This window comes from Schistocerca nitens, chromosome 4 (genome assembly GCF_023898315.1).
Source record: "Schistocerca nitens isolate TAMUIC-IGC-003100 chromosome 4, iqSchNite1.1, whole genome shotgun sequence".
Taxonomy (NCBI): domain Eukaryota; kingdom Metazoa; phylum Arthropoda; class Insecta; order Orthoptera; family Acrididae; genus Schistocerca; species Schistocerca nitens.
In genome coordinates, this window is record NC_064617.1 from 873,304,981 (window position 1) to 873,449,159 (window position 144,179).

At 43.3% G+C, this 144,179-nt stretch overlaps 1 protein-coding gene across 1 annotated transcript; it reads left to right on the forward strand.

Annotated features, from left to right (window-relative positions):
- Window positions 1-20,654: 20,654 nt before the first annotated feature.
- On the forward strand, window positions 20,655-101,435 carry LOC126252384 (mucin-2-like). The gene is made up of 3 exons (XM_049953275.1): window positions 20,655-20,683; window positions 76,426-76,595; window positions 99,364-101,435. The coding sequence occupies exons 2-3, from the start codon at window positions 76,434-76,436 to the stop codon at window positions 100,351-100,353; spliced, it is 1,152 nt and encodes a 383-aa protein (XP_049809232.1). The 5' UTR covers window positions 20,655-20,683; window positions 76,426-76,433; the 3' UTR covers window positions 100,354-101,435.
- Window positions 101,436-144,179: the final 42,744 nt, after the last annotated feature.

The following is a 144,179-nucleotide window of genomic DNA, read 5'->3' on the forward strand; positions in this document are numbered from 1 at the left end:
CTGGTCCGTCATTGCCCATGAATCACAGCTCCATTCAGCGAGGCAGGAAATACACAGGTGAGAAAGTTCTGATAAATAATTGAGGCAGACTGGCCAACATCTGCCGGCTTTGTTCGTCGGCCAAGCCTGATCGTCGCTGCCTATAGATAACTTTTGTGAAGCTATCTTTCTACACTCTACTAGAGCTTCACAGTTTATCTGACTGGCTAGATAGTTGACTGAAACCCTTCTCATCAACTGGTATAGGCTGCCAGTCTTGCTTGCGAGATGAAAACAAAGCTCAACATTTGTTGCCTAGTCGACAGGACCGATTGCGGACCTCTGGTACAGAGCTGAGTGGAAGGTCTGAATCAGAGGCTCAGGCGGTTCTGCGACCGTGTAGACTGCAGATTCCTCGACTTGCTCCATACGGTGATTGGGTTTCGGGTTCCGCTGAATAGATGAGGAGTCCACTACAGGCAGGAGGCGGCTACGCGGGTAGTAGGGGCTGTGTGGCGTGGACTGGGCGGTTTTTTTTTAGGTTAGAGGGTCTCGGAAAACATAAAAAGGGCTTCAGTCACAAAGAGTGCAGGCCGAATACAGGAAGAACGTAAATACAGGAACCATCGGTATAACAGTTGTAAACTGTCGTAGCTGTGGTGGGAAATGGCTCTGAGCACTATGGGACCTAACATCTGAGGTCAACAGTCCCCTAGAACGTAGAACTACTTAAACCTAACTAACCTAAGGACATCACACACATCCATGCCCGAGGCAGGATTCGAACCTGCGACCGCAGCAGTCGCACGGTTACGGACCGGCCACCGCGGCCGGCGTGGTGGGAAAGTACCAGCGCTAATAGAAAGCACTGATGCTCAAATCGTTATAGGCACTGAAAGCTGACTAAAGCCGGAGACGAGTTCAGCCGAAATTTTTGGGAAGAACCTAACGGTGTTACGAAAGGATAGGCTAAACACAGTTGGTGGTGGCGTGTTTGTTGCTGTTGGAAGCAGTTTATCTTTTCGCGAAGCTGAAGTAATAGTTCCTGTAAGTTAGTAGGGGCAGAGGTCATTCTTGGCAACCGGAATAAAATAATAATTAGGTCCTTTTACCGAACTCCCAACTTAGATAATACAATTGCTGAAAGCTTCAAAGAAAACTTGAGTTTGATTTCAAACACGTACCCAAGTCATACGATTATAGTTGGTGGTGACCTTAATTTATCCTCGATATGTTGGTGAAAATACATGTTTAATTCCGGAGGTAAGCACAAAACATCATCCGTAATTGTCCTAAACGCATTCTCTGAAAATTATTTCGAGCGTATAGTTCATGAGCCCACGCGAAGAGTAAACAATTGTGAAAACATACTTGACGTCTTAGCAACAAATAATCCTGAATTAATAACGAGCATCGAAACGGATACAGGGATAAGTGAACACATGGTTGTCGTAGCAAGACTCAGTACCCTAACTCCCAAATCCACCAAAGATAAACGAAAAAAGAAGATAAAAATTCACTTGACGTCTTCCTGAGAGACAATCTCCATGCCTTCCACATTAACAATGTGAGTGTAGACTAGATGTGGCTTGAATTCAAAGAAACAGTATCGGCAGCAGTTGAGAGATTTATACCAAATAAATTAAAAAACGACGGAGATCCTCCTTGATACACAAAACGTGTCAGAACACTGCTGCAGAAACAACGAAAAAAACATACCAAATTTAAACAGACGCAAAATCTCCAAGATCGGCGATCTTTTACAGAAGCTCAAAATTTAGCGCTGACTTCAATGCGAGATGCTTATAATAGTTTCCACAACTAAACTTTGTCTCGAAACCTGGCAGAAAATCCAAAGAGATTCTGGTCTTATATGAAGTACGCTAGCGGCAAGACACAGTCAATGTCTTCTCTGCGCAATAGCAGTGGAGATACTATCGACGACAGTGCTGCTAAAGCAGAGTTACTAAGCACAGTCTTCCGAAATGTCTTCACTAAAGAAGACGAAGTAAATATACCAGAATTCGAATCGAGAACAGCTGCCAACGTGAGTAACATAGAAGTAGATATCTTCGGAATAATGAAGCAACTTAAATTACTTACAAAAAGCAAGGCTTCAGGTATAGATTGTATACCAGTTAGGTTACTTTCAGAGTTTGCTGATACAATAGCTGCATACTTAACAAAACATCCGTACCCAAAGACTGGGAAGTTGCACAGGTCATACCAATATTCAAGAAAGGTAGTAGGAGTAATCCTCTAAATTACAGGCCCATATGATTAACGTCGATAGGCAGCAGGATCTTGGAACACATATTGTGTTCGAACATTATGAATTACCTCGAAGAAAGTGGTCTATTGACACACAGTCAATACGGCCTTAGAAAAATCGTTCTTGTGAAACCCTCGCACGAAGTGTTGAGTGCTGTCGATAAGTGATTTCAAATTTATTTCGTATTTCTAGATTTCCAGAAGGCTTTTGACACCGTACCTCACATGCGGCTTGTAATCAAATTGCATGCATATGGAATATTGTTTCAGTTATGCGACTGGATCGTGATTTGCTTTCAGAGAGGTCACAGTTCATAATAATTAACGGAAAGTCATTGAGTGAAATAGAAGTGAGTTTGAGAGAGGACAAGTTACTCTCTCACCTGTTTTTCGCATACGGAAAATTGTATGCAGAGCCACGCGTAATAAAAATTCACAAGTTTTCGTGTTTGCTGATAGTGCAAATAGGCCTGTGAACCACATCCCCCAGCCGCCTCAGTTGTATAAGAAAAATCTGGCGTCTGAGAAACGTTTGGAACTAGAATCTTTATTACTCCTCATAACTAGGACTAACAAGCTCCAAGGCACAGACGATTTAGATAAATATCTTTGAGATTGTATCTGTTCTCTTGTTGCCGTGGGAAGAGACACGACTTCGGAAAAAAATCATCCCTTCTCCCTTGGCAAAAACTTAAAACAGGCAGTAACTGGCGATTTTTTTTTTCAGCGACGCAGGTTTCTTAACTCTTGCCCTGGTTCAACATGAGTTTGTGCTGTTGTGTGGGAGGGGAGATTTAGCACCTCTAGAGCTCTGCGATTGGCTCAAGATGGTGTGAAGGTGGTGTCGTTCGTGCACCTTCCTTGCGGGAAAACGATTTTTTTTTTTTTATCTGACATGTGCGAAGCAACGGGTGCGGGACTTTGGTCTGGTAAGCACTTCTGGTCGATGCTCTGGCATGTGTGGTTGGTACTTGGGGCCTGTCCTGAGACTGACTTCCCTTGCGAGTTGTTTGGACTGGGGAACGTGTGGTGAAGTTCTTACTGTACCGACAGTGTTACTTCAAACATCTCGGACTACTCGTTTGCTGAGGACGGACTTATTCGCTTTTGGTTTACCAGTCTTGACGTTTGGTATCCTTGTGTGCTCTGTCGTATAAGTGAGTCAAATTGGTCCTTGGTACGACCAGCGAAGGGGTGTGCTACACACTGAAATCTACCGTGATTTCAGGGCTCCGATAGAATGTAAGCCCTCCGAAATTGGTATTTGTATTGTACCCATAAAAAGCAATTAATTTATGTAATGGAATTTGCAGTTGTCTTAAAGTGTCTACACAATTGTCTCCGATGATTCGTTGTTGTTCAGCGAATCAGACTTCAACAGCTTCTGATGGATTCCGTCAGTTTCAGTAAAGTATTGAACAACTAAAGGAAGCATCTTTTCAGCCTTGTGGTTCTACGAGTCGGTGTCTGTGCCGTAAAATGAAACTTCTTACAACTGACAATTGTTTTATGCATTCTTACATGGAGTGTGGTGCGAGAATATTTTTAATAAACACTGTAGCTTTGGTCCTGGCTGTAGACTGCTTTGCGGCGTCTTTGGAGTCAGAATATATTGCGGCATTCGGTTCTACGGCACAGTCAAGAGAACTAAAGGATTTATGACGTTCGACAACTTTATAAGCTGTTGTTAGTTCTGTGGCATCAACGAGAAATTCTTCCTGGATATCTTTGTTAACCATGAATGTAGAAACAGGCTTTGATGTCAATGCCACCACGAATATGTTTCTATGATTCTTCGTTGAAACATGATGCCTCACATCGGCCTTACCTCCGTGAGTTACTGAGATGAAACAGCTACACACCTCACACAATGCTTCCTGGTCCTTTCTTGACAAAAGATCACTCTTCTGTCTAATCATCCGAAAAGTGACACTTTTTTCTCTTTCCATCCTTAGGCATTTTCGTCAGCTGTGATAAATTTATTAGACGGTAAACAGTCGACAATAACACTTTAGTCATCGAAGTACACGTCGCTATACGCTTTATGCCCTATATACCCGCAGTAAACACTTCAAACATTACTAACTTACATTCGTTGTTCGTATTACGTTTAGAAAGAATCGTTTTATCAGACTGTTATTCAAATGAAAGAATTGTCTTATCAGATTGTTATTCAAATGGAAACATCCCGTTTCTTCCGCGGAGCGCTGCTTAAACAGTTCCAGTCTCGTACTACCGGAGAAGTCTGGTATTTTCTCGAATGATGGCGCTAGATCTAGAAGGTTCTTGTATCATCGACACAGGATACGCAACGTGCAATGCCATCTGTGAGACGACCTTCTCAACGTAAACTTGTTGATACAAGTAAAACTAACTGAGGCTGCATTTTCATATTGCGCTAACAGATGGCGTTACTTCAGCACTTGAGCCAAGCAATAGGTGTAGTGATTGTCAGCAAAAGAACACCCGGAAGCCAATTACCTAGAATCTAACATACTCTTCTTTTGATGTCTGTCTCTGCAAAAGAAATGGAAAAATCTGACAGACAGTTTTGTTAAGGAATATTGGAAAGTCACCAATTTGAAAAGTGTCTGGTGCTACACGGGAATCCACGTACGTCTACTTCTACCAGTTTATGTTTTTTGTAGACGTTGCAAGAAACAGTACTGATGACAGTTTGAATTCAACTGAACTTGGACATCAGGGCATAGAAGTTGACACCAGTGAAGAACACAGAAGTATAGCTTGATGGGGTATTGAAATAAAATCTGGTAATAAATGACGATGACCCCAATCCTCACTTTGTGTTGTCATTTCTGAACGATTTTAGACGAAGGCCTGAGGTACTAATGGCAGTAACTAAAATTAATATTATAAAAGTGATCATGAATGGTTCTTGTCAACTGAACCCGCCATCGGAGACCAATCCACGGAACACCGAATTGATTAGTACCGTCCAACCGTCAACTGGCCACACAAATGTGTATGAAAATGTAGAAAACGTGACGTCTCCAGAAACTCAACCTCAGATATCAGATCATTTGTAGGTAATTACAACGCAAAAGTAACTGTAACTGTCACTGTACCTGATGATGACAGCATTCCGCTGAAAAGCGTCGTGCTAATGAAATATTAGTAATAAGGCACTGTTGCAGTAGATATTGTTTCATAAAAATTACGAATTATTTAACATGTGTAATAATAGAAACAATTAATATTAAGATACAAATGAATTACAGACATGGACTATGAGTGAACATTGATGTAAATTAATGGCAAAAGATGAAAATTTGTGCCGAGCAGGGATTCGATCCCGGGTCTTCTGCTTGCTAGGCCGTTGCTCTGACCACTTTCTCGTAGGAAACTTCCCGGCGCCCAAAGGGAAGTGTGGGGGCCAAAGCGGGCAGGTATCGCATCCCGAGGCATGGACACCACGTCCCGTTCCACCCTCCAGGGGCCAAGAAAAGCGTAGGGAACGTGGAGCAGAGGTACAATGAATATCGATTGATTATTTATTTATTTTCATTTTTCTTATTTAACATTAATACTACTGAGTACAGCAGGAAACCGGCGTCGCGAGGTGGAGGGCTCAGCAAGACGTCAGGCTCACTGAGACTATCGACGTATAGTTTTTCCGAGAAGAACATTCCGATGACCAGAGAATACATCGGTTGTAAGTGTGGAAGAGGCGGGGATTAACTTCTCATGACAACAACACCTCAGCTCTGGGGTGGGTTAAGGAAGACACTGCAAAGGAAACTGGAGGAAAATTGTCCGTATTTTGGATTGCGGACAACTGCACAATGGCGTCCATTAAGGAACTACCAAAAATGAAGGATGCTTTTCTCTCTATCAACGAACAAGGAATGGGCTCCGTGTCGACAAATACACTTCAAGGAGGTCGTTTCCGTTGGAAGGAAGTATCCCCCATACGGGAAGAGGAGCAGTTGAGTAGGTCGTACGGGTAAATAGGGACTACATCTGTCGCACCAAGAACCAGACATCTCTTGTCGATCTGCACACCAGGCGATGCTCGTCTGAGTGTGCAAAACATCACAGGCGACACACAACGGCGTGTCTACGCGGAGAGCCCCGTGAAGATGTGACCGGCATACTTGATTCCCATTGACCATAAGGTACCATGCAGACTGGACGTCAGAGTCAAGATAAGAAGTGCACACCGATCGCCAAACGGCAGCCGGTCGACGTAGGGAAGCTTCCCCTCAACCAAATTCGGTGACCTGTGCTGCTGAGGAAAGCCATAGATTGCCTTTGTGGATGTCAAGTTGTTGTTGTTGTTGTGGTCTTCAGTCCTGAGACTGGTTTGATGCAGCTCTCCGCGCTACTCTATCCTGTGCAAGCTGCTTCATCTCCCAGTACTTACTGCAACCTACATTCTTCTGAATCTGCTTATCTTGAACAGCTAGCAGTAGCAAACAAACGAACCCATTGCCGCTAGCATAGGCGGGCCGTGGATGGCGGAATAGGAATGTCAAGTACGCTGGCATTATCGCAGTACGGACACAGCTCAGGTGGAGGAAAAAGTGGCGGAAGTAAAAGAATGCTGACAGGACGTCCTAAAGCGGGATAAGTGCTGAGAGAGAGTGTGGTGCAAGGGCCTCCAGCAATAAGCTGGTAGGACACAACGTCTTGTGGAGCCAATGAAAAGAGCTACCGCTGTGTCAGGCACATTATAAATTTATACGTTGTCATGTTGGAAGTCAGATCTGGAAGCTGGAGAGATCTGTAGAGATTGAATACGAGTCCCTAACCGTTCTTTCCACCAACCTGTCGTCTTCTAAAGTTGTGTCCCCAGTACAGAAGACAGCTCGTCGGTCGTGAGATCCTCTTCGGCAGAGGCTGCTATGCTGTCATCTCGAATTTGAACCTGTGTTTGTCCTTTTTTTTGTGGGATGCCACTTGCCCAGGTTACACTCTGTATCTACAGAGGGAAATATCTGTAATACTGACAATGATGGTATGCGACCCCTCTCATTAATATATCCTGTTCGTTTATATTTGATAATACCACTTTTTCCACTGTATTCTACAACACTCGACATAGCATTCTTAATAGTACTGTAACTTTTATGACAACTTCCGATACAGATTACGACATGTCAGTCCGAAACAGAGATACACGTCCGGCTCTGAAGAACACCCGAAACAGAGTGACTAGCGCAGCCAAAGCGTCTCCCAGGCGCAGCAAAGCGAAGCACTTCGGTTTTAATAACATTATTCTTATGTTTCTCACAACTAGTGAAATTTAATAAACAAAACCGGTAGACTCGTAGGGTAACCATGAAAGATTGCCATACTCAAAACTGGGTTAAATACAATGAAAAGTATAAAAATAATTAATAAGAGAAGTTAGGCGTTTTGGCGCCCAACACCCGAATGTGCCGACCAAGCAGAAGCAAGTTCAGTACAGTTGGTAGACTCTGCCACGGGAATGGTACATACTGTACCATCTGCTTCTTGTACCTTACTCCACTTTTGTACCATATGCTACTTCACGTGTATCAAGCTGCATCAGGGCGAGCTTATAGCAAGATGAAATACTGGGTCCACAGCCAGAAATGATACAGGCCTAAACCACCCCTACACCGCGGGAGGCTGAGCGTCTCGTACCTTACCTTGAACAGCTAGCAGTAGCAAACAAACGAACCCATTGCCGCTAGCATAGGCGGGCCGTGGATGGCGGAATAGGAAGTGTCCGTGCCACGTGGGGGATACATGACGCCATATTTACCTACTGTATCCGTTGCAGAAGATCGAGTGCTTCTAAACTGCGATCTAAAAGCCCAGCTCGTAGTTGGGAAAGTTGGCGCCGGCTGTTTAGGGCAATCGTACGCTGCAGATCACTTGCTAAATCGAGTCCTGAGCAAAGGAGCAGCGCTGTCTGCGGGAAGCCCCGCACTTATAGCCATGGCGCACGATTTGCAGACGTTACGACAGCTACCAGAAGCTTCCTATAGGTGGTAACCCGTGCCAATAACTCCCTGACCTCAGTATCGCTACGAAGAAAAATGACGAGATCGTCTGCATAAGCAGTGCGGCTGAAGACCACCGAGAGATATCCAGGAGAGGCGTTGACGGAGGCTCCAGAGCAACGGTTCCATGGCGAAAGCAAACAACAGGGCAGAGAGTGGGTAGCCTTGACCCACTGATCGACGGATCGAGATGGAAGGAGCAAGTCGGCCACTGTAGAGTACACGAGACGTAGTCCACGAAGGAGACGCATTACGACGTGGAGGGTGGTATCAGTGTAGCCCATATTGCGAAGCACCTCTTCCAGGCAGTCGTGTTCGATCTGATCAAACGACTGGCTCATGTCAAGAACTGCCAAAAGTCCAGTGATACGTTGAGTATGAGAAAGAGCGATTATATCCCGATATCGACAGAGTGCAGTGGGGATTTTAGTGGCACCTTCCAAAGAAGTGTGATCGGGGGAAACCATGTACCGTGCCGTCCGTTTCAGCTGCGCAGCCAACAGCTGGTTAAAGATCTCTGTGTCACTGTTGAGTCAGCTCAAGGGGCGGTAATCGCATGTCCGTGAGGTACCCCGAGGCTGGTAGATGTGAATGAGGAAACATTCCTGGGAACGGTCTCGAATGGGCACGAAAGGTGATAAGGTCCTGACAAATTTCGGTCCACACTGTCGCCAGAAGAGGACGAAATGCCCTATAGAACTCCAGTGGGAGGCCGTCAGGTTCAAATGGTTCAAATGGCTCTGAGCACTATGGGACTTAACATCTGAGGTCATCAGTCCCCTAGAACTTAGAACTACTTAAACCTAACTAACCTAAGGACATCACACACATCCATGCCCGAGGCAGGATTCGAACCTGCGACCGTAGCAGTCTCACGGTTCCGGACTGAAGCGCCTAGAACCGCATGGCCAGAGGGAGTCAGGGCCAGGCGACCTGTTCAAATGGCTCTGAGCACTATGGGACTTAACATCTGTGGTCATCAGTCCCCTAGAACTTAGAACTACTTAAACCTAACTAACCTAAGGACATCACACACATCCATGCGCGAGGCAGGATTCGAACCTGCGACCATAGCGGTCGCGCGGGTCCAGATTGTAGCGCCTAGAACCGCTTGGCCACTCCGACCGGCGGATGGGCCAGACTTCAGCTGCCTGAACTCCACTGACAATATCGCGGGAGATGTAAACATGATTGAGGCGACTGAAGAATGGCTAGTGAAATGTGTAAACCACAGACGATCGCCATGAACATGCTCTCAAGACTACACTAGGCTGAGGTGCTGGAGAATTGTCGATAGCGCCGTGCATGGAGAGTGGCGTAGTAGTTGATGTTTGGGTGCCTGGGTCCAGTTGAAATCACCTCCCATGACCAGTGAATCCTGCCAACACAGGAAAAGCGGCGCGACTGTCTCTGAGGAGAAAGTGGATCGATCATAGCGGCGACACAAACCAGATGGCGGAGAGGCATTGATGATTCTGACGCCACTAAACGTGAGAGGCATACCTCTGGCATCAGGGAGACAGGCAACTGCATCAGTGAGAATTCTGTCACGTAAGAGGAGAGATCATCGTAAATTCTACAAGTATGTGAAAACACTTTCTTGTACTGGACAGTCTAAATTGAATTTTCAGCCTAAACTTCTATCAGTCACAACACTCAGAGCTGAGACAAGAATGACTTTTTTTGAGAGTATGCATTGTGCTCAATCACTACCAGTACGGGAATCATGAGAAACATGCGCTGTAAAACCATGGGAAGCACAGAAAGTTGCAATGTGCAACTCCTGAAGGAGAGCAATGTCAAGATCAACAGCATACAGCAGACTAAAGCGTGTTTTTGCTGTACGCCAACAGTATTCATACTGACCGTGGCTATGGAATAAGGCCGGGAAGCTAGCATCGCCAGAAGGACAAGCGATTCATACACGGAGGAAGCACAGGGAACTCCGTGTTAGGCCTCTGTGAAAGGACACATCACTGTGATGGGGAGGAAGCAAACCCCATCAAGGGGGGTCCATCGCTCTGTACACCTCCAGAATGCCATCCACAGCATCGACGTCGTCCGCCCAGGGCGCACAAGGCCGGTTCAGTGGAAAGCTATCTGAGGAAGCGTCAGACACAGGAAGGGAGGCAACTGCATCAGACGCATGTGGGGGAAGTTCGGTGTCTGGAGGTGGACACTGACTGGAGATGGAGGCGGTGAAGGACGTCGCGTCGTCAGGTGTCAGGGCATCAAAGAACAGCGCACCATCAGCAGCAGGGTCGTCATTTTATGCACACATCCGATTGAGGCAGTCATCAGAAGGGGTACGCTGTTGTCTCTTCCATTTCCTGAGCGACCTTTGCTTCCTAGCCGGCCGCGGTGGCCATGCGATTCTAGGCGCTCAGTCCGGAACCGCGCGACTGCTACGGTCGCAGGTTCGAATCCTGCCTCGGGCATGGATGTGTGTGATGTCCTTAGGTTAGATAGGTTTAAGTAGTTCGAAGTTCTAGGCGACTGATGACCACAGATGTTAAGTCCGATAGTTCTCACAGCCATTTGAACTTTGCTTCCTAAATGCTGTTCCGTGTCGGATGGCGTGCACCTATCTTCCGACTTGTGGCCAGATGACAGAAAAGCCGAGGTCGGTACAGCTACGTGATCAACAACCATAGGGTCAGGACACACAGCTTGTGTCTGTTGAAGGTCATCATTTATTTGTATTGCCTCCAGCAGCAGGAGTATAGGAGAGACAGGCGAAATGTCCACCGTGTCGCTGAGAGGAGTCGTCTACGGTGCTGACTGATTCAGAGGAGGCACAGCAGGCAGCACCACCACATACGTTTAAGATGGAGGTAACACGGTGGGTGCTGCAGGAAGAGCGACGTCTCCGATCGGCGTCTGAACCAGTCTACCTCGGAAACATTCAGAATGGACGTAGCCTTCCTGGCCACAATCTGAACAGGATCATGGCTGGCCATCATGCATAATGACAGACTTGCAGCCGGCAATAACCAAGCAGGAAGGCACGTGTTTCCGTAGTTCAGTTTTTATCAGGCTGACACCACTGAATATAGGGTACGCCTCGAACGTCTTCCACGTTTCAGCAATGTGACTGACGACGTTGCCGTAAGGTTTAAAGGCGGCCACCACAACGTCCGACGGTACCTCAAAAGGAAGTTCGAAAACGCGCGACGTTAGGAGGCCAAAACCAGCGTGATCAACCACGACAGTCCCTACATGTCCGTCAGAGTATCGGAACTCGAGACCGTTAGCATGGCGCAGCACAACGTCGGCGCACAACTCGTCAGTCGCGAGCTTTATGTACACAGTAGTACTAAGCACTGAAAAATGTATTCCGAGAACATCTCGTAGTGGGAGACGCATTTCATCCCGTATAAAACGTTTTGCTTCATACGCCTTCGGTCGTTCGCGATCCAAAAGAAAAGTTAATTTGATTGTGGCTTGGCGGTAAGACGGTTGATGAAGTCGGACTCTGAGACAAGCTGCTACGCGGAAGTAAACAAACGCTCGCTCGCTGGCAAGCAGTACAACAGGAGAGATGCAAACAAAGCGTGCCCGCCTCATCACAGCCGAACGCCGACTTCCGCCACTAAGCCATTCGCACACAGTGGTGATCACAACTGCATGGACTATCGTAGCACGTCTCCCGCCAAACCCAAATACCCAACTTAGCCGAGCACTTCTAATGTTGTGCCCCTTGCCCGTTATCCTCGTTACTCGCGGTATTTCACCCATTCTCCTAACAGTTTGAGCCTCGTGTGCATCCGTACTAACACCCCCGAAAGAACAGACACCACATACAGGGTGTTTCAAAAATGACCGGTATATTTGAAACGGCAATAAAAACTAAACGAGCAGCGATAGAAATACACCGTTTGTTGCAATATGCTTGGGACAACAGTACATTTTCAGGCGGACAAACTTTCGAAATTACAGTAGTTACAATTTTCAACAACAGATGGCGCTGCAAGTGATGTGAAAGATATAGAAGACAACGCAGTCTGTGGGTGCGCCATTCTGTACGTCGTCTTTCTGCTGTAAGCGTGTGCTGTTCACAACGTGCAAGTGTGCTGTAGGCAACATGGTTTATTCCTTAGAACAGAGGATTTTTCTGGTGTTGGAATTCCACCGCCTAGAACACAGTGTTGTTGCAACAAGACGAAGTTTTCAACGGAGGTTTAATGTAACCAAAGGACCGAAAAGCGATACAATAAAGGATCTGTTTGAAAAATTTCAACGGACTGGGAACGTGACGGATGAACGTGCTGGAAAGGTAGGGCGACCGCGTACGGCAACCACAGAGGACAACGCGCAGCTAGTGCAGCAGGTGATCCAACAGCGGCCTCGGGTTTCCGTTCGCCGTGTTGCAGCTGCGGTCCAAATGACGCCAACGTCCACGTATCGTCTCATGCGCCAGAGTTTACACCTCTATCCATACAAAATTCAAACGCGGCAACCCCTCAGCGCCGCTACCATTGCTGCACGAGAGACATTCGCTAAAGATATAGTGCACAGGATTGATGACGGCGATATGCATGTGGGCAGCATTTGGTTTACTGACGAAGCTTATTTTTACCTGGACGGCTTCGTCAATAAACAGAACTGGCGCATATGGGGAACCGAAAAGCCCCATGTTGCAGTCCCATCGTCCCTGCATCCTCAAAAAGTACTGGTCTGGGCCGCCATTTCTTCCAAAGGAATCATTGGCCCATTTTTCAGATCCGAAACGATTACTGCATCACGCTATCTGGACATTCTTCGTGAATTTGTGGCGGTACAAACTGCCTTAGACGACACTGCGAACACCTCGTGGTTTATGCAAGATGGTGCCCGGCCACATCGCACGGCCGACGTCTTTAATTTCCTGAATGAATATTTCGATGATCGTGTGATTGCTTTGGGCTATCCGAAACATACAGGAGGCGGCGTGGATTGGCCTCCCTATTCGCCAGACATGAACCCCTGTGACTTCTTTCTGTGTGGACACTTGAATGACCAGGTGTACCGCCAGAATCCAGAAACAATTGAACAGCTGAAGCAGTACATCTCATCTGCATGTGAAGCCATTCCGCCAGACACGTTGTCAAAGGTTTCGGGTAATTTCATTCAGAGACTACGCCATATTATTGGTACGCATGGTGGATATGTGGAAAATATCGTACTATAGAGTTTCCCAGACCGCAGCGCCATCTGTTGTTGAAAATTGTAACTACTGTAATTTCGAAAGTTTGACTGCCAGAAAATGTACTGTTGTGCCAAGCATATTGCAACAAACGGTGTATTTCTATCGCTGCTCGTTTAGTTTTTATTGCCGTTTCAAATATACCGGTCATTTTTGAAACACCCTGTACATACAGTTAAGGGGAAGACGGCCAATAATCTCTTCAGTGCGTATCACACCAGGCTCGAACTCTTTCTACGAGTAATGAAGGTAACTGGCAAGGGGCACTACATTAGTCGTGTGTGGATAAGTTGAGAACTTGGGTGTCCGTGCTATTGCGATGACCACTGCAACCGGATAGCTCTTAGTCGTCAGAGCAATGGCCTACTAAGCAGGAGACCTCAGTTCGAATCCTGATCTGGAGCAAATTTTCAACCTTCCCCATTGGTTAACGATCAATACCCACATGCAGTGAATGTCTGCATTTCATTTGTTTCTTAATTCATAGTAGCTGCTGAATGAAAACTGGTGTTTCTTCTTTCGGACACAACTGAAAGAACACACACACACACACACACACACACACACACATATATATATATATATATATATATATATATATATATATATATATATATATATGTGGTGTCACCGCTAGACACCACACTTGCTAGGTGGTAACTTAAATCGGCCGCGGTCCTGTAGTACATGTCGGACCCGCGTGTCGCCACTGTGGGATCGCAAACCTAGCGCCACCACAAGGCAGGTCTCGAGAGACTGAGGAGACCTCGTCCCCAGTTGTACGGACAACATAGCTAGCGATTGGACGTGCTAAGCCTTGCTCTCATTTGCCGAGAGATAGACAGTAGAATAGCCCTCTGCTAAGTTAAATGGCGACCACCTAGCAAGGCGCCATTTGTATCAGTGCCTATAGCTTACTAATATTCAAGAGAGATGTATTCCAAGGACTAATTAAAAGTTAAGTAACAAGCATCTACGTACTTTTCTTCTTATTCATTTATAAGTTCTCATGTTCCAGACTTCACGCCCGTCTGCGTTAGCCTTGCGTGCCCTATCGGCTACAGCATTGTGTCTAGGCTGTATGGTCTAGACACAACAATATATATATATATATATATATATAGTCCGTGGAAAAAAGGATGAGGGTCCACTTTTTATGAAACATGAGATTGCAGTGAATTTGTATAGTTTAACTCCAACAGAATAAGTTGAACTACTCCCAGAAGGGTAAAAAGATGAATGTCTGTAGACACACAGCCATCAAAAATATGTGGTTTAGGCAAGAAAGATGAAGGTGCCATTGTATGTGAGCTACAAGGATGAGGGTCCACTTAGTTGGCTGTGCAGACTGCAGAGTGCTCTGCTTTCATTTCGCCCAGCTATTCGTGGTTTAATGTTGTGTTAACCGTTGAGGGGTGTTACCCCAGTGTTGGTTTCTTTGGTTGTTGTGCCTTGTTCGGTCTATAACATATTAATGAAAATGTATGAAAATGAAGGATACAACCTTTGAAAATAGTTCAAGGAAAAGAAAATCCTTTGGCCGCATACACATGCAAGATGTAATGAAAAAGTTGAGGTTAAGTAGCCATGAAACAGGACCAGACTGTCAGTGCTTAAAACCAGAGTGTTTTAAATACATGAGTGCAAGTGATAGAAGTGATGTTATATTAAAGTTTGATCAGACTGAATCACATGAAAAACAGTCGATGCTTCTTTGTGGATTAATACAGTGTTCTGACACTCGTCATCGGCCTAGGAAACCAGAATATGAGGCTGACTTTCACACATATTCATATTCTTATAAGGTGAGAGTAATAAGTAATGAACAGGTTTGTGAAATCCCTGTATATTACAAATCATTTTTATCACTTCATGGCATTGCAGTTAAAAGGCAGCAAAATCTACAACAGAGTCTTAAAACAACAGGTTTACCACCATTGGTTATGCGAGGAAAACACAGCTTCCTGATGATGTTACAAATTCTGTAATTGAACACAGGTAGTCCTTTAAAAGCAGAAAGTCTCACTATGGCTTAGCTAAACCACAAAAACGCTACCTACCAGAGGAACTTATCGTGAGTAAAATGTTTTGTCTCTACAAAAAAGTCTTTCCCAGACAATAAACTATCACTGGAAAAGTAGAGAGAAATATTTAACACCAAATTTAATTTGACTTTTGGCTATCCAAGGTGTGACACCTGTAGCACCTGTGACGAATTTACTGTGAAAATAGAATCTGTTCATTCGAAACTAAGCCTGCTACCACTACTCAGAATGAAGCTTTAAAACTATGAACTAAATAACCAACTACAAAAAAAAAATTACACTTAAAGTGAGCTGATTCTTTTTACAGACTAAAGAAAAATGCAAGGCTTGCAGCACAAAAAGAAGATACCAAAGAAGCAATCAACATGTTTATTCAGAAAAACTTGCCTCTTGCACAAACGATGTTTACATCGATGGCAACTATCAGTCTACATGTTTAACAAACACCAATTATCAGATTCTGAAGCTATTTTCTACACGTATCCTCAAACCTCCTGCACAAAAGGAGGAGATGAGATTTGTTCCATGCTGTGGGATTTCATTTTTCATCATCTTGACTCTGAAGTAAAGAAACTTTCAATTTTTTGTGACTCGTTTAGTGGTCAAAACAAGAACTACTCTGTGTTTAGACTGTTACACTACATTGTACATAGCACCAAACGACTAGATACAATACAAATGGTTTTACCAAGAAGGGGACATTCGTATTTAGAATGCGGTAAAAACATGGGTTTAGTTAACCAGACGTCTGTGGTTGAAGTTCCGTCTGAGTGGGACGAAGTTCTCCGAAACTCGAGAAACAAACCAAGATCATTTAAAGTCATTTCTTGTGACAATCAAGAAATATACATATCGTGGACCATCTTTCTTTCCCCACTATATATAAAAACAATGTACGTTTAAAACACGTCCAGCGAGGAAACTGAAGATAGTCTGTCATCATCCTAGAATGATGTTCAAATATATGTGAAATCTTATGGGACTTAACTGCTAAGGTCATCAGTCCCTAAGCTTACACACTACTTAACCTAAATTATTCTAAGGATAAACACACACACCGATGCTCGAGGGAGGACTCGAACCTCCGCCGGGAGCAGCCTCACAGTCCATGACTGGAGCGACTCAGGCCGCTCGGCTAATCAGGCGCGGCCCTAGAATGATCTTACACTGGCAAACCTACAATGGAATGGGTGATGAAACTGTTGTCACCAAACCGAAGAGGAAAATCTTATCTCTACCTGACGCTTGCTTTCACCTTCCTCAACTATTATGTGATGGACCTATACCTACTCCAAAAGCAAAGTTTGATGACCTTCAGCACCTGAAAAAATTTTGTTCTGTCAAAGCCCAAACATTTTATGCACTACTCCCTCATTTGTGAAGTATAGTGTATTTAAGAAGCCTAATATTAGTTTCAGGTAACGATGTAGGCCAATTTATATCAAGTGACATTTTAAGTGTTTCATAAATTACCACACAAACAATATATTCATAGATTTGACTAAAATGAATGGACAGTCATCCTTTTTGCCTAAATTTTTGTGACATGAATCAATTATAATGTCATTTTTATATACTACATTAACGCAGAAAGTCTATCTACACAATAAAAATGTGCCATATATGTTATTTATCAGTGTAACATCACAACAATTATTGTTTTTTGTTTAGGATTTAGTTATTTCCCTTTTAAATAAAACCGCTGTTTTCTCAAAATTTTGCTTACTGGACCCTCATCCTTTTTTTCCCTGGACTCTTCATATATATATATATATAAAGTTTCAATGAAAATGAGTGTATTACTAGATGTGTATTCAGTTATAACAAACCTGATTATATTAACATATTTAAATAGTATACTAGTATGCTTACCTGATTGTTACTAGCAGCTTTTCTTCAGGATCTACACGTGAGCGCAAGTTTGTTGTCATTCCAGTGGAAAGCAGATGTTGACGTTCTGGGATAGTTAAAAAATTTATCTTTATATTTTCTTAACTCCTTGAACAATGTGACGAAAGCTCAACTGGTATTTCTTTTCCGCACCAAGGGTGCATCCACTATATGTGTTTTCTGCTTCTGCAGTGTGTTTCCTTCTTCAAACGGCATACGATGATCCAAATGGCCGTAGCACCTTTCAGAGGCACTTCCACTTTGGTCTATTGTTTCCTTCAGTCCGAATAAACGAACACTGTCCGTCCGCCATATTCTGATCGGAACAACTAGCAGAGCAAGTGAACTGAACAAACGGTGTTTCCAGATAAGTGACCTAAAAGACATCGCACAAAATGTAGTTAAGGAATGTAATACATGCACAGTTTAAAGTTTTGTTGAAAAATGTTGGTGACAGTTTGTATAGCATTCTTGGGGACTAGAGCAGAAACAATACTATTGTGAAACAACTAGGTGTTTTTATTTTGTATTTCTCTGGAAACAAAGGATGTGTAGTTTCTACATTTCTAAGACTATTAGAGTCTGATTCAGGTGATGCAAAAACAATTGTTGAAGCTGTGAAAGCTGTATTAACGTACTCTGAACTGAATTTGTAGAAAATGCGTGTATAGCGACATCTAACACATCTGTCGGCAAAGATAATGGCATTTATGCTCTACTTAAGCGAGAAATTCCACATCTAATCCTCCTGACACGTCCTTGTCACTCCATTCAGTTGGCCCGTTTGGTTTCACTCCTCCTCGAGAACGCAGGACGCCTATAATGATCTGCGTAATACACTCTTTGATGAGGATCCTTTGAAGATACTACAAAGCAATGGAACATGATAACTCACAATTGAGCCCGTCTGTGAACGCTTACTTGACCAGTGGGAAGCAATAACAGAGAACTTCAGGGAAGTTCCAATGAGTGAAAAGTGCTATACCGTTCAGACACTATACAAAATGTATAAAGACAATAACAATAATTTTTTTCGTATTTCTACGACCAGTTGCGCGAGAGTGCAATAACGTGCTCCAGTCTAGATCTGCTGACCTTTCCAAGCTGCGGCAAGATCTCACTATTTTAATCAAAACACTTGTCCAAATAGTAATCTTAAAAGTTTGCCAAGAGGATCTGGTTTTTGTAAATGCTAAGAATTTTCTTCATCCCAAGCCACATTTGGTTTCATCGTTTGAAAAGCAAGTAGTAACTTTGTGCACCAGCGGCAGGATGATTGTGGATGCTGAAATAGGAAATAACAAAATTTGCATTAACTTTATTCTTCGCCCTGTAAGTGAGACCCGGTCCCGTCTTCCGAGGAATGTTTCAGTTCTCTGCAGTGTATCACTTATAGCAGCAGAAAAATATTTACGAAGAGTAAAGGACAATATTACATCATTAGCTTTGGAGATACGTATCAAACCGGCCATACTGTATGTCGTGGAACCCCAGTTGTAGGAAATCAAGTTTGTGGAGTGGGAGAATGTGACAGTCACGGCTGGATTTTGGTCTGAAGTATCAAAATATGAGGATGCAAGTAGACAGAAGCCCTTTAGTGAATTCTCCAAATTCGCTAAGATACTTCTAATGCTGCCTTGATCAAATGCAGATGTAGAGACGTGCTTCAGTGAAATAAATATTGCCAAACGTTCGTGTAGGAGCAGAATGGGTAAGGCCATGCTCAATACTACTCTGATGATTCATGCTTGACTTCGGCGCCTCGGAATGTGCTGTCACGAATTTCAACTTGCAGATGCAGCTCTGAAGAAAATAGGTAAGACTCAAAATAATTGAATAACCATATAAATGTATAAATGGTTCGAGTTTTCTACATTATCATGCTAAAACTAAAACCAAAGTCCGCCTGAACTGACCATGAAGGCCCAACGGTACCGACCGGCCGCCGTGTCATCCTCAGCCCACAGGCGTCACTGGATGCGGATATCGAGAGGTCAGCACCCACTCTCCTGGCTGTATGTCGGTTTACGCGACCGGAGCAGGTACTTCTTAATGAAGTAGCTCCTCAGCTTGCCTCATAAGGGCTGAATGCACCCCACTTGTCAACAGCGGTCGGCAGTTTGGATGGTCACTCACCCAAGTGCTAGCCCAGCCCGACAGCGCTTAAATTCGGTGATCTGACGGGAACCAGTGTTACCACTGCGGCAAGGTCATTAAAAAATAAATATTGATTGTTTCATAGGCACCATCCAAGCCTACGGCAAGATTAGTGGTGTTAGTAGTGATAACATAAGACACTCAACATTGACGCAATTCGTGGAAGAAGTGGATGACCCTGCAGTACCTGTTCTACATATAAGTGAATTTAATATTTTTTCCTGGCTGATTTCTAGGAGATTTTTACAGTTGGTTATCCGAAATACGTGTCACTAAGTTGACAACACTGGTTGAAACACCGGATTCACCACTATCATACGGGCTAGCACCAGACGCGAAGGCACGAGGACCTCGCTCCAGATCACGATTATGTCAGATTCGCATAGCCGGTAATTTGGACAGTAGCCGTCACATTTTGGACGGGTAGTTAAGACTGTGCCCACCTCTGAGGTCCCTGTGATGTCCTTCTTCAGCAAGAAGCTGAGCTATCTCATTACAGATAGTGTTCGATTCTTGCCCAGGCCAGCAAGTTCTCCTGATTTCTCACCCACTGAAAAGTCTAGTTCCTGAGGGATTCGCACGCCGCCACTCACCAGCCGACTCTAGCGTAGAATTGTAGCACCGTGGAATCACATACCCCCCACCTGTCATACAAGCTTTATGTCCAAACATGTTAAAGATGTCGTTACCGCCAGACTTTCCAGCTCTGTGTACAAAAGTTGGCACGCTGTACACCACGAAAGCTTCCAACTACGATCCATAAGCGCGTGAACCAATGTTATTTCCTATCCTCCCTGTCTTGGCACTTTTGATGGCAAGCAGTATATTGTTTGGGCAATAGCTACCAGCAATTCCTCTCGCAAATGCCGGCTAGAAGTGTTTTCGCGTGAACGACGGCCGACGCCAGATAAAAAAGTAATCCTCTTATGTTTACAACTTGTCTACAGGAGGGCGAGAAGATCACACAATTGACGGATCGGTTTAGATTGTGACAGCTCGATACGGAACTACACGTACGTCAGCCGACGCATGAGACTGCACAAACTGTGCGCAGATCTCCGTGTACTGATAAGATAGACCGGTCAATCAGTGCGTAACAGGACGGACAGATTGAGTGGCCAGTATTGCCTTCCGCCCTGGACCGTGCTGAGCTGTGACCAAAGGTAGGTATCAGGGGTGGTTCGCCTCCATGTCGTCAAAGTTTCTGGATAACAACTCTGTCTCGCGAGTTTGGACCACCAGGTATGCCGTGGAGAGACATGATCGATCCTCTTTTTCAAGCGAATTCTATGTCCAGTGCCCAAAGACAGAAATGGATCTTCTTATGTGTGGCCATAAACATTTACTCAGTCTGTACCGTTTGCCATTGTCTGGCATAGCAGGTTGGATAACATGTTCTCCACGAAAGGGAAATATCATTTGGTGCCCCCACCCCTCAGACATTACGACATTAAAATGTCAAATCGAAACACCTTCAGCTAAATTTCCATTTTTTATTTTATTTGAGCAACCAGTTTCAGCGCTACATTACCTGACCGACTTGTAGGAAGAATCCCACCTCTGGTCCAGTCAGAATAGGGGCCAGCATTCAGTGACTGATATCCGTAGATTCCTTCTTAACACAGCGATCCCTGAAGATGGAAATTTAGGCGGTTGAAGGTGTTTCAGTTTGACATTTTGTACTGAACACTCAACGTCCCGCAACCATCTGTATAGAAGTGGACTTAGAGGTTAGGGCATTAGTTCCTTTTTACGTATATACCTGCACACGTACTCCGTAAGCCACAGTATGGTGCGTGGCGGTGGGTACCCCGTACCCGCCACTAGACATTTCCTTTGCTGTTCCATTCGCAAATAGAGCGGGGAGAAACGACTGTCTTATGCCCTAATTTCTCTACCTTATCTCCGTGGTTCTTACCCGTAATGTATACTGGTAGCAGTAGAACCGTTCTACAGTCAGCTTCAAATGCCGGTTGTCTAAATTTTCTCAACGCTGCTCCACCAAAAGAATGTCGTCTTCCCTTCGGGGATTCCCAGCTGAGTTCATGAACTATCTCCGCAACACTCGTTTGTTGATCGAACCTACCGGTAACGAATCTAGCAGCCCGCTTCTGAACTGCTGCTTCCTTTAACACGATCTGGTGGGGATCCCAAACACTCGAGCAGTACTGAAGAATAGGCCGCACTAGTGTTTCATACACGGCCTTCTTTACAGGTGAACAACACTTTCCTAAAATTCCCCAACAAAACAAAGTCGACCATTCAACTTCCCTACCATGGACCTGAGTTTTTGCACCTGACAGTTAACATTATACTTTGCTTACTCAAAATCTTGCATCAATTAATTGCTTCCTCCCCCCAAAAAATGAAATGATCGTGTGACATTGTTGGCCGGGAGGCCACGTCCAAGGAAGTTCGGCCACCGGGTGCTGTACGTCTTATTGCAGGTGACGCCACACTGGGCGATTTGTGCTCCGGTGACGACGATAGGATGATGAGGACAACACGACACACAGTCCATGGATGGAGAAAATCTCCAACTCGACCAGTATACGAACCCGGGCCCGCTTATGGTAGACAAGCACATTACCACTCAGCTAAGTAGGCAGTCTCTTCCCCCCCAAAAAATTGTGGTTCTGCGGCGTTGGTGTGTGTGTGTGTGTGTGTGTGTGTGTGTGTGTGTGTGTGTGGTGCGGGAAGCTAGGCATCAAGAGTCCGCACCGAGTGTCGAACTACTCATCTACACCTCTAACTGATGGGACATTCTCCTTCTCGGACGTGTTAATGGAGTGACCTCGTGAGCAGCAAAATGATTTCCAAACGGTTTCAGCGTTGTTGCACAATAATGCATCGAGATATTGTAGACATCACCTCCATCTGGAATAAGTCCAAAATGGTTCAAATGCCTCTGAGAACTATGGGACTTAACTTCTGAGGTCATCAGTCCCCTAGAACTTAGAGAACTTAAAACTATTTAAACCTAACTAAGGAAATCACACACATCCATGCCCGAGGCAGGATTCGAACCTGCGACCGTAGTGGTCTCGCGGTTCCAGACTGTAGCGCCTAGAACCGCTCGGCCACCCGGGCCGGCTGGAATAAGTGGGAGGGTTGTTATATAAATAGGAATTTCAATGACTTCCGAGTACGATTGTCGTGTCGCGGAATTTTCCGGGAGACGTGAGCACGTGCAGACTGCATGCTTTCGTGTGACATATCATTGCAAGAGGATGTGTACGCAAAGCATAACTTTTCACGATTTGTTGAACGTACACTACTGGGCATTAAAATTGGTACACCAAGAAGAAATGCAGATGATAAACGGGTATTCATTGGAAGAATATATTAACTAGAACTAACATGTGATTATATTTTCACGAAATTTGGGTGCATAGATCCTGAGATATCAGTACCCAGAACAACCACCTCTGGCCGTAATAACGGCCTTGATACGCCTGGGCATTGAGTCAAACAGTGCTTGGATGGCGTGGACAGGTACAGCTGTTCATGCAGCTTCAACACGATACCACAATTCATCAAGAGTAGTGACTGGCGTATTGTGACGAGCCAGTTGATCGGCCACCATTGACCAGACGTTTTCAGTTGGTGAGAGATCTGGAGAATGTGCTGGCCAGGGCAGCAGTCGAACATTTTCTGTATCCAGAAAGGCCTGTACAGGACCTGCAACATGCGGTCGTGGATTATCCTGCTGAAATGTAGGGTTTCGCAGCGACTGAATGAAGGGTAGAGCCACGGGTCGTAACACATCTGAAATGTGACGTCCACTGTTCAAAGTGCCGTCAATGCAAACAAGAGGTGACCCAGACGTGTAACCAATGGCACCCCATACCATCGCGCCGCGTGATACGCCAGTATGGCGGTGACGAATACACGCTTCCCATGTGCGTTCACCGCGATGTCGCCAAACACGGATGCGACCATCATGATGCTGTAAACAGAACCTGGATTCATCCGAAAAAATGACGTTTTGTCATTCGTGTACCCAGGTTCGTCGTTGAGTACACCATCGCAGGCGCTCCTGTCTGTGATGCAGGGTCAAGGGTAACCGCAGTCATGGTCTCCGGCCGGTCGGGGTGGCCGAGCGGTTCTAGGCGCTACAGTCTGGAACCGCGCGACCGCTACGGTCGCAGGTTCGAATCCTGCCTCGGGCATGGATGTGTGTGATGTCCTTATGTTAGTTAGGTTTAAGTAGCTCTAAGTTCTAGGGGACTGATGACCTCAGAAGTTAAGTCCCATAGTGCTCAAAGCCATTTGGACCATTTTTTTGTCTCCGAGCTGATAGTCCATGCTGCTGCAAACGTCGTCGAACTGTCCGTGCAAACGTCCCCATCTGTTGACTCAGGGATCGAGACGTGGCTGCACGATCCGTTACATCCATGCGGATAAGATACCTGTCATCTCGACTGCTACTGATACGAGGCCGTTGGGATCCAGCACGGCGTTCCGTATTACCCTCCTGAACCCACCGATTCCCTATTCTGCTAACAGTCATTGGATCTCGACCAACGCGAGCAGCAATGTCGCGATACGATAAATCGCAATCGCGATAGGCTGCAATCCGACCTTTATCAAAGTCGGAAACGTGATGGTATGCATTTCTCCTCCTTACACGAGGCATCACAACAACGTTTCACCGGGCAACGCTGGTCAACTGCTGTTTGTGTATGAGAAACCGGTTGGAAACTTTCGTCATGTGAGCACGTTGTTGGTGTCGCCACCGGCGCCAACCTTCTGTGAATGCTCTGAAAAGCTAATCATTTGCATATCACAGCATCTTCTTCCTGTCGGTTAAACTTCGCGTCTGTAGCACGTCATCTTCGTGGTGTAGCAGTTTTAATGGCCAGTAGTGTAGCTTCATTATCGTCTCCTGGAGACTACTCTCGTCCGTGTCGCGACGGTTGGTCGCGTCCTGGTGAACAGAAACTCTGTCCTGCAGTTCATCTACAGGGATTAGACGGAAATATGGTAACCTCAAAAACACCGCACGTTACCATGTGCAATACGGTACAGAGAATCCACTGACATTCAAACCAGCTTCCACTCGTCTTGGAATGTCCCTCGTAGTTTTCAAGGGAATATTGCACTATTCTTCCTTAAAAATAGTGGCAAGTTCAGGAAACGATGATAAAGGTGAATAACGAGTAGCACCCTTCTCTCCAAAGCACACCAATAATATTGACTCAATAATACTGAGGTCTAGCGACTGGTGGCCAGGGGAGAAGTAGATATCCTCGGAGTAATAAGGCAACTTAAATCACTTAACAGAAACAAGTCTCCCGGCCCACACTGTAAAGCAATTTGGTTCCTTTCAGAGTATGCTGATGTAATAGCTGCATACTTAACAATGATGTAAACTGCTCGCTCAACGAAAGATCCGCACCCAAAGACTGGAAAGTTGCGCAGGTCACACTAATATTCAAGAATGGTAGTAGGCGTGATCCACTAAATTACACGACTATATCATTAACGTTGATATGCAGCAGGATTTTGGAACATATATTGTGTTCGAACATTATGAATTACCTCGAAGACACACATTCAACACGGGTTCAGAAAACATTCTTCTTGTAAAACACAACTAGCTCCTTAATCACACGAACTGTTGAGTGCTGTTGAAAAGGGTTTCAAACTGATTCCGTATTTCTAGATTCTCAGAAGGTTTTTCACACTGTACCATACAAGCGGCTTGTAGTGAAATTGCGTGCTTACTGAATATCGTCTCAGTTATGTGACTGTATTGGTGATTTCCTGTCAGAGAGATCACAGTTCGTAGTAACTGACGGAAAGTCATCGAGTAAAACAGAAGTGATTTCTGGCGTTCCCCAAGGTAGTGTTACAGGCCCTTTCCTGTTCCTTGTCTACATAAACGACAATCTGAGCAGCCGTCTTAAGTTGTTTGCAGATGCCGCTGTCGTTTATCGACTAGTAAAGTTATCAGAGGATCAAACCAAAATGCAAAACGATTTATAAAAGATATCGGTATGGTGCGAAAATTGGCAGTTGACCCTAAATAACGAAAAGTGCGAGGTCATGCACATGAGTGCTAAAAAGAATCTGTTAAACTTCGGTTACAAGATAAATCAGCCAAATTTAAAGGCCGTAAATTCAAGTCAATACCTATGAATTATAGTTACGAACAACTTAAATTGCAAGGAACGCACAGAAATTGTTGTGGGGAAGGCTAACCAAAGACTGCGTTTTATTGGGGGGACACAAAATGCAACAGATCTACTAAAGAGACTGCCTACACTACGCTTGTCGGTCCTCTTCTAGAATACTTCTGCGCCGTGTAGGATCTTTACCAGGTAGGATTGACGGAGTGCATCGACAAAGTTCGAAGAGGGACAGCACGTTTCATATTACCGCGAAATATGGGAGAGAGATTAACTGAAATGATATAGGGTTTGCGGTGGACTTCATTAAAACGAGGCGTTTTTCGTTTCGACAGAATCTTCCTAAGAAATTTCAATCGCCAACTTTCTCCTCTGAATGGGAAAATATTTTGTTGAAGCTGACCTACACATCGAAATACAACCGTCATAATAAAATAAGGGAAATCAGAGCTCGCACGGAAAGATATAGATGTTCGTTTTTTCCGCTCGCCGTACGAGAGTGGAATAATAGAGAATTATTGTGAAGGTGGTTCGATAAACCTCTGCCAGCACTTAAATGTGATTTGCAGAGTATCGATGAAGATGCAGACAATTCATCCCCGTGCTCACAAAACTAGTCCTGGAGCATACAAGCTGTGTGAAGATGGGTCTTGACGTCTTGGAATAAAGCGTCACCCACTGGGGAACAATCATTGTACCATGGGACAGACATGACGGGCCAAATGGCTCAAATGGTTCAAATGGCTCTGAGCACAACGGGACTTAATATCTGAGGTCATCAGTCCCCTAGAACTTAGAACTACTTAAACCTAACTAACCTAAGGACATCACACACATCCATGCCCGAGGCAGGATTCGAACCTGCGACCGTAGCGGTCGCGTGGTTCCAGACTGAAGCGCCTAGAATCGCTCGGCCACTCCGGCCGGCGGACCAAATGATCACATGATTCTTGGCAGTAGTGCTAACTTGCACTATAATAATGTGGCGCATGGAATACCAGGGTGTGTATGCCAAAATCTTCATCGAGTCTCGCCATGTTTCACTCTTGGGACGTAAACTTTGCCAGAAGTGGGAAACAGTGTCAAACAACACTCTCCCGGCCAAATTACTTTCTTCCATTGCTGCATAGTCCAGGTTTTATTGGCTTCGGCAGCACATTTTCCTGTTACAGGCATTTGCATCACTATGAGTGGTTTTACCATAATTCCAACTCGCCCTGTAATTCCCTCTTATTGGAGCCCCCTCCGTGTTGTTTTGACGCTGACAGGGTTCGTGTCAGTGACCGTCCGCCCAATCACTCAATACACACTTTCGTCCGCGCTGTGACTTATCGGATGATGTTTTTCCGCCTTCGGTGTATGCCGTGCAAATCTTCAATACGGTGCTTCTTCAGATACCTCGGCTCCCTTGCTTACGGAAGGACCCACCATAAGCGCACCAACAATCTGCCCACCTTCGAATTTACGTAGCTGCGACATAATGCACTCACAAGAACACAGAATGCTGTTCTGATCACAACTGTCACTTTCAACGTGCAGATGGCATTGCACAGGTGTTCGTGGTCAAATGCGACAGCGCAACCAGTAGGCTTGGGTAGCATATGCATTTATATTCATATATATTAATTATCGCTGTGTTTTCCTATTTCTGTCCCATTCCCGTACATCTCTTACTCCGCAAGTTAACTTACGCCGTGTCGCGGGGAGTTCTTTGTGTACAATTGTAAGCTTCCCCTGAGCTTGTTTCAGTCGCGAGTGCTTCGCGGGAAGAGCGATATCTCTTAAGTTCACGTTCACGGAGTTTTCCCGAGGTGTACGGAGGAGAAAGTGATATATTGGTTGCTTCTTCTAGGAACATACGCTCTCGACACTTTTAACACTAAACCAACTCGCGATGCAGAACGCCTCTCTTGCAGCTTATGCCACTAGAATTGGCTGAACATCTGATTACGTTTTCGCACTTACTAAGTGAACCTGTAACGAAACGCGATACTCTTCTTCGAATCTTTCCTATTTTCTCTATCAATCCTATCTCGTACGGATCCCAGACTGATGAGCAATATTCAGGTATTGGTCGAACGAGTGTTTTGTAAATTATCTCCTTTGTTGATGGAGGATTCTTCCAATGAAACTCAGTCTGTCATCTGCCTTACTCGCGGTTAATTTTGCGTGGTCGTTCCGCTTCAAATCATGCAGTGCACATGCCCCAAGATATTCTATGAAAGTAACTGTTTCCAGTGGCTGATGTGAAATTTTGTAATCATACGATAAATGGTTTCTCTGTCTGCGTATTCGCAATGCGTTTTATTTGTTTATATGGAGGGTCAACTGCCGCTTCCTGCACCTTCCTCTGAAGATCTCTCTGCATTTCGCTACAATTATCTAGTGGCACCATTTCTCTGTATACAGCAGTATCATCTGTGAAAAGCCTCGCGGAACTTCTGATGTTTTCTACTAGGTCACTTACAGATATTGCGAAAAATAATGATCCTCTCCCCTGGGACATGCCTGAAGTTACTTTTACGTCTAAATACTTCTCTCCGATCAAAATGACATGCTGTGTCCAGTTTGCTAGAAACTCGTAAGCCATTGCAACTGGTCTGATATTCCCTACGCACTTATTTTCGTATCATTAGGCGACAGAGCGGAACTCTTTCGATCGCCTTTGGAAAGGCAAGGCGCATGGTGTGTACCTGGACACTGGTATCTGCTGATTTTTGGATTTCTTGGACGAACAGAGCGAGTTGGGTTATTGTGAAATGTACGTCTCAGGACAAAATATATATACCAAAACTATATCTCTCAAGCAACATGATTAGTGAATACCAGTTGTCCTTAGAACACGACAGCTATTGCACTTATTTCAAACACGCAGGAAGTCAGCAATCACTCGCGATTTTGAATCATTTTCAACTGCTTTCAAGGCAAATGTGCTAAAATTTAAGTAGTTACTGTTAAGTAACTGTAACAGTTATGCAGTCAAACGGTGTCTTATGTTTACCATGTCTATATAAAATTATATGATTTTTTTCTGTTTTTGTTGCACTTCTTCCGATGGAAAGTGAAATACGAGGGTTGGAACTTAAATAGTGGCAACTATTTATTCACAACCGATACAAAAGAGTTACATGTTTATACCTGTTACTGTCCTTCAAAGTAGTCACCAGCGTTGTGTAGAACCCGTTGCCAACAATGTAGAAGGCGTAGTATACCGTTAGCAGAGCCTGCTCTGTTGATGGTGCGAATGGAGCGTTCTAAAGTTATGGTGATTCTCGTGTACGACTGTGATGGTGTTAACCCAACGCATTACGTTCCTCCACGGCAGACCGTCAATGCACAGTATTACTGCTCGTTTTTGGAGCATCACCTGCGACTAGGTTTGCGAAAGAAGCGGCGACACTTTCTGCGCAACCCACTCATCATTTTGCACGACAATGCTCGGGCGCATACAGCGCAAGCTGTTTCTGCTCTGTTCGGTCGATGGGACTGGGCAGTATTGTACCATCCATCATACTCCCCGGACTTAAGTCCTTGTGACTTTGATTTGATTCCGAAGATGAAGGAACCACTTCGTGGCATTCGCTTGGTATACTACGCCTTCCACATCGCTGGCAACGGGTTCTACACAACGCTGGTGACTACTCTGAAGGACAGTAACAGGTGCAAACATGTAATTCTTTTGTATCGGTTGTGAATAAATAGTAGCCACTATATAAGTTCCAACCCTCGTAATTTTTAAATTATATAATTAATAAAATCCGTTATTAAACAAGAAAAATCACAGAAATTTTATATTTCCATTCAGTTCAATAGACAGTATGTTCTTACTGAACCTAGAACAGTACAATAAGTCTAGTTCTTTCTGTTTTCAGTGAAAGTTTTCAAAGTTCTGAGGAATTAGCTAACATGAAAATTGATTCCACTAACTGATCTCCCCTTCCCTATTCTACTCGCAACGGGAGAAGGGGAAAATGACTGCCGGTAGCCTCTGTACTAGTTATAATTTCTCGAATTTTCCCGTAGAGGTCGCTTCGTGAGACGTATGTGAGAGGTAAATTTGTAAAAATGGCGGTGTTATGGGACCAAATTGCTTAGATCATCGGCCCCTAAGCTTGCACACTACATAGTCTAACTCAAACTAACTTACGCTATGGACAACACATACACGCATGCCCGAGGGAGGACTCGATCCTCCGACGAGGGGGGGGGGGGGGGGGGGGGGGGCGCTATGTGGGAGGAAGTGCTCTCTCGAAATTTCATTGGTAAACCACTCCGTAATGCACAGCGTCTCTCTTGTATGGTCTGCCACAGGAGTTTGAGCATTTCTGTAACTCTCTCGCACCGACTAAACGATCCCGTGACGTAACGCGCCAATCTTCGTTGGATATTCTCTACGTCTTCTATCAGTGCTACCTGCTAAGGTACCAGACTGACGAACAATGCTCAAGAATCGGTCGAACAAGCGCATCGTAATCTACTTCATCCATTGACGAGTCACATTTCCTTAGGTTCTTCCTATGACTCTCAGATTGGCATCTGCTTTTCCTACTACTTATTTTATGTGGTCATACCACTTAAGGACGCTCTTACAGTAGTTACTGTCTCCAGTAGTTTGTCATCAATCGTTTCTTTTCCTATATACGTATGTGACACTTCCGTACGTTGAGCGTCAACTGACAGAGACTGTACCATTCGTCATTCTTCGGTAGGTCATTTTGCAAATCGATACTGTCTTCTGGCGTCGGTACTTTCTTTTAGATAACCGCATCATCTGTGAGCAGTCTTAAAGAGTTTCCGACACTTTCTACTAGATTACTTATACACACTGAAAACAGTAACGGTCCTAACATACTTCCTTATGGTACTCCCGAAATTACCTTTGCATCTGTCCATTTTGTCCCGTTAGGAGCGGCGTGTTGAGCTCTGTCTGCAAGGAACTGTTGAATCCAGTCGCGAATCTGCTCCGATAGTCAGCAAGCTCGTATTTTTCTTCACTGAGTGCCACTGTGGGAAAGTGTCAAATGCCTTCCTTTGGTGAACGAACACGGCGTCAACCTAAGCGCCGTTGTCTACGGCGCTATGAATCTCATGGAGGAACGGAGATAAGGGTGTTGTCAAAAGTGCTTCAGGGTGGTGTGACAGGACCGCTCTTATTCCGTATATACTATGACCTGACGGTCAGGGTGGGCACCAATATGCGGCTGTTTGCCGATGAAGCTTTGGTGTAAGGGAAGGTCTTGCTGTTGAGTGACTGTAGGAGGATATAAGATGACGTAGACAAGTTTCTAGTTGGTATGGTTAATGACAGCTAGCTCTAAATGTGGAAAAGTGTGTGTTGATGCAGACAAGCAGAAAACAAATCCCGTAAAGTTCGAGTATAGCGCTAGTAATGTTCGGCTTTACGTAGTCACGTCGATTAAATATCTACGCGTAGAAGAAAATGAAAAATAGTACACCGAGACGAAAATAAATGGCACCCCAGACCATCACTCCTCGTTGTAGGGATGTATGGCGGGCGACAGTCTGGTTGGTCTCCCACCGCTGTCTGGGGCATCTCCAGGCACGTCTTTGCTGGTCATGGGAGCTCAATTCGAAGCGGAACTCATCACTGTAGACAAGTGTTACGGCGGATGGCCACTTGTTATGGCTTCTGCACCACTTGTTACGTATCTTGCGTTACTTGTTAGTAGCAGACACAGTGGCTGCGCCAAAGACTGAGACGGCGTGGAGTTTTACAATTATTTATTGAACTTTCTCTACAGTTTCTCCCTCCGCCTGGCTGCTGCTGTGTAGATTCTCCGACAATGCGCGCAACGCGCGCCGCTGATCGCACTTGGCAGCCTCAGGCCACCAGTGCTCCGCTGAAGCCAGGATGCCCTGTGGTTGAGATGAACTCGTCGCTGTGAGGTCAGCTGCCGACGCCTGCTGCACCGGCGGCTGTGAAGCTGTCAGTCGCGATGTCCGCGAGGTTCCATCATGGACGGACCACGCGCCATGGGGCCAGATTGCCGTGAGGTCTGGGCGTCAGTCCCCGGCGGCGCCTGTGACCAAGACCGCGCTGCGGCCGGTCCTGCTGGAAGTTCTCGCTGTACTTAGTCATCCATGGTGCCGACCGAACCTGGGCCGACCTCCAGAGCTGAAGTTGACATCTGGTGGCAAACGGATGACTTCTCCGAGCTGTAATCGTCACCTACGAAGATTGAACATTCGGACATGGACCACGTCCGTCCTCAGATCCGAACTGCTTCCTAATGGCTTCTGTCTGTTGCTGCTTGCGCTCCACTATTTATATCCGGCAGGAGGACGTTTTTTACCCTCGATGGTTGCTTTTTGTTATTGCAGCGTAACTTAGCGTGCTGGCCTCACTTCTTCTTACTCAGCACTCTCCAGGCTTCACTCGGCGCTCGGTCTGTGTGTGTTCTTGCGTCAGCTTGTTGGTAGACTGCAGTTGTCAGCAAGGCTATCTGTGCCGCGCCTACTTCGCAATGCCACGATCGCCGGCTGTCTCTGTTTTGCCATTCTCCACTGCGTAAATCTACGCTTGCTACATGTGGCCGCAACACAAGTCTACTCAAGGCAATGCATTCCATGGTGAAGGAGTGATTGGAGAAGCTCCGGACCGTAGTCAAGTAACAACCTGGTTGTCGCCCGCCATACGGCCCCACAACCAAGGTTTATGGTCTGGGGTGCCATTTCATTTCAAAGCAGGAACCCTTTGGTTGTCATCCGTGATACCTTTATAGCACACCAGGATGTCCACGATTTTCTACGCGCCATTTTGATGCCTTTCATGGGAGGCCATCGCAGGCTTACGTTTCAGCAAGATAGTGCCCGCCCCCACACAGCTAGTATTTCTACTGCTTGTCTTCGTGCTTGCCAAAGCCTAGCTTGGCCAGCAATGTCATTGGTTCACTCTACAAGTGAGAATGTCTGGAGCATTATAGGCAGGGCCCTCCAATCAGGTTGGGATTTTGACAATCTAACGTGGAAATTTCAAAGCATTTGTGCACGATATCTCTCTGGAGGACGTCCACACCTTTATCAATCGATGCCAAGCCGAATAACTGTTTGCAAAAGGGCCAGAGGTGGACTAAGGCGTTATTGACTTGCTCAATCTCTGGAGCTTTTTCTCAGACAATTCTTCTGAAATTGTTATCATTTGTTTGTCTGTACATGTACATCACATCCACCGGTTTGCATCAAGTTCGGATAGTTCCTTTTGGGGAATATAGAATAAGCTCCTTACCAGTTTTTTTTTGTCTTAGGTTGTATGTACACCAAATCTGTCTGGTCAGCCGGTAGTGGTGATCTAAATGCCGTGTTATTCTGGTACTTTTCTGTTCTGTGGGAAGGATAGAAATACTAGCTGGATCAAAATTGAGTTCACGCATTTGAGAAACTTGGTGTAGTCGATAACCGAGCACAGACTTTCTGTTAACCATCTCCAACCATTTTGAGCTCTAGCCGCTTTTAAGGAATACACACTGAAGCGCCAGAGAAACTGGTACAGGCATGCGTATTCAAACCCAGAGATATGTAAACAGGCAGAATACGGCGCAGCGGTCGCCAACGCCTATAAAAGACAAGTATCTGGCGCAGTTCTTAGATCGGTTACTGGCGCTACAATGGCAGGTTATCCAGATTTAAGTGAGTTTGAACGTGGTGTTATAATCGGCGTACAAGCGATGGGACACAGCATCTACGAGGTAGCGATGAAGCGGTGATTTTCCCATGCGACTATTTCACGAGTGTCCCGTGATTATCAGGAATCTGGTAAAACATCAAATCTCCGACATCGCTGCACCCGGAAAAAGAGCCTGCAAGAACGGGGCCAACGACAACTGAAGAGAATCGTTCACCGTGGCTGTAGTGTAACCCTTCCGTAAATTGCTGCAGCTTTCGATGCTGGACCGTCAACAAGTCTCAGCGAGCGAATCATTCGACGAAATATCATCGATATGAGCTTTCGGAGCAGAAGACGCACTCGTGTACCCTCGATGACTAAACGACACAAAGCTCTATGATTCGCCTGTGGCCGTCGATACCGACATTCGACTGTTGATGACTCGAAAGATGTTGCCTGTTCGGACGAATGTCGTTTCAAATTGTATCGAGTGGATGGACATGTATGGGTATGCAGTAGGTACTGGGAGATGAAGAAGCTTGCACAGGATAGAGTAGCATGGAGAGCTGCATCAAACCAGTCTCAGGACTGAAGACCACAACAACAACAACAGTTCTTTAATGATCTGGCGGCCTTTTTTTTTGTCCAGGGTATCATAAACGTGTTACATTTTTGGATAAATTCTTTCAACATCGATTTCCAAATCTCTGCCCAACGAGATGGAATTACTTATCAACATTAATGAACACTGCGTTCAAGAACATAATTAATCTTTGTGATGTGTTTAGCGCCGTGCTAAAAGATCCCCAAGAAACTAATTCAAATATTTTAGCACCAATTATTGGATTTTTGGCACTTTTACAAGATTTCAATTTGTTTTCCTTTCTTGAACGATTTCCACAAAATACACTGATAGAAAAAAATCTCAACACCAAGAAGAAGTTGTTCGACATAAACGAAAGTTGGTAGGCATGTTTCTACACCTGATGTCTATTCAGATTTCAAGCCAGTCGCGTGAGAGAAAAGTTAGTAGCGCCACTATCATGATGCAAATCAGGTTTGCTTTAAGTACACGCCGAAACGGTCGAGAGCTTTGAGATTGGAGGTGGTGAGTTGATGTTAGTCAAGAATGCCTTTAACGTGACAAAGACGCCATTATCAACACCTCACTGAGTTTGAACGAGGTCGTTTAATATGGCTGCGAGAAGCTCGACGTTCCTTCTGCGATACTGCAGAAAGACTGGTGGGCAGGAATGTAGCCACCGTATACAGGGTGAAAAGTATTTAAACCGACAAATTCTGGGAGGTTGTAGGGGACATCAAAACAAATATTTTTCCCTAATGCCATTTTTTTCCTATGAGGAGTATTTAAACCGGTAGAGAAAGATTTATCTGGCGGCAAATTCATTAAACCAACAAACACTTTTCCATTTTTATGACCAAGGATCGAGTAGGCCATGGTACAGGACCACCTCTACCAATCCACGTTTCTGTGAACCGTCGGTCCAGGAGTCGACGCACACGAAGACTGAAATGTGCCAACGCCCCGTCATGTTGGAAGCACATGCGTTGTCTTGTAGGGAGCGGGACGTCTTCCAGCAATTCTGGCAATGCTCTGGCGACAAAATTGTAATAGTGCCTGCCATTTAATGGCATAGGTAGCAGACGTGTCCCCAACAACACTGATCCACACAATAACGAAGAACCGCGCTTGATGAGCGCTAGTAACTGTGGCATGTGGGTTATCCTCACTCCAAACTTGCGAACTGTGCATGTTGAAGACTCCATCACGCCCGAACGTTGCTTCATCGGTAAACAACACAGAAGATATAAATGTAGGATGCATTTCACACCGTTCCAGGTACCACTGCGAAAACTGTGCTCTGGGTGGATAATCAACTGGTTCTAGGTTGTGGACACGCTGTATGTGAAATGGACGTAACAATTGCTTTAGAAGGACTTTTCTTACATTCGTCTGATTCGTCCCCATGTTACGTGCAGTTGCACGAGTGCTGATTGAAGGATCCCGCTCCACATGCTGCAAGACAGCTTCTTCAAATTGCAGTGTTCTTACCGTGCGACAGCCTTCCTGTCTAGGTAATCTGCTAAATGACCCGGTCTCACGCAGACGTTGGTACACAGCAGCAAAATGGTTCAAATGGCTCTGAGCACTATGGGACTAAACTTCTGAGGTCATTAGTCCCCTAGAACTTAGAACTACTTAAACCTAACTAACCTAAGGACATCACGCACATCCATGCCCGAGGCAGGATTCGAACCTGCGACCGTAGCGGTCTCGCAGTTCCAGACTGCAGCGCCTAGAACCGCACGGCCGCTTCGGCCGGCACACAGCAGCAAAGGTCGTATGAAGCGGGATACGGAGATTAGGATATTGTTGTTGATAAACCCGCTGTGCACCTCGTCCGTTGTGGTGCGCTACGTAGTACGCACCAACCATATCAGTGTACTCACTCCAGGTGTATCGCTCCATTAGTAAACAGAGACAATGTACTACTACACTGATGGACAGCAGTTGCCTGCAACTGAAGAGCGTAATACGCCCTCGAACAACTGAAGAGCGTAATATAGCCTCTAACGGTTTAAATAATCCTCATAGGGAAAAATGACATTAGGGAAAAATATTTGTTTTGATGTCCCCTACAACTTCCCAGAGTTTGTCGGTTTAAATACTTTTCAACCTGTATGATTGCTTCCCCCATGAACCATGGACCTTGCCGTTGGTGGGGAGGCTTGCGTGCCTCAGCGATACAGATGGCCGTACCGTAGGTGCAACCAAAACGGAGGGGTATCTGTTGAGAGGCCAGACAAACATGTGGTTCCTGAAGAGGGGCAGCAGCCTTTTCAGTAGTTGCAGGGGCAACAGTCTGGATGATTGACTGATCTGGCCTTGTAACATTAACCAAAACGGCCTTGCTGTGCTGGTACTGCGAACGGCTGAAAGCAAGGGGAAACTACAGCCGTAATTTTTCCCGAGGACATGCAGCTTTACTGTATGATTAAATGATGATGGCGTCCTCTTGGGTAAAATATTCCGGAGGTAAAATAGTCCCCCATTCGGATCTCCGGGCGGGGACTACTCAAGAGGACGTCGTTATCAGGAGAAAGAAAACTGGCATTTACGGATCGGAGCGTGGAATGTCAGATCCCTTAATCGGGCAGGTAGGTTAGAAAATTTAAAAAGGGAAATGGATAGGTTAAAGTTAGATATTGTGGGAATTAGTGAAGTTCGGTGGCAGGAGGAACAAGACTTTTGGTCAGGTGATTACAGGGTTATAAATACAAAATCAAATAGGGGTAATGCAGGAGTAGGTTTAATAATGAATAAAAAAATAGGAGTGCGGGTTAGCTACTACAAACAGCATAGTGAACGCATTATTGTGGCCAAGATAGACACAAAGCCCATGCCTACTACAGTAGTACAAGTTTATATGCCAACTAGCTCTGCAGATGATGAAGAAATTGATGAAATGTATGACGAGATAAAAGAAATTATTCAGGTAGTGAAGGGAGACGAAAATTTAATAGTCATGGGTGACTGGAATTCGTCAGTAGGAAAAGGGAGAGAAGGAAACATAGTAGGTGAATATGGATTGGGGGGAAGAAATGAAAGAGGAAGCCGCCTTGTAGAATTTTGCACAGAGTATAACTTAATCATAGCTAACACTTGGTTCAAGAATCATAAAAGAAGGTTGTATACCTGGAAGAATCCTGGAGATACTAATAGGTATCAGATAGATTATATAATGGTAAGACAGAGATTTAGGAACCAGGTTTTAAATTGAAAGACATTTCCAGGGGCAAATGTGGATTCTGACCACAATCTATTGGTTATGAACTGCAGATTGAAACTGAAGAAACTGCAAAAAGGTGGGAATTTAAGGAGATGGGACCTGGATAAACTGAAAGACCAGAGGTTGTACGGAGTTTCAGGGAGAGCATAAGGAAACAATTGACAGGAATGGGGGAAAGAAATACAGTAGAAGAAGAATGGGTAGCTCTGAGGGATGAAGTACTGAAGGCAGCAGAGGATCAAGTAGGTAAAAAGACGAGGGCTAATAGAAATCCTTGGGTAACAGAAGAAACATTGAATTTAATTGATGAAAGGAGAAAATATAAAAATGCAGTAAATGAAGCAATCAAAAGGGAAGACAAACGTCTCAAAAATGAGATCGACAGAAAGTGCAAAATGGCTAAGCAGGGATGGCTAGAGGACAAATGTAAGGATATAGAGGCTTGTCTCACTAGGGGTAAGATAGATATTGCCTACAGGAAAATTAAAGCGACCTTTGGAGAGAAGAGAACCACTTGTATGAATATCAAGAGCTCAGATGGCAACCCAGTTCTAAGCAAAGAAGGGAAGGCAGAAAGGTGGAAGGAGTATATAGAGGGTTTATACAAGGGCGATGTACTTGAGGACAATATTATGGAAATGGAAGAGGATGTAGATGAATATGAAATGGGAGATAAGATACTGCGTGAAGAGTTTGACAGAGCACTGAAAGACCTGAGTCGAAACAAGGCCCCGGGAGTAGACAACATTCCATTAGAACTACTGATGGCCTTGGGAGAGCCAGTCATGACAAAACTCTACCATCTGGTGAGCAAGATGTATGAGACAGGCGAAATACCCACAGACTTCAAGAAGAATATAATAATTCCAATACCAAAGAAAGCAGGTGTTGACAGATGTGAAAATTACCGAACTATCAGTTTAATAAGTCACAGCTGCAAAATACTAACGCGAATTCTTTACAGACGAATGGAAAAACTGGTAGAAGCGGACCTCGGGGAAGATCAGTTTGGATTCCGTAGAAATGTTGAAACACGTGAGGCAATACTAACCTTACGACTTATCTTAGAAGAAAGATTAAGAAAAGGCAAACCTACGTTTCTAGCATTTGTAGACTTAGAGAAAGCTTTTGACAACGTTAACTGGAATACTCTCTTTCAAATTCTGAAGGTGGCAGGGGTAAAATACAGGGAGCGAAAGGCTATTTACAATTTGTACAGAAACCAGATGGCAGTTATAAGAGTCGAGGGACATGAAAGGGAAGCAGTGGTTGGGAAAGGAGTGAGACAGGGTTGTAGCCTCTCCCCGATGTTATTCAATCTGTATATTGAGCAAGCAGTAAAGGAAACAAAAGAAAAATTCGGAGTAGGTATTAAAATTCATGGAGAAGAAGTAAAAACTTTGAGGTTCGCCGATGACATTGTAATTCTGTCAGAGACAGCAAAGTACTCGGAAGAGCAGTTGAACGGAATGGACAGTGTCTTGAAAGGAGGATATAAGATGAACATCAACAAAAGCAAAACGAGGATAATGGAATGTAGTCAAATTAAATCGGGTGATGCTGAGGTGATTAGATTAGGAAATGAGACACTTAAAGTAGTAAAGGAGTTTTGCTATTTAGGGAGTAAAATAACTGATGATGGTCGAAGTAGAGAGGATATAAAATGTAGACTGGCAATGGCAAGGAAATCGTTTCTGAAGAAGAGAAATTTGTTAACATCGAGTATAGATTTAAGTGTCAGGAAGTCGTTTCTGAAAGTATTTGTATGGAGTGTAGCCATGTATGGAAGTGAAACATGGACGATAACCAGTTTGGACAAGAAGAGAATAGAAGCTTTCGAAATGTGGTGCTACAGAAGAATGCTGAAGATAACGTGGGTAGATCACGTAACTAATGAGGAGGTATTGAATAGGATTGGGGAGAAGAGAAGTTTGTGGCACAACTTGACTAGAAGGATCGGTTGGTAGGACATGTTTTGAGGCATCAAGGGATCACAAATTTAGCATTGGAGGGCAGCGTGGAGGGTAAAAATCGTAGAGGGAGACCAAGAGATGAATACACTAAGCAGATTCAGAAGGATGTAGGTTGCAGTAGGTACTGGGAGATGAAGAAGCTTGCACAGGATAGAGTAGCATGGAGAGCTGTATCAAACCAGTCTCAGGACTGAAGACCACAACAACAACATGATTGCTGGCACCATCGTCTTCCGCGTATAGCTCTGGCACATCGTACAACAACTGCAGCAGCAATTTAAGCAGCTCATCGAACTGTCACAAATCGGTTGTTTCAAGGACAACTTCGAGCCAGATGCCTTGTAGCGTGCATTCCATTGACCCCACACCACCGCCATTTGCGACTTTAGTCGTGTTAAGCGAATCTCATTGGAGGACAGGGTGGAGCTCTGTCGTATTTCCTGAAGAAAGTTGATTATCTCTCGGTGCCAATGATGACCGTGTCTTGGTGAGAAGGAGGTCATTTGAGAGCCTGCAACCAACCTGTCTGCCTGCTACACACACTGGACCTACACCTGGAGTTATGGTCTGAGGTGCGATTTCGTGTGACAGCAGGAGCATTCTCGTGGTTATCCCATGACCCCTGACTGCCAATCTGTACCTCAGTCTGGTGACTGAACCTGTTGTGCTGCCATTCATGAACAGCATTCCAGTTGGTGTTTTGCAACAGGATAACGCTCGCCCACATACGGCTGTTGTGACCCAACATGCTCTAGAGTGTCGACATGTTGCATTAGGCTACTCGATCACCAGATCTGTCTCCAATCGAGCACGTACGAGACATCATCCGACTATAACTCCAGAGTTATCCACAAACAGCGTTAATTGTCCATGTCTAGAAGACCAAGTGCCACAGCCATGAAACTCCATCCCACAAACTGACATCCGGTACCGGTACAACACAATGTATGTCCACTTGCATGCTTGCATTCAACATGCCGGCGTTTACACCGATTATTAACGTACCAGCATTTCATGTTTTCAATGGCTTATCTTGCGCTTGCATTGACCTGTGATCTTGCAATCTTAATCACTTAAATATGTTACCGAGACAACTGCGTTCGCGAAATTTCGTTACCCTACATTAATTAGTTTTTGGCGTTGCGATTTTTTTCGTAAGTGTTTTTATCTTCACCGATGTCTACAGCATTCTACACAAGCAAGGAAGTGCTATTTCATACTGTGAACAGATGATTCAGGAAACTTGCAGCTCCATAGCCGCGCCACTTGACAGCTGTGAACAGGTTTTCCAGGAAGCCGTGTCCAAAGTACGAGGAGGAAAAATATCAACTATAAACGTATCTGCTGCGAAGTGTCTGATAACATTGATAGCCACTTGGTTTTAAGATTTCAAGATTATTCTAAACCGAGGTTTTTAAATTTATTGTGACGACTGCGGAGAGTATGCTAACCATTTTCCCGATAGCAACTCGCAAAGTCTTTCAAATACGTATAGGGAGTTCTTCGAAGCTTTTCGATTGCAAAATGAGCTGACTGTAGAGTACAGTACTGAACAGCTTAGAGATAAAACCATGAGTGAATTTGCAACATTACTAACTCAAAATTAAAAGTCTATAGCAGTTTAATATGTTAGTGTCATTACTGTATGCAATTCCTGTGAGTATGCAGTAGAAAAAGTCGTTGTCAGCGTGGAAGAGAAACAAAAGCTACTCTCGAAATTCTACCGGAGAATAGAGACTGTCGCAGCTTGGAATTAGTTCAGTTGAAGCGTGCCTACTAGGAGAACGCAGAAAGAAGGTACATTTCTTTAAGGAGGTGGTCACCAAAAAAGCCAAAAAATACACTGAGGACGTGAACAAACTGGAACACCTGCCTAATATCGTGTAGGGCCCTCGCGAGCACGCACAAGTATAGCAACAGAACTTGTCATGAACTCGACTAATGTCTGATGTAGTGCTGGAGGGAACTGACACCACATATCCTGCAGGGTTCTCCATAAATTCGTAAGAGTACGACGTGGTGGAGAGCTATTCTGAACAGCACGTTCTAAGGCATCCTAGATATGCTTAATAATGTTCATATCTGGGGAGTCTGGTGGCCTGCGGAAGTGTTTAAACTCAGAAGAGTGTTCCTGGAGCCACTCTGTTAGCAATTCTGGACGTGTGCGGCGTCGCATTGTCCTGCTGTAATTGCCCATGTCCGTCGGAATGCACAATGATCACGAATGGATGCAGGTGAACAGACAGGATGATTACGTATATGCCACCTGTCACATTCGTATCTAGTCGTGTCAGGGGTTCCATATCACTCCAACTACACACGCCGCACACCATTACAAAGCCTCCACCAGCTTGAACAGTTACCTGCTGGCATGCAGGTTTCGGTGAATTCATGAGATTGTCTCCACAACCGTACGCGTCCATCAACTCGGTACAATTTGGAACGAGACTCGTCCGACCACGCAACATGTTTCCAGTTATCAACAGTCTAACGTCAGTGTTGACGGGCCCAGGCGAGGCGTAAAGCTTTGTGCCGTGCAGTGATCAAGGGTACACGAGTTGGCCTTCGGCTCCGAAAGCCCATATCGATGATGTTTCGTCGAATGGTTCGCACGCTGATTCTTGTTAATGGCCCAGCACTGAAATCTATAGCAATTTGTGGAAGGGTTGCACTTCTGTCACGTTGAACGATTCTCTTCAGTCGTCGTTGGTCCCGTTCTTGCAGGATCTTTTTCCGGGCGCAGCGATGTCGGAGATTTGATGTTTTACCGGATTCCTGACGTTCAATGCTGTGTACCATCGCTCGTGAGCCTACTATAACACCACGTTCAAACTCACTTAAATCTTGACAACCTGCCATTGTAGCAGCAGTAACGGATCTAACAACTGCGCCAGACACTTGTCATAGGCGTTGCCGACCGCAGTTCCATATTCTGCCTGTTTACATATCTCTGTATTGGAATACGCAAGCCTATACCAGTTTGTTGACCGATTCACTGTAGTTATATTTCGTAGAAGTTTGCTTGTACAGTAGTAGAAATCAGTACATAGGCATGGATATCTGAGGGAAAATTAACGTTGTCGGCTAGAATAGTTGTGCACAGTGTGTATGCTATGGTGTGACATCCAGTATACTGAGAAATGCAGTCAAATGGTATCGCATTTTATGTCAGTAGTACTGTGCATAACAAGACATCTATGATTCAGGTAGTAGAGGGTCGAACTCAGTGTAAGGGCAGTCGGCACTGCGTTATGTTAATGTGTGCGTATGTGCCCTTGGAGCAGATAGGAAGCAGGTATCATTAGTGAGAGTGCGTGTTGTGTACATAAACCACGACTAAGACAGTGCTATGCGGAAAACATTCATCATGAAATGAAAAAGCAAAAATTAATGCGTACAAGGAAATGGAATTCTGTAATCGTCAAATCGCCAAGAACTTGGACAGTTCAAATACAGTGGTCGATAATTTCGATAGATTGCGCGCATGATATGGACAGAAGGGAAAATATGGGCTGAATAGAAAGTTATCTGATGCATCGAAACGGTTCATTCTGCACAAAGAGAGGGCCACAAACCGTTATTCTACTCAACTTGTTTGAGATTTACAGTTGTCAGCAAGTGCTATAATTCAACGACAAATTTTGGCCAGTGAAAAACTTCTTGCATTCAAGAAACGAACTGCAGAAACTTACTCTAACACCCAAACATAAACTGTCTAGATTGGAGTTTGCTGAAAGACGTCTGTCATACACTTCAGAATGGGATAAAGTGATCTTCAGTGCGTAGAAGAAGTTTAATTTAGAGGGACCCGATGGAATACAGTATTATTGACGTGATATCAGAACAGAGCTGCAGGTAAGAATGAGCAGAAATTATGGTGGTGGAACTGTTGTGATTTGGGCAACCTTCTGTGCTAAACGTAAATCACGCAATACTTGGCTGATCACTAGAATAATTCTAACATGTACACTGGGATGCTACAGACAGAACTGATTAGAATGTATGAGGACCTACGGAATGAAAGTCAAATGTTTCAACATGATGATACATCTGTGCATGTTTCTGCTACAACCACAAAGTGAACTGAAGATAAAGATATTCATTTCTTGCCCTGGCCTACACGTAGCCCGGATATATATCCCGTGGAAAAACCTTTGGGGAATACTTGAAAGGCGTATTTATCGCAGTTGAAGACAACTGAGCCCGTATTTGGAATGAAAAGTGAGATACTAGAAGAGGGGCGAAAATTTCACCGCAGGAACTACAAATCCTACCAAAATCAGTGCCGAAAAGAATTTTTGAGGCAATTAGGAAAATCGGAGGCTGGACAAAGAACTAACAGTGCAATAACACGACAAGACAGGGAGTGCTTTCATACCAATTTCTATCCAGGAAATGCAAACGCCTTATTTTGTTACTCGTGTTATGAAAGAAATTATGTAATTCTTTCAGGGCTGTTTATGTTTTATATGTAAGTACACTACTGGCCATTAGAATTGCTACACCACGAAGATGACGTGCTACAGACGCGAAATTTAACCGACAGGAAGAAGATGCTGTAATATGCAAGTGATTAGCTTTTCAGAGCATTCACACAAGGTTGGCGACGGTGGCGACACCTACAACGTGCTGATATGAGGAAAGTTTCCAACCAATTTCTCATACACAAACAGCAGTTGACCGGCGTTGCCTGGTGAAACGTTGTGATGACTCGTATAAGGAGGAGAAATGCGTACCGTCACGTTTCCCACTTTGACAAAGGTCGGATTGTAGCCGATCGCGATTGCGGTTTACCGGATCTCAACATGGCTGCTCGCGTTGGTCGAGATCCAATGACTGTTAGCAGAATATGGAATCGAACGGTTCAGGAGGGTAATACTGAACGCCATGCCGGATCCGAACGGCCTCGTATCACTAGCAGTCGAGATGACAGGCATCTTATCCGCATGGCTGTAACGGATCGTGCAGACATGTCTCGATCCCTGAGTCAACAGATGGGAACGTTTGCAAGATATCAACCATCTGCACGAACAGTTTGAAGACGTTTGCAGCAGCATGGACAATCAGCTCGGAGACCATGGCTGCGGTTACCCTTGACGCTGCATCACAGACAGGAGCACCTGCGATGGTGTACTCAACGACGAACCTGGGTGCACGGATGGCAAAACGTCGTTTTTTCGGATGAATGCAGGTTCTGTTTACAGCATCATGATGGTCGCATCCGTGTTTGGCGACATCGTGGTGAACGCACATTGGAAGCGTGTATTCGTCATCGCCATACTTGCGTATCACCCGGCGTGGTGGTATGGGGTGCCATTGGTTACACGTCTCGGTCACCTCTTGTTCGCACTGACGGCACTTTGAACAGTGGACGTTACATTTCAGATGCGTTACGACCCGTGGCTCTACCCTTAATTCGATCCCTGCGAAGCCCTACATTTCAGCAAGATAATGCACGACCGCATGTTGCAAGTCCTGTAAGGGCCTTTCTGGATACAGGAAATGTTCGACTGCTGCCCTGGCCAATACAGTCTCCATATATCTCACCAATTGAAAACGCCTGTTAGATGGTGGCCGAGCATCTGGCTCGTCACAGTACGCCAGTCACTACTCTTTATGAACTGTGGAATCGTGTTGAAGCTGCATGGGCGGCTGTACCTGTACACGCCATCCAAGCTCTGTTTGACTTAATGCCCAGGCATATCAAGGCCGTTATTACGGCCAGAGGTGGTTGTTCTGGGTACTGATTTCTCAGGATCTATGCACCCAAATTGCGTGAAAATGTAATCACATGTCAGTTCTAGCATAATATATTTATCCAATGAATACCCGTTTATCATCTGCATTTCCTCTTGGTGTTGCAATTTTAATGGCCAGTAGTGTATTACTTTCACAACAGATTCGTCACAGTATGCTACAGACATACAGTTTCTTCCGTATGAACCTTGCCTCAACACGGATTTCCACTATTGTAGTAATATAAATCGATATTAGGTCTAATTATTTCATTACCTAGTCTTTCAGTTGAAACTAATCCCCGTTGTAAGAGTAATGGAGACAATATTGTTACTTGATTTACCATTAGTTACTTAAAATTTTAATATTAAAATTATGAATTAATTAATATTAAAATTATAATTAATATACGAGAAAGATATTATAATTATAGTATTCATTGCTCCGGCTATCTGAATGACCACAGCACGCCACTGATCGACAAACTTCTGCAGGAAATCGAGACACGTTAAAAACCAGACTAGGAGTCTGATTAAAATTTCAGAAACGGAACTTGCCAGGATTCTAAGTTCAATTCACAACTACGACGACATTTCTGAGGATAGTATCCTTGCAGAAATTTCATGTGTATGAAGGTTCCCGCAAACTGTAAAAATTCATTGAGTCTCTTGGCTGGACATCATTAATAATCTTACAGTTCATAGTGCGTTCCCAGCCTCATTCTGGCGTAAAGATTTGCTTAACTTTTTGTGTTCAAGTAGCGTCATGTGAGACGAGTTTTTCAAAGCTCCACGATGAGTCAGTTCGTGTACAGACATATACACCCACAAACCCTCTTATCTGTGCTGTGGTAGCTGTACGATCTACCATTGCTGCCCTAACAATACGACGACCCCGGCGGGCATGTGTGCTGTGTGTACGTCCAGAACCTTGTCTACGGGTATGAGAATGTTCAAGTGACCACTGATACCAGCTTCGTTGTACTACTGGCGAAGCACATCCAACTTGTGTGGCAGTTCTCTGAGTGGACCATCCCGCCACTCGTAAGGTCACAAACCCACTCCCTTCAAACTCGCTCATTTGGCTGTAGGAAGCACGGGTGTGTCTCTGTTGCATGGTTGCCTGCTTGCTTCACATGTCTGATGGTGCTCTGGTAAAGTCGTCTGGAAAGACGACCAGAATAGCCGCTCGAATGTGGCGCAGAGGTGGCCCAACGCGTTACTGACTTGCTCAATTTGTGAAGGTCCTTCTCTTGAATAGATCATCCAATTTTTCTGAGATTGTAACCATTTGTTTGTCTTTACATGTAAATCACATGTGTGTATTGTGTATTGAACCGGGGACCAAGAAACGACGGAGAGATTTCGTCCCGCCGTAGCCCTCAGTGGTTTACAGCCCCACAACAGACCACAGCAGTCCACCCACCCCACTGCCACCCCACACCGAACCCAGGGTTATTGTGCGGTTCGGCCCCCAGTGGACCCCCGTGGGAACGTCTTATACCAGAGGAGTGTAACCCCAAATGTTTGCGATGTAATGATGGTGTACGCGTACATGGAGAAACCGTTTTTCGCAGCACTCGCCAACATAGTGTAACTGAGGCGGAATAAGGGGAACCAGCCAGCAATCGCCGAGGCAATGGAAAACCGCCGTAAAAAACACCCACAAACTGGCCGGCACACCGGACTACGACACTAATCCGCCGTGCGGATTCGTGCCCGGGGCGGGCACGCCTTCCCGCTCGGGAAGCAGCACGTTAGACCGCGCGGCTAGCCGGGCGGGCCTACATTACATGAACTGATTTACGTCGCATTCGGATAATTGCTTTGCGGTGCATCTTCTTTTTATTTCTTAAAGTGTATTACTGTGAAAATGTCTAACATACATCTGTATCTACATAGATACTCTGCAAATCACATTAAGTGCCCAGCAGAGGGTTCATCGAACCACCTTCACAATAATTCTCTATTAGTCGAATCTCGTACAGTACGCGAGAAAACAAACACCTATGTCTTTCCGTGAGAGCTATGATTTCCCTTATTTTACTATGATCGTTTCACCCTATGAAGGTCGGTGTCAACAAAATATTTTCGCATTCGGACGAGAAAACTGGTGGCTGAAAGTTCGAGAGAAGTTTCTGCTGCAACGAAAAACGCGTTTGTTTTAATGGTGTCCACGCCCAATCCTGTATTATTCAGTGACACCCTATCCTCTATTTCGCGATAGTACAAAATGTGCTCCCCTCTTCGAACTTTGTCGATGTACTCCGTCAATCCTATCTGGTAAGGATCCCACACCGCGCAGCATTATTCTGAAAGAGACGGACAAGCGTAGTGTAGGCAATCTCTTTAGTAGATCTGTTACATTTTGTAAGTGTCCTGTCAATAAAACGCAGTCTTCGGTTAGCCTTCCCCACAACATTTTCTATGTGTTCCTTCCAATTTAAGTTGTTCGTAACTGTAATTCATAGGTATTTCGTTGAGTTTACGGCCTTTAGAATTGACTGATTTATCGTGTAATCAATCGTGTGGATGACCTCACGCTTTTCATTATTTAGGTTCAACTGCCAATTTTCGCACCATACCTATATCTTTTCTAAATCGTTTTGCATTTTGTTTTGATCCTCTGATGACTTTACTGGTCGATAAACGACAGCGTCACCTGCAGGCAACCCAAGACGGCTGCTCAGATTGTCTCCTAAATCGTTTATTATAAGGAACAGCAAAGGGCCTGTAACACTACTTTGGGGAACGCCAGAGATCACTTCTGTTTTACTCGATGACTTTCCGTCAATTACTAGTGTGACGTCTCTGACAGGAAATCACGAATCCAGTCACATAACTGAGACGATATTCCATAAGCAGGCTATTTCACTACAAGTCGCTTGCGTGATACAGTATCAAAAGTCTTCTGGGAAACTAGAAATACGGAATCAATTTGAAAGCCCTTGTCAATAACACTCAATACTTCATGTGCATAAAGAGCTAGTTGTGTTTCACAGGAACGATGTTTCCTAAAGCCGTGTTGACTGTGTGTCAATGGAAACTTCTCTTCGAGGTAATTCATATTGTTCGAACACAATACATGTTCCAAAATCCTGCTGCATATCGACGTTAATGATATGGGCATGTAATTTAGTGGATTACTCCTAAATCACTCCTAAATTTACTGGCTTTTGAACCAAGTTGGGTAGTCCATGTTTAATCATCTCCTGTTTTTCTGAGAAAGAATGTGTAGAAAACAGCGTCGACAAAAGCTCTTTTGTAATACGCATATAGTTCTGTATTATATCACTATATGCTGTCTAGCACCTTTGCATACTTTCATACACACTTGTCAACCCCGTATACTGGGCAATACAATGCATGCTGTTATTGATACAATCTGTTACTCTGTATTATATGCCCGTCCGACGCTAGTATCGGTTGTGGCAGGAAAGCACGCAAATGGCTCGTGGTCTTCAGAGCTGTACGCGCAACTGTCTGTCTGTTCCGTGAAGTGCAGGACGATTGCTTCGGCTTGGCACACAATGTTCGGTCAGTAATGTGACGTAATGAACGTATTAGTGTTACGTCTTTCGAAGAAATGTGACGGTTTTATCTACAGGTATATATTATTGAATAACGGCGTGATTGAAGTTACATAATACATCGTTACAGTTGTTGTTACCGAGGCAGTGCTTCTGCTGCGTCCCCTCAATACACTTCGCAGCTGTATATGCACTTTTGACATTGATTGAGCTTCTTTGTTCTTGGTGCAAGGCCAGCGTCTTGGCTGGAGCCTTCTCTTCAGGCATTTTTCCCTTCTTCTTTATAGTTTTCCTTATTCCCTACTGGAATGCCCATTTTGTCACATGTGCGCCTTATCAACATGATTATTTATAATTTCTCTTGCCTTTCAGAAAGGCATTTAGGCCTCTTATCTTAGCGATACGTATTCCGAAGCTGGCACCAAGACATTGTCAATGCTTTTGTGAATGACTGTCTTCTTTGAAGTCAATACTCCGTAAACACAAAAAACGTAGAAATGATTACAAAATTGTTAAGACTTAACTGGTCACTTCTTGACAAATTGCCAGTCGCATCCGTCTCGGGTTCTTCAATGGCAGCAACTCTTGCCGGCGAAAGGTCATAAAAATTATCAAACAAACGTCGGTCGAAGAACTCCGAGATAAAAGCTAACAAGTAATTTGTCATAAAAATGATTGATCACGCAATGAAGACAAAGTTTGAGCAAGGATCAATTCCTCAGTGGCATCGATAATCGATTTAATGCACAGAAACAAAGGCTTAACAGCCTGATAGTGAACAGTCCATCGTGTATCTTAAAGTTTAACTTTAATCCCAACGTTTTTCGGAAGTATCGTCGATCTGTCTGTGGAGGGTGAGTAAAACACGTTAACAGATCTTCAGAGGCTCCCCAAAAAAGTTGCGCGCGATGGAACTGTTGCAAAAGCGTGTAATCTGCACAGATTGAGACTGGCCTACATAGGGCACAAATAATGCCTTAGGAAAGTTCACAAAAATTCTTACTTGGACTCCTGAACGCACTGCAGCCATTGTAGAAGCATTGCTGTATTTCTGTCCTAGGCAAATTGTTATATGCAGACCATCCTGTTCAATGACCCAAAAAATATCTTGTGTTATGCTAACGGCTTTCTTCCCAGATTGCTGAAAAGAGCCTAGAAATGATTCCTTTACTTCTGCTTCTTTTTTGTTTTTCCGGTTCCGAGTCTCAGTCTTTAAAAACGGAACTCTTATATGATAGCCTTGTGGTCCGTCCATCCGTTTGTCTGTCGAACTGCTACAAACTCTTTTCCTCAGGAACGAGTTCATGTATCAATTTGAAATTTATATCAAGTATTAAAGTTTGTGGTCCCTTGACAATGTAAATAATTTTAGCTTCTACAAGGTGCATCAATAAAGTAATGAGACTGATTTTCTTTGCAAGATGTGGCACCTCTGCAGGCTTGCATAGGCACAATATCTTTGACCTTGGTCTATAAGCTGCTTCTAGTCCAAGCGGCACATCGATGCAACTGCTCAGTCGTGAGTTGTGCTGTAATAAGTTAACACGTGTTTGTGTCTCTCGTCACAGAAATGAACCGCATAATATTGCGCAAAGATATGCCATTTCTTATATCGTTGAATTGGATGAAAACGCGACGACAACTTACAGTAAGCTTCAGAAGGCTTTTGGAGAGGAGATCATGTCAAGAGCTCAAGTTTTTCGTTGGCATAAAATGTTTAGTGAAGGCAGAACGAATGATGAAGATCGCAAGTGAAGCGATTCCAAGGGAATTTTTCATAAAGAGCGGGTGCCTCCTGGACGAACAGTTAACCAGTATTACTACAAAGAAATTTTACAAAGACTTCGTAAAATAGTTCTTCGTGTCCGTGCCAACATTGCTGATAATTGGATTCTGCATCATGATAATGCGCAATCCATTACTTCTGTGTCAATACAGCAATTTTTAACCTCAAAACAAATTTCAGTACTATCACAGCCACCTTATTCAGCACATATCGCTCCGTCCGACTTTTTTCTATTTCCAAGAGTCAAAACAGCGGTCAAGGGACACCATTTTCAAACAACCCAAGATGTCCAAAACGCTGTGACGAGGGTCTTAGAGGATATCACAGAAGATGAGTTCCAGAAATGTTACCACCAATGGCAGAAGCGCTGGAAAAAGTGTGTGCAATCGGAAGAGAACTACTTTGAAGGAGGCAACATTAAACTTGACTAAAACGGTAAGCAACATTTTGCTTCACATCAGTCTCATTACTTTATTGCCGCACCTCGAAAGTCAGATCAATCAAAACATTCGGCAATGTATGACATATTTTGATACTCGAAAACTCACTCATCAAAACCTATAGCGTGCTTCCCGTTGACCTAGAATAATGAAATTTGGCAAGAAGCGATGTTTCACATACAAGTGAAAGGAAAAATCAGAAATTGTTGATTTGTCATTATATCACACGAAAAAAAATATTTCTTTTCTTATTTGTTATCCGTCTTCAAACTCGAAATTAAAACATTCTCGAAAGTCTTGGAATCCCTGTGACGATTTCTTGCCTGTATCAATGTCTATAATAGGCAAAAATCGTAAATATCGGCGATTCCTGGAATGGACGAACTGTTTATATACATAACTAAGTTTGTATGGAACCCTCAGTGCGTGAGTCCTACACACGCCTGGAAAATTTTTTGGATTTGGTCTGCGTGCGAGATGTCCGGCGTGCTATCGAAGATGATACAAAAATACTTAAAAAAATTTTAAGGATGTATCACTTAAAATGTTTTCTTAACTGTTCCGCCTTAAAAGTGAGATAAATTCATTTAGTGTAGTGGGGAATAATTACCTGTAAACCTTTTTCCCGACCGTGACTAACTGTATGTTCCTTGAAACTTCCTGGCAGATTAAAACCGTGTGCCCGACCGAGACTCTAACTCGGGACCTTTGCCTTTCGCGGGCAAGTGCTCTACCAACTGAGCTACCGAAGCACGACTCACGCCGGGTACTCACAGCTTTACTTCTGCCAGTACCTCGTCTCCTACCTTCCAAACTTTACAGAAGCTCTCCTGCGAACCTTGCAGAACTAGCACTCCTGAAAGAAAGGAGTTCGAGTCTCGGTCGGGCACACAGTTTTAATCTGCCAGGAAGTTCCATATCAGCGCACACTCCGCTGCAGAGTGAAAATCTCATTCTGTATGTTCTTTTCTTGACGAAATGACCTCTTAGTACAGCATCATATTTTAAACGACAGTCTAATCAGCTACAGGAAATTTCTGTTTTCCGCCAGAATATGCTCTATGTGGGCATTGAATGGAAGACATTGTTCCGTCAAAAACATAGTGACCTATAACAGCCTTTTCAAAATATCTCTCCACTTCCCCTTTTGTGTTTCAGATATTGTCAGGGTAACATTATCAACTGTTCTATTGATAATTACACTTGTTCTTAATGTTTTCAAATGGTTCAGATGGCTCTGAGCACTATGGGACTGAACTGCTGTGGTCATAAGTCCCCTAGAACTTAGAACTACTTAAACCTAACTAACCTAAGGACATCACACACATCCATGCCCGAGGCAGGATTCGAACCTGCGACCGTAGTGGTCGTGCGGTTCCAGACTGTAGCGCCTTTAACCGCTCGGCCACTCCGGCCGGCTCTTAATGTTTTCCATTTTTCAAAACAACGTTGATGTTTTCTGAGGTTTCATGATTGTAAACTTTCGGATGATGTTTCCAACAAGCTCGAAAACCACTAACACGTTTAGATGTATGGTTAAAGCTTGCATCTGTGCAAAAGAGCCTACAGAAGACTGTTAGTGCATCACAACAACAAGGGCAAACAAAATGAAAAGTTGGAAGAAAAATGTTCGAATCGCAAAAACATGCTTATGTTTCGTAAATAGAGCAGTGAGACCTCCATGTGACCAGATGAGAGGAAATACCGATGCCAACTAAAAACGTGAAGAACTGTAAGTAATCACTTTTTTATATAAAAAGCGGTAAGTGAACTGTTTCATAATCTACGAATAATACATAACAAAACAAAAGTGTACCACAACTGTATCATTGTAGATCCCACTGACGATTCGCCAGAGTGAAAAACGCGTCTGGGAGAATAAAATATAGTACAGCAAGAAAAGGCGTTTTTTATTTACAAAACAAATATTATAGACAGAATGTCTGGGCGGTGAACGAGAAACCCCTGAAACCATCGACAGTGGGGCATTCTTTTCTCGTGATATGTTTCTTGCAGCACTTGAGTCATGTGCACTCTGTGTGGCCACAACGCTGATTACTTCGTAGCTCTTTGACATGTGGCATACGAAGTGACTATCTCCCGGTCCAGTCAACGCAAATAGTTCTCCAAGAATCTTAGAAAATTATCAGTAACCTCTGCAATCAATGATGATCTGTGTTTACCACTGTCACTGTTTAGTACATCACTTGTCTCCGACAAAATTGTTGCCTTTGTTGGAACATCGCGCACAATGCCGGTTCTGCTGTAACCAATAAATCTTTCATTGAATATGTTTCCACAATAAAAACCCGCTCTCGAAGTGTGTACTGCATGTTTCTGGCAGCTAAGACTGCGAACGAGTCACTAATTTGCTCGTTGTGACCACGCGGCCCGAACTACACACTCACAGACTTCACAAACCGCCACTGATGAGGCTACAAACGAACTAACGCGAGCTGAGTAAGAGCATTATACCGGACAAAGGACCTAAAGCGCAGAAACAACTTTCCAACAACGGGCGGTACTTCTGATTCTCCCACAGCTGCTGAGATCATTAAAACAACTTTCCCGTTTCTACGAGCTTTCGAAACCAAATTATGACCCATTGGAGTAATTCAGGTTTATATTGATCGTCCTGTATAATCTCTTCATCAGTATTGCTCCACTACAACCATATCTACATCACTGCTCTGCTATTCACACTTAAGTGCTTGGCAGAGGGTTCATCGAATGACCTTCACATTATTTCTCTGCCGTTCCACCCACGAATGATGGAAAAAATGAAAACCTTATACTTCTCGAACGTTCTCTAATTTCTCTTAATTTATTACGATGATTATTTCTCCCCATGTAGGTAGAAAGCAAAAAAATGTTTTGGCATTCAGAGGAGAAAGTTGATCGAAATTTCATTAAAATATCTCACCGCAACGAAAAATGTCTTTGTTATGATGATTGTAACCTCAATTCATTTTTTATCATGTCCGTGACACTCTCTCCCCTTATTCGCGGTAATAGTAAACGAGCTGCCCTTCTTTGATCTTTTTCAACGTCCTCCGTCAGTCCTATCTGGTAAGGACCCCACACAGCACAGCAGTACTCTAGCGGAGAATGGACCGGACAAGAACAGGGTAAGCAGTCTCTTTACTGAATTTATTCCATCTTTTTATTGTTCTGCGAATATAACGCAGTTTTTGGTTTGCCTTCCCCACAACATTATCCATGTTATGGTACCAATGTAAGTTGTTCATAATTGTCATCTCTAGCTATCTAGTTGGTTCTGCAACCATTTAGATTTGTGTGGTTCATCGTGTAATCGTAATTTAACGGATTTGTTTTTCAGTGCTCATCTGGGAGCTCTCACACTTTTTGTTGTCAATGGCCACTGTTCGTACCTTGCAGATACCTTGTCTAAATAATTTTGCAATTCGTTTTGATCTTCTGATGGTTTAACAAGGCGGTAAACGACAGTATTATACGCAAACAATCTAAGAAGTCTGTTCAGATCATTTCCTAATCGTTTATATAGGTTAAGAACAGCAAGAGGTCTGTAACACTTCGTTGGAGAACGCCACGTATGACTTCTGTTTTACCCCATGACTTTCCGTCAATTACTACGAACTGTCACCTTTCAAACAGGAAAGCACAAATCCAGTTGCACAACAGGCGCACAACACGCAATTGGATTAGAAGCTGCCGTTGAGGAACGGTATCAAAAGCCTTCTGGAAACCTAAATATATGGAAATACGTGAGATCCCCAATTGATAGCACTCATTATTTCTAGTGAACACAGGGCCTGATGTGTTTCGGAAGAACATTTTCTGAATTCGTGTTGGTTATGTGTTAGTAAATCGTTTTGTCCGAGGTATTTCGTAATGTTGAAACTGATTATGTTTCCCAACACCATATTAAAAACCTATTTTGAAAGTCTCCTATTTTCTTCTCGTCTGGGCTAAAATAATGGAAAGAAACCGCAACACCAAAAAATAATTAGTGTAGAGTAATGAAATTTCGGGAATACGTTTGCCTGGGTAACATATTTAAGTGATTAACATTGCAAGGTCACAGGTTAAGGCAAGCGCAAGATAAGCCGTTGCAAACGTGAAATGCTGGTACATCAATAACCGGTGTAAACGCCGGCGTGTTGAATGCAAACACGCAAATGTGCAAGCAATGTGTTGCACAGGTGCCAGATGTCAGTTTATGGGATGGAGTTCCATGCCTGTGGCCCTTGGTCGGTCAATATATGGACGGTTAAGTAGGTTTGTTTATAAATAAATAACTCTTCTGCTACCAGTCACGATTTTTTCTTTATTTTACTATTCACACGAGTCTCTATACAAATGGACCATTAGAAAACTTAAAAGTCAACAAAATGAAGCAGACTCACACACACTGACAACATCAAAAGAAATGGTTTAATACACACCAAAAAACGCACTTGAAATGGGAATTATTTTTCGAAACGCGTCGTGCTAATAGTAAAATAAAGAAAAAATCGTGACTGGTAGCAGAAGAATTATTTATTTATAAACAAACCTATTGTATCTACAGTCGCAGGCTTTCAAAAACCATTTATAATGGATCAAATCAGATAGGGACGGTTAATGCTGTTTGTGGATGGCGGTGGAGTTGTCGCCCGATGATGCCCCATATGTGCTCGACTAGAGATAGATGTGATGATCGAGCAGGACAAAGCAACATGTCGACACTCAGTAGAGCATGTTGGGTTACAACAGCGGTATGTGTGCTGATGTTATAACCGCCCCCCCCCCCCATCCCCTAGAATGCTGTTCATGCATGGCAGCACAAGAGACCGAACCACCAGACTGATGTACAAATATGCAACCAGGGTGTTTGGCATAACCGCTAGAGTGCCCCTGCTGTCATACGAAATCGCACCCCGGACCATAGTTCCAGGTGTACGTCCAGTGTGTCTAGCACGCAGCTAGGTTTTTTTGCAGGTCCTCATCTGGACTCCTATCACCACACGGCCATCAGTGACACCGAAGCAGAACCAACATCTATCATGAAACACAACAGTGGAGACACATCCCCCCCCCCCCCCAATGGTCTTTCCTCTGACACAACTGAAGTCACAGATGCCGGTGGCTTAGCATCAGTGGAATGCAAGTTATAGGGCGTCTGGCTCGAAGCTGTTGTTGAAGTAACCTATTTGTAACAGTTCGTTGTGTCACTGTGGTGCCAACTTTCTGCTGAAACTGCAGCTGCAGATGCAGTACGATGCGCCAGAACCGTACACCGAACATCACGGTCTTTCCTCTCTGTAGTGGCCGGTTGCCGTCCGGATCCCTATCTTATTGCGACCGTAAATTCGAATGACCACCACTGCCACCAGTCACTTACAGAGACTATATTCCTGTCAAGTGTTGCTGCAATATCGCAGAACGAACATCCAGCTTCTCGTAACCCTGTTACACGAACTCAGTGAGGTGTTAATAATAGCACTTTAGTCGCCATTCTTGGCTAACATCAACACACCTCGTCGAATCTCAAACGTAACCAACTCTCACGACTGTTACAGCGTATATTTAAAGCTAACCCGATTTGCATCCTCATAGTGGCGCTTCTAGTGCCACACTTACGCGACTGCCGCGAAATTGGAATAGCCTCCCTCATCTTTCCTTCTTGGTGATGCGATTTTTTTTCGTCAGTCTATTTCTCGTCCACGTTTGAATTCCACAGGAGCATACATTCGCAACAACTACCATTGCAGCCGGCCGAAGTGGCCGAGTGGTTCTAGGTGCTTCAGTCTGGAACCGCGCGACCTCTACAGTCGCAGGTTCGAATCCTGCCTCGGGCATGGATGTGTGTGATGTCCTTAGGTTAGTTTGGTTTAAGTAGTTCTAAGTTCTAGGGGACTGATGACCTCAGATGTTAAGTTCCATAGTACTCAGAGCCATTTGAACCACTTTGAACTACTATTGCAAACGACCAAGACTTACATTTATATTGCCAATACATTTCTCTTTTCAAGAACAGTTCCTTCTCTTGTTGCCAGTGCCCATTTTTTACTCTCTTTATTTCTGCCGACGACGCCTACATACTGTATTTTGGTGCCCAAAAGACAAAACTCGCACATTACTTTTGCGATTCATTTCTTAATTCTTCCAGTATCACCTGGTTTAATTCGTATACACCCCGTCGGTTTTCTTTTGTTGATTTTCCTCTTATAAACTCTTTCCGAAACACTATACATTCCGCTTAACTATTCTTCCAAGCCCTTACCGTCTCTGACAGTATCTTACAATATCAACTATCTTACAGTCGTTATTTCTTCTTCCTGTCCTTTGGAAATGTCTCGTTACTTGTTTTTTCTGTCTGCTCTTTGCGCTGATTGAATAACGTGAGAGATAGGCTACAACCATGTTTCACTCCCTTCTTAATCACCTCCATACCGTCGTTTGTCTCTTAAGCTGTGAGATTTGTTTCCCAGCAGTAGATAACCTTTGGATCCCTGTATCTTATCCCTGATAACTTTAGAGTATTAAAGGGTTTAATCCAGTCAACATTATCTAAATCTACAAATGCTATAAATGTGATTGTCTCTGACCTCTCAGGTTTTCTCGGCATGATTGATTGATAGTGAGCTCCCAGTTGTTCTGTCAAGCTGTTGTTTCCATTTTTTGCAAAATATTTCCACAACCGACCCAGCCGTCTTCTTCGGTTGCTACCAGTTGTGCTGTTACGTGTAGTCGTTGCCCGGATTCCAACAAGGCAGCAAGCTACTGTCGGACTTACGCCGCTGTTTATAGCCGAGTTCGGTTCCCGATGCGCCCCACACCTTTTGGTGCTCTTTTTTTGTTTTTCAGAGTTTTCACTGATACCACAGACTTACGCAACATTCGCGACACTCCGTCTCTTTTTTTTTTTTCTTAGCCACCGCTATAGCAGCGCACCAAGCGGCCAGCAAGTGACTCTTCTGAGTATGCTATCGGATGAGAGCGAGTACAACAGTTTATATTGATTTGTACCATAGTCTTTACAATAGAGAGCGTATGTAGTGCCACAAAGATCGGCAATAATTAAAAAATGATACCATATTTGTCACTCTTTAGTTTCCTAAGGACCCTGGGCGGTATAAAACAGTACATTACAGGATAATATATTTACGATTCTCTAATAACGTACAGATATTTACTGAAGGGTGTAATTTTCTTAAACATTGTTAGCAAACACCAGAAGGACGGAGCTTTTGCAGAAATACGTCGTGTATCTACCCAACAACGCGAAGTCTTGTTCGCTACACTTTCTGCCAAATCAGTGAATGTGGAACGAAGGGAATATGCGAAACCACACGTAGCTGAAGGGGAAGCCACGTGGACGTGAAAAAAACACGCCAAAAGCAATAAAACAGTTTCCCAACACAGATCACAGATGAAACCAATCCCTCAACTGTTACTGCATCTGAGTCATAACCGGCAAGAATATGTGCGGATATTAGAACCACTGGCTTTACCCCCCCCCCCCCCCTCCCCAATAATATCGCTGCCCTACCGCAACAAGAACAACTGTATCTTTGCCAGATTAGTTCTCTGTAATAGGCGCTCTATGACAAAGGCATTGTGCATAGGCTGCGAGAATAAAAGCATTTACAGTAAGTGGTGGGAGTGCGGATGATTATTTATCGTCGCAATTACCACGCCTGCTCCACACTATAGACAAATCTGCAACAAATTCGCTTTTGAAGCAAAGTTAATTACATATACAAAAATATTCGTGCATTAGAAATTCGAATGATATGTAAGAATGGGTTAATCATCAGACTCCACAAAAATTTTTACTTGTCAAGGATGTGGCTATCGTAATAAGACCAGGCAGCAACACAAATATATGCTCCTCATGCATGAAATATGTGTTTACATTCTCTTCTTTTCAGCGGAGTAAGTTGCGACTATACACATTTACGAAAGTACGTCTTCATGAATAAGTTGTAGCATATGTTATTGATCAGTGAAATTCGGCTGTTCTCACATTTATTTCACGATAACTCATGTCTCTTGGTACTTTATTATTGCATAGAACGCAGAAAGGTAACAATTATTTTTTTAATTAAGTAGGAAAATAATTTAAAGCATACAATATCCTTAGGACGTACGTGACTGCTTTCCCACCGCTTGGACCGCTAGTGTCGCTCTAGCTGTCAAACGGTAACAACTTTTGCTCCAGACAGTGTAATGACTGCATCTACACTACTGGCCATTAAAATTGCTACACCACGAAGATGATGTGCTACAGACGCGAAATTTAACCGACAGGAAGAAGATGCTGTGATGATTAGCTTTTCAGAGCATTCACATGAGGTTGGCGCCGGTGGCGACACCTACAACGTGCTGACATGAGGAAAGCTTCCAACCGATTTCTCATACACAAACAGCAGTTGACCGGCGTTGCCTAGTGACGCGTTGTTGTGATGCCTCGTGTAAGGAGGAGAAATGCGTACCATCACGTTTCCGACTTTGATAAAGGTCGGATTGTAGCCTATCGCGATTGCGATTGATCGTATCGCGACATTGTTGCTAGCGTTGGTCGAGATCCAATGACTGTTAGCAGAATATGGAATCGGTGGGTTCAGGAGGGTAATACGGAACGCCGTGCTGGATCCCAACGGCATCGTATCACTAGCAGTCGAGATGACAGGCATCTTATCCGCATGGCTGTAACGGATCGTGCAGCCACGTCTCGATCCCTGAGTCAACAGATGGGGAGGTTTGCAAGACAACAAACATCTGCACGAACAGTTCGACGACTTTTGCAGCAGCATGGACTATCAGCTCGGAGACTATGGCTGAGGTTACCCTTGACGCTGTATCACAGACGGGAGCGCCTGCGATGGTGTACTCAACGACGAACCTGGGTGCACGAGCGGCAAAACGTCATTTTCTCGGATGAATCCAGGTTTTGCTTACAGCATCATGATGATCGCATCCGTGTTTGGCGACATCGCGGTGAACGCACATTGGAAGCGTGTATTCGTCATCGCCATACTGGCATATGACCCGGCGTGATGGTATGGGGTGCCATTGGTTACACGTCTCGGTCGCCTCTTGTTCGAATTTACGGCACTTTGAACAGTGGACGTTACATTTCAGATGTGTTACGACCCGTGACTCTACCCTTCATTCGATCCCTGCGAAACCCTACATTTCAGCAGGATAATGCACGACCGCATGTTGCAGGTCCTGTACGGGCCTTTCTGGATACAGAAAAGGTTCGACTGCTGCTCTGGCCAGCACATTTTCCGGATCTCTCACCAACTGAAAACGTCTGGTCAATGCTGGCCGAGGAACTGACTCGTCACAATACGCCAGTCACTGCTCTTGATGAAGTGTGGTATCGCGTTGAAGCTGCATGGGCAGCTGTACCTGTACACGCCATCCAAGCTCTGACTGAATACCCAGGCGTATCAAGACCGTTATTTCTCAGGATCTATGCACCCCAATTGCGTGAAAATGTAATCACATGTCAGTTCTAGTATAATATATTTGTCCAATGAATACCCTTTTATCATCTGCATTTCTTCTTGGTGTAGCAATTTTAGTGGCCAGTAGTGTGTATTAGACTGTCCTGATACTCCGTGTAACGCAAATTTTCTGAGCGTTTTTCAAGCGTTTTTTAAATTGATACCGCCGCTCCCGTTCATCAGGTTTTCTGGCATCTTTCTTGTGGTAGACCCCTTAAATGACGTGTGGCTACGATCTCCCGTCGGGTAAACCGGTCGCCTGATGCAAGTCTTTTTAGTTGACGCCACCACTTCAGCGATATGCGTGTCGATGAGGATGAAATGATGAGGAAGACAATACAACACCCAGCCTCTGAGCGGAGAAAATTTCCGACCAGCCGGGAATCGAACTCGGGCCCCTTTGCATGGGTGTACCGCTGATGTTCCTTGCATCCCTCCTCGACTGTTCTGATGGTCTGTCCCACGTAATACGAAGTCCGTTCAAAAAATTCCGGAACTTTGTCCACAAACTTTTTCTTACATTTTACTTAGTGTGCATCGTCTCCTTTTAAATACTTCCCCCCGCCCCACAGTTGATACACTGCTCCTAACGCCGTTTCCACTTCCGGAAGCAGTCTTAGTACGCCTCTTGCTGGATCGGACGAAGCGCCGTCTGCCAATTTTCTTTTATCTCGTCTATCGTTGGAAATATTAGTCCTTTCAACGGGGTTTCCAACTCTGGAAATAAAAAAAATCCGCTGGGGCCAATCCTGGACAGTACGGAGGATGAGGAAGCACAATGATTTCGATTGTTTGGCAATAGTTGCGCACCAACAGGGATGATGTGTGGGAGCCTTATTGTGATTCAAGAGCCATGAATTCAAGCCGTTTCCTTATCTCAGGATTTCATGACATGATCCAACTGAAATGTTATGTTCTTCTGGAATCTCTCGGACAGTCAATCTTCGACCCGATTGGTACGCACAATTTCGTTGATGTTCCCGACGTGAGTATCGTCGGTAGACGTCCGAGGGCGTCCTGAACAAGTGTCATCCTTAAGTCCGGTCCGGCCATTTTTAAACCGTGGGAACCATTCGTAACACCGAGTACGGCTTCAGCACTCATCACCGTACGCTTCCTGCATCAATGAGTGTGTCTCTGTGAAGATTTTCTTGAGTTTCACGCAAAATTTAGTGCAGAAGCATTGCTCCTCTAACTCTGCCATTTCGATATTCACAAACTGTGCGACAACACGTTCTACTCAGTACTATACTGAACAGTAACTAACAGACATACAACAGAGAAACTTCCGAAAGTTACACATTAAACATGGGCGCGTGCTGGGATCTCAACCGCACGTCGCTCCAACACACCACTGACGCGAAGATACGATCTTCCGGAATATTTTGAACAGATCTCGTACACGCCACATTCGCATGGAGTGTGATACACACCCGACTTTCGTAGACCTAGATCGTCTTTAACATTACAAAGATTTCATTTCATCTTCGTAGAAGGAAGTGAAATACGCTGGAATCCAAGAGTCTACCGATCTTTCCGTGCATTGGGCCAGCGTAAGGCAGATAAGCGATTCTCTTCCTAGGTCTCAGTCGCAACCTCTTTCTCAGACGTTCTTAGTGTTGACTGCATCTTTAACTTCTCTCCCTATTAAATTGAAGTTAAATTATTACATTTGAATAATATCTGGTTACTTGAATGGAAACTTTGGGCGAGAGAAGTTGTTTCAATATTTTTTACACAAATATCTCTCACACTCCCAGTTATTAATTTAATTCCTGTCTGAATTCTCATGTATATAAAGCAAAATCATTGGTTTGTAAAGGGCAATTACAGAACGTAATCATACTCCGTCTGCCTCTCGTCGTCGGAGTCAGCACCTGGAATAAAATTTCTATGGCTCTGCACAATTCCGGCGATTAACGATTCTAAAAATTCTTAAAATAGTCAGAGGCACAATCGTACGCCGTGGGGGAGCCGTCTTGGGTGCAATGACGTACTCACTCTGCAGCGTGAGAATCAGTGTCCAGGTTGTGTATTAATTTCTACAAAAGTCCAGAAATTAATCTCTCAAAATAGAGCATACACGATCGTGGTACAGGGTTTACTGATTTCCCAAGATACAAAGTTCCCTACGAGTTACGACACACCAAATAATGTTCCGAGCCACAGATAAGGGAGAACTTAAAATAACCAAAGAATTAAACGTACCTTTTCCATTCATGAAACTATATTTTTCCATAAATGATCCTCATAGCTGCATTTCAGGATACATCATCCTCTTGTATGAGATGAAATGTTATCATAATTAATCCAATTACATTCCGTATTCAGAATGGCAGCTTCCAACAATGCCGGTAATTACAGTTCAGCTGCGATGATGCCATCCGATTCCTCTCCACAACTGCTAAATCTGAAGTAAGTAAGTTCACAGTACACGTAATGTTTTACATCCACAAAGTTTTCATATCACGAGTCAGGAATAATCTCTCTCTCTCTCTCTCTCTCTTGCAGTCGTAATGAGTCTTTGATCCATATACACCGCTTGGACAGTTAAGACTTAACATTTGCACTAAAGAAGAAAAAGTGACAGGAAAAGGGTGATACCACACATGGACCGTTCAATTTGATGATCTGAGTACCCATTTCTTCGGAACATTATTCGTGGGCAGTTGCAAATTTTCGGTGAAGCTCTTCTTGTCTGACAGTGTTCGAACAGCCTTTAGCGCCGAATTTTTTTTTTTTTTTGTGATGGATAGCGATGGCTCGAAACGTGAAAATGGAAGCAACTCGTCTAAACACCCGAAAGCTCACTACTTATCAACGACGCCGAGAACAAGCTGAGACATCACATCGCATCACTCTACAGAAGTTGAATAAGCTCGGCCAGCAGAAAGGTTGACTTAGTACGTCGACCTTCCTAAAAAGATGTCGAGGCGAACAAATTGTACTTATGCTCACTAAAGGCAAATACGAGTATTACAATAACATGTCGGCGGCAAATAGGATTATGCACGGTGCAAACCAGGCTCCAGTGTGAGAGGGAATTGGTGACACTCAACGGTTGCTAGATGTTACTTCAAAAGAGCTTCTTCATGTCCATCCTTACATGTAGGCTAAATTGTCTGCAGGCTCTTCGGAATGAGTTGACAATACGATCTGGTCACAAGGAGAATCAAAGCAATTGAAGATGTGTGCTCGCCAGAAAGCGAATACGATCACCTGTTCAAAGATCCGGGAGAAGATGTAAGGAGGCGTATTGTAATTAATCTCAATGACAAACACGTAGAAGAGGATGCAGTGATGAACACTGCAAAAGGGCTGAATTGCGTGCCCACTCCAAAAATGCTACCATTAGCAGATTATCTCAGCTCCATGGAGCATGTTGTAGCTTCTCTCCCGCACGGCGAAGCAGAAGAGGTTCGCGCGAAACCTGGAGAGCTCTTACCAAGGCGCCAATGTTAGGATCAAGTAGACAACGAGAAGTATTGAGAAGTCTGCGGTATAACAAGGAAACGGGAGTTCTGACAGCCAACAAGGGAACACTGTGGTCCTAACGTCCTACAATAGGAAGGTTTTCGATTTTTCGAATGACGTTGCATACAGACACATAGATGTCCTACGAATAAAATCGGGAGGAAGATGATGGCTCTTCTCAGTGAGTCAGGCTTGCCATGTAATACTATTAAGGGTCTTAAAACACGGGCAGCGGTGACGGCATGAGTATATAGCCGTCCTAAGTTACACAAGGACAGAATTGCTGTAAGACCCATAGTTAATAATATTGACGCACCCACATACCAGCTCGCATAGTACTTAAAACGCATTCTCAGTGAATATGGGGGAAGTGTGAACACCACGTCTGCAAGTCCGCTGGGTCTGTACACCGCCTCTGTCAACAGCAGCTCCAGGATACAGATACTATGGTCACTTTCGATGTACCGTCCCTCTTCCACGTTCTGATTCCTTGGAGCTAATCGCAGAAAGATTTCACGATTCTTTCACAGAAATCTATAGGCACCTCCTGTTCGGTGCAATGTATTGTGCATAAATCGATGGCGTGGCTACGGTAGACTGTTATCACCTGTCGTAGCGAATCGATAAATGGAACACTTTGAAGCAAGGGCACAAGAATCCGCCAAGCTGAAACCTACGTATTTCTATCGTTACATGGATGATACTTTTGTGGTTTCGCCACATGGGGTGGAAAACCTCCAAAAGTTCCTGGAACATTTAAACTCGATCCAATGCAATATACAATTCGGGGTGGAAAAGCTCCAAAAGATCCTGGAACATTTAAACCCGATCCAGTGCAACATAAAATTCATAACTAAGCTCGACAAAGAGGGCCAATTGCCATTCGTAGACGTGTTTGTTAAGATAAGAACGAACAGGTCTCTGGGTCACATCGTTATCTTCACTATCCACTTAACATTAATGTGACTACCACCTATGTTGTTTACGCCAACGTGCAGTAACCACTCACAGACGGCAGGTAGCAGCATTACGCAATGGAGGGTATACAAAGCGAGTCGGATCGGATGAGGGGGGGGGGGGGGGGGCTACACCCAAAAGGCTTTCGGGCCAAGGGTGGAAACATTTCCGAAATGGCTCAGTTTGTAAACAGTTCGCGTGCAAGATGGCAATATCTAAATCCGGCTCGAGAGGCAACCACATGTCACGGATTGCGCGGCCACTCCCGCCGCAGATTCGAGTCCTCCCTCGAGCTTGGGTGTGAGTGTTGTTCTTAGCATAAGTCAGTTTAAGTAGTGTGTAAGTCCAGGGACCGATGACCTCAGCAGTTTGGTCCCTTAGGAATCCACACACATTTTTTTTAGAGGCAGCCAGGCCATAGACAACAGAGGTGAACGATGGCAGCGCGGATGTCTACAAGCACATAGACGTGCAACTGACTGCCCAGATGAACCAACGGGCTACCATAAGCGTCTCCTCAACCACCGTCCATCGAACGTTGCTGTGTATCGTCCTCTGAAGCAGGTATTTCTTGTTACACCAGCGTGGTGGCCGGGACCATGGATCAATGAAAACATCTCGCCTGGACGGATGAATCATGTTTGTTGATAGAATGAATGCTTTCACGACCGGATGACGTTGCTTCTGGTAAACCTTTCAGGGTAGAGGGTCTCTGTCTCTGTCTCTCTCTCTCTCTCTCTCTCTCTCTCTCTCTCTCTCTCTCTCTCTGCCTATTGCTTCCGCTCCCCTTTGTGGATGCCTATGTCGAACATGGCGTCATAGGAACTGAATCAGAGGTTTCAAGAACTATTGAGTCTAGATCAGAGCACCGCAACGATGTGACTTGAGCTTAGTGGAAAAGCTGACATTTGAAATGTGGCGCTGCAGGAGGATGTTTAACGTTAAGAGGGCAGCTAAAATACGAAGCACGTTGGGACTAGAAGCTCTTGAAGACGAAATCTCCTGCGCGATGAGGGGACAGGTCAGTGAGATATCTCCTGAGGCTTCCAGAAATAGTCAAATAGTTCTTGGAATAAGCAGTGAAAAGCGAAAAATCGGAATTCAGAGACGACGTTTAGTATATGTTACGCAACTGATATACACGCGCCGTAAAAAAAGTAAGGATACAAAAGTATTCACGTCATACATGCACAGATAGGTGGTAACATCGAACTAGATGGAAATTTTTGACTTGAAAAACGAATTGCTTGTGAGAGAACTTTAGTGTAAGACTGTCAAGATGCGTTACAAAAACTCCTAAGAAAGTAATTAAAATTAATAATCTTGTGTTTTGCTTCAGATAACTTTTGATTCTTGTTACAGACACAAGTACAACTGTAGCGAAAAATCACATTGCTGACACTTAACTTTTGATTGGTGATGATCTGTTCGCTTCATTTCAAGAAAGATAAGCGGGAAGATTTAGCATGTAGAATCTCCTACGAGCGCTCTATCAAATGATGAAAGCTGTTTTTCATTCGTAATCAAATTTAGATTTAATTAAGCTATATTTATTCATTACATACTTGTCAGAAATACACACAGAACTATTCGGTACAGAAAACCTCAAACTGAAACGAATATGGCTGGCGGTGTCGTCATATTGTTTACATATACATACATATTGTTTACATATACATAATAACTTCCCCCATGAGCCATGGACCTTGCCTTTCGTGGGGAGGCTTGCGTGCCTCAACGATACAGACAGCCGTACCGTAGGTGCAACCACAACGGAGGGGTATCTGTTGAGAGGCCAGACAAACGTGTGGTTCCTGAAGAGGGGCAGCAGCCTTTTCAGTAGTTGCAGGGGCAACAGTCTGGATGATTGACTGATCTGGCCTTGTAACATTAACCAAAATGGCCTTGCTGTTCTGGTACTGCGAACGGCTGAAAGCAAGGGGAAACTACAGCCCTAATTTTTCCCGAGGGCATGAAGCTTTACTGTATGATTAAATGATGATGGCGTCCTCTTGGGTAAAATATTCCGGAGGTAAAATAGTCCCCCATTCGGATCTCCGGGCGGGGACTACTCAAGAGGACGTTGTTATCAGGAGAAAGAATACTGGCGTTCTACGGATCGGAGCGTGGACTGTCAGATCCCTTAATCGGGCAGGTAGGTTAGAAAATTTAAAAAGGGAAATGGATAGGTTAAAGTTAGATATAGTGGGAATTAGTGAAGTTCGGTGGCAGGAGGAACAAGACTTCTGGTCAGGTGAATACAGGGTTATAAATACAAAAGCAAATAGGGGTAATGCAGGAGTGGGTTTAATAATGTATAAGAAAATAGGTGTACGGGTAAGCTACTACAAACAGCATAGAGAACGCATTACTGCGGCCAAGATAGATACGAAGCCCACACCTACTACAGTAGTACAAGTTTATATGCCAACTAGCTCTGGAGATGAAGAAATTGATGAAATGTATGATGAGATAAAAGAAATTATTCAGGTAGTGAAGGGAGACGAAAATTTAATAGTCATGGGTGACTGGAATTCATCAGTAGGAAAAGGTAGAGAACGAAACATAGTAGGTGAATATGAATTGGGGCTAAGAAATGAAAGAGGAAGCCGCCTGGTAGAATTTTGCGCAGAGCATAACTTAATCATAGCTAATACTTGGTTTAAGAATCATAAAAGAAGATTGTATATATGGAAGAACCCTGGAGATACTAAAAGGTATCAAATAGATTATATAATGGTAAGACAGAGATTTAGGAACCAGGTTTTAAATTGTAAGACATTTCCAGGGGCAGATGTGCACTCTGACCACAATCTAGTGGTTATGAACTGTAGATTAAAACTGAAGAAATTGCAAAAAGGTGGGAATTTAAGGAGATTGGACCTGGATAAACTGAAAGAACCAGAGATTGTACGGAGTTTCAGGGAGACCATAAGGGAAAAATTGACAGGAATGGGGGAAAGAAATACAGTAGAAGAAGAATGGGTAGCTTTGAGGGATGAAATAGTGAAGGCAGCAGAGGATCAAATAGGTAAAAAGACGAGGGCTAGTAGAAACCCTTGGGTAACAAAAGAAATATTGAATTTAACTGATGAAAGGAGATAATATAAAAATGCAGTAAATGAAGCAGGCAAAAAGGAATACAAACGTCTCAAAAATAATATTGACAGGAAGTGCAAAATGGCTAAGCAGGGATGCCTAGAGGACAAATGTAAGGATGTAGAGGCTTATCTCACTAGGGGTAAGATAGATACTGCCTACAGGAAAATTAAAGAGACCTTTGGAGAAAGGAGAACCACTTGCATGAATATCAAGAGCTTTGATGGAAACCAAGTTCTAAGCAAAGAAGGGAAAGCAGAAAGGTGGAAGGAGTATATAGAGGGCCTATACAAGGGCGATGTACTTGAGGACAATATTATGGAAATGGAAGAGGATGTAGATGAAGACGAAATGGGAGATATGATATTGCGTGAAGAGTTTGACAGAGCACTGAAAGACCTGAGTCGAAACAAGGCCCCCGGAGTAGACAACATTCCATTAGAACTACTGACAACCTTGGGAGAGCCAGTCCTGACAAAACTCTACCTTCTGGTGAGCAAGATGTATGAGACAGGCGAAGTAACCTCAGACTTCAAGAAGAATATAATAATTCCAATCCCAAAGAAAGCAGGTGTTGACAGATGTGAAAATTACCGAACCATCAGTTTAATAAGTCACAGCTGCAAAATACTAACGCGAATTATTTACAGACGAATGGAAAAACTGATAGAAGCCGACCTCGGGGAAGATCAGATTGGATTCCGTAGAAATGTTGGAACACGTGAAGCAATACTGACCCTACGACTTATCTTAGAAGAAAGATTAAGGAAAGGCAAACCTACGTTTCTAGCATTTGTAGACTTAGAGAAAGCTTTTGACAATGTTGATTGGAATACAGTCTTTCAAATTCTGAAGGTGGAAGGGATAAAATACAGAGAGCGAAAGGCTATTTACAATTTGTACAGAAAGCAGATGGCAGTTATAAGAGTCGAGGGGTATGAAAGGGAAGCAGTGGTTGGGAAGGGAGTGAGACAGGGTTGTAGCCTATCCCCGATGTTATTCAATCTGTATATTGAGCAAGCAATAAAGGAAACAAAAGAAAAGTTCGGAGTAGGTATTAAAATCCATGGAGAAGAAATGAAAACTTTGAGGTCTCCGATGACATTGTAATTCTGTCAGAGACAGCAAAGGACTTGGAAGAGCAGTTGAACGGAATGGACAGTGTCTTGAAAGGAGGATATAAGATGAACATCAAGAAAAGCAAAACGAAGATAATGGAATGTAGTCGAATTAAGTCGGATGATGCTGTGGGAATTAGATTAGGAAATGACACACTTAAAGTAGTAAAGGAGTTTTGCTATTTGGGGAACAAAATAACTGATGATGGTCGAAGTAGAGAGGATATAAAATGCAGACTGGCAATGGCAAGGAAAGCGTTTCTTAAGAAGAGAAATTTGTTAACATCGAGTATTGATTTAAGTGTCAGGAAGTCGTTTCTGAAAGTATTTGTATGGAGTGTAGCCATGTATGTAAGTGAAACGTGGACGATAAATAGCTTAGACAAGAAGAGAATAGAAGCTTTCGAAATGTGGTGCTACAGAAGAATGCTGAAGATTTGATGGGTTGATCACATAACTAATGAGGAGGTATTGAATAGAATTGGGGAGAAGAGGAGCTTGTGGCACAACTTGACTAGAAGAAGGGATCGGTTGGTAGGACATGTTCTGAGACATCAAGGGATCACCAATTTGGTATTGGAGGGCAGCGTGGAGGGTAAAAATCGTAGAGGGAGACCAAGAGATGAATACACTAAACAGATTCAGAAGGATGTAGGTTGCAGTAGGTACTGGGAGATGAAGAAGCTTGCACAGGATAGAGTAGCATGGAGAGCTGCATCAAACCAGTCTCAGGACTGAAGACCACAACAACAACATACATAGTAATGAAGGTATTTGATAACACTGTTTCAGTTCACAGCTCATCAGACATATAATTAAAATCACGTTACAAAACTTTAAGTACAGCACTATGTTGCGTTAAAGGATGAAAGATATTTGACATAAGCAAAACTTCGGAGCAAGATATTTTTCTGTACAAATTTGTCGCACAAGCGGATTTTAAATAATTCATTCCAAATAACAGTAAATTTAGTACTAATTACAAAGTTTTTTCAACTGCTACCATTTTCATAAGATCCAGTGTAGGAATTGCACATTTTAGTTTAATTAGTTTCAAACCACACTGTGAGATGTACTATCAAGAAGAATTTATATTACGGCATTTTTGAAACATCAGGTTTCCGTGACGTTAGCTATGGTGTGAAACATTGAGATAATTATATTTTTAACTTTAGTGGCGAATATACACTCATAAAATATTAAATAACGAATGACGAAATGTTAACTGTAGCCGTAAAGCATTTCCATACTCGCGATCTGGTATCGGGTGCTTCACTACACGAGTGTATCGAGTGGTAAACCAAAGGAATCTCTGTCCGGTTCATTACAATTCGTTTCTAGACGAATATTTTTCCCAAAATTTGTTCAACTTCCCTTGTTCCCAACACGTGCACAGCGATCTCATCTTTACAGCAATTTATGAAAATTATTCTGTCAGTTCTAGATGAAGGTAGACATGTTGTTAGTAGACAGGTCAGACACAGGACACAAGATCCTGTTGAAACATAATGGCGCCACGCATTGCCTACAAGCTTTGCAAGAAACGGAAACAACCATGACCTTGAGTCATCTCTATCGAGCGCTGGAGAAGACCACATGCGCTGGCTTGCGATCGTGTTGCGATTTGATACCATACTTCCCTCAGTTCTTTTTGTTTCTGTCTCTACAGATCATTTGTTAAGTGCGAGTTTAAGGTACTGAGGGCAAAGAATGGAAACTGAGGTGGGTCTCCTCAAAGTGAGGATGTCTAGACACCTTAATTTAATGATTAAACCTCTAATGGAAGATTTGCATTGTTGTGCCGTTGGATGATGGAGGTTGGGGGATATGTGAGAGATCGATGCTAGTAGAAAAGAGGGGTGTCATTTTCCAGTTCTCGCCTAGGGCAGCAAAATAACTAGCAACGCTCCTGAAACGTCGTACACCCACTGGATGTAAAGAAACATGTTGTTTGATAGTGTATGTCACAGTGATTGAAAGCACACATGCTAATGCATAAGGCAGGTGGCAATGTTCTGCTGTACTAGTGTTTAGTTCCACACTCAAGAGGGCAGTGCCCAGTGGCGGTTCGTAGGTATACATTTTGGGTGCCCACAAATTTTTAAATTCAGATAAATACGACAGTACGAAATTAAGAGCACTGCTGTATAACTGCTATGCTTATCAACATATTTATACAACTTCAGCCACTGTCAATAATAATAATAATAATAATAATAATGTGTATAACTTCTCTGAAAAAAGGAAGATTTGTGTTGATGGAATTTTCATGTTTAATATTTACAGCTTATGCCAAGAACGAAATAATGTTTAAGCGTTTGCTATTTCCGTTTCGCATTTTTGTGTAAGAGGGAGTTTCCGTGCTTTTTTATTTTTTCGGAGAAATGTACAAAGTCCCTAATTCATGTATTAGTTAGCGAATGAACTTCTAGGCAGAAAATCAGGCATTCTTACGTTGCACTCACACAACTTACGCTTATCAAACACTTATTTGTTACATATTCGCTTGTAGTCACACTTACTTGATTTGGTCACTTTCTCAGACAGAAAATCTAGTCTGGGAGGCCCTAGTTCCTTTGCGGCTAATTTTTCCTGCTAATTTTCCTTTCTGTAAGTGCTTAATACATGTTCGACAGAGTTCATGCTGACATTGCACAGGAAGGCCGATTCCTGCACAGTAAACAGCCATGCCGTTTGCGCAAATTATTAAATCCAAGTAGTACGACCTACCAACAAGGTCACTTGACTAGAATACAAATGAGGCGCTGAGACTCATAAGGATCAAAAAAACACCGTCTTCGACCCTGATATTTAAGTGACTATCAGAAAAACCAGTGAGACAACTTTTCGTAAATGAGAGGAGGAGGAGATTAGGGTTTAATGGCCGTCGACATCGAGTCATTAGAGACGGAGCACGAGCTCGAATTAGGGAGAGATGGAGAAGAAAATCGGTCGTGAGCTTTCAGAGGAACCGTCCCGGCATTTACCTTGAGCTATTTAGGTACATCACGGAAAACCTAAATCTGGTGTTTGGTGAACATTTAGATATACGTACAATGCGGGCCTACAGTACAGATAAACCTGACCCACCGTAAGATCAACACATATCAGAAGCATGAATAAAAGCTACTGTCTCACAATTTTTTTTTTCTTTATTGAGTTTCGATTCCCCCCGAAGGGGGCGGGCTTGCAGCAGCTTAGTATGCCGCTCTTCAGACTGCAGAATTTTTTTTTTAAAGATGAAGATAATAAATAATAAAAACAGGCGATAAAAACGGAGACTTAAATGGTAACTTGGCGCAAAATCGTGGAACTTAAAACATAGAATAAAGGGTTGATGATGCTAATAAAATACATATTAAGCAGACAGGTAAAATAATAGACAGACAACGAAAAAAACACGGCGACAGTCTGGTTTCTGCTCGAAAGAGACATAAAATTCACACCCAGCGACAGCATGATTTCTGATGTAACTCTTCAGGCTTTCCCGGCGATCTAATGACATCTTGGGTTGTCGGGTGTTCTGCCGGATATCAGCGTCGTACTTGCACGATATTTCGGTCACGTAGCTCGTGACCTTCATCAGGTGCGACCTGAGACTGCTCCTCGAGTGGACCTGATCCAGTATTTATGCCTATGGCCTTCCCCCTCCACCAACGGCTGCAGGCGCTTCCTCTATGGTCCGCGCCCATTCCCTGCGACCTGCTGGAGCGTTGCTGCTCCGTTTTCCGTCCGCTGCGGTTCTAGGTGTTCCCTCTGCGGCCCGCGCCCACCAAACCCGCTCCTGGGGGTTTCATCTACGGTCTGGGGTACCAAGCGTTCCCCCTGCGTTCCGCGCCCGCTCACCACGACCTGTTGGAGCGTTGCCGCTCCGTTTTTCGTCCGCTGCGGCTCTGGATGTTCCCTCTGCGGTCCGCGCCCACCAATACCACTTCTGGGTGTTCCATCTTCGGTCTGGTGCGCCTGGCAGTCCGTCAGGGGCTCGTTTTCCATCTCCATGTCTCTGGTTCTTCTGTTTGTGTAGTGTTGCAGCTGGCCCCGTTTCTCCTTTAACAATTCCAGAGCCGGATCCCCGGCTCTGCTTAGCTGGTACCCTGTATCACGGTTCATAAGATCGTCAGCCATTTTAATTTCTATCGATTCTCTTATAACACTGTCCCAAAATCTGGGTGTTTGTGCTAGAATCTTGCTATCCTCATACTTCATGGCATGATCTAGTTCTAGACAGTGTTCAGCAATGGCTGACTTAGTCACCTGTCTTAATCTAGTGTGCCTCTGATGTTCTTTGCACCTGAGCTCCACAGTTCTTGTCGTCTGGCCAATGTAGGACATGCCACATTGACAAGGTATATTGTAAATCCCTGGTTTTCGTAACCTCAGGTCGTCTTTGACACTCCCCAGCAGTCCCCCGATCTTGTTGGATGGACAGAAAACACACTTGATATTGTGTTTACAGAGGATCCTACTGATTCTGGCAGAAATAGAGCCAGCATAGGGCAGATATGCCACCTTCTTTGCTTCATCTTGGTCTTCTTCAGGAACCTGTGGTATAGTGGCTGGTTGAAGTGCCCTCTCAATTTGTCTGTCCGTGTATCCATTCTTGGAGAAAACTGTTTTGAGACGTTCTATCTCTATAGGTAGATTCACTTGGTCTGACAGGGCACGTGCTCTGTGGACCAAAGTCTTCAGAACCCCATTCTTCTGTGCAGGGTGGTGACAGCTGCTGGCCTGCAGATATAAATCAGTGTGTGTTGGTTTTCGGTACGCACTGTGGCCAATTGATCCATCTGCTTTCCTCTGGACTAGTACATCCAGAAATGGCAGCTGGCCATTCTTCTCCAGTTCCATGGTGAACTTGATATTAGGGTGGCATGAGTTAAGATGTTCAAGAAACTCATTGAGCCTGTCCATCCCATGTGGCCAGATCACGAAGGTGTCATCCACATACCTAAAGAAGCATGTGGGTTTAAATGTGGCTGTCTCAAATGCCCTCTCCTCAAAACTCTCCATAAACATGTTGGCAACCACAGGGGACAGTGGGCTGCCCATAGCTACACCTTCAGTTTGCTCGTAATATTGGTTTCTGTACAGGAAATACGTGGATGACAGTGTATGACTGAACAGGTCCAACAGAGCACCGTCAAATTTCTCTGCAATCAGTTCTAGTGAGTCCTTCAGTGGGACCCTGGAGAACAGCGATACCACATCAAAACTAACCATGATGACCGAATCTGTGATGTGCAGTTGCTTGAGGCGTTGCAGGAAATCTTCTGAGTTGCGGATGTGGTGAATATATTTCCCCACATATTGAGACAGGAGACCTTTCAAGTACTTGGCTGTTGTGTACGTAGGTGCCCCAATATTACTGACCAGCCACTATACCACAGGTTCCTGAAGAAGACCAAGATGAAGCAAAGAAGGTGGCATATCTGCCCTATGCTGGCTCTATTTCTGCCAGAATCAGTAGGATCCTCCGTAAACACAATATCAAGTGTGTTTTCTGTCCATCCAACAAGATCGGGGGACTGCTGGGGAGTGTCAAAGACGACCTGGGGTTACGAAAACCAGGAATTTACAATATATCTTGTCAATGTGACATGTCCTACATTGGCCAGACGACAAGAACTGTGGAGCTCAGGTGCAAAGAACATCAGAGGCACACTAGATTAAGACAGGTGACTAAGTCAGCCATTGCTGAACACTGTCTAGAACTAGATCATGCCATGAAGTATGAGGATAGCAAGATTCTAGCACAAACACCCAGATTTTGGGACAGTGTTATAAGAGAATCGATAGAAATTAAAATGGCTGACGATCTTATGAACCGTGATACAGGGTACCAGCTAAGCAGAGCCTGGGATCCGGCTCTGGAATTGTTAAAGGAGCAACGGGGCCAGCTGCAACACTACACAAACAGAAGAACTAGAGACATGGAGATGGAAAACGAGCCCCTGACGGACTGCCAGGCGCACCAGACCGAAGATGGAACACCCAGAAGTGGTATTGGTGGGCGCGGACCGCAGAGGGAACACCTAGAACCGCAGCGGACGGAAAACGGAGCAGCAACGCTCCAGCAGGTCGCAGGGAATGGGCGCGGACCACAGAGGAAGCGCCTGCAGCCGTTGGTGGAGGGGGAAGGCCATAGGCATAAATACTGGACCAGGTCCACTCGAGGAGCAGTCTCAGGTCGCACCTGATGAAGGTCATGAGCTACGTGACCGAAATATCATGCAAGTACGACGCTGATATCCGGCAGAACACCCGACAACCCAAGATGTCAGAATGATTTCTGTTCGCAACACTTTGGAAAGACGAACAACACTGAACATTCACTTGAGCACTGCACTAAAAAGTTGGCACAAATGTGACATACCACAGCCGAGGGCAGACGGGGGGAACCTGGACAGATGTTGAGAAAGAAAAGGGGGGGGGGAGGGGAAGGAGAGGAAAAATGACGGTCGGGGGGAGGGGGGAAAGGAGCGGATGGAAGACGGGAACCCGTAAGAGCAAGGGGGGAGGGGGGGCTGGGCATTCGCGAGTGGGGAAAGGCAGAGGTGACCGAGACGTGTAACCAATGGCACCCCATACCATCACGCCGGGTGATACGCCAGTATGGCGATGACGAATACACGCTTCCAATGTGCGTTCACCGCGATGACGCCAAACACGGATGCGACCATCATGATGCTGTAAACAGAACCTGGATTCATCCGAAAAAATGACGTTTTGCCATTCGAGCACCCAGGTTCGTCGTTGAGTACACCATAGCAGGCGCTCCTGTCTGTGATGCTACGTCAAGTGTAACCTCAGCCACGGTCTCCGAGCTGATAGTCCATGCTGCTGCAAACGTCGTCGAACTGTTCGTGCAGATGGTTGTTGTCTTGCAAACGTCCCCATCTGTTGATTCAGGGATGGAGACGTTGCTGCACGATCCGTTACATCCATGCGGATAAGATGTCTGTCATCTCGACTGCTAGTGATACGAGGCCGTTGGGAGCCAGCATGGCGTTCCGTATTACCCTCCTGAACCGTCCGATTCCATATTCTGCTAACAGTCATTGGATCTCGACCAACGCGAGCAGCAATGTCGCGATACGATAAACCGCAATCGCGATAGGCTACAATCCGACCTTTATCAAAGTCGGAAACGTGATGGTACGCATTTCTCCTCCTTACACGAGGCATCAGAACAACGTTTCAGCAGGCAACGCCGGTCAACTGCTGTTTGTGTATGAGAAATCGGTTGGAAACTTTCCTCATGTCAGCACGTTGTAGGTGTCGCCACCGGCGCCAACATTGTGTGAATGCTCTGAAAACTAATAATTTGTATACCACAGCATCTTCTTCCTATTGGTTAAATTTCGCGGCTGTAGCACGTCATCTTCGTGGTGTAGCAATTTTAATGGCCAGTTGTGTATAAAACTTAGCTACATTCAATTTTCTACTAAAAGGTCCTGTTCATTTTTTTCTATACAGCTAGCAGTTCGTGTGTAGTGAACGAGAAAATGTTCATTTTTTTCTATACAACTAACAGTTCATATGTAGCGAATGTGCTAAAATCTCGCAGTGGTTTTTTGAAGGCATCGAGGGTAGCATAAAATCCAAATTTAGGGGCAACAGAGCCGTCTTGTGTATAAAATGTTGCAGGTTTTCTGAGTGGTGAACTGAAGTGAGGCGCAGGTCTCGCGTCCAGAACCTGCTGTCCCGGTCAACTGGCTGACCCGCCGGAACTCTGTTCCAGACGCCGACATGAGGGGGCTGGTGGCACTCCTGCTGCTACTGGTTGGCGGCTTGATGGACGCGGTGGCCCTGCCCGCCAGACCTCCAGCGTCCGACACTCACCAGCTGCTGCCGCCGGCACTTCATGGGAGGCATCACCAGGAGGCCTCCAACAGTCCACATGTGCCGAAGGTGAGGTGCGAGTGCAAACTAGCGACAGACAAGTGCCGAAGTCTCCGTAGAAAAGTTACAGGCGCTACAAAAATGTGGTTCTGATGTTGTTGTGCACTTCTGACATGTTATTGTATCTAATTGCACAATTATGAGTCAAAACATTACGATCAGCTGCTTAATAACGTGTTGGCCCACCCCTAGACGCAATACAGAGGCGATTCTGCGTGGCAAGGTTTCGACAAATCCTATGTAGTGTTCCGGGGGTATGTGGCACCAGATGTCTGTGTATGTTGTTTGTTGTTGTGGTCTTCACTCTGAAGACTGGTTTGATGCAGCTCTCCATGCTACTCTATGCTTTGTTAGCCTTTTCACCTCCGAATAACTACTGCAACTTACATCCTTCTGAATCTGCTTAGTGTATTCATCTCCTGGTCTCCCTCTACACTCATTTTTATCCCCTGCGCCCCCCTCCAGTACTAAATTGGTGATCCCAGGATGTCTCAGAATGTGGCCTATTAACAGACCCCTTCTTCTAGTCAAGTTGCGTTACAAATTTCTTTCCTTTCCAATTCTGTTCAATTCCTCATCATTAGCTAACGTGATCTACCCATCCAATCTTCAACATTCTTCTGTAGCACCACATTTCAAAAGCTTTTATTCTCTTAATAAGATTAAAAGCAGCCGACCAGTTGCAAAGGATAAAGTAATCTTTACCTAGGTTTCGATAGATTTAAATCTATCTTCTTCAGAAGACGGTCTGAGGACAATGAACATCATAATTTATATTAAAAAGTCTGAAACATGAGTCAAGTTTTTTTTTTCCTTTATTGTAATTTTAAACACCTATACAGGCGGGCTGTCAGCAGCATAGTACGCTGCACTTCCGCCTTAAGTGGAACAATAAACATGACAGAGAGGTGATATATACAATACAAAAAACTGCGGGCAAAAAATGGAGATACAAAAAAACAATAAACAAGAAGCCGTTCACGTTGGACGAAAAAGCACTAACACTTGGAGACACGGCGCACAAAACACGGAGAACGGCGACGGCACAGGTGAACAGTTGAGTTGTAACTGCACGAAACACTAAACGATGCACACACACTAAACACTGATGGCGATGATCTCCAGCGCGCTTGAGTCAAGAATAAAGTATAACATATATTAGAAGAATCTTGTATTACAAAATGTGGTACTTACAGTATTACATTAACATGGAGTGATATGTCTTTGTCATTTTTACAAACAACTGCATAGCTCCATTAGTCCAAATAAAATATAGCCCTGAGTACAGGGTTTGTCAGACAAATAAAAATAAGTACATGGAAGTTGGAGAGCGCATAAGCGACTGAGTAAAATCGGCCAGCGTAGTAGCACTGCGGCCAGGGCAGGTGGCGCTCAGGTCGCGAACTATGCGCCAATTGGCGTACTGAAGGCCTACTACGCTGGCCGATTTTACTCAGTCGCTTATGCGCTCTCCAACTTCCATGTACTTATTTTTATTTGTCTGACAAACCCTGTACTCAGGGCTATATTTTATTTGGACTAATGGAGCTATGCAGTTGTTTGTAAAAATGACAAAGACATATCACTCCATGTTAATGTAATACTGTAAGTACCAGGAATCTTTCTCACATTTTGTAATACAAGATTCTTCTAATATATGTCATACTTTATTCTTGACTCATGTTTCAGACCTTTTAATATAAATTATGATGTTCATTGTCCTCAGACCGTCTTCTGAAGAAGATAGATTTAAATCTATCGAAACCTAGGTAAAGATTACTTTATCCTTTGCAACTGGTCGGCTGCTTTTAATTTTATTACGTGGAACCGTTGCTGTAGCGCAGCTATGTTTAAAATACTTTTATTCTCTTCTTGTGTGAACTGTTTATCGTCCACATTTTACTTCTATGCATAGCTACACTCCATAGAAACACTTTCAGAAAAGATTTCATCTCTCTTAAACCGTCAGAAACGCTTCTCTTGACATTGCCAGTCTACATTTTATATCCTCTCTACTTCGACCATCATTTGTTATTTTCCTCCTCAAATAGCAAAACTCATCTACTACTTTATGTGCCTCATTTCCTAATCTAATTCCCTCAGCATCACATGATTTAATTCGACTACGTTGCATTATCATTGTTTTGCTTTTGTTGATGCTCCCCTTATATCCTCCCTTCAAGACTCCATTCCCTCCAACTGCTCTTTCAAGTCGTTTACTGTCTCTGACTGAATTCAAACGCCGTCGGCAAACCTCAATGTTTTTATTTATTCTCCATTGATTTTAAATCCTACTCCAAATCTTTCTTTTGTTTCCTTTACCACTTGCTCAATATGCAGACTGAACAATATCGGGGATAGGCTGCAGCCCTGTCTCACTCCCTTCCCAACCACTGCTTCCATTTCATGCCACTCGACTCTTATAACTGCCATCTGGTTTCTGTACAAATTGTAAATAGCGTTTTGCTCCCTGTATTTTACCCCTGCCACCTTCAGAATTTGAGAGAGATTATTCCAGTCGACAATGTCAAAAGTTTTCTCTAAGACTACAAGTGCTATAACAGTAGCTTTTCTATTCTTTAACCAGTCTTCTGAGATCAGTCGTAGAGTCGGTATCGCTGCTCGTGTTCCTAAATTTGTCCGGATTCCAAACTGATCTTCCCTGAGGTCGGCAGCCACCAGTTTCTCCATTGCTCTTCAATGAATTGGTGCTAGCGTTTTACAACTGTTGCTTATTAAACTCACAGTTCGATAATATTCACACCTGTCACCACCTGGTTTCGTTATAATTCGAATTATTACGTTCTTCTTGAGGTCCGAAGGTATTTCACCTGTCTCATACATCTTGCACACAAGGTTACGCAATTCCCGTAAATTACGGGCTGGTTGTTTGCGAGCGAAGAGCCCGTGTCCGTTAACGTTCCTGATGTGTTCCATCGGATTCAGTTTAGGCGGATTTGGCTTCCAAGTCATCGACGTCATTACGCGAGAAGAATCTGGGAGAAAGTAATATGTTAGTTATTCAAAAACAGTATTAATCGCATTTATTATTATTATATCGCCAACCGGTTTCAAACCGACGTAGGGGTCATCTTCTGGGCGTTTACACTATGAAATTACAGATATCCGTAAGAAAGACTCTATTATACAACGACTAAAATTACGTAAATTTAAAATATGTTACCCATTGGTCGACTGCTGGTGCTGTCACTCCTGTCTACATAACGGCAGGAAACTATGCGAGACTAACCCTTCATATGGGCTTAAATAGCGTGCTGAGATCACCCCCAGCGGTGATCAACGGCATTTAATATAGTTTATTATATGTTATTACTAGTCACCTTGGTTTAACATAAATTTAAGTGGCAGTAAATAATAGAAAACGGAACCATTCCACTTAAAAAGAGTTACAATTATAGTGTTAATTATAAAATAATAACAAATGTTCCGTAGTCAACTCGTAAAATTCGTGAAAGCATATTACATTATGTGCCATAATATAAAGTAAAACAATTTGTGACACAGAAATTGGTGTCGTCTTGTATTATAATACATCTATTCGTACATTTACGTAGAAAACATTTGAGTAAATTTACTAAAACGGCTAATATGGAAGGACTACAAAACCCTCTACTCATTGTGGTGAGGACACGGTTGCCGAGGACTATAAGGGTACATCGGGCGCCCTCTAGCCTGTGTAGCGAGGACGCCGTCGTCATGGTAGCAGCTGGTGTGTTCGTATGGCGTTATCTTTGCACATATCCTCAAGTTTTTTACCTCTTGTGGCTTTTGCCGCTTCCTCAGGTGTGCCGTACTTTATGTTGGACAACCTCATGAGTGTTGTTTTTGGAACATTAAACACTTTACTGGCCTTCTTCCAACCCATCTTCTTTTTCCGAACTGCGTCAATAGCTTTAGTCATTTTACAGGGACTCCACTTTCTTTGGTCAACCTTCCCCATTATCCTCTTGGAATCTGAAACACAATTCCAAGAGAATAAGAGTGTGCACAAATACAGGTAGACATCAAACATGAAAGTATAAGGGGTCCCGTTTAGACAACCAAGTGGGGTCCACTTTTTGGAACTATAGCCTACATCTTTTTAATGGCACCAGTTTTTAACCAAACGTCTAAATGAACCGATTTAGTGATAAACAAAGACCTTGAACCTTACCATTTAAGAATATATACAGGTCGAAACGCTTACCTTCCTATATCTTGGAGAAATAATGAAAAATGTGGCACGATGCGAAAACTTCAATCACTGTCAGAATACCTAATAGCGGGCAGACGAACAATGAGTGAAGTGGTGGGCGACTGGTGCGCTCCACTACAGATGGGTAGAAGCGTAACCTAGTGTTTACACTTACAAGGGAACCTCCCCATCGCACCCCCCTCAGATTTAGTTATAAGTTGGCACAGGGATAGGCCATGAAAAACTGAACACAGATCAATCGAGAAAACAGGAAGAAGTTGCATGGAACTATGAAAAAAATAAGCAAAATATACAAACTGAGTAGTCCGTGTCCAAGATAAGCCACATCAAGGTACATGTACACTGATGAGCACCGTGGTCCCGTGGTTACCGCGAGCAGCTACGGAACGTAAGGTCCCTGGTACAAACCTCCCTCGAGTGAGAAGTTTTAATTTTTTATTTTCAGACAATTATCAAAGTTCATGCTCTCAGACATGATCAACTTCGCTCTCCAAACTTCCAGGACATGTTCAGATTTGCTTGGACACATGCAGGATTTGACGGTCTATACACGGAAAAACTTGAAAACGTTAAAAACGTATGTTTTGACAGAGCACAGGGAAAACTGTGCGACTGTGAAACTTGCATTCATTTGTTGCCGTTTATGTGACAAACTCTTATGTTTTCATCACTTTTTTGGGAGTGATTATCACATCCACAAGAAAACCTAAATCGGGCAAGGCAGAAGAAACTTTTTACCCATTCGCCAAGTGTGCAAGTTAGGTGGGTCGACAACATATTCCTGTAATGTGAAGCACACGCCGTCACCAGTGTCGTATAGAATATTTCAGACGTGTTTTCCTGTGGAGGAATCGGTTGACCTATGAATTTGCGATCAAATGTTTTCGGTTCCTATTGGAGAGGCACGTCCTTTCGTCTACTAATCGCACGGTTTTGCGGTGCGGTCGCAAAACACAGACACTAAACTTATTACAGTGAACAGAGACGTCAATGAATGAACGGTCAGATCGTAACTTTGCGAAAATAAAGTAAGTAAAATTTTTGCTCGAGGGAGGACTCGAGCCAAGGACCTCTCGTTCCGCAGTGACTCACTCTAACCACGGGACCACGGCGCTCCTCAGCTTACACAGTCCTTGATGTTGCATATCTTACACTTGGACTACTCAGTTTGTATAATTTGCTTAGTTTTTCATAGTTCCACACAACTTCTTCCTGTTTTCTCGATTGATCTGTGTTCAGTTTTTCAAGGCCTATCCACTGTGTCAATTTATAACTAAATCTGAGGGGGGTGCGATGGGGAGGTTCCCTTGTTAGTACCGCTAGAGTTCAGGAGACTGCAGAGCCAGGAAAGTAGGGGGTCCACTTTAGGAAGGGGTAAGCTTTCGGGAACTTTCCTCTACCCTCCGCCTCACACCATTAGGTGGCTTGCGGAGTATGATGTAGATGTACATACGTGAGTTCAGCTGGCTGCGAACACCTTAGTGTTAAGCACTGAACATAATAAAATGGCTCTGAGCACTATGAGACTTAACTTCTGAGGTCATCAGTCCCCTAGAACTTAGAACTACTTAAACCTAACTAACCTAAGGACATCACACACATCCATGCCCAAGGCAGGACTCGAACCTGCGACCGTAGCGGTCGCGCGGTTCCAGACTGTAGCGCCTAGAACCGCTCGGCCACTCCGGCCGGCCTGAACATAATATCCTGTACATCATCTTCAATATTCACAAGATAGTGAACAGTTCCTCAAGGATATTGATCGTAAAAGAACACTACATAAATAATATGTGAAGGAATATACTGGGTAAGCAGCAGAACTCTGCAAAGCTTGTAAGGGTGTTGCAGGGGAGATTTTTGTGAGAAATATTTGTTAAGAAAAAAATTCGATACTCTGCGGCATTTGTGGGTTATCTGACATTGAAGTTAGCCAATCACAGTGTGCAGATTCAATAAGTCTGCCAAAGACAGATTCGCCAAGCTTGTTCCTCGTTTCGCTTCTGCTCGTCTAGTTTAAATTTATCACTAAAAAAAGGCACATTTTAACTGGTAATGAACATTAGAACAAGTGGTAACTCACAGATCCACAGATGTCTGTGCATTGCCGCTTTTTAGCGGGCGCAAGTGCTTGAATTTACGCGTTCGACGACCCAATTGGCTAGTTTCAACGCTAAATAACTTGGAAAGGGCGCAACGTATCGAACTTTGTTCTTAACAGTTATTTCTCACCACACCCTCACTGCAACTACCACGTTACTAGCTTTTCAGACTGTTTCTGACCATCCTCTGTAATAGAGAAAATAACTTTAAAAATGGCCATATCTTCACCAAAATCTATATTTGCTTTATATAGTTTCATGGTACAGTTAGTCAGATGTTCTACCATACTTGGTACAGTCATTAACATATAATCTCTGGACAACAGGGATTCATTTAGAAAAAGGGCACCAATTCACCATTCCGAGCCCTAATGGCGTATTTGCTCTGTCCGAAGTGTCAGTTGCCAAGCTCTTTGCGTTGGTCCCTCCTGATAGCTCGGGTCTGTCACTGATTTCCGCTGGCGGCTGCTGCTTCAGACAGGAATACCAATCCCGTGTGCCACCTTGACGCTTCTGCAACCACCATGATGAACTAGCAGCTGCCGCTGCCATGTGCCATTCCGCCGCTCTCTAGTGAGAACCGGACTTTGCACAAATGGCGAAATCTCAGCGGCAAATATCAAATGACCGAAAAAAAATTACAAACATCAGCTGTCTCATTGCTAAGTCGCCAATGTTGGCAGTTCAAGATGTTTTCTCTAGCTAGTCTACCTACTGTATAGTGCGTGCAAAATGCCGTGGACTTTGGATACGAAGTCGATTGTGGGAGCGCGGGAGAGAAGCAAGGGGGGGGGGGGAGGGGGGCTCAGGGGGCTCAGAGCGCTGTAAATTAAGTGGGGCCCCTGCACTCCAACACTAGCGGAGTGACCATTCAAAACGATTTACTTGTTACCTCCGCCTTCGTTAATATCTAAAAAGAATTCTGCCGAAAATGCAGCGATTTATTCTCACCTGGCTTGTTAACCTATTGTAACTTTAAGGAAGCGTCGTGAGTGACGAATTTTGAGTAAAACCTACACGTTTCTCCAGTTGCCATGTCAAAATTTGCTTCTTATGCCGAAACTCAGTGGAGTTTACACTGTCTCCTCTCACTAACACGTGCAGACACAACTGCGGGGCAATTCTGAAACGGTGGTTTGTTAAGTTTATTAAGTAATGAACTGAGGAAAAGTAAAGCCAGTAGCTAATAAAGGCACATCCTAGGTACAAAAAACGAGTAACGTCTTCACATATGTCGTTCCAAAATCCATAGCATTTCTCGTTTCACAGCTATCGATAGCCCTTAGAAATAACATTATTTCACCGAAAAAATTCGTAGTTATCAGAATAAAGAAGTTTTAGATAATAACGATATGGTAAATACTCTCCTCTTTGCATGCTATCATTTGCCAAAATCTCATTTCGATACCTGAACCCATTTATGAAATATGAGGAATGTTGTGGATTTTCACTCCGGCTTTATCGCTGGCGCAGCGCGATCGCAAATGAGTGTGCTACATCAGATCAATTTTCTCGAAATTGGTGACAGATAGATACATCTACCCATGTCTAAAGAAAAATTCAATATGTTAGCCAAATACACAACAACATACAATACTGGTCATTAAAATTGCTGCACCACGAAGATGACGTGCTACAGACGCGAAATTTAACCGACAGGAAGAAGATGCTGTGATATGCAAATGATTAGCTTTTCAGAGCATTCACACAAGCTTGGCGCCGGTGGCGACACCTACAACGTGCTGACATGAGGAAAGTTTCCAACCGATTTCTCATACACAAACAGCAGTTGACCGGCGTTGCCTGCTGAAACGTGGTTCTGATGCCTCGTGTAAGGACGAGAAATGCGTACCATCACGTTTCCGACTTTGATAAAGGTCGGATGGTAGCCTATCGCGATTGCGGTTTATCGTATAGCGACATTGCTGCTCGCGTTGGTCGAGTAGCAGAATATGGAATCGGACGGTTCAGGAGGGTAATACGGAACGCCATGCTGGCTCCCAACGGCCTCGTATCACTAGCAGTCGAGATGACAGGCATCTTATCCGCATGGATGTAACGGATCATGCAATAACGTCTCCATCCCTGAATCAACAGATGGGGACGTTTGCAAGACAACAACCATCTGCACGAACAGTTCGACGACGTTTGCAGCAGCATGGACTATCAGCTCGGAGACCGTGGCTGAGGTTACACTTGACGCTGCATCACAGACAGGAGCGCCTGCTATGGTGTACTCAACGACGAACCTGGGTGCTCGAATGGCAAAACGTCATTTTTTCGGATAAATCCAGGTTCTGTTTACAGCATCATGATGGTCGCATCCGTGTTTGGCGTCATCGCGGTGAACGCACATTGGAAGCGTGTATTCGTCATCGCCATACTGGCGTATCACCCAGCGTGATGGTATGGGGTGCCACTGGTTACACGTCTCGGTCACCTCTTGTTCGCATTGACGGCACTCTGAACAGTGGACGTTAGATTTCAGATGTGTTACGACCCGTGGCTCTACCCTTCATTCGATCCCTGCGAAACCCCACATTTCAGCAGGATAATGCACGACCGCATGTTGCAGGTCCTTTACGGGCCTGTCTGGATACAGAAAATGTTCGACTGCTGACCTGGACAGCACATTCTCCAGATCTCTCACCAACTGAAAACGTCTGGTCAATGCTGGCCGAGCAACTGGCTCGTCACAATACGCCAGTCACTACTCTTGATGAACTGTGGTATCGTGTTGAAGCTGCATGGGCAACTGTACCTGTACACGCCATCCAAGATCTGTTTGACACAATACCCAGGCGTATCAAGGCCGTTATTACGGCCAGAGGTGGGTATTCTAGGTACTGATTTCTCAGGGTGTATGCACCCAAATTGCGTGAAAATGTAATCACATGTCAGTTCTAGTGTAATATATTTGTCCAATGAAGAATACCCGTTTATCATCTGCATTTCTTCTTGGTGTAGCAATTTTGATGGCCAGTAGTGTACTACGTAATATGCAGCAAACACAAAGTCATAGCGACCTCTATTTTTCGTGTGCACTTTTCCGAATTTCGCAAAGTGTCTTACTTACACGTAAATACCACAATAACTATGACCATTAACGAAATGATGGGCACATCATCATTAGCCCGACATATGAAGCTATAAGTAAAGCAAAAATGAAATATCTTTACCGAATACTTTCTGTAATCGTTTGAGGGGTGCGCGCCTCGATTCTGGATAACACTTATCGGCCTCCCTGTTCAAAAAAAAAAAAAAAAAAAAAAAAAAAAAAAAAAAAAAAAAAACGAATGAACTCGCCCACCAATTTGGACGAAAACTGGTCATTGCGAATCATCCGCCGTACCCTACGCGAGCTATACAAGCTGCTGGGACTTCTCCTGGTGCACCTGTAAGGCACTACATCCACACCTACAACTGCTGTCGGCAAGCCACAATTTAGTGAGACAGCATATGGTGCAACAGCATCACTTTTCCCGTTCATATTCCGTTTGAAAACATTCTTTCAAATGTATAAATACTCGTATAATTGTGAAAGCAGACTGTAAAATACGCAAAACGAGTAACTGAGAAATGTTGACTGAAAATATCTGAAGTTTATTTGAGATGAAAATACGTGAAACTCAATGGTCGATCAGACAATACGACTGCGAGAAAGTAATTCGTTCTCAATAAAATTTACTTACGCTATATGACTGTGACAAAATGACCTTGGGTTATATGTTGACGATGAATGTTGCGAATCTTTGTTAATTTAGAAAACAATTGCTGTACCAGGACTACTATCGTAATTACACAACAAATCTGTGTGAAATCGCAGTGTAGCACTTTCATAAAACATTTCACTCGACTTAAACCTTGCAACTTTTACTGATATTATTCTCGTAAATGCACTCTGACATTATGAAAACTTACTTTGTGTTCTGCCTTACGGCGGGTCTTATCATGGGGGAAGCCTCGTCAGAGAGGGAAGTGATTCCAGTGGTGATTTCTCGTTACTTTCCACTGACGATGATGAAATAGTAATGAGGACAACTCAACACCCAGTCCCTGAGCGGAGAAAATCTCCGATCCAGCCGGGAATCGAATTAGTGCCCCTTGGAGTGACAGACCGCCTCGCTGACCACTCAGCTATCGGGGCGGACTGACAATATGAAGTACAATGATAATGAAATTTATGGCTTTCCTTTGCGCAATGGATCGCTCGTCTGCTCTGCTATCTTGTTTTTTTTTATTTTTTTATGTATATAAAATAGTGGCCTGACTGTTAGAATTAAGTTTCACTCACCGTACTGGCGTTGTGCAATGCGAGACGGGATTTCGTCAATACTCAAAAATGTTACTCAGCACACCACTCGCGATATGCAATGTGAGCGTGCAGTCAAAACTATGACAGCAAATGAAAAATCGGGTACCAATCTCGGCGACAAAGAAATAACTAAATCGGTGCTTTAAGTTTCAAAAAAATGGCTCTGAGCACTATGGGACTTAACATCTGAGGTCATCGGTCCCCTAGAACTTAGAACTACTTAAACCTAACCAACCTAAGGACATCACACACATCCATGCCCGAGGCAGGATTCGAACCTGCGACCGTAACGGTCGCGTGGTTCCAGACTGAAGCGCCTAGAATCGCTCGGTCACACTGGCCGGCTTTAAGTTTCAACTGAGCTTCGTTAAGTCACTCCAACAATACAACTTTCCACACTTCGCATACACGGACTAATTCGTAAAATGTCTCTTTAGCATTTATCACTGCAGTGGAAGACGGAACCATATAACTTCATTATAAAAAAACCTTACAGAAAATCTAAACCAACTTCATTACAAAAAACCTTACAGAAAATCTAAACCATAAGCACTGTTATAACAATGAGCGAACTATAGTAATTACAAATATGGCAAACCACGTTCCCTTTAAATGTTACATTTTCCCATTCATTCAATATTATAATCCTTTTGCTTAAATATCTGTCGTTAAACGTCATATTACACAAATTGCTCCAAATAATGTTACCTCCGCTGCAGGACAGACCAGCTTCAGTCCATTTCATACCAAGTACATTACCGCACTGTTGCTACTAGCACACTATGAGTCTACTCTGACGAAGTAAAAAAAAATGGTTCAAATGGCTCTGAGCACTATGGGACTCAACTGCTGAGGTCATTAGTCCCCTAGAACTTAGAACTAGTTAAACCTAACTAACCTAAGGACATCACAAACATCCATGCCCGAGGCAGGATTCGAACCTGCGACCGTAGCGGTCTTGCGGTTCCAGACTGCAGCGCCTTTAACCGCACGGCCACTTCGGCCAGCTCTGACGAAGTAAAGCTAACCTCTCTGTCCAACATCTTTTGTCTTGAACACAGTTCGAAAGTGTCTACACTGATCGGCCAAAACATTATAAATACATGCTTAATTGCTTGTTTGTCCGTCTTTGCAAAGAACTATATCACTGAGTCTGCGTATCAGGGATCCGACAGTTTTTTAGTAGGTTTGCGGAGGTATGAGGCAACAGATGCATGCGCACTGGTCAAGTAATTCGTGTAAATAACGGGCATCTGATTTGCGTACGCTGTGATGGCGTCCGAAAACGACCCCCATGGTTTCCATAGGATTCACATCAGGCGAATGTGGTCGCCGAGACATCAACGTGAGTTCACTATAATGCTCCTGAAACCACTGCAGCACGATTCTGGCCCCGCGACACGAGCAGTTCTACTGCTGAAAGAAGACATCGCCGTCCATGAAGACATCAAGTATGAAGGAAATTAGAATTATATGAATTCCTTCAGCTGCTGACGGGCGTTGATATACAGGGTGATTCAAAAAGAATACCACAACTTTAGGAATTTAAAACTCTGCAACGACAAAAGGCAGAGCTAAGCACTATCTGTCGGCGAATTAAGGGAGCTATAAAATTTCATTTAGTTGTACATTTGTTCGCTCGAGGCGCTGTTGACTAGGCGTCAGCGTCAGTTGATGCTAAGATGGCGACCGCTCAACAGAAAGCTTTTTGTGTTATTGAGTACGGCAGAAGTGAATCTACGACAGTTGTTCAGCGTGCATTTCGAACGAAGTATGGTGTTAAACCTCCTGATAGGTGGTGTATTAAACGTTGGTATAAACAGTTTACAGAGGATGGGTGTTTGTGCAAAGGGAAAAGTTCTGGACGGCCGAGAACGAGTGATGAAAATGTAGCACGCATCCAGCAATCATTTGTTCGCAGCCCAGGAAAATCGACTCGCAGAGCTAGCAGAGAGCTGCAAATTCCACAATCAACTGTATGGAGAGTCCTATGAAAAAGGTTAGTTATGAAACCTGAACGTCAACTACCCGAGGCGATGGATCGGCCGCCAGGCAGCCCGTGACAGAGCACTTCATCACTGGCCTCCAAGAAGCCCTGATCTTACCCCCTGCGATTTTTTCTTATGGGGGTATGTTAAGGATATGGTGTTTCGGCCACCTCTCCCAGCCACCATTGATCATTTGAAACGAGAAACAACAGCAGCTATCCAAACTGTTACGCCTGATATGCTACAGAGAGTGTGGAACGAGTTGGAGTATCGGGTTGATATTGCTCGTGTGTCTGGAGGGGGCCATATTGAACATCTCTGAACTTGTTTTTGAGTGAAAAAAAACCTTTTTAAATACTCTTCGTAATGATGTATAACAGAAGGTTATATTATGTTCCTCTCATTAAATACACATTTTTAAAGTTGTGGTATTCTTTTTGAATCACCCTGTATATCAAGGGGGATAGGTGAAAATGTGTGCCCGGACCGGGACTCGAACCCGTGATCTCCTGCTTAGATGGCAGACGCTCTATCCATCTGAGCCACCGAGGGTACGGAGGATAGTGCGATTGCAGGGACTATCTCGCGCACGCCTCCTGCGAGACCCACATTCTCACCATATATGTCCACACACTACGTTCGTAGTGTCCCTACCCAGCCGAGCGGTCTTAGGCGCTGCAGTCATGGACTGTGCGGCTGGTCCCGGCGGAGGTTTGAGTCCTCCCTCGGTCATGGGTATGTGTTTTTGTCCTTAGTATAATTTAGGTTAAGTAGTGTGTAAGCTTAGGGACTGATGACCTTAGCAGTTAAGTCCCGCCGGCCGGTGTGGTCGTGCGGTTCTAGGCGCCTCAGTCTGGAACCGCGTGACCGCTACGGTCGCAGGTTCGAATCCTGCCTCGGGCATGGATGTGTGTGATGTCCTTAGGTTAGTTAGGTTTAAGTAGTTCTAAGTTCTAGGGGACTGATGACCACAGATGTTAAGTCCCATAGTGCTCAGAGCCATTTGAACAAGTTAAGTCCCATAAGATTTCACACCCATTTGAACATTTTGTCCCTACCCAACATACTCATTACTCGTGGAAGACATTCTTACCAAGTCCCGTAAGAGCTCGGGTAATATGTGTGCATCCCCACAGAAGAAGAAGGTCATGGCCGGTATTGCCAAAGCTATAAACTTATATGGATATGGTGTCTGTTCTTTCGGACATGTCCGAAAGAACAGTCCCCATATCCATGTAAGTATATAGTTCTGGCAATATACTTATATGGATATGGTGTCTGTTCGTCTGTGCGAATGCACACATATTCCCCGAACTCTTACAGGAGTCCCGAAAGAACAGACACCATATCCATATAAGTATCAAATATAAAGGGATGCAAGTGGTTCGCAGCTGTCAGCAGGTTTTCGGCTGCTAGCCATGCAAGAGCAGGAGAATGTCTCTCATAGTATAATACTGCTCCCACCAAACTGCGTTCGTGGCGCGCTGCATGTTTCGAGCCGCCGTTCACCTCGACGACGGCGTTTGTGAAGATGACCATCGACCTAGTGTATCAAAAGTGTGATTCCCTCGAAGAGCCGACACGTTTCCATCGATCGACGGTCGAATCGCGATGGCCCTGTGCCCACTGCAATCGCAGTTGACGATGTCGTTGGCTCAACGTGTGAACACGTAGGGGTGGTCTGCTGCAAAGCTCCGTGTTCAACAATGTACGATGAACGGTGTGCTACGAAACAATTGTGCGTGCACCAGCATAACGCTCTTTCTGCAGATATGTCACAGATCAACATCTATCCTACTGTACAGAGCAGACAAGCCTCCAAACCCCACGTTCTGTGAAGAGTCGTGGACCTCCAACCATTTAGTGCCTAGTGGTAGTTCCATTGTCCTTGTACCTCTATCTGTAGATGCTCACGACAGTAGCACTTGAACATTCGACCAGCTTAGCCGTTTTCGAGATCCTCATTCACAGGGTCTGCGTCAAGGGCGTACCCAGAATCTGAACTGGGGGGGGGGGGGGGGGGGGAGGCAGGTCATACTAGTCTCAGGAAACAAGGACTCGAGACAACATACAGCACTTCTTATTAAATAAAACAGTAAACTAGTGAAGAACTGCTTTTAATAAACAATTTAAACACAAGAATGCACTTGTACAATCCGAGAAAACATGCAGAAGTTCTTATTAAATAAAACAGTAAACAAGTGAAAAACTGCTTTCAATAAACATTTTAAATACAAGAAATGCACTTGTTTAAAAATACAACTTTGGATGCGATGGACATCGAAAGTCCCATATGTACGTCAACATCCCGTGTTGTGGGATCAGAAAAACAAACACTGCCACGACAGAGGTCTGGTGTGCCAAGCTTGGAATGAACTGAATAAGTACAAAAAATTAAAATAAATAACTATCAAAAATACTACAGACAAGAAACGCATAAACTTTGGTATATTATCATATTTGAGTTAGGCCTACATACAAATTTTATCATTTTAATAAAGAAATGATAGCCCCAGTAGTTACAGTATTCAATAAACGATTCATGATGTAAATTTGCAATAATGACAGTTGACAGGTTTTGAACACCTCTCCTCCGCTCCTCATCCTTCTTGAAGCTCCACTGTTTTCTTCTGAAAGCATGCTTCAAAGCACTGTTTTCGATTATGTCCTGGTAAAAACTCAACTGAAGGGAGATTTTGGGTCTACCATTATCGATTAATATGTTGTGAAAGAAGGAGATGCACTGAATAACAATATCTTGGTGTTCTAAAGTCGTTTTTTTTCTTTGGGAGAATATGCAACTTGCTCGTCAAAAATCCGAACGTGCGTTCCACTAGCACTCTTGGCCGCCGATAATTTCTTGTTAAATAATCTTTCTTCGTCACATAGTAACAATCCGGAAAATGGACTCATTAAATTATGCAAGTGAGCAAGGGCTTCAGGCAGCCCTTAATGGGGCTTTTACTGAAGTGCCCGGTAGTTTTTTCGGTGATGGCCAGTTTTGTGGAACGTTCTAAAAATTATTTTATAAATCACTTGCACTAAATGTCTCGCCATCTACTGCTTGTCATAACCTGCACAACTGCTAATAATCTAGAGTTAGCGTCAGCTGTAACTAAAAATTTAATAGTTTAGGAGCAGAAAAGCATTTTACATTTAAATATGGTAGGAGCAACGATGTTGTTCGTTAGAAACTTCACATAGTCATGATCCCTTACTGCCTACAAGCGAATACGCTGTTCCTTGGCGACGTAACATGCCTGCGAATAGCAGAGCGGATTGCTTTTCGCTAAATTTATTATTTCTATAAACTTCCCTGCCGAGAGTAACGTGCCGAAGACGAAAAAATTACTCCTGGATCTGCGCGAACGAGTTCGAATATCTTCTAGGGGGGGGGGGGGCAGCTCCCCCCCCCCTGCCCCTCGCTGGGTACGCCCATGGTCTGCGTAATAATAACCTGCCCTTTATCAAAGTCACTTACCTCAATGTATTTGCCCATTTGCAGCCCACATGTCCGCAAGGGTGATTCCCCATCCGTGACTGCCCTGCTTACATACTTTAGCTGCCGCAACGCCACCAGACAGCATCCAACGTCGGAGTGGGCAGAGGTCACAATGTTTTGGCTTATCAGTGTAATTACAAAGGCATTGTTAAAGCGGTATTACAAGGCTCGAAAACATTTATCAAATTTACAAATTAACTCACATTTATGGACCATAACATACTCAGAATTACCATAGCGAATAGGGCAGCCACCTTTCACGATCTTGGATGGTACACAGGAAGAAAAAACGTTGGTACCCTTCTGTGTCAGTCCGAAGTTATCCAGTTTTATCGTCGTATTCTTTACGAGGGACGTGCGTTGGAGGAAGTGCTTTCTTTCTTGACTCCTTTTCGATAGCGAGTTCTCGAAAGTTTGTAGGTAAGGCTACTCGCGAAGCGCAACATCTTTCAAGTGAAGTCTTCCACTACAGGTTGTTGAGCATTTCGCTGACCTAACAAAGTCGCAGCGAATCAACTTCTGCGTTCTCTTCTGTTAATGCTACAGAAACCAACCTAGCAAGGGTCCCAGACGGGCGAACAATACTCAAAAATTACTGGAGCGAGTATATCGCAAGCAATCTCTTCCATGAGTGTATTACACTTCATTCTGCTTCTTCTAATCAACCTCAGTCTGCCATCTGCCTTCTCTACGATCAAACTTATTCATTTAATTTGCACCTTAAACTACTCTGGGTTGATTTCCTAGATGCGAGAAGGTCGTGACTGATACCCTGTCTCGCAGTCGCATCTTTTCGTCCCTTCACTAGCGTTGCATTACATTTGCTTACGTTGAGGGACAGCTGTCAATCTGTGAACTATACGAGGGTCGTTTGAAAAGTGCGTGCAAAAATAAAAACTACTTACGTGTTTGGGGTAAACCTTTTTTATTTTTCAACATAGTCTCTCTTTAGACTTATACACTTTGTCCAACGCTGTCCTAATTTGTTGATCCCTTCCGAATAATACGAATTGTCCAAGTCTGCAAAATAGCTATTGGTTGCTACAATCACCTCCTCGTTTGAATAAAATTTTTGTCCCGCCAGCCTTTCTTCAAATTGGGGAACAAATAGAAGTCCGAGGGAGCCAAGGATGTGAAACGAGTTGGAATCCTATTTCCATTAATTTTGCAACCACAGCTGCTGCGGAGTGAGCTGGTGCATTTTCGTGATGGAAAAGGACTTTTTTGCGGTCCAATCGTCGGCGTTTTTCTTGCAGCTCGGTTTTCAAACGGTCCAATAACGATGAATAATATTCACCTATAATAGGTTTACCCTTTTCCAAATAGTCGATGGGGATTATCGCTTGCGAATCCCAAAAGACTGTCGCCATAAACTTTTCGGCCCAAGGAATGGTCTTCACCTTTTTTGGAGCAGATTCTCCCTTGGTAACCCATTGTTTAGATTGTTGTTTCGTCTCAGGAGTATAGTAATGTATCCATGTTTCATCCACAGAGACGAAATGACGCTTAAAGTCCTGAGGATTCTTCATGAACAGCTGCAAACCATCCTCGCAACACTTCACACGATTCCGCTTTTGGTCAAGCGTGAGCAATCGCAGAACCCATGTTGCGGATAGCTTTCTCATGTCCAAATGCTTATGCAAAATATTATGTATCCATTCACTCAAGATTCCCACAGCACTAGCAATCTCACGCACCTTAACTCCTCTGTCATCCATCACCGTATCATGGATTTTATCAAGGATTTCTGGAGTCGTAACCTCCCTACAGGGCGTCCAGAACGTTCAGAATCACTTGTGCCCATATGGCCACTCCGAAAATTTTGAAACCACTTATAAATTGTTCTAATCGAAGATGCAGAGTCACCATAATGTTTATCAAGCTTCTCTTTAGTCTCCTGAGGCGTTTAGTCTTTCATAAAGTAACGTTTAATCACTACACGAAATTCTTTTTCGTCCATTTTTTGACAATCACTTCCTTGATTTACACGAATGCCAAACCCAAAGAAATAGACCAATATGGATGAAACTTGGTGTGCGTTCTTTCCAAAGATGATACTAACTAAACATGACCTCGATACGCACCGGTGGTGCCATCTCTCAAACTTTGCACGGACTTTTCAAACGCCGCTCGTACTCTATTCATCACAACAATAAACCTGATGTAAACATTACGCCATGTATTCTTCCGCGTTTGCTTGACTCTCATTGGATTTCGTCTCACGTGGAGCGGAAGCTATGTTGTGACCAGTACAGTCAAGTACGATCACAAAGATAAGTTTTACGCTGTATTACACGCACATATAGGCTATTGAGCGATAATGTGCGGAACAACGGCTTTACCGGCGCATTGAACTTGGGCAACACTGGACAACTAGCAATCCAATAAACCTGCAATGATGTGAGCAGTTGCAGTTCAGACATAAAAAGAGACGGTCAAAGAAACAATATAGTTTCGAATGTCATTTAATTTTTAAACAGAATGAAATAACATTCGGCAAAACTCCAGCACTACCGCTTCCTTTTTAGGCGACCTGACGGAAAGCATAAAATGCTCTCGTTCTCACCTGAAATTGTATTCTAATTACAAACAAGAGTGGTGAAAATTTCTAATTTAAACACGGGGTAATTTTTCTGAGCGACTAATGTGTGATGCAAAAGCATACTGCAGGGATTTCACCGCACCATTGAATACTGAAGCCAGTGAAAGTATTAATTACAATCAGGCGTCTGGTAAACTCTCAGCTCCTTCCTCATCCAAATCCGAAAATTACATTTCAGTACTAGAACTGTCATCTGCTACGTTTATAACGATAAACAATAGAATCCACGAAGCCATCCAGGTGCCGCATTTTCTCCTCTTCTTTTATGACGTGTCATTCTACATCCCGGCCAACGTTCGGCAGTAACATGTGAAAAAGCTGCGTGCGTCAGTTCGAGCAGGTCTGGCAGCTTAACAGTCTTGTTATTTCTCGAGCCAAATCCCTTAACTTGGCTCCTGATCGGTTCTGTTGGGTTCACATTGTAATGATACAGTGGCAAATGTAAAAATGAAGCATTTGTATGGTGTGCTCGATTCTGTGAAAATGATTTTTTTTTTCATGTTTCTACGACACATATCGACACTTATCTACAATTGTGGTATAAAACAATGGACATAGCCCAAATAAAGAGTATCAGTTTTTCATTTTTGCGTTAAAAATAAATGTCATGTTTTATTAATATAAGCAACCTTTATTAAGTTTTTCATAAAATATCGATAATTGAGAATTTATTTTTGAAATGAAAACAGGAATTTCGAGTGCAATATGTAATTGAAAGCAAGAAGACGTGCATTATTCATAAAAATGATGATTAATTTTACAATTACGAGAGGTAGGCAATTCAAAATGAACGATAAAAAACTTCGCTCTGCGACACTTGAACCAGCTCCTACGCTACCGATTCCGCTGTACACGAATGTGTAACTTCGTTGCAACTGTATGTAATATAGTCCCTCGGAAAACTTCAAAGCTAATTAATCACCTCTGTAAATTTATGACAAACATTAAAAAAACCTATTTCTCGGCACTTTTTAACCCTGTTCCACACGCGTGTTTCACTACGGAACTGGAAGCAGCCTCACCATTTTCGTACTGCGTATAAACAGCGCCGACAATCAGATAACAAGAGTACAGAGGCTGTGACTATACACGATTTTTTAAATAAAAACTGCATAACTAAAGCGTGGTTAAGAAAAACGTTGATGAATGGCTGCTAATACATTTGAATGTCTTAAAGCTTCATTTTACGTTTCTTAGTAATAATATACCGGGTGATCAAAAAGTCAGTATAAATTTGAAAACTTAATAAACCACGGAATAATGTAGATAGAGAGGTAAAAATTGACACACATGCTTGGAATGACATAGGGTTTTATTAGAACCAAAAAAAAACAAAGTTCACAAAATGTCCGACAGATGGCGCTGGACAGCAAAACGTCAGTGACTCAGTGACTGCGCATAACAATCGTGTATAAAAGGAGCTGTAATGAGAGAGAGAATCAGATGCGCCAGCAGTCGCAGCATGTTACCGATACCTGAAAAGGCGCTTTTAGTGAAGCTTGTAGCGGGACTTTGTGAATTTCGCCGCGCTACACTCGTTCCCTCAGATAAAAAAATATCCCGTGGCAGCGGTATGAGCGCTCGGCGGCAGAAAAAATAGTATAATTGTAACTCTTTTTTTGTTTTCTATCCGTTTCTTGATTGTCTCTTGATAGCCGAAGCTTAAGGCAGACGTGATCTGATGAAGACGTAAAAAAAAAAAAAAAACTTATTAGCTAGTCTTGATCTGATTTTAATGTGTAGACATATTGTGGAAGTTGTTAAAAAAATTCGGAGGATGGAAGTAGCAAAGTAAATTAAATTGCATTTAATATCAAGACGGTTTTTGTATACATTAGAAATTGCTGGACAATGACACTTATTGCAAGATTTCGGAGCAGACTTTTCACGCAGAAATGAAGTAGGAGATTTTTGAAGACCTGGACGCCGCACGAAAGAAGACATTTAACCTGGTAAAGGATGAACTCTTATCTACGTCATTCCCCCCTGTCAGTTACATTTTGGAAGTCTCTGTTCTTTTTCAATAATTTTTGTAGTGGAAATTGGTTTAACTTTTGCTCAAAAACGCCGCAAGGACCACCCCAACAATAGCTTTTCCGAATCACGAAGTCCGATAGCTTTTCTGTAATACGAAGTCCGATTTGCTTTTCATTCTTTCCCTTTTTCACGGTCATTTACGATTTTAAAACCCCCTTTTTATTCACCATTTCTTCCCAACATTTTCAACCTTTTCTTTTTCTTTTCTTCTCTCTTTTCTTTTTTTATTAACCACTACAATCTGTATTATCAGAATGGGGAATGTGCTAGTTCAGCGTTATGATCCTATCGCCGTAGGAAGGGGATTCGAACGGGTAAAGATCCGTTGACAAATGCAGCTGTGGCGAGAATGATTTCGAAGTTCGAAGCCCCGGGTTGTTTAGACGACAGACCGCGTAGTGGCCGACCGAGCACAAGGCGTAATGCTGCTGAGACAGTTCAGGAAGAAATGGAGACTGTAGCGGTTTCGTGTATGCACGGGGAAGTCAGCGCTCGTGCAGTCGCACGTCGCACCGGTATTCCATACACTACTGTTTGGTTGGCACTGAGGCGTAGCCTCCGATGCTATCCGTACAAAATCCATCGGCATCAAGAACTGTTACCTGGCGATTTAGTGAAGCGAAAGGAATTTGCTGTGTGGGCGTTTCAAAAGATGGTGGAAGATGACGATTGGTTGAGTAACGTGTTGTGGACCGACGAAGCTCATTTCACGCTCCGAGGGTCTGTCTACGCCCACAGCTGCAGAATTTGGGCTACCGAAAATCCTAGAACTGTCGTGGAAACTCCACTGCACGACGAGAAAGTCACGGTATGGGTTGGATTTACCACATTTACCGTTATCGGGCCTTTCTTATTCGAGGAAATGCGTGATTCTAGTTTTGTAACTGCTACCGTGACGGATGAGAGGTACGCCGATATGTTACAGAATCGCATCATCCCCAGCCTGGCTGATAAACACCTGCTGAAACGTACGATGTTTATGCAGGATGGAGCTCCACCCCATATTGCTAGACGCATGAAAGATCTCTTGTGCACGTCGTTTGGTGATGATTGTGTGCTCAGCCGCCACTTTCGTCATGCTTGGCCTCCCAGGTCCCCAGACCTCAGTCCGTGCGATTATTGGCTTTGGCGTTACCCGAGGTCGCAAGTGTATCGTGATCGACCGACATCTCTAGGGATGCTGAAAGACAACATCCGACTCCAATGCCTCACCATAACCCCGGACATGCTTTACAATGCTGTTGACAACATTATTCCTCGACTACAGCTATTGTTGAAGAATGATGGCTGACATATTGAGCATTTGCTGTAAAGAACATCATCTTTGCTTTGTCTTACTTTGTTATGCTAATTATTGCTATTCTGATAAGATGAAGCGCCATCTGTCGGACATTTTTTGAACTTTTGTATTTTTTTAGTTCTAATAAAACCCCATGTCATTCCAAGCATATGTTTCAATTTGTACCTCTCTATCTACATAATTCCGTGATTTATTCAGTTTTCAAACTTATACTGACTTTTTGATCACCCGGTAGCTAATACATAAGTAGGACTTACTTCCAAGAGCGTAACAAAACCAGTGTACATGTGCTACGGAATATGACCAATAATCGCGTTTGTGTTTTGTTTACATCAGGTTTATTCTCACGATGAACAGAGTATAATAGGTGCTGATCATCTGCAAGTCGGTATTCTGTGACAAGTTTCTAACGATGTCACTTCTCGGTACACAACTGTGTCCTCTGCGAACAAATTCTTTAGGCTACATTTACATTTCTACACATCTCGTGTATAGCAGTGGCCCTTGAGATACGCTAGACGCTATCGTAGTTTCTGACAGTGCTTGTCTGTACAGAACAGCATAACGAACTGTGTGCCAACACATCACAAACATGTATCTTCTTTCAGTGAGCTGAGCTGCCTTTCATCCGACAGGGCTATACAACTTTACCCACCCATGTTTCGAAAAGGACAGCTGTGCATAAACTGGTGATTCAAAAGTTTCTTTCTCTTGGCAGAGTCGACGTACTTCCGAGCTGATCGAGACGATGGTGTTGATGGCGGCAACAGCAGAGCATGCAGATACAAATAAGAGACCAGCAGAGAAGTTGGCGACTCCTGGAGATGTGTCGAGAACATATATGGCCACAACAGAACCGATGCAAGATACTACAGTTACAATAGACACAACACCACTGGAGACGGAAGCGCCTACGGAAACGACAGAAGAGCCTATAGGTACAACTGACACAATGGCTACTGAAGATACATCGGAAATAAGTACGACGGGACTGACGACTGATGAGACAACAATACTGGATTCGACAACGGCGGAAGATGCAACATGGACGGTAGATACGACCATCACAACATTAATACCAACGACAACTGGTATTCCATCGGAGTCTACATCAAAAGTGACGACGACGACGGCGACGGCAACACCGGCAACAACAACAACAACGCAACACCCATCTTCGGCACCACCACCAGAATCTACATCGACAACGACAACCACAATCGCAACAACGCAGTACCCATCTACAGTCCTACCGCCGGAGCCTACATCCACAACAACAACAACAGAGCATCCGCCCACTGCACAACCACCAGAATCTACATCGACAACGACAACCACAACCACAACAACGCAGTACCCATCTACAGTCCTACCGCCGGAGCCTACATCCACAACAACAACAACAGAGCATCCGCCCACTGCACAACCACCAGAATCTACATCGACAACGACAACCACAACCACAACAACGCAGCACCCATCTACAGTCCAACCGCCGGAGCCTACATCCACAACAACAACAACAACAGAGCATCCACCCACTGCATCACCACCAGAGTCTACATCCTCAACAGCCACGACGACCACGACGACGGCTCATCCGCTGCCGCCAGTGGATTCCACGACGTCGACCTCGACCATGACTACCACAACTACGAGCACTGCAAGAGTTCCTCTTGTGTCACAGACTCCAGTTCATTCAGTGTAATTTACAGGTCAATTTCCACTTTGTCCATTTACTCATAACTACACAACCCACGCTGACAATCAGACGATTTTTACTTGCCGTTGTGTACCGGAAACTTCACAACCATAGTGCGTCAAAGACCTTCCGCAAGACTTTCTCCTTTCGGTTCGTCAGAGTAGAGATATAGCTTGTTATATGACCTGTATTGTATGTGTTAACGTAATAGTATTCTACAGTTCTTCCAAGCTGTGATGCTGCATATGATACAAAAGCAGTATAAAGCATTACTTTTCCTTTCACTTTTTTGTTTTTATTTATGCTGGGAGTTACAAAAAGAATTCTGTGAAAATGACTCCCCCCACCACACTACGAAATTAAATAGTGAGCAAATACGGAGCTTAATATGGTTTTTTGCGATAATTTAACAAATATGGCAAGTATAACTTATATAATATAGAGGTTAACATCTTTTCCACAACAAGTTTCTGCATATTCGTTAGGCGACGATCGCCATACTTCTCTCTGCGGGCTTATTCTTGTGACTGAAGCCAGAAATGCGTTTTTGGTGTAGTAATATCTACTTCAATGTTGTGAACCACCTACCTGGTCTCTAGGCCTTTGCCAGCGCTCAGTAATAGCACCTAGAACATCATTATTGTACAGAGAAATTTATTGGTCCAACCTTGCACTATTTAAATTATCACTAACATTATTTTTTGTGTTTGGTTATTAGCCACTCTAGTTTTCAAGCATTTGTAATATTATGCTCAACAATTGACCAATTTTTGAACAGAACAATGTATGTTTTCTGTTCAAACTTCTGTCCTCTCACACCGCAAGTTTTGTCGTAAGCAATCATTGGCTGGAAAAAATTTAATCGTGTTATTATAATAAGGTACAATAATTTTTGTAAACTAAAAACACACCAAATGTGGTAATTATGTCTCGAGGAATGAACATTTAGACAGCACACAGATAGGGAAAGATCTCCAAGTGCAACAAATTTTTTAAGTAAATTTCTTTCACAATAACACTAAGATGACAACAGCCATAGAAAAGAATCTATTATTACGAAAAAACTTTATTTTTTAATATTAAGATGAGCCAGAGAAGTGTCTAACTGAAATATATTCTATTAAGTTGATAAAATGGGATTCCTTCTGAATTTAAAACTGTGGATGTATGTGAGACTTGTAATATCAGCTTGGATACATCAATAATAGTGACCTTTTCCTTTGCTGTTTCTTATTCACTCGCCGCTGATGTCCATGTTTCATGTAAAAAACTGCAAAAATAATGCAAATGGAAATAAATAAATATTATTATTCCAACACATAGTTAGTGTGTTATTTAACGCCAGCCGGGTTGACCGAGAGGTTCTAGGCGCTACAGTCGCAGGTTCGAATCCTGCCTCGGGCATGGATGTGTGTGATGTCCTTAGGTTAGTTAGGTTTAAGTAGTTATTAGTTCTAGGGGGCTGATGACCTCAGAAGTTAAGTCCCATAGTGCTCAGAGCCATTTGAACCATTTTTTTTTTTTGTTATTTAACCAAATGTAAAACAGAGGGAGACAAGGATGTGCACGCTAAAAGGAAGCTAAAACTGAACAAGTTTAGAGCCTCTGATCCATAAATGAAGCATAAATCAAATGAAATATATTATTATAATGTCATGTCATTTCCTGAATATCGCTGCTTAGTCGTTTCAATAGGTCCCTGTATATGGCATCAGCAGGTTAGCCAGTCGGCGTTAGGGACATTGGAAAAACATCTTACTCAGTAGAAGGAATGTTAACATCTATACCCTTGAGTTGATCACCTCTCTACGTCCTCTCAAGAGCAACATCTTTACATAATACTCAAAGAAGAAGGTTCTGCTGTTAGGTAGTTCTCATGGCAGAGGTGTAGGCCAGCAGTTGCAGGAAGTGCTGGGGAGTGAGTACCAGGTCACCAGCATTGTGAAGCCTAATGCAGGATTGGCTCAGGTGACTGTTAACATAGGGGGGTTATGTAGGGATTTTACTAAAGAGGATCAGGTAGTGATGGTGGGGCTGGTAATAGTATTGATAGGGATGGGGAGTATGACATAGATGGTGACCTGGAAAAGATAGCCACTCACACTGGCAACACGAATGTGCATTTTGTGGAACTGTTTCAGCGTCACGATCGGCCTCATCTTAATACAGCCGTCAGGCATAATAACATGAGACTTGGGGGTGCGCTGATGACAGAAAGCATGGGTCACATTTCAGTGGTGTCAGTGGAGTCTATCAGCAGGACGGGTTTCACTAGACATGGCCTGCACCTCAACAGGTATGGGAAGGGGAGGTTGGCAAAGCTTATAGGTGACAGCATAGGTGGGGTTGGTGGGATCACTCATGGGAAAATTCCTGCAGTAGTGGGTGTTAGAGCTGCACCTTTTTTAGATTGAAGTCAGCTGATAGGTATTCCTGCTTAAGGGAAGTCTCTCTAACAAAGGAACCACTTTTGACAAAGCTTAGGTATCCGAGTAATGAGGGAATTAGTGTATTTCATCAAAATATACAAGGTATTAGAGATAAAGTTAGTGAATTTCTTATAGATGTTGACTCTGAAATTATTGGTGTATCTGAACACTTATTAAATAAGGAGATAATTCAGAGACTTCCTTTACCAGGATACAGGTTGGCTGGCAGCTTTTCTAGGAGCTCTTTGCGGTGTGGGGGAGTAGCCATGTATGTGAAAAACGGAATCCCATTTGAGTCAATTGATGTTTCAAAGTACTGCACTGAAAAGGTGTTTGAATGTTGTGCAGGTGTGGTTAAATTTAATGGAGCTAAACTTCTAACTGTTGTTATTTATACACTCCTGGAAATTGAAATAAGAACACCGTGAATTCATTGTCCCAGGAAGGGGAAACTTTATTGACACATTCCTGGGGTCAGATACATCACATGATCACACTGACAGAACCACAGGCACATAGACACAGGCAACAGAGCATGCACAATGGCGGCACTAGTACAGTGTATATCCACCTTTCGCAGCAATGCAGGCTGCTATTCTCCCATGGAGACGATCGTAGAGATGCTGGATGTAGTCCTGTGGAACGGCTTGCCATGCCATTTCCACCTGGCACCTCAGTTGGACCAGCGTTCGTGCCGGACGTGCAGCCCGCGTGAGACGACGCTTCATCCAGTCCCAAACATGCTCAATGGGGGACAGATCCGGAGATCTTGCTGGCCAGGGTAGTTGACTTACACCTTCTAGAGCACGTTGGGTGGCACGGGATACATGCGGACGTGCATTGTCCTGTTGGAACAGCAAGTTCCCTTGCCGGTCTAGGAATGGTAGAACGATGGGTTCGATGACGGTTTGGTTGTACCGTGCACTATTCAGTGTCCCCTCGACGATCACCAGTGGTGTACGGCCAGTGTAGGAGATCGCTCCCCACACCATGATGCCGGGTGTTGGCCCTGTGTGCCTCGGTCGTATGCAGTCCTGATTGTGGCGCTCACCTGCACGGCGCCAAACACGCATACGACCATCATTGGCACCAAGGCAGAAGCGACTCTCATCGCTGAAGACGACACGTCTCCATTCGTCCCTCCATTCACGCCTGTCGCGACACCACTGGAGGCGGGCTGCACGATGTTGGGGCGTGAGCGGAAGACGGCCTAACGGTGTGCGGGACCGTAGCCCAGCTTCATGGAGACGGTTGCGAATGGTCCTCGCCGATACCGCAGGAGCAACAGTGTCCCTAATTTGCTGGGAAGTGGCGGTGCGGTCCCCTACGGCACTGCGTAAGATCCTACGGTCTTGGCGTGCATCCGTGCGTCGCTGCGGTCCGGTCCCAGGTCGACGGGCACGTGCACCTTCCGCCGACCACTGGCGACAACATCGATGTACTGTGGAGACCTCACGCCCCACGTGTTGAGCAATTCGGCGGTACGTCCACCCGGCGTCCCGCATGCCCACTATACGCCCTCGCTCAAAGTCCGTCAACTGCACATACGGTTCACGTCCACACTGTCGCGGCATGCTACCAGTGTTAAAGACTGCGATGGAGCTCCGTATGCCACGGCAAACTGGCCGACACTGACGGCGGCGGTGCACAAATGCTGCGCAGCTAGCGCCATTCGACGGCCAACACCGCGGTTCCTGGTGTGTCCGCTGTGCCGTGCGTGTGATCATTGCTTGTACAGCCCTCTCGCAGTGTCCGGAGCAAGTATGGTGGGTCTGACACACCGGTGTCAATGTGTTCTTTTTTCCATTTCCAGGAGTGTAGATCCCCAGACTCTGATTTCACAACATTTTTGCTAAAGCTAGAGGAGGTTCTTGGTTCACTTTATAGGAAATACAAAAAGTTAGTTATATGTGGTGACTTCAATATTAATTGTATAAGTGATTGTGCAAGGAAGAGGATGCTGGTAGACCTCCTTAATTCATATAATCTTATGCAAACCGTATTTTTTCCAACGAGAGTGCAAGCGAACAGTAGAACAACCATAGACAACATTTTTGTTCATTCCTCATTATTAGAAGGGCATTCTGTTAGCAAAAAGGTGAATGGCCTTTCAGATCATGATGCACAAATTTTAACTCTAAAAGATTTTTGTGCTGCAACACGTGTTAAATATAGTCATCAGCTGTTTAGGAAAGCTGATCCAGTTGCTGTAGAGACCTTTGTAAACCTTATCAAGGAACAAGAGTGGCAGGATGTTTATAGCGCTGATACAGTAGACGATAAATATAATGCTTTTCTCAAGACTTTTCTCGTGCTCTTTGAAAGTTGCTTTACGTTAGAACGTTAAAAACAGGGTACTAGCACAAACAGGCAGCCTGGGTGGCTGACTAGAGGGATAAGAATATCTTGTAGAACAAAGTGGCAATTATATCAATACGTTAGAAACAGTCAGAATCTAAATGCAGCAGCCCATTACAAACAGTATTGTAAGGTGCTTAAAAATGTTATTAGGAAGGCAAAAAGTATGTGGTATGCAGATAGAATAGCTAAGTCTCAGGATAAAATGAAAACCATAGCCGGCCGCGGTGGCCGTGCGGTTCTGGCGCTGCAGTCCGGAACCGCGGGGCTGCTACGGTCGCAGGTTCGAATCTTGCCTCGGGCATGGGTGTGTGTGATGTCCTTAGGTTGGTTAGGTTTAAGTAGTTCTAAGTTTTAGGGGACTTATGACCTAAGATGTTGGTGCAAATGGCTCTGAGCACTATGGGACTCAACATCTTAGGTCATAAGTCCCCTAGAACTTAGAACTACTTAAACCTAACCAACCTAAGGACATCACACACACCCATGCCCGAGGCAGGATTCGAACCTGCGACCGTAGCAGTCCCGCGGTTCCGGACGGCAGCGCCAGAACCGCACGGCCACCGCGGCCGGCGACCTAAGATGTTGACTCCCATAGTGCTCAGAGCCATTTGAACCAATTTGAAAACCATATGGTCAGTCGTAAAGGAAGTGGCTGGTCTGCAGAGACAGTTCGAGGATATAGAATCAGTGCGTAGTGGGAATGTCCGTGTCACTGATAAGTCGCATATATGTACAGTATTTAATAATCACTTTCTGAATATAGCAGGTGAACTAAATAGAAACCTAGTCCCAACAGGGAATCATATAGCGCTCTTAGAAAAAAGTGTTCCGAGACTGTTACCTGAAATGCTCCTCCATCATACTGACAAGAGGGAGATTGAGTTAATCATTAAATCACTAAAGACCAAGAACTCTCATGGATATGACGGGGTATCTAGCAGAATACTGAAGTATTGTTCTATGTATGTTAGCCCAGCACTTAGCCATATCTGTAACTTTTCCTTTAGGAGTGGTCGGTTTCCTGACCGATTAAAGTACTCGGTAGTGAAGCCACTTTATAAAAAGGGAGACAAGGATAATATTGACAATTATAGACCTATTTCTATGCCATCGGTGTTTGCTAACGTTATCGAGAAGGTTGTATATACAAGGTTACTGGTGCATTTAAATTCACATAACTTGCTGTCAAATGTTCAGTTTGGTTTTAGAAATGGTTTAACAACTGAAAATGCTATATTCTCTTTTCTCTGTGAGGTTTTGGACGGATTAAATAAAAGGTTGCGAACGCTAGGAGTTTTCTTTGATTTAACGAAGGTTTTTGACTGTGTTGACCACAAAATATTACTGCAGAAGTTGGACCATTATGGAGTAAGGGGAGTAGCTTACAATTGGTTCGCCTCTTACTTTAAGAACAGAAAGCAGAAGGTAATTCTCCGCAATATTGAGAGTGGTAGTGATGTTCAGTCCCAATGGGGCACTGTTAAGTGAGGCATTCCCCAAGGGTCGGTGCTGGGGCCACTGCTGTTTCGAGGCATTCCCCAAGGGTCGGTGCTGGGGCCACTGCTGTTTCTTCTTTATATAAATGATATGCCTTCTAGTATTACAGATGATTCAAAAATATTTCTGTTTGCTGATGACACCAGCTTGGTAGTGAAGGATCTTGTGTGTAATATTGAAACAGTATCAAATAATGTAGTTCATGAAATAAGTTCGTGGCTTGTGGAAAATAATTTGATGTTAAATCACAGTAAGACTCAGTTTTTACAGTTTCTAGCTCACAATTCAACAAGAACCGATATTTTGATCAGACAGAATGGGCATATTATAAGCGAGACGGAACAGTTCAAGTTCTTAGGCGTTCGGATAGATAGTAAGCTGTTGTGGAAAGCCCATGTCCAGGATCTTGTTCAGAAACTAAATACTGCTTTATTTACCATTAGAACAGTATCTGAAATAAGTGACACTTCAACACGAAAAGAAGTCTACTTCACATATTTTCATACGCTTATGTCGTATGGTATTATTTTTTGGGGTAATTCTTCTGATTCAAAAAGGGTATTTTTGGCTCAAAAACGGGCTGTTCGAGCTATATGTGGTGTAAGTTCGAGAACCTCTTGTCGACCCCTATTCAATAGTCTGGGAATTCTGACATTGCCCTCGCAGTATATATTTTCTTTAATGTCGTTAGTTGTTTGCAATATTAGCCTATTCCCAAGAGTTAGCAGCTTTCACTCAGTTAATACTAGGCAGAAATCCAATCTGCATGTGGAATGCACGTCCTTGACTCTTGTGCAGAAAGGAGTGCAGTATTCTGCTGCATCCATTTTCAATAAGCTACCATCATCATCAGTTATCTGCTATATTAGCAGGTCCTTTGCCTCTCCTTTTTCTGCGATCCATTGCTTCCTTCTTAAGGCTGCTGTATGTTGTACCGTCCATCATGTCATCCAGTATCTGGAATCTCTTCCTTCCTCGCTTCCTTTTCCCTTCTACATAACCTTCTAAAACTGTTTTTATCAGTCCGTCATTCTTTCTTAATATATGCCCAATCCAATTTCTTTTTCTTCTGTTTATTACATCTAGTAACTGTCTTTTCTCTCCCACTCTTCTCAGTACCTCTTCATTTTTTACTCTGTCCATCCAACTTATTCTTTCCATCTTCCGCCATGTCCAGATCTCAAAAGCCTCCAGCCTTTCTCTGTCTTTTTTCCTCATAGTCCATGTTTCAGCGCCATATAGAAGAACACTCCATACAATACATTTTATGAGTCTCTTTCTCAGTTCTCTGTCCAGACCGCTGCAGAAGATTCTCCTTTTCTTATAAAACGCCTCTTTTGCTATCCTTCTTTTAATTTCTGTGGTGCACTTCCAGTCGGTGTCTATCCTGCTTCCAAGATACTTAAAATTTTGCACCTGTTCTAGTGTTTCTCCATTCAGCACAATTTTTATTTCCTTATTTCCTCCTATTGCCAATACTTTTATTTTATTTGTGTTAATTTTCATTCCATATTTTTTCCGTTAGTTGCAATGGTGTGCACCAAATCCTGTAATTCTTTTTCCCCTGTGGCTAGAAGGACCATGTCATCAGCAAATCTCAAGCACCCTACTCTTCTTCCTCCAATTTCTACTCCTTTGTCATCTAATGAGCATTGGTCAATCATATTTTCCAAGTACAGGTTGAAAAGAGTAGGTGATAAACAGCATCCTTGTCTTACTCCTTTCCCTAGTCTGATCCAGTTTGTACTTTCTCCTCTCACTTTAACTGAAACGTTTTGATTAAGGTATAATGAGTTTATAAGTCTTCTGGTTTTCCAGTCCACTCTCTTTTCCCTCATAATAGTCGCCAGCTTGTCCCAAACCACATTGTCAAATGCCTTTTCTAAATAGATGAAGCACATATATAGGTCTCTTCCTTTTTCATAAACCTTTCTCCCAAGATTCGTAGGAGCCCTATTGCATCTCTGGTGCCTGTATTCCGTCTAAAGCCAAACTGCTCCTCGCCGAGATTCTCCTCTATTACTTTTTCAAGTCTTTTATTAATTATTCTTAACATCACTTTGGCTGCATGTGAAATGAGGCTGATTGTCCTGTGCTCGCTGCATTTCTTGGTTCCTTGTTTTTTCGGTAATGGAATCATTACTGTTGTCAAAAAGTCTTCAGGCCATTCACCTCTGTCATATATTTTATTACATAACCTCAATATTTCTCTTATTCCATTGTGGTTCAAGCATTTTAGTATTTCTCCCGGTATTGTATCTGTACCTACTGCTTTGCCATTTTTCATTGCAGCAATGGCAGACTTTACTTCTTCCATTATGATGGTCGGTCCTTTCTCTTCATCACTTACACTGTTGTGTGATTCAAGTTCCAGAGTTTCTGGTTTGCTATTTGTGTCATATAGCTCTTTTATATATTCTTCCCATCTCTGGAGGACATCGTCAAGATGTTTGTACACTACCTCTTCGTCTTTACTCAAAATTTCCATAGTAGCACTTCCTGCTCTGTTTTGTTCCCATGTCTTAGTCTTTGTTGTATAGTAAGTCGTATCTTCCCTTCCTGTCCAGTTCTTCAATTTCATCACATTCCTCTTTTAGCCATTTTTTCCTAGCCTGCTCTGTTTCTCTTCGCAGTTCGTTATTTAACCTTCGGTATATCTTTCTTGCATCTTCAGTGTTCTTGTTTTTCAATTTTATTCTCTCCTCCATCTTGGAAATCATTTCTTGTGTGACCCATGGTTTTTTTGACCTTTTCCCTTTTACATATCCTATATTTTGCTGTCCTGCTTTAATGATTCCTTCTTTCAGCATATTCCAGTACTCGTTGGCATTATCTGGTGCTTCTTTGTCTCGTAATGTGTTTAGAAAGTCCCGAAGTCCCGAGACAGCATTTCTGTAATTTGTTCTTTGTTGGACCTTATCTTCTCTAAATCCCACTTCTTCACCATTGTCGCCTTTTTCAGTTTTTTCATTCTTATTTCTATTTCTGCCATAAGTAAGTTGTGGTCACTATTAATATCTGCACCTGGTAATGTGTGCACCTTCTTGATTCCATTCCTGTATCTTTCTTCTACCAGTATAAAATCGATTTGGTTTCTGTATTTATCCCCTGGTGATTTTCAAGTGTAGAGCCTCCTCTTATGGTTCTTGAACCATGTGTTTGCCGCTATCAGCTGCCTTTCCCTGCAGAAGTCAATTAACCATTCACCTCTGTCATTTCTCTTTCCAAGACCATGACTGCCTACTATGTTTCCCTCTTTCCCTTCTCCCACAATGGCGTTCCAGTCTCCCATTACTATTTTGCAGCATTTTTTATTTTCGTCCATTATTCTCTCTATTACATTGTACATTTCCTCTACAATTTGGTCATCATGTTCTGAAGTTGGCATATACAACTGGACAATCAGTAAATCTTTTTTTGCTCCTTTTAGCCTTACACCAATAACCCGGTCATTTGCATAGTCTACATATTCCATACATTTAGCCAATTCCTTTGTCATAATCATTCCTACTCCATTAATTCCTTTTACTTCTCCTCCTGAGTAGTAGAATACATATTCATCTGACTGCAACTCACCATGTCCATTCCATCTTACCTCAGCAACTCCTACGAGGTCCATATGATTCTTTTCCATCTCTCTTTTAAGGTTTTCTAGTTTTCCTGCTTGTAGCAGAGTTCTGACATTCCAGGTACCAATTCTCGTTTTGATTTTTTTCCCCCTTTCAAGTTGTTCCCCCCCCCCCCCCCCCCCCCCCCGAGATCCGAATGGGGGACTATTTTACCTCCGGACACTGATTTAACATGAGAGGAAGCCATTTTTTGTGCATACAATGGAGACTGCATTATGCAGGGAAGATAATCTGCTACCACAAGAACTCAAAAATCTTAGTAGTAGCCCAAACTCTTTTAAGTCTAAACTGAAGAGTTTTCTCATGGCTCACTCCTTCTATTCTGTCGAGGAGCTCCTAGAAGATCTAAAAAATTAAGCAAATTCCAGTGTTACATTGTTGATTTTCTTTATTTAAACTTACTTGTCACCTGAATATGTTTTTTATATTTCATTTTATCTGTTTCTAATATCGTGTTATAATTTCATGTATTGACTTGTTCCATGACCATGGAGACTTCTCCTTAATTTGGTCTCACGGAACAATAAATAAATAAATAAATAAATAAATAAATAAATAAAAAGAAATTTGTTTCATATCAAACGAGAACGCAGATTCAGTTTTCCAGTCAGTACTTTCAGGACTGCTCCATTAGACGTCTCATCGTGTTGCAGCAGTTTTGTTAAACCCACTCCATAGCTTGAGTGGAGACAGTATCACAATGTTCACCTTGACATCCAGCCACTCTCCCTTCCCACCACCTCGAACACTTACACACGCCATTTTGGCTATTCGAGACAATGTAACACTGTCGACCAAGATACTGATAACCAGGAGCACTATACAACAGTAACATTACACGCTACCACACATCCAGATGCCTAACCTATCATCAAACAACATGCCAACACCAAACCACATACTACCCAAAAATACACACCCACCAATAAAACGTACAAACCGAAAGAGTAAACCTCAACACCAAACAACTGGACTCTACCGAATTTGATCCCATCCACCCACGGTACACTCCATCCAGGGAACTCCCAGCCAGATCTGTTACAACCATATTGATAACCCAAGGTACAGCCCAAAAATAACATTACGCACTACCATAAACCCAGACATTGTCTAACCTAGCTTCACCCAACATACCATTACCAAAAGACAGATTGTCCAGACAGGCACCTCCCAATCGTTCATTGCCCAAACAGCAATCTTCTAACCTAGAAACTGACCAAACAGAAGAAGTAAACCTCAACACCATACACCAGGATTCTACTGAACCTGATTCCATTCAGCTACAACACCCACAACCAAATTGATAATCCCAGGCACTGTCCAACAATAACATTACACACTACCACACACTCATTCATTGTTTAAACTATCATCGCCCAACATACCAACACCAGAGAACAGACTGCCCAAACAGCAACTCCCAATTAGTCAACCCGAAACAATACTCTGCTCAGCTATAAACTGACCAAACATCAGAAGTAAACCTTAACAACATAAACCAACTGTATATCGAACCTAAGCCGATCCACTCATGGAGCACACCATACAGGAAGCAACCAGCCACATCCTTCACAACCACATTGATAAACCCAGCCACTGTCCAATAGTATCATTACACACTACCATACAACCAGATGTTGTCTAATCTACCATCGCCCAGCTTAGGAACACCAGGCCACACAATGCCCAAACAGGCACTGCCCAATTAGTTATTCCCCAAACAATACTCTGCTCACCTATAAACTGTCCCAACAGAAGAAGTAAACCTCACAACCCTACACTAAGACTCTATTGTACCCACGGCGCACCCAGCCACATCCCCCACAACCAGAAATCGCCCAAACCACTACACTACTCGCACTCTTGCAGCCCAACCAGTCACTGTCCAACCAGTCACTGGCACTCCTTTCTGTTGTTATCAGGCCAAAGTGTCAACCTACAGACTGCTGTTAGCAATCACTTCCATCAGAATCACAAAATTCAGATTTCCATATCGACTACCGCTGAAAAGGTAGCCAACAAACCACAGGAATGAAGTTTCGTTATTGTCTCCTGACAATGAAAAGGTATGTGTACCAACTTGCGTCACGTTAAGACCCCACTTGTGGCAGAAAAGGCCACTGACCGTTTGTGCTGAGAAGTCTTTGTGACTACTGTGTCACGTATTGTGCAGAGTTCGCATAACATCTTGGGCGTCATCAGGTTATTCACAGCCAGGAAAAAAGGAAACCAAGCAAATTGGGAGGAGAAGACCAAATGGAACTTCACGATTTGACAGAGTGTGTGATCCTATTTCAGTGATCACAAAATGGAGTGAAATTCACGAAGAACGTGGCCTCTTGAGTCCACTTATCAGTATGACGCTGCACCGCTCTTGCCTGAATACAAGTCATGTTTCGTGTGGAAAGGGTATCACAAAGCGCTTGTGATCAACGGAAGTGTCCGATTCCACCCGTCTACTTTAATCCTTGATGCACGGAACCGTGCTGCTGCTACGGTCGCAGGTTCGAATCCTGCCTCGGGCATGGATGTGTGTGATGTCCTTAGGTTAGTTAGGTTTAAGTAGTTCTAAGTCTAGGAGACTGATGACCTCATATGTTAAGTCCCATAGTGCTTAGAGCCATTTGAACCATTTGTATTGTTGTATTTGATGGTGCCCTCTGGCAGTGAATGTGGAAGTGCTGAGTTTAACGTGTGGTATTGGGTTCATTTGAATTTTGGTTGTCATTGTGCTAACGTAGTTTTGAGTTTAGGTAATTGATGCGGTAATGTGGGTTGTGGAAGTGTCTTCAGTGAGTTATCGAGGTTTTTTTTTTGTTTATGTGTTTGGCGTTTATGTCAGGTCTGATTAATTTAGTGTGTGTGTGTGTGTGTGTGTGTGCCGGAAACTTTTGTTGGAAATTTTTGTTTCGATTTTAATCTGTAGTAATTTTAATGTTTTGTGTGTGTTTGTATTTATGGTAGGGCGGTTGTGTCGACTCCTGTGGTTTTGTTGGTGTAGCAGAATGTTGTAATTTAAATTTTTTTGGATATTAATTGTTTTGGGATGATGTGGTGTCCTTTCATTGTTGTATATTTAGCTTGTCCTTGCCTCAAACCCCAGATTTCTGTGGTTGCCTCGTTAGTTTCGTTTTATTTTTGGAGAGAGACGTTGTTGCGTCATTTATATTTTTGTTCTCGTTTTTTGACATGTGTATGTAGTGATATCATTGTCGTCATTTTCTATAAGCTGGAAGAAGCAGTTTCCACCATATTGATGACGTCATGGGTCAAAGCAGACGGGTGGACTCGGACGCTTCTGTAATGCCAAGAAATGTTAGAGAACCCGTCATATTTTCCGTCGCCCTATGAAAGTTTAGCCTGTTACCGGATATTACATTGGTAACAGTGAGATTGCATAGTTGTTCATTCATGGGTAAAAAAATTTATATGTCAAGGGAACTATTTTACATGACATTACTAGTGAGTTCATAACACTTATGTGCTCGATTAAGATCAGACAGGTACGAGGGTTTCCCAGAAAGTAATGAACCGAATTTTTTTTTCTTCAACAATTTTTTATTGAACGTCATGAGAATTACACACACGAAACAATGGTGTTTTATCTACGCACCCTATTTTTCCACGCAACCTCAATCCCGTTTCATGGCCTTCGTCCAGTGCGAAACAATGGCGTGTGTTCCCTGTCGGTACCAATCCATGTCCTGGTGGCGGAGCCAGTGCTTCACTGTGTGAACTTCCTTTGCTGATCGACAGATGCAGCGCCAACCGTCTGTTTTCTCATACTCCATTGAATGTCCAGTAGAAATACAATGTTCAGCAATAGCGGACTTGCTTGGCTGCAAAAGGCGGGTGTAACGTTGATGTTCAGTGCAGCGTTCTTTCACGGTGGTTGCTCAAATCGAAGACGACAGAGTGCGTCGACGGCCGTGGCAAACAGCAACGCAGAGGGCGACTGCGTTCCGCTATTCCACCAGCGAGGGCGCTGCCGGCGGGCAGTGTTGGTTCAACTATCAAGTTTTCGACGCATGCGCAGAATAGTTACAGTACGCTATATATTGCGGAGCGGAGAACTTTATCGCCAGTCTGCGACGGCTCACCTGAAGATGACTGGCAGGTGCCCAGTTGAAATATCGTGCGAAGTATTGAACGACGACCGGCTGCAAGCCCGAAATTTGTTTGAACTATCGGAGTAGATTTCTGACTGGATTCCTAGCAGAAAGAACTCAACAGTTCGTTCTTAACGGGACAACATAGTCTGACGTAAAAGTAACTTCTGGACTACCCTAAGGGAATGTTATACGGCCGCCATAGTTCCTGTAATACTACGGGGAAGCAAGAAATTGTAGCAGAGCAAGCTGGACGGCGTAATATTGTCTTCAAACAAGAAGAGGAGGTAAATAACTTCAAGGCTGGAAGAACTATCATCTAATAATCCAATATCATATGTCACAGATTTTACGTGTGTACGACAAGTCATAAGCCTGACTGTCTGTAGTGTGTGTCGTTGTTCGTAAATTAGCTGAAACACACGCTCCCGAGTGAACTCACTATCTTGTGCGACGTCAGTAAATTTCCGTCGTAATTATTTATCCTTCTTAAAATTGGAAACTAACCAGTAGAACTGACGACCGTTCCCTGGTCGGTGCCAGGTAGATTAGACACGTGCAATAATGAAATGTTGTGTAACATTCTATTGTACTAATTGTTTTTTATTCATTTTGTTCCATGATTGGAATAACACTGCCGAGAGAAAACCAAGGGCAAGCACCACGTGTAATGCGTAAATTGCTAATTGTTAACCGGACGAATTGTACCAACAACATTTGAGAAGATCGTCTGTAAGGCAGGAAAGAGCTCCACCTAATAGTTCGCATGTCTGCGCTTGGTAATGCCTCGATCAAAAGTAGTATCATTACCTTACCCTGTCCTGTCATAAATTTGAAGGATTTTTTGTAAGCAATAGAGATTTGTGATAACATTTTTTGATATTTTGCAATCTGGACACAAAAATTGGAAACGCCAAAAATAAACTCCAACACTACCGTAGAATACGTCATATACTTATCGGGAAAATTTTCGGAATCAGTTTTGAGATTTAATTTTATTTCACATTTATAACTTTATAAAAGATTTACAAAATGGAACCAGTTAAAAAGGTTGTGCTGACTAATGAAAGAAATGAAGAGATACAAAATGTCGCCGCAATGGATGCGACGACAAATAATGGTGACACCGAAAATGTCGATCCTATCGACGACAGTGGGGAATATTACAGAAATTCAGTTTATGCTGATGACAAAAATGTCTCACTGCCATGCTAACGGTAGACAAGACACTCCCAAAACTCACCGAGAAGCATTTTCTCGCAAAAAGCCAGTGCAAGACGCGCTAGTGCGGAATCAGCAAAATTTCAATTTCTCCATGTCACAAGAACTTGTTTCAAATGTGACGGAACAAGAGACGGTAGATACATAAGAAGCTAATGTGTCATCAGTGTATTCAATGCTGGACATGTATAAATGCCTCATGACCCAATGAAGAATTCAAATGGTTCAAATGGCTCTGAGCACTATGGGACTCAAATGCTGAGGCCATTAGTCCCCTAGAACTTAGAACTAGTTAAACCTAACTAACCTAAGGACATCACAAACATCCATGCCCGAGGCAGGATTCGAACCTGCGGCCGTAGCGGTCTAGCGGTTCCAGACTGCAGCGCCTTTAACCGCACGGCCACTTCGGCCGGCTAATGAAGAATTTATTTAATAATTTTTCTACACAACAAATCGAAAAACTTGATCAAAAATTTAGTGATTTTAAAAATGATGGCTTTAGGAATGACCCATCACAGAGGTTCGTTAATTTAGGTCAAAATCTACGCACTGGCCCCTCTAATAATTTAACATGCAAAACTTCAGGTATGGGGAACAAATTAAAAGTGGAATTATTCACTGATTTGCCTCAGGGGATAAACTAGATCGAAAAATATCATCTATAGACCAGGCACAAGAGTCAATGGCAGACCCAGATAAAAGAGGCTCAGTCAGGAATTTGCAAAAATTTAGAAAGTATGACAGGTGCTGTTAATGAGTTGCAATCTTTATGTAAAGAATTGCCAGAACAAGTGCAGGAGCTGTCGATAAAATTGAAAGCGCAAGAAAAAATCAAAACGTAGGTGAAGAATTTAGAGGACAGAGCCGAAGTGGGAATGGTAAGTAAGGATATGACCTGCCGCGCGGAATTAGCCGAGCGGTCTCGGGCGCTGCAGTCATGGACTGTGCGGCTGGTCCCGGCGGAGGTTCGAATCCTCCCTCGGGCATGGGTGTGTGTGTTTGCCCTTAGGATAATTTAGGTTAAGTATTGTGTAAGCTTAGGGACTGATGACCTCAGCAGTTAAGTCCCATGAGATTTCACACACATTTGAACATTTTTTGGATATGACCCTCGCCACAGAAGGCCGTACAAGAGCATAAGACCTATGTCGAAACAGTTGAACAGGTAGTAAAGGAAAGGGTTGACGAATTGAATGCTAGGATTGAGCTAGACGTAAAGGCAGCGGAAGAGAAATTGCAGAGCAGTCCAGTTAACATTGCGGATGTCACAAGAGAGACGCCATGGCAACAATCAGGTGCAGTCGGACAGAATAGTGAGCGGCAATATGTATCAATCATTTGCTACCAGTCCCTCAGACGGAGAAGGAAGGAATTACAGGCACTGCCAATGTCAATACCACTTGCGCCAACATATCCAGAGTATAATACTGAACATCAGAACAATGCCATGGCGGCAAAAAACAATACTGCATGTTTGTATACTTGCATACTTTATTAGAGATGGTCAGCTCCATCATAGGCAATTTCTGATTCTTTCAACAAAGGGTAAGAGAACGAACCCAATAATGTTTATCAGACCTTTTCGCAACGTGTTCCCCGCAACTGGACAGAAGCGCAGAGGATCGGGTTTGGGGTGCACACAGGGCGATGTTTTATTGTGGGCAACAGATATGGCTGAGAGATGCCATGCCTATGATCAATTTTATGGACTTTCTTGGACAAACATTAGTCCACAGCAATCCAAGAGAGGCTACCTCGAGAGGTTTTCGACCCCTCACCATACATTAGTAAACATGGAATATTGATGAAGTACTTCGAAAAACAAAACCAGATCTTGGACAAACCCAGTCTTCCATGTGGATGTCTTGAAAATACGGAAAAGTCGCCTGTCCACCCGTATTAAGGAAAATCTGCTCACTAGACCTGAAAATGATACTGGGTATCTCTTATCAGTACTCAGCTCGATTGATCTAACATACACTACTGGCCATTAAAATTGCTACACCACGAAGATAACGTGCTACAGATGCGAAATTTCACCGACAGGAAGAAGATGCTGTGATATGCAAATGATTAGCTTTTCAGAGCATTCACAGAAGGTTGGCGCCGGTGGCGACACTTACAACGTGCTGACAAAAGGAAAGATTCCAACCGATTTCTAATACACAAACAGCAGCTGACCAGCGTTGCCTGGTGAAACGTTGTTGTGATGCCTCGTGTAAAGAGGAGAAATGCGTACCATCACGTTTCCGACTTTGATAAAGGTCGGATTGTAGCCTATCGCGATAGCGATTTATCGTATCGCGACATTGCTGCTCGCGTTGGTCGAGATCCAATGACTGTTAGCAGAATATGGAATCGGTGGGTTCTGGAGGGTAACACGGAACGCCGTGCTGAATCCCAACGGCCTCGTATCACTAGCAGTTGAGATGACAGGCATCTTATCCGCATGGCTGTAACGGATCGTGCAGCCACGCCTCGATCCCTGAGTCAACAGATGGGTACGTTTGCAAGAAAACAACCATATGCACGAACAGTTCGACGACGTTTGCAGCAGCTCGGAGACCGTGGCTGCGGTTACCCTTTACGCTGCATCACAGACAGGAGGGCCTGCGATGGTGTACTCAACGACGAACCTGGGTGCACGAATGGCAAAATATCATTTTTTCGGATGAATCCAGGTTCTGTTTACAGCATCATGATGGTCGCATCCGTGTTTGGCGACATCGCGGTGAACCCACATTGGAAGCGTGTATTCGTCATCGCCATACTGGTGTATCACCCGGTGTGGTGGTATGGGGAGCCATTCGTTACACGTCTCGGTCACCTCTTGTCCGCACTGATGGCACTTTGAACAGTGGACGTTACATTTCAGATGTGGTACGACCCGTGGCTCTACCCTTCATTCGATCCTTACGAAACACTACATTTCAGCAGGATAATGCACGACCACATGTTGCAGGTCCTGTACGGGTCTTTCTGGTTACAGAAAATGTTCAACTGCTGCCCTGACCAGCACATTCTCCAGATCTCTCACCAATTGAAAACGTCTGGTCAATGGTGGCCGAGCAGCTGGCTCATTACAATACGCCAGTCACTACTCTTGATGAACTGTGGTATCGTGTGAAAAATGCTTGGGCAGCTGTACCTGTACACGCCATCCAAGCTCTGTTTGACTCAATGCCCAGGCGCATCAAGGCCGTTATTACGGCCAGAGGTGGTTTTTCTGGGTACTGATTTCTCAGAATCTATGCACCCAAAATGCGTGAAAGTGTAATCACATGTCAGTTCTAGTATAATATATTTGTCCACTGAATACCCGTCTATCACCTGCATTTCTTCTTGGTGTAGCAATGTTAATGGCCAGTAGTGTATGAAAAGGGGCCGTCGCAACCACAGAACATTAATACGCAATGTGCGCCTCCGCAAAATAGTCAACAGCAGAATGGCAACGGTGGCGATAACCAACACAATTGACACTTGTACGTCCCGAGCAAGAACAATAACACAAGCAAAACCTAAATTACAAACTAGCTTTCAATGGAAATTACAAACCGAATTATAATAGACCAGTTTATATGGAACACAGAGGCTATGGCCAACAAGTTCACAACGCACCCCAGCAGGTGGCGGTAACGAATACAGTAAATGGCGGGAACCGACAGCAAACAGACCATCCGGCAGTCTTCCACCTGGCATTTACGATCAACGGAATAGCAATTATGTATCCAGTGAGGGTCAAGGTCAAGGAGAATTTAATTCCAGGGCAATACAGGACACGAACTGGCGAGGTCAGACCTACACCGTGCACATTGTTGAAACCACTCACAATGAAGAGTCTAACTCCCCAACCAATCAGGAAAACTCGAACAGGTGGCGATAAGCCCCTTTTCGCGGACCAGTAAAAGAAGTAGGGCATGCAATTTATTAGAAATTACCTTCTCAGATATGACCGAGGAGTAGACACGAAAGAACTGTGTCGGGAAGATGTAAATAATATAGACGAGGATACGAGGAGTCAGTGCAAGCTGTAATTCATGTCCAGATATGTAACCTCGTGTTACCTGTGTTGCTTGATACGGATGCATAGACAAATCTAATATCGCAAGGGCTGTTTAACGAGCTGCAAGGACGATGTTATAAACCAAGTTTTCCGGTACACAATTTTCGTACTTTGACCTCATTGGGGAGCAAATAAAAAGGAGTTCAACTTCAAGCATTCAGGTATTAGTACCAATTATCATCAGCAACTTTTCTCTAAAGTGTATTTTTCTTGTAGCGGAAAAACTTGTAGTAAACTTATTGGAACAGATACCTTCCGACACTACAAAGTACAGATTGACATACGGCAAGGAAAATTTTTCTTTACAATCAACGAACAGAGGTTATCAGTAAATTTAATTAAAACTACCACAACTGAAAATACACTCAAACCGATTACTGATATCGGAGTACAGTTATAATATCCAAACATACTGTTTTGAGCAGCTGTCTGAAGAAGACATGGACCGGGAGACTGTCCAAACCAAGGTAAGTGAATCTGCTTGTTTGTCAGAAGATCAGAAGGAGCAGTTACAAGAAGCAATACTTTGGTACCCGCAAGTATTTAGAAGGTGCCCTGGGGTAATAAAGGATTACTTGTATAAAATTGTCGTTTACCCACAAGAGACATTTTGCTTTTATTCATATCCAATTCCCTGGACAAAAAAAGAAGTTAAGAGGAAAGAAATTGAAAGGATGGTAAATTGGAAAATCATACAGCCCTCCTATTCCACATATTGCAGCCCTATTTTAGCTATCACCAAACCCGATGGTAGCATCAGGCTTGTCTTTCACGCCCGAAGTATAAACAAAATCATTGTTCTTGTCAGGACACGCCTTGACAACCTTGAGGAACATTTATTGAAATTTCACAGTGTTAAATACCTCATTATAATTGATTTAAAAATGTCGTCTTGGCGCCGGCCAGAGTGGCCGAGCGGTTCTAGGCGCTTCAGTCTGGAACCGTGCGACCGCTACGGTCGCAGGTTCGAATCCTGCCTCGGGCGTGGATGTGTGTGATGTCCTTAGGTTAGTTAGGTTCAAGTAGTTCTAAGTTCTAGGGGACTGATGACCTCAGAAGTTAAGTCCCATAGTACTCAGAGCCATTTGAACCATTTTTTTGTCGTCTTGGCAAATAGCATTACAGGAGAGCTTCTGTAAAGTTTGGAAGGTAGGAGGCGAGGTACTGGCAGAAGTAATGCTGTGAGGACGGGGCGTGAATCGTGCATGGGTAGCTCAGTTGGTAGAGCACCTGCCTGCGAAAGGCAAAGGACCCGAATTCGAGTCTCGGCCCGGCACACAGTTTTAATCTGCCAGGAAGTTTCAGCATTACATGAAGTTAGCGGGAAGTACACAGCCATTGTATGCAGAGTCAGAAGCTTTGAATTTTGTGTTTTGGTGTTCGGCTTGAACATGAGTGTGGGTATTTTCATTTCCACGTTAGACAAACTTTTGTTAAATTTCAATCGCCTATTTTCTCCTCCGATTACGAAAATACTTTTTTCGCGGCCACCAACATCGGGAGAAATGATCGTCATAACAAAATAAGAAGAACCAGAGCTCGCTCAGAAAGATTTAAATGCTCGTTTTTCTCGCGCACCGTTCGAGAGTGGGACGGTAGAGAAATAGCTTCAAGGTGGTTCGATGAACCCTCTACCCAGTTAGTCATCTGTGAATTGAGGCGTAATCATGTAGGTGTTGATGCTTGTGGATGTATATACAGAATTCGCCAGTAGAGTCACTCTCTATGTTGATGACTTGCCAACAGCTACTCCCACATGGGAAGAACATGTGAGGCTTCTGGCACACGTACTATACCGATTTGCAAAATATGGGGCACAGCTAATTTAGCAAATTCGGAGTTTAGCAAAGAAAAGGTCAAATTCCTGTGTCATACTATCTCGGCATTTCCTGGATCAGACATCTGCCACCAACAAAAAATAAAAAGCAACTCAAGGTATATTTGGGTTTGGTTTCATTTTTTAGGCAATTCATTCCAGATCAGTTACTGAATAGTGACGCATTGCTGAATATTTTGAGGCCAAACAATCCATGGATGTGGACCATTCAATGTCAAGCAGACTTCAACAAAATAAAGGAAGCCTTACTATGTGCAAACATACCACATTACCCTGACGTGTCACAGGATTTTTGCTTGAGTACAGGTGCATCTTCACAGGGACTAGTTAGCACGCTTATTTCAAATCACTGAGACGATGGGGAACCGACACCCAAGATAATCTGTTTTGCTAGTCGAACACTTTCTGAATCAGAGCAATCATACTCCGTGACAGACCTCAAATCATACTCCGTGACATACCTCGAGGCTCTCGGGGTTACATGGTCATTTAGGAAATTTAAGTACTACTTATGGAGCAAGCACACCAAAGTCTCTTGTGACCATTAAGCGCTTTCTTTCCTGTTGACATGCAACTTATTACAATGAAGGTTATCCAGGTAGTGCAGGAGTTCAGTTCACATACATGAAGGGTAAACAAAACGTAATCACATATGGCTTTTCAAGGTCACCTCAAGAGCTCCATAAATTCTTCGAAATCACGGAACATAATCCTGAAATTAGGATTCTGCTTATGCAGGACAAGACACAACAACCCAACAACCATATTATGTGAAGACGTTTAAGAGTTTGGAGCAATTTCAAGAGGCAGACCTGTGATGGAGAAAGGTAAGGTAGAAACTGTCTGAAAGTAACGACGAAAATTTGAAGAAATTCTATACTATATACAAGAGAGTCCTTCTTCATCTGCATACACCGAATCAAGAACAATGGTGTGTGCGTTTACCGGAAAGTTAAGTAGGTGATTTCATTTTGTGCACTCACAACGTATGGGGTCACTACGAGCTTTCCAAATGCACAAACAAGGTAAGTACGTACTACTATTTTGCCAACTTGCGGAGAAGAGTTTTCCAAGTAATTCGGCAGTGCATTACTTGCGAAGAGACGAAATTCTCAAACAAGTTCAAATGGTTCAAATGGCTCTGAGCACTATGGGACTCAACTGCTGAGGTCATTAGTCCCCTAGAACTTAGAACTAGTTAAACCTAACTAACCTAAGGACATCACAAACATCCATGCCCGAGGCAGGATTCGAACCTGCGACCGTAGCGGTCTTGCGGTTCCAGACTGCAGCGCCTTTAACCGCACGGCCACTTCGGCCGGCTCTCAAACAAGTCCAAGTCGATTGATCTATATCCTATACTGCCCACAAAATCCTTAGAATTTGTGTCCTTGGATGCTGCTGGACCCTATACACAAAGGAAGGGAGGTGTCAGATATGTCATTGCCTTGTATGATGTTTTCACAAAATATGTTAAATATGATAAGTTGTACGCAGTGCGGTTTGTGACTGCAGGTTCTATTATTAGGAGGATTATGGAAGATTATTTCCCGAGACTGTGGAAGCCAGACGTATTGTTAACGGACAATGCATCGCATTTTGTAGGCACCAGATGGAAGTAATTTACTAACACAAACAAGATAAAACGAATACTGGTATCCGGTTTTCACCCGAAGGCAAGTCCAATAGAAAGGATAGCCAAAGAATTTAACAGGTTTATATGCACCTACGCACCCCAGAAGCACACAAGTTTGTCTCACCATTTCAACAAATCTTCAACAACTTACCACACACTTCAACCTATTTTACACCTACAGAATTGATGTTGAAAAGAAGTCTACAAGTGGGAGAAACCATAGCCAAAGATACCCAGGGGAGTTGAAGAAAAAGTAAGCCAGGCCTTGATTAATCTGAAGCAAAGGGCTGAGAAGAGGAAAATGTCGTACGACAAAAGATTAGGGCGCATTGTACCATTTAAGGCAGGACAAGAGGTGTTACTACAAATGCACCCTAAATCTACTAAATATGGGAAGGTCAATCGTAAATGGCAGTTTTATGCACAGGGCCATTTGTAGTTATTAAAAATTCCACATCTAGGTGCATACAGATTAGTCTACCCTAATAGGGGCATTGACAAGGGACTTTATCCACTCAAGGATCGAAGATGATTGGACAAAGGTCAAACCTCACTTGAAGTACTGTACATGAACAACTGAAATATTTCAATACAATACATAGATAACAATTGTTCGCTTAGTTTTATTTTATTTATTTATATGTTAAATATGATAAGTTGTACGCAGTGCGGTTTGTGACTGCAGGTTCTATTATTAGGAGGATTATGGAAGATTATTTCCCGAGACTGTGGAAGCCAGACGTATTGTTAACGGACAAGGTACGTTACAATAGTTTAAGATTCTGTTTGATATCAAACACGGTTGCAGTGATGCCGATTCATTCTACAATAGGTACATTTCCCAAATACAATATGATGATGCACTTAAGAAGTAAACACGTGAAGTAGCATTACAAGCCAGAGAGGACACCCAGGCGTAGTAGCAGCTAACAAATAGGTCAGCAACCTCATTGCAAGCGCAGAAACAGTTCAGTCCAATACGCCAGATGGAATAGAAGCTGTATTCTGGAGGTTTTGATATAAGTTAATTACTCTTAAAATGAAGGTGTCTACACTATAAGGGTAATACAGTAAGGAGGTATAAAAATTTACAGATGAAGAAAAAATAACTAACTACAAGAACCTACGTATATAATACACTACTATTTATAGTATTTTCAAATTTACACGGTAGTTGTGTACACAATGAATAAAACACTACAGCGAAAGTATCTATGTACAACGAAAAAAATAATAATTGTAGAAGTATGGTCACATTCAAAATAAACTATACGAGGTATGAGGTTGTGCCCGTCTACAACACTTATTAATTGCAGATGTAATCGTACGCGAATGTGGAAGTACTGAAATAGTAGAAACGACGGACATGCTCTGAATATTTGCGCTCTTATAAAAGAACAGGTTTTGAGAACTGAAAAGGAGTTGATGAATTTCCTCGTCCAAGTTGATGAAATGTATGACGAGATAAAAGAAATTATTCAGGTAGTGAAGGGAGACGAAAATTTAATAGTCATAGGTGACTGGAATTCGTCAGTAGGAAAAGGGAGAGAAGGAAACATAGTAGGTGAATATGGACTGGGGGGAAGAAATGAAAGAGGAAGCCGCCTTGTAGAATTTTGCACAGACCATTACTTAATCATAGCTAACACTTGGTTCAAGAATCATAAAAGAAGGTTGTATACCTGGAAGAATCCTGGAGATACTAATAGGTATCAGATAGATTATATAATGGTAAGACAGTGATTTAGGAACCAGGTTTTAAATTGTAAGACATTTCCAGGGGCAGATGTGGATTCTGACCACAATCTATTGGTTATGAACTGCAGATTGAAACTGAAGAAACTGCAAAAAGGTGGGAATTTAAGGAGATGGGACCTGGATAAACTGAAAGAACCAGAGGTTGTAGAGAGTTTCAGGGAGAGCATAAGGGAACAATTGACAGGAATGGGGGAAAGAAATACAGTAGAAGAAGAATGGGTAGCTCTGAGGGATGAAGTAGTGAAGGCAGCAGAGGATCAAGTAGGTAAAAAGACGAGGGCTAATAGAAATCCTTGGGTAACAGAAGAAATATTGAATTTAATTGATGAAAGGAGAAAATATAAAAATGCAGTAAATGAAGCAGGCAAAAGGGAATACAAACGTCTCAAAAATGAGATAGACAGGAAGTGCAAAATGGCTAAGCAGGGATGGCTAGAGGACAAATGTAAGGACGTAGAGGCTTGTCTCACTAGGGGTAAGATACTGCCTACAGGAAAATTAAAGAGACCTTTGGAGAGAAGAAAACCACTTGTATGAATATCAAGAGCTCAGATGGCAACCCAGTTCTAAGCAAAGAAGGGAAGGCAGAAAGGTGGAAGAACAGGTATATAGAGGGTTTATACAAGGGCGATGTACTTGAGGACAATATTATGGAAATGGAAGAGGATGTAGATGAAGATGAAATGGGAGATAAGATACTGCGTGAAGAGTTTGACAGAGCACTGAAAGACCTGAGTCGAAACAAGGCCCCGGGAGTAGACAACATTCCATTAGAACTACTGACAACCTTGGGAGAGCCAGTCATGACAAAACTCTACCATCTGGTGAGCAAGATGTATGAGACAGGCGAAATACCCACAGACTTCAAGAAGAATATAATAATTCCAATACCAAAGAAAGCAGGTGTTGACAGATGTGAAAATTACCGAACTATCAGTTTAATAAGTCACAGCTGCAAAATACTAACGCGAATTCTTTACAGACGAATGGAAAAACTGGTAGAAGCGGACCTCGGGGAAGATCAGTTTGGATTCCGTAGAAATGTTGGAACACGTGAGGCAATATTAACGTTACGAATTATCTTAGAATAAAGATTAAGAAAAGGCAAACCTACGTTTCTAGCATTTGTAGACATAGAGAAAGCTTTTGACAACGTTAACTGGAATACTCTCTTTCAAATTCTGAAGGTGGCAGGGGTAAAATACAGGGAGCGAAAGGCTATTTACAATTTGTACAGAAACCAGATGGCAGTTATAAGAGTCGAGGGGCATGAAAGGGAAGCAGTGGTTGGGAAAGGAGTGAGACAGGGTTGTAGCCTCTCCCCGATGTTATTCAATCTGTATATTGAGCAAGCAGTAAAAGAAACAAAAGAAAAATTCGTAGTAGGTATTAAAATTCATGGAGAAGAAGTAAAAACTTTGAGGTTCGCCGAACTACAAGAACCGAACTACAAGAACCTACGTATATAATACACTACTATTTATAGTATTTTCAAATTTACACGGTAGTTGTGTACACAATGAATAAAACACTACAGCGAAAGTATCTATGTACAACGAAAAAAATAATAATTGTAGAAGTATGGTCACATTCAAAATAAACTATACGAGGTATGAGGTTGTGCCCGTCTACAACACTTATTAATTGCAGATGTAATCGTACGCGAATGTGGAAGTACTGAAATAGTAGAAACGACGGACATGCTCTGAATATTTGCGCTCTTATAAAAGAACAGGTTTTGAGAACTGAAAAGGAGTTGATGAATTTCCTCGTCCAAGTTGATGAAATGTATGACGAGATAAAAGAAATTATTCAGGTAGTGAAGGGAGACGAAAATTTAATAGTCATAGGTGACTGGAATTCGTCAGTAGGAAAAGGGAGAGAAGGAAACATAGTAGGTGAATATGGACTGGGGGGAAGAAATGAAAGAGGAAGCCGCCTTGTAGAATTTTGCACAGACCATTACTTAATCATAGCTAACACTTGGTTCAAGAATCATAAAAGAAGGTTGTATACCTGGAAGAATCCTGGAGATACTAATAGGTATCAGATAGATTATATAATGGTAAGACAGTGATTTAGGAACCAGGTTTTAAATTGTAAGACATTTCCAGGGGCAGATGTGGATTCTGACCACAATCTATTGGTTATGAACTGCAGATTGAAACTGAAGAAACTGCAAAAAGGTGGGAATTTAAGGAGATGGGACCTGGATAAACTGAAAGAACCAGAGGTTGTAGAGAGTTTCAGGGAGAGCATAAGGGAACAATTGACAGGAATGGGGGAAAGAAATACAGTAGAAGAAGAATGGGTAGCTCTGAGGGATGAAGTAGTGAAGGCAGCAGAGGATCAAGTAGGTAAAAAGACGAGGGCTAATAGAAATCCTTGGGTAACAGAAGAAATATTGAATTTAATTGATGAAAGGAGAAAATATAAAAATGCAGTAAATGAAGCAGGCAAAAGGGAATACAAACGTCTCAAAAATGAGATAGACAGGAAGTGCAAAATGGCTAAGCAGGGATGGCTAGAGGACAAATGTAAGGACGTAGAGGCTTGTCTCACTAGGGGTAAGATACTGCCTACAGGAAAATTAAAGAGACCTTTGGAGAGAAGAAAACCACTTGTATGAATATCAAGAGCTCAGATGGCAACCCAGTTCTAAGCAAAGAAGGGAAGGCAGAAAGGTGGAAGAACAGGTATATAGAGGGTTTATACAAGGGCGATGTACTTGAGGACAATATTATGGAAATGGAAGAGGATGTAGATGAAGATGAAATGGGAGATAAGATACTGCGTGAAGAGTTTGACAGAGCACTGAAAGACCTGAGTCGAAACAAGGCCCCGGGAGTAGACAACATTCCATTAGAACTACTGACAACCTTGGGAGAGCCAGTCATGACAAAACTCTACCATCTGGTGAGCAAGATGTATGAGACAGGCGAAATACCCACAGACTTCAAGAAGAATATAATAATTCCAATACCAAAGAAAGCAGGTGTTGACAGATGTGAAAATTACCGAACTATCAGTTTAATAAGTCACAGCTGCAAAATACTAACGCGAATTCTTTACAGACGAATGGAAAAACTGGTAGAAGCGGACCTCGGGGAAGATCAGTTTGGATTCCGTAGAAATGTTGGAACACGTGAGGCAATATTAACGTTACGAATTATCTTAGAATAAAGATTAAGAAAAGGCAAACCTACGTTTCTAGCATTTGTAGACATAGAGAAAGCTTTTGACAACGTTAACTGGAATACTCTCTTTCAAATTCTGAAGGTGGCAGGGGTAAAATACAGGGAGCGAAAGGCTATTTACAATTTGTACAGAAACCAGATGGCGGTTATAAGAGTCGAGGGGCATGAAAGGGAAGCAGTGGTTGGGAAAGGAGTGAGACAGGGTTGTAGCCTCTCCCCGATGTTATTCAATCTGTATATTGAGCAAGCAGTAAAAGAAACAAAAGAAAAATTCGTAGTAGGTATTAAAATTCATGGAGAAGAAGTAAAAACTTTGAGGTTCGCCGATGACATTGTAATTCTGTCAGAGACAGCAAAGGACTTGGAAGAGCAGTTAAACGGAATGGACAGTGTCTTGAAAGGAGGATATAAGATGAACATCAACAAAAGCAAAACGAGGATAATGGAATGTAGTCAAATTAAATCGGGTGATGCTGAGGGGATTAGATTAGGAAATGAGACACTTAAAGTAGTAAAGGAGTTTTGCTATTTAGGGAGTAAAATAACTGATGATGGTCGAAGTAGAGAGGATATAAAATGTAGACTGGCAATGGCAAGGAAATCGTTTCTGAAGAAGAGAAATTTGTTAACATCGAGTATAGATTTAAGTGTCAGGAAGTCGTTTCTGAAAGTATTTGTATGGAGTGTAGCCATGTATGGAAGTGAAACATGGACGATAACCAGTTTGTACAAGAAGAGAATAGAAGCTTTCGAAATGTGGTGCTACAGAAGAATGCTGAAGATAAGGTGGGTAGATCACGTAACTAATGAGGAGGTATTGAATAGGATTGGGGAGAAGAGAAGTTTGTGGCACAACTTGACTAGAAGAAGGGATCGGTTGGTAGGACATGTTTTGAGGCATCAAGGGATCACAAATTTAGCATTGGAGGGCAGCGTGGAGGGTAAAAATCGTAGAGGGAGACCAAGAGATCAACACACTAAGCAGATTCAGAAGGATGTAGGTTGCAGTAGGTACTGGGAGATGAAGAAGCTTGCACAGGATAGAGTAGCATGGAGAGCTGCATCAAACCAGTCTCAGGACTGAAGACCACAACAACAACAACAACAACAGTACTTAAAATAAAAAGTTGTGTGTGTGAGGGGAAAAATGGTAAGTTAGTAAGCCAAGGATCGACTACGTTCTTAGTTTATCACTTATTATTAAGTTTCTTTTCCAAGTAACGATACAAGGACACGTCCTGGTAAAGGCAGGAAGGAGAATTTAGGTAGCTGATACCAAAAAACGGCCCACACCGCAAATAAATATGTGTATGAATGTGTATGTGAAAAGATTACAGTTCGTAGAATGTTGTTAAATGAAGTTTAGGTCTGGTACTACCAAGGGAAAAAAGGGGTTAGGCCACATATTAATAAAGCGCAAACTACTGATGTGAACGCCAAATACGAGTATTCATGATGCATTTACACAGGATGACGACTTATCTGAAAGTTCTTCTACAATATTTTCTAGGCACAACCTACGTAGTTGCATATTTAAGTATATTATATACACAAGGTGGTATCCTGAAGATGGATATAAGCTGGGAAAACAGGTACTTTCAAACAAATAATATTGATAATTTATGTGACACTGTACTGTGAGATTTCTGCAGTTAGTTCAGCAAACAGTAAGTAAGTAGTTTCACAAAGATGCAACCAAGTGTGTGGGAAGAGTTTACTCAATTATTCTATGGTATGTAGGCGATGGATTTCAGTAGCAGATAAAAAAATTCTTCTTTTCATTCCCTGTAGATCAGTAAACGCATTCCTAGTAGACTTGGGAGGGTGGGGATAAGCGTAGCTATTTTTGTTTGTGTTGGTTCACGTGTAAGAAGATTTCTTCTCTTTATCAATCTGGATTTACAGGAACGAGTCAGACGAAATGTGAGAACAGTGGTTTATATATATTACTCGAATGTATATTGCTCTTTCAACCCAGAAATTGAAAAAAAAGAATTTTAATTGTTATTCTGTGTAAGGTAATACTATTGCAAGAACTCAGAAATTAAGAGAGTTACCTGTTCATGGAAAAACTGTAAGAGAAAAGTAGCCTTTGATTGGTCAGAGAAAATGCAAGTATTGTGTATTTAAAATGTCATAAGAAGTTACTACTGGCCATTAAAATTGCTACACCAAGAAGAAATGCAGATGATAAACGGGTTTTCATTTGACAAATATATTATACTAGAACTGACATGTGATTACATTTTCACGCAATTTGGGTGCATAGATACTGAGAAATCAGTACCCAGAACAACCACCTCTGGCCGTAATAACGGCCTTGATACGCCTGGGCATTGAGTTCAACAGAGCTTGGATGGCGTGTACAGGTACAGCTGCCCATGCAGCTTCAACACGATACCACACTTCATCAAGAGTAGTGACGGGCGTATTCTGACGAGCCAGTTGCTCGGCCACCATTGACCAGACGTTTTCAGTTGGTGAGAGATCTGGAGAATGTGCTGGCCAGGACAGCAGTCGAACATTTTCTGTATCCAGAAAGGCCCGTACAGGAGCTGCAAAATGCGGTCGTGCATTATCCTGCTGAAATGTAGGGTTTCGCAGGGATCGAATGAAGGGTCGAGCCACGGGTCATAACACATCTGAAATGTGAGGCCCACTGTTCAAAGTGCCGTCAATGCGAACAAGAGGTGACCGAGACGTGTAACCAATGGCACCCGATACCATCACGCCGGGTGATACGCCAGTATGGCGACGACGAATACACGCTTCCAATGTGCGTTCACCGCGATGTCGCCAAACACGGATGCGACCATCATGATGCTGTAAACAGAAACTGGATTCATACGAAAAAATGACGTTTTGCCATTCGTGCACCCAGGTTCGTCGTTGAGTACACCATAGCCGGCGCTCCTGTCTGTGATGCAGAATCAAGGGTAACCGCAGCCATGGTCTCCGAGCTGATAGTCCATGTTCCTGCAAACGTCGTCGAACTGTTCGTGCAGATGGTTGATGTCTTGCAAACGTCCCCATCTGTTGATTCAGGGATGGAGACGTGGCTTCACGATCCGTTACAGCCATGCGGATAAGATGCTTGTCATCTCGACTGCTAGTGATACGAGACCGTTGGGATCCAGCACGGCGTTCCGTATTACCCTCCTGAATCCACCGATTCTATATTCTGCTAACAGTCATTGGATCTCGACCAACGCGAGCTGCAATGTCACGATACGATAAACCGCAATGGCGGTAGGCTACAATCCGACCTTTATCAAAGTCGGAAACGTGATGGTACGCATTTCTCATCCTTACACAGGCATCACAACAACGTTTCACCAGGCAACGCTGGTCAGCTGCTGTTTGTGTATGAGAAATCGGTTGGAATCTTTCCTTTTGTCAGCACGTTGTAGGTGTCGCCACCGGCGCCAACCTTTTGTGAATGCTCTGAAAAGCTAATCATTTGCATATCACAGCATCTTCTTCCTGTCGGTGAAATTTCGCGTCTGTAGCACGTCGTCTTCGTGGTGTAGCAATTTTAATGGCCAGTAGCGTATAATACGCGTCCCAGCGGCGAAAATTAAATCTTAAAGAACATGCAGTGATATTGAAATATTGTTTTATGCACGAGTTATAAATGTTATAATAAATCTAGATGCGGAAATGTATAAAGTGTACAATATATGTACCCAACGTTTCAGCAAGACGTAGATATAGATTTATGTATGCTTAGGTTAAATCAAATGATGTTGGACTCTAATGCTTATTTATGTTATTTGAAACAATATATGTATTGACAAAAAAGTCGTCAAGAGGAACTATACAATTAATAAATGCTTGGCGTGTGCTGTAAAAAGGTTACATTGACGTGTATCATAGTGAGTGGAAATGCAAGTGCTCACGTTTTCGGTTCGTTTGTAGCGACGAGGGATGCTAGACTTTGCTTCATGGGACCGTATAAGGTGAAAACGTTTACGACTTTACCTGACATTTGACAAGATCTCGACGTGATGCTGGCGGGCTGGCCTTGGACACTGAAATATATGACGCACGACGTGGTTCCGGTACCGTAGATCGGAAACGACGGGGCTTTCCGTTCCAGTATCAGAAACCCAATCACGCACTCGCTTGTACACACTATACTACGGAACAGTTCTATGGACATTTTGACGACATAAGACTCGTTGTTATCTAAAATGTGTGAAAACAATGTGTACCGCCTAGCCATGTTGCAACAACGGATTTACGAGGTGCGTGCGCAACAAACTTCGCTTAAGGGGGGTAGGACGTCAAGCGGCCCGACTTGGAGCAAGACAGGCACCGCAGGACATTTTAATTCCCACTGTCTATACTTTTACAAATACATTCATAAAACTTTGTCAGCATGACCAGCAGGGATTCAGGATTCACACTCATAGTAGTGGAAGTTCAAAAACATGACAAAATAATTTTTTTTACATGTGAAATTTCATCATTTTTTTAGTTTACTACTGGTAGCATTTGTTGCTATAGGTACACTTTTCTTTGTAAGTAAGAGAGATTGTTCGATTAATTTTGCACAGCACGCAAACCATACTTACAGGTGTATGAAACTCTAGAATTTATTTAATTTATGAAAACATGAATTAGCTGTTGCATTTTAAACTTCATGTTTAGAAAAACACTCAACTCTTATAGTGAATTACCTCAATTTTTACCACAGTTTTTAATAGATTTGGAAAATTCTAGAGTTTCATACACATGTTAACATGGTTTGTATGCTGTGCAAAATTCATTGAACAATCTCTCTTACTTGTGAAGAGAAGTGTAACTATAGCAACAAATGCAGCCAATAGTAAGTGAAAAAATGCTGAAATTTCACAAGCAAAAAAATATTTATTCTGTTACGTGTTTGAACTTCCACTGTTATAAGTATGAATCCTGAATCCTTCCTAGTCATGCTGACAAAGTTTTATGAATTTATTGGTAAAATTATAGACAGTGGTGCCTGTCTTGCTCCAAGTCGGGCCGCTTGACGTGCTATCCCCCTTAACGAGTGTGAGCATAGCCCCGCAAGAGCCGTGTAGCGGTTACTTCGCAATAATGCAGCCGCGGACTGTACCTCTTAACATGCCTTTTGTTGCGGCATGGCTTTGGAAAATTAAACTTCCAGAATACGTATACAAAACAGTAAAACAAGAGTGGCACGTCTAGGGTATACACTAATATAAGATTGGCCATCAATAAAGGTATTTTAAACACCCGATAAGGCCAAAGATACAATACGAGTTATAACCGAAAATAAATTTTAATATGTTATGATTGTAGGTACACATATGCTCATAAATTAAGGATAATTGCAGAATGTGGTGCCACACAACGTGGCACTACACAAAACTGCCGCTAATAGCACAGGCACACACACGACACAGTCTGTAAGTCCACAGTATTGGGGATAAGTTGAGGAAACCGTCCCGAAACACATGTGCTACAAAACGCCACTGTTTCCTGCGCATGTACCCCGAAATCAATATTGGATATGATCACCATGCACACGTACACAGGCCGCACAACGAGTTGGGATACTCTGGATCAGGTGGTCGAGCAGCTGCTGGGGTATAGCCTCCCTTCTTGCACCAGTGCCTCTCGGAGCTTCTGAAGTGTCGTAGTGAAAACGTGCAGCGATACGTCGACCGAGAGCATCCCAGACGTGCTCGATGGGTTTTAGGTCTGGAGAACAGGCAGGCCACTCCTTTCGCCTGACATCTTCTGTTTCAAGGTACTCCTCCACGATGGCAGCTCGGTGGGGCCGTGCGTTATCAACCATCAGGAGGAAGGTGGGACCCACTGCACCCCTGAAAAGGTGGACACACTGGTGCAAAATGACGTCAGATCTGACCTGTTACAGTTCCTCTGTCAAAGACATGCAGTGGTGCACTCATAATCCCTCCCCACACCATCAAACCACGAGCTCCGTACATGTCCCTTTCAAGGACGTTAAGGAGTTGGTATCTGGTTCCTGGTTCATGACTGATGAAAACCCGGCGAGAATCACTGTTCAGACTATACCTGGACTCGTCCGTGAACATAACCTGGGACCACTGTTCCAATAATAATGTACTGTGTTCTTGACACTAGGCTTTACGGGCTCTCCTCTGACGAGGGATCAGTGGAATGCACCTTGCAGGTCTCTGGGCAAATAAACCATGTCTGTTCAGTCGTCTGTAGACTGTGTTTCTGGAGACAACTGTTCCATTGGCTGCAGAAAGGTGCCGAGTAAGGCTACCTGCAGTATTCCGTGGCCGTCTGTGGGCACTAGTGGTGGTGTTGTACACTGTGGACGTCCCGTACTGTAGCGCCTGGACACGTTTCCTGTCTGCTGGAATCGTTGGCATAATCTTGAGATCACACTTTGTGGCACACGGAGGGCGCATGCTGCGACCTGCTGTGTTTGACCAGCCTCCAGTCGCCCTAGTATTCTACCCCTCATAACGTTATCAATATGGTTCTTTGGGCCATTTTCAATTCACAGTCACCATTAGCACGTCTGAAAACGTCTGCACACTTACTCGCTGCACCGTACTCTTGACATGAACCAACACACCTCTGAGTATGTGGACTGCTGCCAGCGACACCGTGCAACGACCGCAGGTCAAATGCACGGCATGGTCATACCCCGAGGAGGTGATTTAAACCTGCACACCACGCACCAGAGCATTATTTCACCATGTATCAGCATTATCTTTAATTTATGAGCATGAGTGTAGAAAGAGAAGAGCACTGCTACTGTATACTGCCGTTCAGTAATGTGGAAAACACGCCAGTATACAGTAGGGGGGGGGGGGGGGGGGCAGGTTTGCTAGAACTTATGCTGATTTATACATACAGGAACATGTTTTAGTTTTTCTGTCAATTTTTATCCATTCTTTCGCCTAAGTAGTTTACAGTAAATATTAAAATGCGGTATGCCCACAGCAATGAAGCCTGTGGTGCTAGTCTTTAACATTGAGTTTCTTTTGTTTGTAAAAACTCCTATCGGATGTTTCATCGATCTTTTGTTGTTTTTATCTCCCGTAGTACTAGTTACTTATTTCCCCTGATCTATCTATCTGCGTTTTCAGTGCCTGTAGTAATACACACTGACCGTTCAAATTGCTACACCACGAAGATGACGTGCAACAGACGCGAAATGTAACAGACAGGAAGAAGATGCTGTGATATGCAAATGATTAGCTTTTCAGAGCATTCACACAAGGTTGGCGCCGGTGGCGACACCTACAACGTGCTGACATGAGGGAAGTTTCCAACCGATTTCTCATACACAAACAGCAGTTGACTCGCGTTGCCTGGTGAAACGTTGTTGTGATGCCTCGTGTAAAGAGGAGAAATGCGTACCATCAAGTTTCCGACGTTGATAAAGTCGGATTGTAGACTATCGCGATTGCGGTTTATCGTATCACGACATTGCTGCTCGCGTTGGTCGAGATCTAATGACTGTTAGCAGAATATGGAATCGGTGGGTTCAGGAGGGTAATACGGATCGCCGTGCTGGCTCCCAACGGCCGCGTATCACTAGCAGTCGAGATGACAGGCACCTTATCCGCATGGCTGTAACGGATCGTGCAGCAAAGTCTCGATTCCTGAGTCAAGAGATGGGGACGTTTGCAAGACAACAACCATCTGCACGAACAGCTCGGCGACGTTTGCTGCAGCATGGACCATCAGCTCGGAGACCATGGCTGCATTTACCCTTGGCGCTGCATCACAGACGGGAGCGCCTGCAATGGTGTACTCAACGACGAACCTGGGTGCACGAATGGCAAAACGTCATTTTTCGGATGAATCCAGTTTCTGTTTACAGCATCATGATGGTCGCATCCGTGTTTGGCGACATCGCGATGAACGCACATTGGAAGCATGTATTCGTCATCGCCATACTGGCGTATCACCCGGCGTGATGGTATGGGATGCCATTGGATACACGTCCTGGTCACCTCTTGTTCGCATTGACGGCACTCTGAACAGTGGACATTAGATTTCAGATGTATTACGACCCGTGACTCTACCCATCATTCGATTCCTGCGTAACCCCACATTTCAGCAGGATGATGCACGAACCGCATGTTGCAGGTCCTGTGCGGGCCTTTCTGGATACAGACAATGTTCGACTGCTGTCCTGACCAACACATTCTCCAAATCTCTCACCAATTGAAAACCTCTGGTAAATGGTAGCTAGTCACAATACGCCAGTCACTGCTCTTGATGAACTGTGGTATCGTGTTAAAGCTGCATGGGCAGCTGTACCTGTACACGGCATCCAAGCTCTGTTTGACTCAATTTCCAGGCGTATCAAGGCCGTTATTACGACCAGAGGTGGTTGTTCTGGGTACTGATTTGTCAGGATCTATGCACCCAAATTGCGTGAAAATGTAATCACATCTGGTATAATATATATGTCCAATAACTACCCGTTTATCATCTGCATTTCTTCTTGGTGTAGCAGTTTTAATGGCCAGTAGTGTACTTCGGAGAAGCAAGAAATTTAAGCACAGCAACCTGGACGCCGTAACATTATCTTCAAAGAAAAAAGAGGGGGTAAATAATTACAAGGTTCGAAGAACTATCATCTCATAATCCATCGTCATTATTATTCTTAAAACTATTAATTAATCTGTAGAACAGAGAAGAGGGCTTGAGAGCCCAGACTTGTCAAGACGAGCTGTTGCAATCAGGTTATTAAAAGTGGGACTACAGGCGCACACATCTCTAGCCGGTCTGCCACCCACGTTACAACACCGACGCGCACGGCTCGACTAGTGCTGTCAGAGGATCACTTGGAAGATGGAATGGCGCACCGTGGTCTTCAGCAATGAAATCAGATTCTGACTGCATGCAAGAGATGCTCGTTTGCGCGTACGACGTAGATCTGTTGAGCACTATCTCGTAGAGTAAATTTGTCCGAGTCACACCGGCTTCAGCCCAGGCCTTAAGGTCTGGGGAACGATAAGTACAACTCTCGTTCACTTTGGTGTTTCTGAGGGAGGGGGGAGGGGGGGGGGGCGCTAAGCAGCGCTCGGTATGTGCAGTCCCATTCTTTTGCTATTCTTGCAACGGGAAGGTGGTGTGTCGTTCCAACAGGATAACGCTCGCCTACACATTGTCCGTAAAACTCCACGTGCTCTGCAAGACGTACAGTAACTTTCCTGGCCAGCACAGTATCCAGACCTGTCTCTAAACGAGTACAGGTGGGATACGATGGGACGAGAAGTGACTCGTGCGACTCGTCAAGAATCAACTCTTGCAGAAGTACGCGAACAGGTCGAGAAGGTATGGCATAACGTATCCCAGGACAGTATTCGTCATCTATACGATCGAATGGATGCAAGAGTCAGAGCCTGCATTGCCACCTGAGGAGGCACTAATATGGATCGCTACCTGGTACTTCAGAACCGCTTGTGCTGTTGATCTGTAAATGTAATCACTACATGTACACTACATGCACTGTAGCAATAATAAATCTTGAGTGAATTGGAAAACTCTGAAAGGTTGTACTAATTTTTTTCCTACAGTGTAGTGTGTCACCATATGATACAATATCCTTTTGTTTTGTTATTTCATTTTTTAAAATCTGGCATGTACATGTTTTCATTATTTCTTTGCCAATGATGATCAGCTGTAATATTTTGGTAGAAGTTCCATCTGAACAGTTGCAAAGTGGACGCACTGGCAATGTCACAGACATTTCATTATAAAGAATCAGAGATGGTGTAGATGATGCGTAGGATCTGTGGCGTACGAGGGATCAAGTGGACAGTCTGAAATCACCAGTGAATTAAATTTGGCGCAATGTAGCTGCGAGAAAAGGCTCCCACAAGTGGGTGTCTGTGTTCACGGTATGTTGGCAACGCGCGCGGCAACGTGGCAAGGTGTGAGGGGCATGTAATCCTGTAAACTACAGTACAGTGCTAATTAATGAAGTGGCTTCAAGAGGACTGTAAAGGGTGGGTGCGGTGTAGCTAAAACACATTCGCAAATTATCCACAACTGTAAGATGAGACAGAGCAGGTATAACTGTTGCCTCTAAACTAACACACCGCGTCACCAGTCTAACATCAAGTAACACTGTACCATTTCAGACGACTAGTGCTGTAAAAGACTTGCCAGTGTTGTAAAGTTTTCTTCGGACAATACACTGATGAGTGTGTGAAACTTAGTCATAATCCTATAAATAATTAATTACCCAAGCCATTATTGCCATAAGAAGAGTCCATATCCTACCATCCTAACAACTACATATCACATAATAAAAAAGAGAAATGTTACAATCTAAAAACTGGTAGATGTGCCAGAAAATAAAGCTAAATGTTGTCTCAGATTAAAAGAGAAATCCTTGTAGTTAAAATCGTTACGTAAATTCTGAACCCCAGTAATATTAAGTTTTTTAAAGTAATATTCATTAAATGTTCAAATTATTGAATCTGGTAGACGATACTGATTTTCATTATTTTATTCAGATATATTACTTAGTTTTGTGAGTTTAATTTCGTGTATCGATCTCGTGGCCATCGCATTTCGGCGTTACCTTCAATTGTTGCTGTTATTTCTGACGTCACATATGTTTAAACTATTTTTGGTAACGAATTTTGAATGTTTGTAAGAAGTGGTTAGTTGTACTCAGTGACAGTGGATATTACTTTGAGATCACGCAACGTAGTTCTTACCATGTCGTGCGAGACAATATGTCCGTCAATTCCGAATCTAAATAGTTCTAAAGTGTTGAAATTAATAGTAACTGACCAAATGGATTTTTGTGATAACTTAGTAATCTTCTCCTCCCACACCATTCTCTGTCTTTGCACAAATTTTGAAAGCTTCGAGAGGCGTAAGATATACAAAAGAATAACTTTTTACGTATCTTCATTATCTCTTTGTTGTTGTCGATGGCTGAAAGTTTTGTCTAGGGGAACACTCTTGCAGCTGAAATTTCGATTTCGTAGGTTCTTTATGACAAAATAACTGGTGAAGATTGGCCTGTATTATTCTTGAATTTTATTCTCTGTCACATCTTTCAACATACCACCGTTTTTACATTTTCCACATTAAAAAAAAACAATAACTACATAGTTGATGACAAACTTAGAAAACGTCTACTTCCATCAGAGGCCTGCCCACCACTACTTACATTCTGCGGTACTCACGTTATTGCAAAGAGTTTACAAAGCAAAAGAGTTTACAAACATTCTTTACCAAAGAAGAATCTTCACCAAATTATATCATTATTTTATAAATAAATCCAGAAATAAATTTAATAGAGTTACATTGTGCAATTAATAATATGAATTCTAGGTATACCAGACATTTCGTAATTTCAAATATTTTTAAACGTACATATCGATTGTAACATATTAATTTCTTTTTTATACATTTTAGCCTGAAATATAGCTAATAAATCGTACACAACATCATATGAATTCTTCTAATGATACAGCTGAGACAATTTTAAGCTATGCAAAAATCGATTGTATAAATGGTATCAGTTATCTCTATATAAAAAAAGGTAATAATAGATGATGGTGATTCATTATAACTTGCGTATTCAATAGAGCTCCCACATAAGTAATGGCCATCGTCGTTCACGCACATATCTTTAGTTGTAATGTATTTAAGTTCAGATTCAATGTAATCCAATTAATAGCAAAACTGTTGTGGACTTTAGGACTAACGACCGTATTATTCGCATCTGTAATTAAATTTTCAGTAAACTGCAGTTTATTAACCAGTAACAAATTCAAGTAACTGATCAAAATTAACCGTGAAGCATATTTATACCCATTCGTTATTAGGACAAAATTCTGTGTGTCGTAGTAACAAGCAGTTGTATACTTTCCCACATCATTTCGGTTTATTTTCTTCAGAGCTGATGCTATTTTCGGTAAATGGGTACACTTGAACACGGTCCTCTGCAAGAATACCGAAGGCAGTGAGAGAGTTACGAGATATTATGCATCGCAGACAAATTTACTGGTAAAAATTCCGAGATAGTTCTTTCCAAGAAGTCAGGCAAAATGTTACATCCTTCCACATATATGGCTGCAGTGGGAATATTAGAGATGTTAGTGCGCATATAGAAGCTTATCGGCATTTGTCCTTCCCACACACCATCTCGGCTAGGAATCCATCCAAAAATGACTTTGAGTGTAAATTTAGATGGGTGCAACAGAACCAATGTGCCTAAAAACGAGTTAGTAAGCAATCCAACTTACTCGTCTGTTTAGAGGTTTGCGGTTCTTCCAGGCGTTTCGCGTCGAGAGCTGCTGTTCGTGGTCAACGCAACGTATTTAACGTAATAAACTCCATTGCCTATTGCAGACTCCTTTCAGGAGTGCTAGTTCTGCATGGTTCGCAGGAGAGCTTCTGTAAAGTTTGGAAGGTAGGAGACGAGATACTGGCAGAAGTAAAGCTGTGGGGACCGGGCGTGAGTCGTGCTTCGGTAGCTCAGATGGTAGAGCTCTTGCCCGCGAAAGGCAAAGGTCCCGAGTTCGAGTCTCGGTCGGGCACACAGTTTTAATCTGCCAGGAAGTTTCATATCAGCGCACACTCCGCTGCAGAGTGAAAATCTCATTCTGGAAACATCCCCCAGGCTGTGGCTAAGCCATGTCTCCGCCATATCCTTTCTTTCAGGAGTGCTAGTTCTGCATGGTTCGCAGGAGAGCTTCTGTAAAGTTTGGAAGGTAGGAGACGAGATACTGGCAGAAGTAAAGCTGTGGGGACCGGGCGTGAGTCGTGCTTCGGTAGCTCAGATGGTAGAGCTCTTGCCCGCGACAGGCAAAGGTCCCGAGTTCGAGTCTCGGTCGGCCACACAGTTTTAATCTGCCAGGAAGTTTCATATCAGCGCACACTCCGCTGCAGAGTGAAAATCTCATTCTGGAAACATAGTAAAGTAATTATTTCAAAATATCTTATATATGAAACTGTTCTCTATGGCGTGGAAAAAATAAAAAAAAGAGTTTTACAATGGAAACATCAGTTAAAAATTACCACAGGTATACAGTTGTACGCATGAAAGTTTACAGAAATAGCTGCAACCAGTCGCCTTTTGTGATGGTTCAATTCTTTATTATACCATGACCGGTTTCGAAGCGCCTAAAACCTCATCTCTAAATGATATACACTTTTAATGGTTGTTTGTAGCATTGTGGGGGTCGCATAGCGGTGGCTAGATAGAAAAGACTGTACAGATAAACACTGTATGTGGAGGAGTGTCAGGAATAATTTACATCAGAAGATTCCAGATACCTCCTCACATTCAGTGGTTAATTCTTTCGCCATTCCTGTCTTGTTACAGATATACGACCCCCACAGTGCTACAAACAATCATCAAAAGTGTGTGCTCTCTAAAGATGAATCGCTAGGCGATTCGAAACCGGTCATAGTATAGTAAAAAACTGAACCACCACAAAATGAAAAATTATCGCAGTTGTTTCTAAAAACCTATATTCTTGACAGTTCCACATTCACAATCGATAAAAGTTTTAATTGTATTATTGATTTCAAGACTAATGTAGCCAAGCATCATCAAAAAGAAAAAGAAAAGTTTGCTAGGTTTGCTTAAACAGACCACTGTATTGCACTGAAGCTACGCCGACATCAGATTTGAGATATTAGAACAACGACTTGATCTAGTACGATATTCAGCAGTCGAGTAGGAAAAGTAGGCTAGCAATAAAGGGCTCGTCTTAATGTGTATTCTGGCAGTAGTCAAACCATTTATGGTTGCTGGGAAGCTACTGAAAATATGTATTCCTGAATAAAGGAAGCCATTCGGGACCTAACAGAATGACTTTAAGTCTTTATGAAGATTTTTGTTCTTGCTGGTAGTGATCCTAACTAAGTCGTTGGTTTGCGGGAGAGATTGCATGGGGGCTTAATTAAATATAATGCAAATAATTTTAATTTTTTGATTTAGTAGCTGTCTCGTAACCGGTTGACCCTGACTAGTATTAGTACGCAATTTGACTGCATAGAATAACAACAAAGAATGAAAGGAAACTTCCGTTAACACAATTAATGAATTAAGTCTCCAGCAAATATAAAAGCTACGAAACAACAAAGCACAAGTGTAACTGTTCTGTGTGTGGAAGTGTGAATCAACGTACACATCTGGCACGGTTCTTCCTCAATAAGACAAGATATTTTAAATACCATTTACACTGAATTAATTAAATAAAACTGAAATACCATAATTGCACATAGAAACCCGAATTACAGTCTAATACATGAACATAAGCCAGATGCTTTGTTGACTGAACCTGTGACCAAGAGGCATTGTTAGTTAGGAAATTTAAAAAAAAAATTAAAAAAATGTTTTTTACCTTCGTATATAATGACTAAAAATACACTCTGATCATTACAACATCTCCATTCGAACAACATCTGCAGTCTAGCCCATCAAAACAACTGCACACGACATGGCCTCAAATAGTACCGCTATCAACATCCTCTCAGCAAAGCACTAACTACCACAACTCCTGAACAAGCACTGCCAGTGGAGGCGGCGGAATAAAACTCTTTGGCGCAATCTCTGGCGCTGTGACTCAGTGTAGCCACCTTTCATATGTCCCTCCTCCACGGGCTAGAATTTGATGATATTTTTGCCAGCATTGGTGGTGAAAATAGCACCAAATTCGTCCAAAAAAATACAGACAAAAATAAAAGATAATATTAATAAGTAAATATCACATAACTAGATAAATTTTTGCTTTGCACTGACCCTTCAATAACCCAATATATAAAATACAGTAAGGAATACAAATGCTTGCATACATGTGATTGTACATAATAGTTTACACAAGTATCATGTGGTTAAACAATTCAATCAATAGCGTCAGCAATGACGAATATGTGCAGGTAAGAGTCTCATAACATTTCATAAACAGTAAATACACAAAAAATCAGTTTATACAAATATTCACATAAACTCTTGTCAATAGTTCAATAAACAAGTAGCACTCCTCAGAGTAGTTGACAGTTCCAACAGTAGCACCCAGCAATGGTCAACAGCTGCAAATAGCAGACTCATAACATTTCATCAGCAGTATTTAAACAGCTCCAACAGTGGCACCCAGAAATGACGAGCAGGTGCAGACACCAACAAGTGACCTTATTTCAGTAGAAGCAGTTCCATCAGGGGCACCCAGCAATGTTGAGCAGGTCCAGGTAACAGTCCATAATATTCACTATCACTAATTAGACAGTTCATCAGAGTTCATCAGCAGAAATTAAACATCTCCTAGTGGCACCCATCATGTTGAACAAGTGAAGGTAACAGTCCATAATATTCACTATCACTAATTAGACAGTTCATGAGAGTTTATCAGCAGAAATTAAACATTTCCAAGTGACACCCATCATTTTGAACAAGTGCAGGTAACAGTCCATAATATTCACTATCACTAATCAGACAGTTCATCAGAGTTTATCAGCAGAAATTAAACATTTCCAAGTGGCACCCATCATTTTGAACAAGTGCAGGTAACAGTCCATAATATTCACTATCACTAATTAGGCAGTTCATCAGAGCTGATCAGCAGAAATTAAACATTTCTAAGTGGGACCCATTAATGTTGAACAGGTGCAGGCATGAACAACAGGTTGAATGCACACACAATTGCTTTTACAAAATCATTATTAATGCTCTTACACTAAACATACAAATTGTAATAAACACACAAATGATATCAGATAATTGTCATATTAACTATTACAATACGCAAATAACAGTAAACCTATAATATTTATGGGTGTCAGTGCAAGCCACAACAAACAAGTAAAATAATATTTAGGAGATAGGTCGGTACCAATTATTTGGGATTAGGAAAGGAAAACACACAAAACACACTCACTCATCTTTCATCCACATTAAGTGCTACTGTGTAATTGAATAGTGTTAACTGTGTAAATGCAATTCTGTCAAAGATTTGATGTTCGACATGTGTATCAAGTAGTAGTGGCAGCAATGTATAACAGTCAATAATAATTAGTCAACGTCATAGTCTTCTTGTCAAGACCAATGTTTGCCAAGCCAAATCAAAATGTACGGTTGCTGAACAACTGTCA

What these genes read in the sequence shown, in the direction of transcription:
- LOC126252384 (XM_049953275.1), top strand. Translation starts at nt 76,434, where the DNA reads ATGAGGGGGCTGGTGGCACTCCTGCTGCTACTGGTTGGCGGCTTGATG. An exon ending in ACAGTCCACATGTGCCGAAG is followed by an intron (nt 76,596 to 99,363) that starts GTGAGGTGCGAG and finishes TTCTCTTGGCAG; the next exon opens with AGTCGACGTACTTCCGAGCT.